The 121,030-nt window shown below is 36.5% G+C and overlaps 6 protein-coding genes, 1 long non-coding RNA gene and 2 pseudogenes across 14 annotated transcripts; 5 read left to right on the plus strand and 4 right to left on the minus strand.

Moving 5' to 3' along the window:
- Positions 1-12,421: 12,421 nt before the first annotated feature.
- Positions 12,422-14,354, plus strand: LOC113296203 (annotated as a pseudogene).
- A 7,063-nt stretch (positions 14,355-21,417) lies between these two features.
- LOC113299933 lies at positions 21,418-21,785 on the minus strand. The gene is made up of 3 exons (XR_003335267.1): positions 21,743-21,785; positions 21,579-21,647; positions 21,418-21,466 (listed from the first exon to the last, which is right to left on the minus strand). It is a non-coding gene; the product is annotated as an uncharacterized LOC113299933 (long non-coding RNA).
- A 2,591-nt stretch (positions 21,786-24,376) lies between these two features.
- On the plus strand, positions 24,377-26,783 carry LOC113299930 (annotated as a pseudogene).
- A 205-nt stretch (positions 26,784-26,988) lies between these two features.
- LOC113299932 lies at positions 26,989-27,771 on the minus strand. The gene is made up of 3 exons (XM_026549060.1): positions 27,658-27,771; positions 27,415-27,567; positions 26,989-27,308 (listed from the first exon to the last, which is right to left on the minus strand). The coding sequence occupies exons 1-3, from the start codon at positions 27,724-27,726 to the stop codon at positions 27,159-27,161; spliced, it is 372 nt and encodes a 123-aa protein (XP_026404845.1). The 5' UTR covers positions 27,727-27,771; the 3' UTR covers positions 26,989-27,158.
- Positions 27,589-28,456, minus strand: LOC113299931 (F-box/LRR-repeat protein At4g14103-like). Its single transcript, XM_026549059.1, has 2 exons — positions 27,995-28,456; positions 27,589-27,829 (listed from the first exon to the last, which is right to left on the minus strand). Exons 1-2 carry the CDS (start codon positions 28,431-28,433, stop codon positions 27,807-27,809), a joined length of 462 nt encoding a protein of 153 aa, XP_026404844.1. The 5' UTR covers positions 28,434-28,456; the 3' UTR covers positions 27,589-27,806.
- Positions 28,350-42,088, plus strand: LOC113299929 (probable leucine-rich repeat receptor-like serine/threonine-protein kinase At3g14840). Of its 8 annotated transcripts, XM_026549051.1 has the most exons (30): positions 28,350-28,482; positions 29,923-30,338; positions 31,054-31,336; positions 31,999-32,219; positions 32,311-32,409; positions 32,710-33,544; positions 34,074-34,220; positions 34,343-34,481; positions 35,160-35,231; positions 35,357-35,425; positions 35,537-35,608; positions 35,680-35,751; positions 35,846-35,917; positions 36,019-36,090; positions 36,187-36,258; positions 36,496-36,567; positions 36,689-36,760; positions 37,808-37,879; positions 37,981-38,046; positions 38,472-38,534; positions 38,631-38,666; positions 38,775-38,821; positions 38,904-39,289; positions 39,371-39,569; positions 39,729-39,878; positions 40,425-40,543; positions 40,635-40,845; positions 40,925-41,162; positions 41,270-41,420; positions 41,536-42,088. In XM_026549051.1, exons 7-30 carry the CDS (start codon positions 34,085-34,087, stop codon positions 41,902-41,904), a joined length of 3,027 nt encoding a protein of 1,008 aa, XP_026404836.1. In that variant the 5' UTR covers positions 28,350-28,482; positions 29,923-30,338; positions 31,054-31,336; positions 31,999-32,219; positions 32,311-32,409; positions 32,710-33,544; positions 34,074-34,084; the 3' UTR covers positions 41,905-42,088. The 8 variants fall into 8 exon arrangements, 7 of the variants coding, with proteins under 7 accessions (XP_026404836.1, XP_026404839.1, XP_026404837.1 ...); XM_026549054.1 differs by lacking the exon at positions 29,923-30,338 and having other exon boundaries at positions 28,366-28,482; XR_003335266.1 differs by lacking the exon at positions 28,350-28,482 and having other exon boundaries at positions 29,648-30,338; positions 40,925-41,155; positions 41,536-41,813.
- Positions 42,089-42,600: 512 nt separating this feature from the next.
- LOC113299934 (F-box/FBD/LRR-repeat protein At3g26920-like) lies at positions 42,601-44,249 on the minus strand. Its single transcript, XM_026549061.1, has 3 exons — positions 43,689-44,249; positions 43,433-43,582; positions 42,601-43,280 (listed from the first exon to the last, which is right to left on the minus strand). The coding sequence occupies exons 1-3, from the start codon at positions 43,785-43,787 to the stop codon at positions 42,963-42,965; spliced, it is 567 nt and encodes a 188-aa protein (XP_026404846.1). The 5' UTR covers positions 43,788-44,249; the 3' UTR covers positions 42,601-42,962.
- Positions 44,250-56,047: 11,798 nt separating this feature from the next.
- Positions 56,048-58,762, plus strand: LOC113296204 (zinc finger MYM-type protein 1-like). The gene has a single exon (XM_026544529.1). The coding sequence runs from the start codon at positions 56,048-56,050 to the stop codon at positions 58,760-58,762; it is 2,715 nt and encodes a 904-aa protein (XP_026400314.1).
- Positions 58,763-63,297: 4,535 nt separating this feature from the next.
- LOC113296205 (protein NETWORKED 3A-like) lies at positions 63,298-64,449 on the plus strand. The gene is made up of 2 exons (XM_026544530.1): positions 63,298-63,388; positions 63,500-64,449. Exons 1-2 carry the CDS (start codon positions 63,298-63,300, stop codon positions 64,174-64,176), a joined length of 768 nt encoding a protein of 255 aa, XP_026400315.1. The 3' UTR covers positions 64,177-64,449.
- Positions 64,450-121,030: the final 56,581 nt, after the last annotated feature.

The following is a 121,030-nucleotide window of genomic DNA, read 5'->3' on the forward strand; positions in this document are numbered from 1 at the left end:
ATTATGGTGTTTTATGTGTTTGTAGGTATTTTTGGGAAATAAACATTTTTGGAGAAATCGGCTCGAAAAGTTGCACATGGAGGACAGTTGCTAAACGGACCCCAGAATTGGCTAAGGAGCACCTAGGATATGTATAGCCCAAATTTATCCTCAGCACCCAAATTTGTCCACAACACCCATTTCCAGGCAGCTGCTAAAAGGAGACCAGAATTGGATAGGGGGAGGTCATCTTCTCTGTTTGAAAAAAAAATTGGCGGAAAAATGGCAGCAGCGAGAGCAGATTTTGATTCGATTTTTGGGTGAGCTACAATGAGACTAAAGGTCTGAAATTGAATGGGTATCTTCCTTAGACCTAAACAGGCCTGATAGATTCTTTGAATCGCACCCAAATTGGCTAGTTAGACTGGGAAAAGGAAACAGAGGTGACGGGTTTACACGGGTCCTATTGAGTTTATTTTTAGAATTCCATGGAGAATAAAATGCTACAAATCTTCCCAAAGATTGGTATTTATCTAAGGAAGAGTTTAGAATCAAAAGGAAAGCTCAGAAACGCGTAAAGAAGAATTTGGAAAGTGGAAAAGTCCGAGACTTTCTGCCGAAGAAAAGAGAGAATTAAATCGAGTTTTAGGGTTTCTCTTGGCTATAAAAAGGTTGCTTCAAGTCAGAAAAAGTGGTACACAACTTTTGGAGAGGTTTAGAAGAGAACAGAGAGCTAAAATCACAAGTTGAAGCTTTGTTTCTGCTGCTGCAATATCAAGAACACAAAGAACTTTGACGCACAAGCATCTGTCGCAGAATAATGTCGCTTTTCAACAGCAGAACCCATCTATCGTTTTTCAACTGTGTTGCATTAAGTCTTCATCTACTGTTTCTCTTTGTTACAACGATTCTGCAACACATATACACTGTTGCAAATCGACTGTGTTATCACTTTTTCACCTCCTTGTACATTTTTGAGCTATAAACACATATTTTGAGAACATGGTGATTATGAGGAGCTAAACCCCATTGCCGAGGCAGTAGAGGAAGCTATTTTTCCAACAAGAAGTGGTATATTCTCTTTTATATATTTATTAAAAATTTTATTATGATTATTTGCCTTGAACTAACATTGAAAACTATTTTTATTTGAGTGATTGTGATCTATTTTGATGGAGTATGCTTAGTTAAAGACTTTTGGTGCTTCATACTTGGTATTTAAAATTATTACTTTTGAAAATCTGCTTGTTGCAATAATAAGAATCAATTTGAATGAGAAATTGTATGAATATAAAGATCGGATTAAATCACTTTGAACTTGGTAAATAGTGGAATCTTAGCCTCAGTTGTCTTTTAATATTGATATCATCTTGATCAGTGTTTGCTAAACTTTTACAGTGATTTCTATTTAAGTTTTAAAATTTAAGTCTATATTTCACCCTTCGCAAGTTTGAGAATCGAACCATTTTTAAAACCACTTTCAAAACTACATCAGATACCTGATCAAACAGTCGAAATTTCTCCCTTAATTCATGGTTAGAACTTTCCGCAGTATCTCTCTCTTTCAATATCCGTTTACGATCGACATGCAAGTCCCTAACCTGAAGTCTCAGCCTACCACACTTATTTTCCAAGTTGTCATCCAATAACGTTTTCTCGGTAGCAATCCCTTGGGCCCGAGACAAATTCACCCGAAAATTGTCCATCTCTTCAGGAACATACTCGAATCTATGATATCAAAGTTTCTCAAGCTCGGCCTCTTGGCGATCTATCTTATTGTCCTTATTCACAATTATTTGGTGGAGATTATCAACATGGCTCAGTTCAATGTCCAATTTTTTCTTCAACAAACGATACTCAGAAGCTGCGTCGGCATCTATACTAGATATCTCGTCTAACAAGATAATACTAAATTCAGGATATTGGCACTTTGGAATCAATCATAGAAATTGTGATTTTGGATAACCAGCTGCTTCTCTAGGCCCCGGGCTCGTTCCTGCTCTCGATGCAATTCAAGATGAAGGTTCTCCATGTCTGATAGTTCCCTCCGCCTTATGACAACATCTAACAACTGCTTATTGATAGCCTGAGAACACCACACTTCATATCATGAGGAACTGACCACATCGCGACAATATGATTAAGAAAGTGTACTCACAACACGAGAACGTTCACTCACCATTTGATCAAAGGTGTCTTTCAGACCGGCAGAATACAACGACACATCACAGATTATTTCTTTATCGGACAAGGAACTAAAATCGGGAGAGATGAGAGCCCCCAGAGAATTTCACATTGGAACCGAAACGATGAAAAAGGTAGTCCCACCCGAGATCGGGGAAGGAGTGATATGAGGCATGGTTTCCAACAACTCGCCCCCAAGAATAACATTTTCTCCACCCTCAAAAACAACGTTATCTCCACCACCAACAGACTTGTCTATCTGCTTCGGCTCCTCTTCCTCGCCATCCCCGTCCTCCTCATCAAAAAGATAGTCATCATCATCATCACCATCATACAACAGAAGTACAACACCATCGGCGAGGGTGACGCCTTTATCAACAGGCTGCTGGGGCATAACCTTCCCTGGGGAAGACTCACCGTCCCTCGGTTCTTTACCTTTTCCACTAGGCTTATCACCTACAACGGCAGAAGAAACATCAGAAGCTTTCTGAGGCGACTTCCTCATAAAATGAGACAAGGGAAACCGATTATCGGAATCCTCACCATCAGTCGTCGAAACACTCTCCTCATTTCCCTTATGAGCTTTCGATTTCTGCACATGAGTCTTCGTTAGATCCATTCAAGGCAACAAATAGGTGCAAGTACATGTACTGTAGGAAGAACAATATATTTGTTACCTTCCCTGCCTCTCCCTCGACTCTGTGCTAGGACCCTTATCCCTCTTCTTAGAAACCGAAGCCTTAAATTGGCTACTTTGAGACTGAGGCTGCAAAACAGGAATAGGTCAAACACATGACTCATCAAGATACCCAGGCCGAAAAAGTCAAACATGCAAAGCAACTTACCCGATCAACGTTAACCAACCAAAAGGGATAAGGCTCGGCTGGAGGAGGAAATCGGCCACTCATAAGAGGACCATAAATATCAAGAGGGACCCGATCCCAAGCAACATCACTAGTGTGGCGGGCATGTTTATTAGAAGTTCCTCTCTCTGGATCCTCATCCAACAACAACTTCTTAACACCCTCGGGAAGAGTTTTATGACGATGATGACTAGAAGCAAAACTAGCGAGATCACCATTAGTGAAAGTTCCACTTCGATAATTGGCAACAAAACTGGCAGGAGTGTAGTCGCCCTCCTCAGAAGGTTTATAGGTCGACCAAGCAGTGGGAGAGAATTAGCCTCTCCCTCGCCTCTCCCACTCATTCAGGAGACGAAAGTTGTTACCATTCCGTTGATCTCCAGAAGGACGAATATTTGAAAGAGCTTCGTATATGAAGGGACGGCTAGGATCGTACAGCGGGAAGCGCAGCCCGAGCTCGAACTGACCCTTGGCAATGACGGTCGCCTCGGCGGAATGAGGAAAGTTCATGACATCACTTTTTTTCAAAACACCTTTTTGGCCCGATAAGAGTTTGAAGTCATAACCGTGGAGATCGAAATCATCTTTTAACTGCTTGATGAACTGTTCATCAGTCAAATCCTTGGAAACGCTCTTATGATTCCTACATGAAAACGAAGGAGAACCGTCAGAAAGGATAGAGTTAAGGGCGCGATAATCATGGTGCGAAGGGATGTCAACAATAAATAAAGAATCAACGAAAACGCCATCATCATCAGAAAAGGTATAACTGACGCACCTCTTCTCTGTCATGGAGGGAGTTGAAGAAGTCATGGAAGAACTGTGGAGAAGAAGATTCAAACTAAACAAGATAACAAGCGGCAAAATCGCAACAACAACAAGGGGAAATCAATGAAAGGATCAAAGGATGGTTGAGGCTCTCAAAAGATTAGAAGACGAAGGGATATCAGGGCAGAAGTTGAAAGAAGAAACTAAAGTGCAATTTCTGGAAAAGGTGAAAGTAAATACCAAGGGATTATGAGTCGAATTTATAGTCCCAACAATTGTAACCGGCGAAGAAGGTAAACAGGTCATAAAGACGAGTGTAGTGGGGAACAACATGGCGTGAAACACGGCATGGCAGCGGACGTAGAAGCAATTTCTTCCCCTCGTGTCGATCACACGAGTGAAAGAAGGGGCATAAATGTAGGTGTAAATAATCCACAGGTCCAGGTGGAGAAATCCTAGGTAGGGAGGCATCGACAATAGATGAAGTGAGAAGCACCAAACCATTCCACCTGACCTTGGCGCGAGAAAAGAGACACCAAGGGAACCCATGAAGACAATACGTGTAAGGGTTGGAGGTGACGGAAGAGGTAGCCATCGAGTACAAGAGCAATAAATGCACTGACTAAGTAGTTGAGAAGATAAGGAGAATCTGGTCAAAGTAAGACTCGGCCAGGAACATCAAGGGCGACATCGTCCACACTCACTAAGTAGTCGACCCCGTATGAATGGATGTCGGGAGAAGACATCACTAGACTTGGCCCTATATCTCGGAAAAGACATCACCAGTTACCCGAGAAGGACATCAAGGAAGATATACTGCGACTTACACTGTAAACTGGATGTATCATCACCTGTGGCTATAAATAGAGAGCTAGAGGACCAAGTAATAAGTAAGGGAAGAGAGAATACCAAGAGCTTGTAGTGAGAAAAGAGAGCTTGCGTGTGATTCATATCCCTTGTAACCTTAAAATCGAGTAATAAGATCATCTCTTCACCCCGTGGACGTAGGTAATCATACCGAACCATGTATATCTTGTGGTCTTGTGCATGTCTTACTTTTTTACTTCATTGCTTGTAAGTATGTTTCTTGGATATAGAAGTAGGATTTTCCACATCTATACTAACTAATCAACTTAAAATGTTTGGATTGTCCGTCTTAAAATGTATGTGTTGTTACATATATACTTTGGTGGCTGACCACTGGTCAAGACATCATGCAAATTCTAGATATATATTAACTATCTGTGTGTGAGACAACAGAGATAAAATGGGATGAAGATCATCTATTGAAAGAAGCGTGCAATTTGCTGGTGTGCTAGATATAATGACACTTGTGGTATGAAGTGGCGGCACACATCTAAGCCATGATGTGTTAATTAACAGTAGTGGCTCTTGTCTCACGCAACATGAGCAAATCAAAGAAAGCAATCACATGGCAAAAACAAGGGTAAATTTTGGAACAACAATGTGGAAACGGTTTATCTAACTACTGCGCACTCATATAAAACTCATATAGGGACATGATCACCTCAGTAAATCTCAAAGAAGACCCCCAATCAAAACAGAGGAAGAATCACCTCAGTAAATCTCAAAGAAGACCCCCAATCAAAACAGAGGAAGAGCAACTCCTTCCAATAATGAGTTAAGGTTGGGTTGGGGCTTGATGTAACCTCGCCGTTTATTTTCCAAATATTAGTTGTGATTTACGGTTGGATACGAAAAATCAAAACCCGACAGTAACTGGTATTTGATTGGGTTATATATTAATCTTGTTACGTCGAGAAGTTCATTGTTACCTAACCATAAATTAACATAACAGTTGGCTATAAAAGAAAAACCTAACCGTAAACCGGTGTTAAGAGTTAAAAAATACGAGGTTTGAATGGGTAAAGCACGATCTTCATCATGGTGTAGCTAAAATTCGATTTCTCTGTCATATGATAATGATTCATTAATCTAATCATTAACTAATTAAATAAAATTAATATTAACTAAATAAGAGTTGTTTAGTCATTTTAAAATTATTTTAGATAAGGGGTTTTTGAAATTATTTATGGATAACTCGTTTTTGTCCTATTAGATGATGTTCTTCTAATAAAATGTAACGCCTAATAATAATAAGCTTCATTCTGTTATATACCCATAAAAGAAAATGGACTCAGTGAGTGGGTTGCTGTAGCAGAAACTCAGTTATATGTCTCTTAGCATCCCAACAAAAAGGAACTCATTTCATGCTTCTTCTTCTTTTCTATAGTTGATAGTTTTCTCCTTTTTGTGTTGTTGCTTACATAGATATGGAGAGGGGGACAAGGGAAAGAGCAACAACAAGAGGGAAAAAAATAGAGAAAGACGAGACGAGAATAACGGGTATGCATACAACTTGGCATATAACTCTGTCTTCATAGTATTATTTGATATTGTTCCAATTGCACCACCATAGTACAATATTTGGACATCAAATTAGGTTTTAATAGAGGGCTTCACACGGATTCCTAATGATTAAAAAATTGGTTATGGGGTGTCTTGATGCAATACAAAAATGGCTAAGTTATCAAAATAAAAACCTAAAAACTAAAATCAAATCCTAATTGTAATTCAAAAATCTATCATTCTTTTTTTTCTTCCAAACTTCTTCTCCTTCATCAACTGTAAATCCTTCCCTCTATTTTTTTCAAGACACCTCATAGCCAATTTTAGATGGAGGATAACTTATGGTGGGTTTGGACGTAGAATTTTAAAGGTGGAATTTATGGGTTCGGGGGATTTGGTAGAATTACGTTTCCCTCTGTATGTTTGGTTGCCCGAATCCTTGGAATCACGTTTTCTACGGGATTTAGTTTTCCAGCAAATCCTCCATATGGAGTCCGACCCCTCCCCCTAAGATTTGCTGGGAAACTTATCAAGGAATTTATGGACCCACTTTTTTTCAACTCTACGTCCCATATATATGCAGCTTTAAGATTTGAGGGTAATGAAAAACGGTATAAACACTTTAATACAAGAAAACTCTATAAATCCTAGGAATTTTTATTGAGTTAAAAAAAACACACAACGAATTTACATGAATTCCAGAATTTATAATCCCATGAGATTATAAATCCCTGGAAGCAGTGAATTCTGCAAACACACCCGCCATTAGACATTTTTGTATTGCATCAAGACATCCCATGACTAATTTTTTAATCATTAGGAATCCATGTGAAGCCCTCTATTGAAATGTGACGCCCCAATAATAGTCTTCTTCCTTTTAGTTACTGTTCATAGTGAGATGTCTATTCTTTTCAACGTGTTGTGAGCCAATAATTTCAAGCTATCTACTGTAGCCATTATGAAAAAAATACTGTATAAAAATATACAAAAGGGGCAATTGGAAAATGAAAAGCCCCCAAAACTAAAACAGCTTTCTGGTATAGAACTCTCTCTTTTAAAACAGGAGCAGATCCATCCGATTCTATAAACCTTTTAACCCAATTCCAAAAGTCATACGGGTCAAGGATTTATAGAATCGGATAGATCTGCTCCTTTTGAAAAACAGATAATCGTAAAAACTAAGGAATTCTCAACAGATCACCACATATTGATGAAAAATGAAGAGAACAATTTGAAAAGACGTCGTGTGTTTGGTGCTCATTTTCAACTTCAGTTTTCTTGTAACACTCGTTTCGAACTTAAATCAGTCCAGTTTGTATTATTCACATTTTAGGGTTCAACTATTGAGTGTTTCATAAGTTAAGATGAACATTTTATAGACTAATTCATCCAACAATTATTAGATTAGACTCTCTTTTGAGTCTTAATTTAAGCTGAAATTGTCTCCTCAGAACCCTTCCTAATCAAATTGGTAATCATAGAAATCTTAGATTCAAGGACGTCATTTGAACCTTCGGTCTTTGAAATAGACAAAACTACTAGAGTAGAGTGTTATTAGTTGTATTCTGAGTCTTCTGAACCTTTTTGAGTGCAATTAAGCCGCAATGCTTATAGATGTATATTTATTATAGCATATAAGTCGGGTTAAATCCTACCCGAGACATGCAAAATAGGCAAAACAAAATTATGTAGGGTACTACAGCGCATATGGCATCAGTCTAATATCTTTTAGCAATTAGTAGCAGGTCATGTGAGTTTAAGTACATTGTTAGAGTATGTGAGAAAACTTCATAGCCAAAGAATTTAGGTAGGAGTACTGGAGTTGGTTAAATATACACCAAGCCTTTCTCTGTGATTGTGAATTTGGGTCTGTTTGATGAGTTTGTGTTGGAACAATTACCAAATTATGCCTGCACAACAAATAAAATCAAACACGAAACAAATAACATAATGGCTGAGTCGCGGACTAGGTCGTTTTCTTTAAGACGTTTCGCGGCTTTGTCCAAGATTGTGCAAGCAGTTCTTCAATGACGCGTCGTCCCCAGGATAAAACAGCCGAGATATATCTCTTACACAATCACTCTTGCACGGTGAGAGGATGTGAAACTTCTACACTTCATTCTTGCTCAGAAACTCATTTAGAAAATTCATTTTTCTGTAAAACTCAAGAAACATAAATGAAAACTTTCTATAAGAAAAAAGGATCCTAAAACTCTTCTTCTTCTAAACTTTCAAAAGCACTAGCACTAAACCAAATGAGTGAAAACTAGTTTACAGTCAGACTATATATATTTCTATCTCTTTTAAAATTCTATTTTCATTGAAATGAAATAGATCCAAAGAAAATTTTTATTTTAACAACATACACCATCTTCATTCAAGTCTTTCATGTCAAATAGTAAACTAAGCATGTTCTCGATTTCATTTTCATCCTATAAGGTAGAATAAAAATTCAACAAATCATATATGCATACAAAACAAAGATTATTGTGCATTTCACTTTCATCAATTCTGAAATCATCCAAATGAATCAAGTAAACAACTTATTTCTTTTAAGTTGTTTTTAAGTTGTTTTCAGAATATAAATGTTAAATTATATAACTTATATGCTTTTTTTTTATGGTAGAAGCTACATAGTTTTCCATGCTTGGTTTACATATATTCTCATCTTTGACTTACACAAAAGTATATATTTCTACGTATGACTATAACAAATCATATATCGTAGAAACAACATCAACAAAACAAGCATGTAAGTTAATTTAGAGACATTAATGCAAGTGTCAACAATTTTCTGTTTGCTTGTTTAAAGATAATAGGTTCACGAATTTATTTTTCCAAAGATTAAATTTTTAAAGAACAAAGTTACTTTCTATGAGAAGTTATCTTTCAAACTATAAGCAACAAAATATTCATGACTAAAATTCACCATATATGCTTTTCTAGGTTCATTCTTAGTGAATTACTTGTCACCTTCATTTTTCTAGTTCCTCTAACTCAAATCAAATATGTAAAAACATAGGATACGGAACCCCCACTATTTTTTGACTCAAACAAGAATTTCAAGACAATATCAAAAGACTCCAAAAATTGTGAAAAACTAATGAACCAATGATTTAAACCCAAAATGTTTTGCACAATATAGAGAATAAAAATTCCAACAATTTTTGTGAAAAAAAATTGCCTAATTCACTACTCAAAAGATCACATTTGATATCAAGACAAGTTACTCGAAGCATCTTTATAAAATTCTGAAATATTTTATTTCACCAAACATCATTGCAAGTTGCGTAAGATTTCAAAGTGTACATGCTTTCATGAGTTAGGTAAGATTGCATACATGTTACTCAAAAAAATTCACCAAGTTTATAAGAAAATATAACATGCCCATATTCATCACTAACTCATTGATTTCTTAAAAAGCATGACAAAATATCATATTTCAGATATTAAAAATTCAATTTATGTTATGCTAAAATTGCACTATTATGCTCAAACATTTTATCTACAACATATCATTTGTAGTATTGCAATGATCAAATTCAACAAATTTATAATCTCAATCTAGGAGGAAACAAGATTGTTTCTCATTTCAGAAGTATGAACATTTTAATAAAATTATTCTACCCGAAGTAAACTTTGAAACCGTACCAATACCGAAAATCCTAGTGATGTGAGTATATCTCAACACCACTTTCTTTCAAACAATTTGGTTCAAATTTTGAACCATAACCTATCAAAACAAACATGGTGTAAAACACCAATATATACCAACCTCTCACCGTATCCACAATTCACATTAACTTAGCTTGAAAAGCGTTGTTAATAACATTTGATATTCTTGCAATACCGTGCAACAATAGCAAATAAATTCATAATCAATATTATGTTCATTTCTTGGTGAGAGTTGATATTCACATTGGTTTTGACTAGGTTTCAAAATATTTCGGTTTTGGGTTCGTATAGAATTCCATCTCATAAGTTCCAAACTTATATGAGTCACATGTTTATTGTCATACACAATAATTCTCAATATCTTGTTTCCCTAAAATTTATTCTAAGATTGAACAATCAATTTATTCAATTTAGAATGCCATTATTTGATCACTACAAATAGTTCATCAAACATACCTCAATTGCTCTTAAAGCTCAATTGGTTATAAACCATTTTCCATTCTTTCCGCACCAACAAAGAAATCAGCAACCTCATTGCTCCTCACATCGATTAATCTCCCGCAATTTTTATTTCATTGGAAAATAAAAACTTGCTCAAATAAGTGAACTTTTACCTGTCACAATCATGTACATGTGAGCATTTGAAACTAAAAAATAAGTAAGGTATGCACTCACATAATTACTTAAAAATCAAATGAAACATATCACGCCAAGTTTCTCTTAAATTTCAAACAAAGATTCAAAGTTATATAGTCATAACATCATACATATACTTATAACTTTCTACTATGCATACTATCAAACACATATGGTGCATTAGTTTGATTTCTAACAATAATCTTCTTTTTCATTACCAAAATAAGAGCATAAAGAAATAAAAATCCAAACATATTTTTAATGTTATTTATTACATTTCTCCTGTTTTAGATAGACATACACAACGATTTTGAAATTACCACATCTCTCAATTTAAAAATTCAAATGGAAAACTTCAAATTGGATTTTGAAGATTAATTCCTGATCTATGAGCTTCATGTTACACTATTTCAAAATATCTACACAAAGATTAGCAAAAACGAATTCATTTAGCTATTAAATTTCTGCCCGACAGAATTTTTCAGATACGTTGTTAGTATTCTAAAATACTTTTAGTGCTTCAAAAATTCTGAATTTCGGCGTGGATTATCCTCATGATGCCTAGTATATCTAGTAAATATTTCTAGACCCAATTCATTTTCATGTAGGAGATAAAAATAAAACTCAAAAACATGTTCAAAAATATTTGTTTATCATCAATAACATTTTTCTATGTTGGGTTTTCATGATGAAAAATATCATCCATAATATAATCCTAGTCCATCAAAATTAGATATAAAATTAACTTTAGGTACCGGGTTACCTAAAATCTCAAGCATCCTGTTCAATCGCTAAATTAAAATTACACCGGTTATAATTCTATAAAACTAAACAAAACAATGATACTTATCGCCTTTTAGCAATCGTTTTTCTTTTGATTTCCATTGCAAAATAAACGTCTTAAAATTGTTGGAACAATTGCCGAATTATGCCTGCACAACAAATAAAATCAAACACGAAACAAATAACATTATGGATGAGTCGCGGACTAGGTCGCTTTCTTTAAGACGTTTTGCGGCTCTGCCCAAGATTGTGCAAGCAGTTCTTCAATGGCGCGTCGTCCCCAGGATAAAACAGTAGAGGTCTATCTCTTACACAATCACTCTTGTACGGTGATAGGATGTGAAACTTCTACACTTCATTCTTGCTCATAAAATCATTTAGAAAAATAAGAGATGTTCACACACTTATTTTTCTTTCTAATAAAAATTCATTTTTCTGTAAAACTCAAGAAACATAAATGAAAACTTTCTATAAGAAAAAAGGATCCTAAAACTCTTCTTCTTCTAATTTTGTTTTTCCAACCAAAAAAATTGATTTATATTCGAGAGTTTCAAAATATTTAAATGTTATTGAAAAATGTTATTATGGTGGAGTTATCACCATTAAAACTACAAATACATAACGATCAAATTAATGCAAAAATAAACTTTCTTTTATGGAAAACATTATTAAGATGTTAATTAACATCATTAACTCATTCAATCAAAAACGATTTTTTTGACATTAACTTAAAACAAATTTATTCTTTATGATGAAGAATAATTTCATATTAAATCCATTTTAATGACACACTAATTTATTGGAAACAAATAATGTTTTTAAAACATATATTCCCAACAGTTTGGCTTATCAATGGCATGGTAGGAGTGAAGGCTACTTAAAGTTGTGACAATGTTTTATTATGTTATTACTTGCTTTTCCTAATAAATCTATTATGGATAACAAGGGATGCTGCTCGATCTTTTGACATATACCTTGTCATAATAAGATTATTATAGCTAGAATTTCTTCCATTGAAGTGATTCATTAGTTTTTAATCTCTCAGCATAGGTTTCAGACCAGTTAAGATCCTTAGGCATGTTTAACTTGGTATCTCCTCTTGTGAAAATCAGTTGTTATTGTGCTTTGATGGTGCTGCAGGGGGAATCTAGATTACCCAGGAGATGTGGTTGTTTGTAGAACTTGTAATGGAGCTAAGATTGGCGATACTGAATCTGAACGAAGTGCCTGCTGTAGCTTCTGGCAGCCATGATCTTATTTTTTGGGCTCTCGTGTTTTTGCCTGGTTTAAATGGTTGTTAACTGACTCCAAAACTCCCAAGTCCTTTTTTACATTGTAAGCTTTTCTTCATAAAATTGAATCTCAGGATGTCTCATATTTCTGTTTTACTTGAGCAATTATTTTGGTATGTGTTTTTCTATTTGGCGCTTTGTGTTGTTCATTGGACACAGATAACAAAATTGACATTTTTGTGTTAGGTGACCAAGTCAAAGAAATTACCTCTTTAAGAGTTCCTTGTTAGAGTTTTCATATCGACTTTATCTGGCACTTTCAGATGATATGTAATCTGATCTGGCTAATATGCTTGATGACTGAAAAAATGAAAAAGTCGATGCAACATTTTCATGTTTCTGTCTGAGTTTCATATCATGATTTTATACCGACTTGCTGAATATCAAATTGCTTTATCTAAACTGAAGCCGAATCTTTGGACTTCATCTATTTAACATTTCGTGTGCTTATATCTTGTCATTTGTCCCTCACCAAGCTGATCTTGTTCAGCGTGTTTCAGGTGGTACTATTCTTGCACCTGAAGGAATCCATGGGAGCATTTCAGGTGGTACTATTCTTGCACCTGAAGGAATCCATGGGAGCATTTGCGGAATAAGAGAATAGTTGGAAACAGTTCTTGGTTTCATACAAGCTGATGTCCAGTTGCAAGAACAAAGACAGGTCGAATCTCCAGTGAGTCCTGAAAAAGAAGCCATCCATCATGGACATACCAGCAGCTCCAACCCCCCCCCCCCCCCCCCCCCCCACCCCCACCCCACTGACATACTACCCACTTAACCCTTCTTCTTTTCAGATAGTTCTATTTTGTTGACATCTTATCATTTGCCATATCTGTTCGGCGCCAGATAATCTCTCCTGGAACGCCATCAGTGTCGCCCATCGAAAGAGTTGGAAAGTACATGGACCCAGAGATATGGAATGAATTGATTAGTGACCCAGACACTGTGAGTAATTGCTTATAAAATATGGTCAGTTAATCCATTTGTTGAGCATTTTCCCTGATAACCATGTATGTGTGATTCAAATTTGCTGTCATTCAACTCCTGCAGATAGTATTGATGTCCGAAATTCTAGGATTGGGAAGTTTTATAGGAGCTTTAGATCCATGTATGGCGGGCTTCCTTAATTCCACCACGGTTGTAATGTACTGCACTGGCGGGAGTCGTTGCGAATAAGCTTCAAGTTTTCTCATGAGCAAGGGCATTGAAGAGGTGGTTGTCCATCTGAGCTCTTCCATTTCAGTAGGATAATACCATTAAACTTTTACAAGTTATATGAAAACCTTCAGCCACCTATTATTTTCTAAACAAAGTTTCTCACTCGAATTAGCAATGGTAGCTAGTATTCACCTGAAATTGAGTGGACGTAGTGTTTTTTCATTTGGCTGGCAGGTTTCTCATATGAAAGGTGGGATATTCAAGTATCTAGAGGAAGTTCCAGAAGCACAGAGCCTGTGGGAGGGGGAGTATTTTGTATTGGACAAGAAAGTCTCCGTTGCATGAATTAGCTTAAGGAAGCATCGACTTTTTGCTATGGGTGCAAACAACCTGTAAGCGATGCTGACATGGAAGCTTTCGAATGGGAATATTCTATTGTTTCTCCAAGAAATCTGAAGAAGAGAAAGATAGGACAAGCCCATATCGCTTCTCCACAAAATCTGAAGAAGAGAAAGATAGGGCAAGAGTTTGCGTACAAAGAACACAAAATATTAGTCTATTTCATTGAGAGCACTAGGAGCTTTCATAGAAGGAATGTCATAGAGTAGATATGGTTTGCTGAGGAAGGAAAGGTTCTCCTGAGTCGTATTTCGAGTACATAACTTTTTTTTTTTGGATAAAGATTTGCTGCAAACAGATGCGGCTGAATTAAGTTTATTCAATACTCTGCCTTCGCACCAGGTTTGTCAATTAAAATTTGATATAGGCAGGTATTTACAGGAAAACCGATATTTGCACAAGTCCCAGACTTGTCGTACAAAGATATTTGTCGATACAGAGATAAGGGGTCCCAATCACAATGAACCTGTCCATGGCCAAGCTAGGGCGAATCAAGACCTAAATTGGCAAATGTGATGATTATTTGAGCTCAGCTTTAGACCAGAGAACTCAAGAGGAAGCAAAAGGACCATTATACTTCAGGTACAAATTGATGTTCACAAGCTCTAGCGCTGTTGCAGTTTCAGTTCAATATTTTACCCCTGTAACAGCTAGCCTTGTAAAAATGTCTTCATTATCTTAAATTCTAGCTTCCATGGCCCCTGTATCATTTAAAAAAAAGACCTTCGGTGTCTTATCCTTATAGGTCCGTGGAACTTTTGGCCCTGTCCCCTTGTCTAGAGTGTACTATACGTAGTTGAATTATTATCAAGTCAACAGAGTACATTTTTGTGGGTGCCACTTCTGCGCTCCGTTTTAACTAGGGTGCACATTCGTACTTCCCTCATTTGTTTGTTCTCTATTTTTTGCTTTATTTTTTATTATTAAATGTTATAGGAAATTATGCTTGAAAGAAAATGATTCTTTTTTTTTGATGATAATAAATATGTACCCAACAAATGAGTATCGGAAAATTGGTGCACCCCGGTTAAATGGGTGCGTCCAAAATGATACTTCCTTTCTTTGTCTGTGATTTGATTGTGAAATAGGGCCGCCTTTATTATCTGAAAAAAAAAACAGGTACATATACAATCAGTGTTCCATCACTTGGTGAGAGCAGCCAAAGACTTGACATTTTCAATTTGTAATCATAGCTGCTATAGTATATATACATGTACACACCTAAGAGCGTCCACAGTGGGAGAGTAAACCCAAATATTTGATCTTTTGAACAGACGTAGTGGAACGTACTATCGATCAAATTTTGATCAACGACTAAAACCCAGAGTATATTTGGTCTGGGACCAAGACTAAACCCAGATATAGTCGAGCGTTGATATACTTCACGCCCCACCACCAGGCGGACATATAGTGCACGTCCCACATCAAGCGTTGGTATAGTCTACGCCCCACACCAGGCGTTGGTATAGTTTACGCTTCACATGGGGCGTACGTAAAGTCTACGCCCCATTTTTTTTTTTAATTATTTTGTATGGGGCGGGCATTATACCCCCGCCCCATTCTTTGTTGTCAAAATCATTTTAGTGGGGCGGGCATTATACCTCCGCCCCACTTCTTTCATTTTTTTTTTTAGTGCATGTCCCAATCAGGCGTTGGTATAGTCTACGCCCCACACCAGGCGAACGTATAATGTACGTCTGACCAAATTTAGTCTTTCCACCGTAGCGTCACACACCATACTAAACCCAAAATTTGATCTTTTTTTCCCTCTTTGGTCTTTGGTTATACTCGCACCACTGTAGTTGCTCTAACATTATGCATGAGTTACTTCTACTTCAGCTATTTGATCTCCTTCTTTCTACCATAAGCTTGCGAACTCATGATGGATGCTATTGGAGGATCGTCATCAGTTCATCATCGTCATATGCTTAGTCTTTATGTTTTTGGGGTGTTGTTGATGATTGGATGCGTTTTCTTTGATCTTGCTCTTTCTCAGCGGCTACCAGACGTCGAAGGTACACATATGACTTATTTTGCTCTACAAATTGATACTTTCAGTCACGCGTCCTAATTAAGAACATTATTTATCAATAGTAATAGTATTATGCACGGCTGCTAATTAATTAATCTCTACATCTACAGTCGAGGCTCTAACAGAAATAGCAAAGACATTAGGAAAGCAAGGCTGGGACTTTGCAAAGTTGGATCCATGTAATGGTACTGAGGGTATTAACTGTACTTGCACTTTCTCTGGCAACACCGTCTGCCATGTTACAGGAATGTAAGTTTGATCACTAAAAAGAACAGCACGTGACTTAGTTTTTGTGGCACAATTGTACACCGCACCTACACCATGATGTGTTGTTGGGGTTGGTTATATTAACTTTCTAAAACCCCAATTTACAAACTATTGATAAACCGTTGTGGGCCTATAATTATCCTTAAAATTGTTTTTCCAACGCATTTTAGAACAAGGACTACGGGGAGTAGTAACTCCTCCATATTGAAGTAGTTCGACCAAAAAGAAGCTATTATTGGAGGAGTTTATTAGAGAATATATTATACTGCTTTACTTATTTTTATTAAGAAGAATATCTTCTGTCATAATTATTGTAATGAGGAGATTATCTCCGCCATAATTATTGTAATAAGAATCCTGGTGAATAGAAAAGTTATGGCGGAGATAATCTCCTCATTACAATAATTATGACAGAAGATATTCTACTTAATAAAAATAAGTAAAGCAGTATAATATATTCTCTAATACACCCCCCTAGTCTGAGCGGGAGAGGAGCAAATGCTGAGACTAGAACGAAAACGAACAAATAGCTGTCGTGGAAGGCCCTTGGTGAAGATGTCAGCATACTGGTTTTCAGACGGGACGTGCAAGACATGAATATCACCAATACGAACGCGTTCACGAACAAAGTGTATGTCAATCTCCACATGTTTAGTGCGCTGATGTTGAACAGGATCTCCAGACATATATATCGCACTTACATTATCACAATACACGATAGTAGCACGTCGTAAAGGTAGATAGAGCTCTAGAAGAAGGTTGTGAATCCATGTTGCTTCAGCAACAGCGTTTGCTACCCCCGGTATTCTGCTTCAGTACTGGATCGAGAAACTGTTGCTTGACGTTTTGATGACCAGGAGATGAGGTTGTCTCCAAGAAATACACAAAAGCCAGAAGTCGAACGACGTGAATCAAGACAACCCGCCCAATCAACATCAGAGTATGCTGTTAAGCCAGAGATAGCGGAGACCGAGAGAAATAATCCGTGATCAATTGTGCCCTGAAGATAGCGAATAATCCTCTTAAGGGCCTGCATGTGAGGCTCTTGAGGATCATGCATGAATAAACATACCTGCTGGACTGCATATGATATATCTGGCCGTGTGAAAGTGAGGTACTGCAAAGCAGCGGCTAGGCTTCTATACAAAGTGGGGTCCGTGAGAGCAGGGCCAGAGATAGCACTGAGCTTGGCATTGGTGTCGACCGGAGTAGCCACTGGATTGCATTTTGTCATGGACGCACGTGCAATGATGTCCTGAGCATATAACGACTGAGTCAAAAATAGCCCTGAGGATGAACGAGTAACAGTAATACCCAAAAAATGATGTAACGGGCCAAGGTCAGACATAGCAAATTCCCTTTTCATCAAATCAATGAAGCGGCATAGGAGAGCATCAGTAGAGGCAGTTAAAATAATATCATCAACATATAATAATAGGTGCCGTCTCGGAACCTGATTGATAAACGAAGAGGGAGGGATCACACACACTAGCACGAAAACCACAATTAGTGATAAACTTGGAAAACCTCTGAAACCACGCCCGTGGAGCCTGCTTAAGACCATAGAGAGACCTACGTAGTCGACATACGTAATCAGGGTGATCAGGATCAACAAACCCCGGAGGCTGATGCATATATACTGTCTCGGTCAAGTCACCATGAAGAAACACATTCTTGACATCTAGCTGATGTATGGGCCAAGAACGCGAAGTAGCAATAGTAAGAATGGTACAAATAGTAGCTGGTTTGACAACCGGACTAAACGTTTCAAAACAGTCAACCCCAACCTGCTGAGATTTACCATTAGCAACTAGACGAGTCTTGTATCGCTGCAAGGAGCCATCAACATGATATTTGTGACGAAAGATCCACATGGAACGAATAACATGAGCGTCACGTGGTCGTGGTACCAGTTCCCAAGTATTAGTTTTCAACATAGCATTGTACTCATCTTTCATGGCAGCATTCCAGTTTATGTCTCTAAGAGCATACAAGTGAGAACGAGGGAGAGGATAGATATGACGAAGGGTTTGGACATGAAGATTAAGGCGATGGACATGGCGGAAGATGCCACGGGAGGCGCGAGTGGTGGGGCGAGAAGGATCTGGAGGAACATTAGTGATTGGAGGTATGCAAGAAGGTGTAGGGACAATGGTTGTTGTAGGGGAATAAGTGGTTGGTGGGGATGAGGGGTTAACGTCAGTAGACTGTACACAATGATTGGATGGTGCAGAAATGGTTAGAGTGGGATCTGACGCAGTGGGAAAAGAAGAAGAAAAAGAGGTGAGGGGGGCTGCTGACTCAGTGGGGTATGGAGGTGGGAGTGGAAACTGACATTGGGGAGTGGGAGTGGGAACTGCCGTATTGGGGGAAGAAGAAATGGTGATGGGGCCTGCTGACTTAGTGGGGACGGAAGTGGCAGGAGGGAAGAAAGACGTTTGGATGGGAGGAGTAGATAATGTGTTGCGACGATGAGGTGGGATGTAGATGTCAGGTGGAGTAGGATGAATAGGAGATGATTGGTGTACAGTAAGAGCAGTACTAAAGGATGGGTAAGAGAGGTGATTATTGTGGGAGGAGTTAAAAAAATAAGGAGACACATCATCGTCATCAGGGGGGTTGTTTTGAGGAGGGGTAGAAAATGGGAAAACACTCTCGTCAAATGTCACATGACAGGACATGATTATTTTGTGTGTGGTGAGATCTAAGCAGCGGTATCCACGGTGGTTAGGAGGAAAACCAAGAAAGATACACCTAGTGGAACGAGGGGCGAGTTTGTGGGGAGTTGTGGAGGAGAGATTTGGATAGCAAAGGCATCCGAATGTACGAAGATGATCATTCGTTGGTTGGCGTTGATAAAGAATAGACGCAGGTGATTGATTATGAAGGACTTTGGTGAGTAGAATATTATGGAGATAGACAGCCATATGAAGAGAATAAACCCAATATTTAGGGGGAACGAGGCGTGAGACATAAGAGTGCGAGTGATGTCGTTGACACGGCGAATCATGCGTTCAGCCTTGCCATTTTGGGAGGAAGTTTGGGGGCAAGAGAAACGAAAAACAAGACCATTGTTACGAGCAAAAGTATGGAAGGAAGAATTGTCAAATTCGCGGCCCATGTCGCATTGAAAACATTTAATTGGACGTTCAAATTGAGTTTGAACAAATGAACGAAATTCCAAGAACTTTTCATAAACTTGGGATTTAAACTTTAGTGGATAAACCCAAAGATAGTTGGTAAAATCATCCAGTAATGTAAGATAATAACGGAAACCGGTCTCTATGTGTAAAGGAGAGGTCCACAAATCACTGTGAATGATATCAAATGGTGCAAAAGTAATGTAATATGATTCATAAAATGGTAATCTAACATGTTTACTAACTTGACATGAATGACAAAGTTTAGAATGTTGATTCTTATTACAACGAATAGAATTATTTGTACGAAAAACATCTAAAACAGCCTTGCAGGGATGACCAAGGCGTCTATGCCAAATATCTAGCGAAAATACAGCAAGAGAAATGGGAGAAGACTGGGATGATATTTGTGGTGGCACAGCAGGGTTGGTGATCGGGTAGAGCTCCCCGGAACTATTACATCGAAGGATAATTTTCCTCGAACTCAGATCTTTCACAGAAAAACCAGAAGGATCAAACTCAACAGACACACGATTATCAGTGGTGAACTTACGAACGAAAACTAAGTTTTTGATAATATCGGGAACAACAAGGGTATTTTTGAGTTGAAGAGTACGAGAGGGAAGGGTTGTGAACTTGGTACCACTGGCAGTAACTGGAATACTATTTCCATTGCCAACTAAGATAGATCGTACATTGCTAGAATTGAAAACGTTGTGTAGATTACCTGGATCAGCCGTGAGGTGCGACGTAGCACCGGTATCCATGTAGAAAGCATCATCGGGTTGCTGTAGATGCATAGAACTATATGCCTCAGCAATGTCTGTGAGCTTCAGTTGTTCCCTCGCCATTGATTTTTAATGGTTTAGAGAAAATAGGATCGTAGGGGGCTGATACCATCTTGGATTTGATGATAACTTCCTTAGTGATTTCTATTCACCAGGATTCTTATTATATAAAATAATAGTATCCCTTTTGGGAATACAAAAGTTATGGCGGAGATAATCTTCTCATTACAATAATTATGACAGAAGATATTCTCCTTAATAAAAATAAGTAAAGCAGTATAATATATATTCTCTAATACTTTTATAGGTTTTCATATTTTCCCCGATTTATGCATGAACTACTCGGTACTGAAAAAAACAGGCCAACAACATCTCCGAGAAATGAAAATTTGATTAATCAACTTACAAAATTGATAGATTCTCCAAGGCAGAGATGTCAGATGGAATTGGTCCTTCCAAACCGCTTGCTTGAATCTCTCTACAAATATTAAAAAAATTAGAAGCGATAAGGAACGAAGAGAAGTAGTGAACATGAACTCGATCAAAAGGTGTAAAATCTCACAGTCTTTTAAGTTTGGTCCAATTCTTTATAAAGCTAGGTATCTTTCCAGTGAATTGATTGTCACTTATTCAGCTGCATCACAATTCCAAATGCATTATATACATATGCTATCCAAAAGTTGTTCAATGAATTAAATTAAGATACCTCACACTTTATCAATCTTACAAATCTGTCAGGTTGGTTAACTTCTAAAAAGTTGGCGGCACTTCCCCAGTAAAATTATTCGAGCTAAGCACTCTACAACAGTTACAAAGAGCAATCAACCAGTTTTATTTTATTATAAAAAAACACAAATTCCTCCGAGTTGTAAAATCTCAAAAAGTGAATATGCACTAAAAAACTTACATCCGGTTTATGCCTACGATGTCTCCGAGTTTTTGAGGAAGATGCCAAGAGAGTTGATTGATTTCCAAAGCTCTGTAAAGTGAACATTAATGTTAATCGGCAAACAACAGCTAAATATTGAGTGGACAAGAAGCAATCAATAAGAGAACTTACAAATTTTTTAAAGTAGTGATATTTCCTATCTCTTCCGTGAATGGGCCAGATAATCGATTTCCAAAGAGCGAGCTGCATTTGATTTGTTTCACTCTCTATTACTATTAATGTTGGAAAACAGCAACATCTGATTTGAAAATTTTGTTATTTGTATAGGAGAATAGAATGATACATATATTCTTACATGTTCACCAACTTCATAGAACCCCATACTTTTGGGATTGAACCGTTGAGGTAGTTGCGGTCAAGGTTACTAACGAAAATAAAATTAAATTAAAAAGTCATAATTATATCAGTTGAGAAATTAGAAAGCCTAATATAGTGATATTTAAAGAAAACTAGGCTTACATTACTTGGAGGTAAGGAAGCTTGACAAGCTCTGGAGGTAATACGCCAGGTAAGCTCTGTCTATTAAGCACTCTACACAATCCAACCCCCAAAATTAAAGCATTTCAAATCAGTTTATCAAAACAAGAGGTACAGTAGCTTAAATTAAAAGACCGTTAAACTTATTCACAGGAAGCCCCTAACTATAGGCAACACCTATGGTGGAGCTGATATTCAAGAAACCCCAAAAATCTGCAGAAAAGAGGCATTGTTTTGCGGTGGTAAGAGCGGTGGTAAGAGCAAGGGCTAGGGATACCATTCTATCTCATTCAAAACCATATAGTTGTGAGGTAAAGTAGGAGTTTTGCTACTATAGCGATTGAGTATTAAAAAAAAAAGCACAGTTTCTAGGTTAGAGAAAGACGAAAAAGAAAAGAAAGGTGGGATGGCATTCATTTTGCCATATAATCTTCACTTTCGGGCTTACTTCACTTGAGTAGAATTCAGGAGAATAACTCTATTAGAGAATATATTATACTGCTTTACTTATTATATTGCTTCGCTAAGGAAGTTATCGTCAAATCCAAGAAAAAGAATAAAAACTAAGCCTTCAACTCAACAAGAACGGAATATTAAGTTTATCTAGACTAGCTGCACCACTATCATCGAGGTTGTTTTATATGTCTTGCTCCACGTCTCAATGCAGGAAGATTAGTGACTTACGTGGTAATAAAAATGGTCCTTTTCCACCACTTCATAACTTGAAAAGCATGTATACACTGTAAGTTGGATATGTTGATTATTCCATTTATATGCACTTCTTTCTTCTGTCTTATGTTAGAGGTTCCATAGCTTATGATCAATAATTTCTTATATCTGGTTTTGTTTAGTATTCTAAGGAGTTGCAATGTTAACGGAACATTACCCACCTACTTTAGCAGTATGAAAAGGCTCAAATCCTTGTGAGTTCACTTACCTTTTCCTTTAACAATGAAAGAATAGTAAACTATTGTTGGAATTTTTTACTTTTTTTTGACCGAAAAAGGTTAACATTTTATTGAGTAGGAAAAAAAAAAAGAAAAACAAAGGAAAATGCAGATAAGTACAGCAATATGAATTATGAAATGACAAAAGCCAGCCAAATACCAAAAAGACCGAAGGCAGCCGCCCAAAACAACTAACAAAATTCGGCAACCCTACAGGACCAACTCCTATATTTTTTCTTGGCAAGATTGGGCTTCCAACTAACTAATTGCCATGACTGGAGTGGCCCTTTCATGTTACATTGAGCATCTACAACGGATTCTCGGGATCTTTCCTAAGCGGATGTTTATCAATAACATCCTTTGCTGATTTGTAATCAGATTTTCCTTTAACTTTAGGAAGTCTCAAAAAACCATCTCCACCGGTAAAATTTTGGGTGAAAGTAGTACAGTTGTCATGCCTTCATAGAGGAGCGGTTTTATTTTTGGAAAAATAGATACTATTGATGGCATGGATTGTTTAAGCCTCTAACAGATCTTTCGAAACTAGAGGATGAGGGAGAGGATGTAAATCCTATGTGACCAAAAATATTATGACCTAAACAAATCTGGAAATTGAGGACACAATTCATTGTCTGTATACATTTCATTACCGAGTTGGATGCTTGGAGAAGTAAGAAGTATGTAAGTACCATTTCCTTAATGCTTAACCATTGGAGTTCATCTTGGTATATATGTTCATATTCTATTGTATCTCTACACCAGGTATATATATTGTTCTGATGACAATACTAGTTGCATCTTTTCCCATTATTGCAGCTAGAAATTCCTCTAGTCCTGTTCTTCGGGCGGTTATAGGTCAACAAAAAGTTGTTATATGACAATTTGGTGCTGACCAGTTTAAATTTACTACTGCACTACTGTGACATAGGAAAACTTTCTAAGTTTTTGGCTTACTTTTTCACTAGTGCAATGTTGTAAAAAAGCTTCGTGTGCTAAGGATTAGCAAATACGAAACGTTTTATAACCTTACTTATATTTCTTTTTTGACACATACCTTATTATAGTGATCTTTCATACAACAATCTCACATTGGAGAACTCATGGGGTTGTCAACTGAACCGTACCATGTAAGAAAAATTTCTATCACCCAACTTGTACCTTTTGCACTTTGCTTGATTATTTAATTGAATATACATTGTGGGAGACTTTCATCTTTTTTATTGGACAGAAATTTATTTGGAAGCTCTTCAATAAGAAACAGCTCGTAAGTTTTCATTCATTCTTTTCGAGAAATTTGCATTTTGAATAAACAAAAAGTGATCTCGCAATTTGAACATGCTCTCTCAAACATTGTGTACATAGATTATGAAGGAATGGCATACCAAAATGCTTGAAGAGCCTCGTTTGTCAACCGGGTAATTAAGTATAAATCTCTTGAAATATTTGAGAACATAAGATATTGTTTTCTCCTCTGGTTATGTACGTATATTAACAATTTTTATACACTTTTCCAGATCGTCATTCGTTCAACATCAATAGTGGTGGAGAAAGTTTTCTTGTGACTGGAAGTGATGATGGCAACTACGATGGCGATCAGAATGCAGAGGGCTCTTCGAACTTTTACCACCAAAGAACTAATAATTGGGCCTTAAGTACCACTGGTGATTTCATGGACAATGATGACGATAGTGATCAGTCTTATAGCTGGAATTCCTATAACATCTCTCTCGATGGCGGATTCAGAATTATACATGGCCGCACGCAAATCTCCTCTATCTCTAACTTATTATGGGTTTTGTTTGATCAATGGGAATTATACTGTGAACCTCCACTTCGCTGAGATAGAATTCCTCCCAAATGATAAATCACAAGACAGTCTTGGGAGGCGTGTGTTAGATGTCTACATTCAGGTATGTAATACCATCCTGAAAGTTGGCTTTTTTTTCTTTCCTTCATATGACATAAGAAATTCTTTATTTAACTTGATGGCCATTGCAGGGAAAGCTTAAGTTGAAGGATTTCGATATTGTGAAAGCAGCAGGTGGAGTTCGCCAGGCAGTCATTAAAACATTCAATGTGTCAGTTACTAGTAATTCCTTGGAAATTCGGCTTTACTGGGCTGGAAAAGGCACACAAAGGATCCCTGAAGCCGGATTCTATGGTCCTCTTGTTTCAGCTATTTCTGTACTAAATCCTGGTGCTACGTTTTGTTTTTACTATCTATGCACCCTCTTTCTTACTTTCGCCATACAAACAAGCTCAGATCTGCACAGTTGCTGCATGTTCGAGTATGTAGGAACTAGCAAACCAAATGATTTGCATTTATATCTAATGATGTCGTATCTTACTTTTAGATTTTGTACCTCTTAGTTCAAGCACTCGTGGGAAAAACATATCTGTAGGTGCTGTGGCAGGAATTATTGCTGCTGTGTTATGTTTTGTCTTTATTCTGGTGGGTGCTGTCTGGTGGAAGGTTTATTTGGGGAGAAGAAACGCGATCGATAAAGGTAATTTTATGTCAAAGCACCTATGTTTATCTATAGTTATGCCAAAACACTAACCAAAGCCAAACAGCAACGGAAATCAACATTTGAACTGATGTACCCAAGTCATGTCTTTATCTGGTATCATTTGTTTTGTGTATCTTCTCTTTAATAATGAACTTTCTTTCTTGTACTGATTTGTATTTGATAGAACTAAGAGGTTTGGACCTAAACACTAATTCCTTCACGGTGAGGCAAATAAAAGCTGCAACGAACAACTTTGCTGCAGAAAACAAGATTGGTGAAGGTGGTTTTGGACCTGTTTATAAGGTATCTACATCCAGAGCATTGGTCGTACTCCATCATCTAGCTACCAGTGTTATACTTACATGGATCTCTTATTAACAAATGCAGGGATATCTGTTAGATGGCACTATAATTGCTGTTAAACAGCTATCTGCCAAATCTAAACAAGGAAATCGTGAATTTATAAACGAGATAGGCATGATTTCTGGCCTACGACACCCTAATCTTGCAAAGCTTTATGGATGCTGCATCGAAGGAAATCAGTTGCTTCTTATTTATGAATACTTGGAAAATAATTGCCTTGCCCGTGCATTGTTTGGTGAGTACTTGGACACATTTTGTTTCCTACCATCTTCTACGCTGCATTTAATATAATATTAAAGATTAAGGTACCACGAATTTTTGGTTGATTGCATATTATAGAAGAAGAAGCGGTCCAATTGAAGCTTGATTGGCCAACAAGGCAGAAGATTTGTATAGGTATAGCCAGAGGCCTAACTTATCTGCACGAAGCAGACGTTTACAGTTTTGGAGTTGTCGCGTTAGAAATTGTAAGCGGGAAGAGCAATACAAATTATCGGACAAAGGAAGAGTATGTTTATCTTCTTGATTGGGTAATAATAATAAAATCTCTAAACTTTTGATATTTGCTTATCAGATTATTTTGATTTGATTTCTTAAAGGGGATAACCATCTTTCTCGGTATGCTCAGGCTTTAATTCTTCAGGAGAATGGAAATTTAATGGAGTTGGTTGGTCCAAAATTGGAGTCTGAATTTGAGGAGGAAGAGGTTTTGCGGATGATTAATATAGCTCTCATGTGCACCAACACATCTCCCACCTTAAGGCCTAAGATGTCTTCAGTAGTCAGCATGCTTGAAAGCCAAACTCCTATTGGAGAATTCGTTTCGAATTCAGTAAGTGAATCTACCAACGATTTGAAATTCAAAGCGGTTGGAGATTATCATTATGATCAAACACAGAGTATTTCTAAGGATACCCCGTTCTCGGAGTCTTCAACATCTGCTGCTGATCTTTATCCTCTCATTAACGAATCAGATTACTGGATCAACAGAGATTAGAGAAGTTATACAACTTCCAAGGCATTATATAAACTAGTACGATATACGAGTTGACGGAGTTTACATGTGTTTAAATGTATTCGGAGTTTTGTCCAACTTTTCAATTTCCGCCTTGAATTGTAAGTAATATAATCTATCTACTGTGTTGGAGGATTTTCATAAACTTACATATATCAGTACTATCATGAATTAGGTTTTCATGGGTGCTACTGCCAAGATAATTGTTATTGCGAAAGATGGATGTTATTGCATCAGAAAAGTTTCTAGTGTCACATCAGAAGTGCTTGGTATTATATTAGACAAGTGTTTGGTTGGTGTCACTTCAAGCTGGGAAAGCAAAAAATGCTGGTCTGGCATCTTTTTTTTTTTGAATGAACATAAATTAGGTAAAATCTGGAGAAAAGTTGCTGAATAAAAGAGAGAGATGCATTCTACAGATTTTAAATAAGCAAAAAATAAGCATCCAGATAACCAAACTGCAGTGTGAGAATCAATTATAGCCTAATCTATCAACCTGATTACATTCACACACAGTGGATACTAGTGCATATCTGATATGAACGGTTTCGATAAGAATGTGGCTAGCTCGATAAAAATAGTTGAACCAGATCCAGCTCTCTCACTTGCCCTTCAAAGTACTGAAATTTGATCGCCTCGAGGTTCGTCAACAAACAATGAGGCACTACGTCCAATGTCAAAGGGCCCTCATCAACTTTACCACGACAACAAACCTACATATTAATACATATCAGAGACGTTTTATCTATTTTACACAAATTAACGGCATGATAAAAACAACACAAAACAAAAGATTTTAAGAAGTTGGTGTATTCTTACCCCACCAAAGACGAGTGACTCCAAATATGGTGAGAATTGTGAAAAGGTGAATAATGATTTAGCTTGCTCAGTCTTGATGAAAGACACTTCCAAAGTGATCAAATTATTGAAGGTAGAAAAACTTGTAGATAGATCATCTTCCAGCTCAAGTTTCTAATAAAGATACAGAGAAACAACTTACCCCAACTTGCTAGAAAAAAATAATCAGCCAATAAAGGTAACTCCCAAAATACGCAACCATACCTCAAATATATCAGCTGATAACATCAATCGGGACACCTGGCTTAGCATACATGTGGCATATATCTGCATCCACTAGTGACGGAAAGCTCTCCACCACTAAATGTTGTGATATACCATCATTGATTGTGATGGACATTAGATTTGGTGCATCAATCATGATTTTGGTATCCGCCTTACAAATATTCAAAGAATTAAAGAAGGTTAATGATTTCAGTGCAGCCGATATGATATTCAAATGATTCAACAAACAATATTTCAAACACAATTCTTCAAGAATAAAGCTGAAGTATTTTAAGTCTTGGAAAGGATACTAATTGTGGAAGATTAAGATGCTGACCACCATAAAGATCAATGTCTAACAAAGTCGGTGATTCACAAGTGTAAAGGTCGACAGGGATAATATCCGCTCCTTCAGCGTCCCTACTGACGATGAGCTCTTCAACTCCACACTTAACGGCCATAGTAATCCAAGCCTTTATCCGCTGGTCATCAAAGTACTTACCGTGACAGGTGATACAGAATTTCTTACGAAGAACCAATATCTTATCCACGAAATCCATGAAGCTCCTGGTAGAAGATTGTGTTTCTTCTGTATCAGGAGACTTCCATTCGCGAAAATCAAGCACATGAAGAGATATCCAGAGATTCCTCCATTCTTTAGACAAAATTGTTGTTGAAACAACACATTTGGTAGGAAGCAAAGAGAGAATGTGATGAATTAGGTGTTCAGGCAACCTGTGGATCCTATCCTCTCCTCCCACACCCTCCTCCTCCATGTTGTTTCTAAAAGTAACCAAGATTGGCTCATTTAAAGTCAGAATACAGGTAATTAATCACGTTCAAACACATACACACATGCTTCATAAACATTAGAGAAATCAGTAGAAATATGATATAAGTGTTTGTTAGTATTTCCTGTTATCAATTCTGTTTCACTATCCCCCGTCAATCACGGGGGTGGTGTTGTCGTCCTACGAAACAACCAAGAACAACTTTACAGTAAAAAGGATAATGCCCAACAAGTGTTTCCGGTAAACTAGAAAAACATTAAGCAAATAGAATAAAAGGGCATGTCAAGTTAGCTCCAACTGCTAAATCTAGACAGACACTAAAAATTAAAGTACTTGGGATTGAACTTAAAACAGTTTTATCAGTAAAGCATTCTAAATTTAACCCATAGGAACCAAGTTATGCCGCTCTTTAAAATAATTTCAATTTAACTAAGATTCAGCTTTGAAACCCCAAAGATGATACGATTGTTATCTTTCATTTTCAACAACACAAATGCACATTTGTTAAGAAGGTTATTATTGGGGCGTCACACTCCAATAAAGGGGCTTCACTTGGATTCTTAATGTCCAAAAAAATGGTTGTGGGATATCCTATACATATACAAAATGTCTAGATTATCCTTTAACTAGAAGTGATTTTATGTTCAGGCTTGGATTAATTCCAACCGAAGAATTTTATTTGCATGTAATTTTACGTCCAGGTTTGGATTAGTTCCAACCGTGGAAGCTCATTTTACGTCCAGGTTTCTTTTAATTCCAACCGTAGAATTCGATTTTACGTCCAGTTTTCTTTTAATTTCAACCGTAGAAAGTGATTTTGCGTCCAGGTTTGGATTATTTCCAACCGTAGAAGTGATTTTACGTCTAGGTTTGGATTAATTTCAACCGTAGAATTTTATATGTATGTAGTTTTACGTCCAGGTTTGAATTAGTTTCAACCGTAGAAGCTCATTTTACATCCAAGTTCCTTTTAATTCCAACCGTATAAGTGATTTTATGTCTAGGTTTGAAATATTTCCAACCGTATAAGTGATTTTACGTTTAGATTTGGATTATTTCCAACCGTAAAAGTTTATTTTACGGTCAATTTTTCTTCCCACAAAAATTTTGCCCCAGAATTCACTAAGTATACAACAAAATTCATTAATTTAATTTTTATCTAATTAAATTAAGTTAAAATTAACTAAATAAGGGTTGTTTAGTTACAAAATTATTTGAGATAAGGGGTTTTTGATATTACTTACGGGTGATCCGTTTTTGTCCTATTAGGTGACGCCCCTCTAATGGAATGTGACCCGTAATAATAGCCTTGTTTGGTAACAAAAAATCAAGGAAAACCCTAAAATGCCAATAGAAAAAACCAAATTGAAAACTAAAAGAAAACAAAAACAGAAATCAAATTAGGGGAAGAAATTAAAGGTTGAATCCCTATCTATCAATGTAGAATCAAATTGAAATTTACCTGTTCAAACAGTGGAATCGAATCAGGGGGGAGAAGAGAAAAGTGAAGAAGCTTCAAGGAGGCTCTTCTCAGGGTTTTAAGTTTTAACAAGTCTGATGACGATTAAGCCGAGAGAGAGTGTGTATTTGCAGAGAGACTATTTGGTAGAAAGAAAGAAAGACATATTTACCCTCGAGTCCGGTGAATTTTCTCCTACGGTATTATGTTACAGCGGGCAGGCACCCTCCTTGACCCCCCGAGCCCGAGGCAAAGAGTCGTATCATTTCCGTAGAGAGAGAAATCAGGAGTAATCCGATTTCTCTGAAACCAAAATCAGAATTCAGGCATTCTCATCATCATTGAAAGGTTCAATTTGAAATGAAAATCTTAGAATTGAACAACGGTTCAAGAGACAGCGTATGTGCAGTGCTCAGTTTCAACTTAAACTAGTAAGAACCTCCTCCTCATCTCTTTTCAGCTCCATTCATTGTTGACCTAATTTGATCCTGAAATTGCATTTTTCTGCATTACTTAAAATCTGTGGTTTTTTTCTTTGTGTATTATTCACATTTTAGGGTTCAACTAGGATAGTGTTAGAGACAACAGGATTTTTATAGGGACTAATTCGCCCAATTGTTATTAGCTTAGACTCTCTTTTGCATTTTTGATTTAAGCTGTGGATGGCCTAAGCAATTTATAATGGAAAAGGGTACCATGTAAATCAAGTCTTTCTATGAATACTATGTAACTTGTAATCCGAATTAGGACATATTTAATGGAAGAAACCAATTTATTTATAAATTGAAGTTGCATAGAGACAACAGGCTTTCTGCAGGGATTAATTGAAGTTATTAGCTTAATAGTCTCTCTTTTGCGTCTTTGATTTAAGCTGCAATTCTCTTAACAGAATCGAAATCTTGGATCCTAACATACTTAATGGAACAAACCACTTTGTTGTTCTCCAGTCTCTCTGTCTCCCATTAGATAGCCTGAACTGGTAATTTGTGTGGAAACCAAGCTAGGCTTTTACAGTTCAAAATCTCAATTGAAGCTTAAAGTGGGATAGTTCTGGAAGCTACTCAGAAGCCTAAATTCTTGGTTATTAGTGGTACATTTTTTTCTTTGCTATTTATACGAAAGTGTCTTTCTTTCTTTCTGGTGCAGGTACTTTTAAGAATTAAACAACACTACATTAACACTCCTCTGTCAGCCACTAGAGCTGCTTAATTGGGGCTTTAAATTAAATGGGAGTTGTGCTTGTGGGTTCAAGGGTACAACTCCAGTTACCTAGAGACGTGGTGCGAGCTAAGAATTTGGAGGACAAAGTTGGCGGTTGAGCAGACCAAGCTTTAAAACTGATGGTGGTGGTGGTTGGGTAATGAAGTAGAAGAACCAATAATGAAGCTAGTAAAAGCTTAAGTTGAACACACTGCACAAGGCAAAACAGGTTAGTAAAAGCTTAAGTTGGCCATATTGATGCAAGCAATGATCAAATGTAATTAATATATGTTATTTGGAAGGAAAAAAAAATCACTTCTCATTCACATCAAGATCGCAGAGAAAAGTCTTTGTCCAAAAACTTGGACACAATAAAATGTCAGACTAAGTGTTCACCATAAACTTTTGTTACAAAATAAAAGATCTCCTCCTTCAGGAAGTGTTGCTGCTTTAGATAATTGGAACATGGTTTATGCAGTGCAGGGTATGCTGATTCATTTATGACCTACTTTGATTGCTTGTTATTATCCTGCATTCTTCAGCATTACTTAAACCAGTGGTTTTGTTTGTGTATTATTGGCATTTTACAGTTCAACTAAGATAGTTATGATCAGTCAAGATGGAATCACAAGCCTAATAAAAGTTGTATAAAGAGAACAGGCTTTCTATAGATTAATTTACGACTTAGAGCCTGGGTACCATAGAAAGAATAGAGCTAGAGTGAACAAGTGGAAAAGAAAGAATCATGTGAAATATTGCATATACATTGCTGTAGCTTTTAGTGTGTATAATCTGCTGTTGCATTTTAGATTTCGTGTAACTTCATCTACGTAACATTTTATATGTGCTTATAACCCACCATTTGTCGCTCACCAAGCTGATCTTGTTCAGCGTGTTTCAGGTGGTATTGTTCTTGCACCCGAAGGAATCAATGGGAGCATTTGTGGGATAAGAGAATCGGTGATAACAGTTCTTGGTTTCAGATATATACAAGCTAATGACCAGTTCAAAGATCAAAGACAGATCGAATCTCTAGCGAGTCCCTAGGAAAAAGACATCCATCCTGGACACGTTTTCAATGGGATCACGTGCGAATCAATGTGAAGAAAGAGGTACTGACATACAACCCATTTACCCTTTTTTCCTTTTCAAAAAAGTTTTATTTGGTTGACATCTTATCATCTGACATATCTGTTTGTCCAGATAGGCTCTCATGGAATGTCATCAGTGTCAACCCTTCGAAAGAGTTGGAAAGTATGTAGATTAACCCAGAAACTGTGAATGATTGCTTAGCATAACAAGGTATTTTTTGATTTCGGTTGGATTAAATTTTCTTATGTTTTGAATGCTGATACTGAAATTTATGCAGCTTTTGAGAAGTGTTAGTGAATTTAGTGCTAGTTTGATCAGATCTGATTGTTTGATACTTTTGTAAAGAAATGGAATTTTTTGTGTAGTAAATTGGTTCTTTTTTGTTAGGTTTGAAGATTGTTAGTGGAAGCAAACATTGTTTGCAGATGGATTTTGTGAGGTTACGGGTTAATATGATTGAGATCTGATTAGAGTTTTTTTTTTTTTTTTTTTGATGTTTTGATTTTGTAGATGGAGAAATCTTGTAGTTTGTTGATTCATTTCAAAAAGGGAACACCAGCACTAGCTAATGAAATCAAAGAAGCATCAGCAGGAAACGATGTTGTTGCAATGGTCGAAGCAATGAAAAAAGCAGTAATATGAATGTGCTGGAACCCTTTTTCATTTTCATCTGCACCAACGGCTATCAGGGCTGCTGCCAACTTCTACAATCTGAAAGTGATAACAGTGTCAAGCTTATTGTGCTTGATCGATGGAATGAGCTCAAAACTTCTCACATAGAGCTTATGGTTGATATGATAGTGGATGTGCTTAAGGCACTTGCAAGCCCTAATCTTAGGGTTGCAATTACTAGGCCCTCAGACACATTTTACCAGATACGTGCGCAAGTTTTTTGTGTTCTTGTGCTCTCTGGATCACTGAAGAGTACTGTCTCCCGCTCTCTGAAGTTGAGAGTGGGCTTGCTACCAGTAAGCAATGTCTAGGGGACCTGCCTTTTTTCGCAGTGAATGAAGAAGGAAATGGCGCAGATACTTCAAAAGTAAATTCCATCACTGTACTTTCTAGGATACCTGGAATTCTTGCTGATGGTACCTATGCTACTCAGAGTGCTGCCTCGGGAACTGCCATATCTCCTCCTACTCATTTGACCAAATAAGTTGCACATATTGATAAAAAATCAAGAGAACAATATGAAATGAGAATCAAGAGTCAAGTTCAGGTTATAGAAGAAGTATGACCACATGAAGCATTGCACAACAAGTATTTTTGGTTGAAGAGGCAGCGTATATTTGGTGCCCAGTTTCAACTCCAGTTTTCTCTCAAGACTCGTTTGGATCTTAAACAGGTAATCCTCTTATATCTTTTCAGCTCCATTCATTTATGACCTCATTTGATTTCTTCACCATTATTTAAATCGGTAGCTTTGTTCGTCTATTATCGACATTTTAGGGTTCAACTGACATAGTTTTAGTTAGCCAAGATGAAATAGGGCTGGGAATCAAAGTTGTATGGAGAGAACAGGCTTTTTATAGACTAATTCATCCAATTATTATTAGCTGAAAATCTCTTTTGTGTTTTGATGTAAGCTGTAGTTCTGTCACCGGAACCGGTAATCATAGAAATCTTGGATTCAAGGACTTGATTTGAAACTTGGTTCTTGAGATAGACAGGACTGAGTGAAGTGTTATTAATTGTATTCTGAGTCTTCTGACCCTTTTTGAGTGGAATTGCATATGTGAGAGCCAATGACTTTGACTTGTTCAATTTGTAACCGCGGCTGCGTATAGCATACTGTACATTATAACACCTAACATTATTCATGAGTTAGTTCATCATGGTCATCAGATCTTTGATTTCCTTCTTTCTACCATAAGCTTGCCAACTCATGATGGAGGTTATTGGAGGATCGTCATCAGTTCATCATGGTTGTATGCTTTACTTTTATGTTTCTGTGGTGTTGTTGATTATTGGATGTGGTTTCTTTGATCTTGCTCTTTCTCAGCGGTTACCAGATGTCGAAGGTACACATATGACTTCTTTTTCTCTACAAACAGATACTTTCAGTTACACTTGTTAAGTAAGAACATCAACATAGTAATAGTATTATGCATGGACGCTAATTAATTAATCTCTACATCTACAGTCAAGGCTCTAACAGAAATAGCAAAGACGTTAGGAAAGCAAGGCTGGGACTTTGCTAAATTGGATCCATGTAATGCTACCGAGGGTATTAACTGTACTTGCACTTTCTCTGGCAACACTGTCTGCCATGTTACAGGAATGTAAGTTTGATCACTAAAAAGAACAGCACATGACTTAGTTTTTGTGACACAATTATACATCCACACCCAAGTTTTACACAATGATGTTGGTGTGATTGGTTATACTAACTGTCCAAAACCCAATGTATAAACTATAGACTAACCCTTGTGGGCTTATTATCCTTAGATTTGTTTTTCCAATGCATTTTAGAACAAGAACTACGGGAAGTAGTAGCTCCTCCATATTGAAGTAGTTTGACCAAAAAGATGCTAATATTGGAGGAGTAACTCCTCTAAAAATCCCTATTGAATTTGATTTCTACATGAATGCTGTCTCACCTTCTTTCTTTTCTTTCTGGTCCTTTTCTAGCCTAGACTCTCTTTTTTTTTTTTTTTTTCCTTTTTTTCAATACTCAATCGCTATAGTACCCAAACTAAACTTTAACCTCTTAACTATTTGGCTTTGAATGAGATAGTGTTAACCCATAGGCCTTGCTCTCAGCGTCGCCAAATAGTGCCTCTTTTTCCGCAGATTTTTGGGGTTCCCTGAATACCAGCACCACCACAGGTGTTGCCTATAGTTAGGGGCTTCCTGTGAATAGGTTTAACCGCTTAACAGGCTTTGAATTTAAGCTAGTGTACCTCTTGTTTTTATACACTGATTTGAAATGCTTTAATTTTTTGGGTTGGCTTGTGTAGAGTGCTTAATGAACAGAGCTTACCGGGCACATTACCTCCAGAGCTTGTCAAGCTTCCTTACCTCCAAGTAATGTAAGACTGATCAACACTTTGGTCTTCTCTATCGCTTCATTAAAATACCACTGTATTAGGCTTTCTAATTTCTCAACTGATATAATTACAACCTTCTTTTTTTTTTTTTTGTTTTATTTCTTTAGTAACCTTGACCGTAACTACCTCAATGGTTCAATCCCGCTAGTATGGGGTTCTATGAAGTTGGTGACCATGTAAGAATATATATACTCACTCTATTCTCCCGTAAGAATAACAAAATTTTCAAATCAGTTGTTATGTTCCAACATTAATAGTCTAATAGAGAGTGAAACAAATAAATGCAGCTCTCTCTTTGGGAATCAATTATCTGGCCAACTCCCTGAAGAGATAGGAAATATCACTACTCTAAAAAATTTGTAAGTTCTCTTGTTGATTGCATCTTGTGCATTCAATATTTAATTATTGTTTCCTGATGTTTACTTTTTAGAGTTTTGGAAACCAATCAACTCTCCGGGCATCTTCCTAAAAAGCTCGGAGATATCGTAGGCATAAACCGCATGTAAGTATTTTAATGCATATTGTTGTTCACTTTCTTGAAATTTCACAACTCCAGAGGAATTTGTATTTTAGCTCTTTGCTCTTTGTAATTGTAGATTGCTTAGCTCGAATAATTTTACTGGGGAAGTGCCACAAACTTTTTATAAGTTAACAAACCTGACAACCTTGTAAGATTCATAAGTATGAGAGGTATCTTCATTTAATTGATTGAACACCTTTTGCATATATAGTTTATATATATATAATGGCATTTGGAATTGTGATGCAGCCGAATAAGTGACAATCAGTTCACCGGAAAGATACCTGGCTTTATAAAGAATTGGACCAACCTTACAAGGCTGTGAGATTTTCCACCTATTGAGTTAGTTTATCTATGATCGACTACTTCTCTTTGTTCTCGCTTTATCATTTCTAATATCTTTAATAATACTTGCAGAGAGATTCAAGCAAGTGGTTTGGAAGGACCAATTCCGTCCGACATCTTTGCCTTGGAGAAATTATCAACTTTGTTAGTTATTTTAAGACTTTTTTATTTTATTTTTCTGAGATGTTGTCGGCCTGCTTTTTCTTGGTATCGAGTAGTTCATGCATAAATTAGGAAAAATGTGAAAACCTTCATCTATTAAGGAACTAAAAATAAACCCTCAAGTTTCAACTAAACAAGAACCGAGGGAGTATTAAGTTTATCTAGCAGTACCACTATCACCAGGTTGTTTTAAATGTCTTACTCAACATCTTAATGCAGGAGGATTAGTGACTTAAACGGTGAAAATGGTCCTTTCCCACCACTTGGTAACTTGAAAAGGCTGAACATACTGTGAGTTGAATATGTTGATTATTCCATTTATATGTACTTCTTTCGTTTTTATTTTACTTACCATAAACATAAATCAGTCATATCTTATGATCAATATTTTCTTTTATCTGGTTGTGTTTAGTATTTTAAGGAGTTGCAATATTAACGGAACACTTCCGACTTACTTTGGCAGTATGGAAAGGCTCAAGTCCTTGTGAGTTCACTTACCTTTTCTTTACTTTTCCTTTAACAATGAAATAATAGTAAACTCTTGTTTGTTGGTTTGAGTGTCTACCAGCCGACCGTGTCTGAGAAAAGAAAACTATTGATAGAAATCAATTTTTTTCAATTTTTTTTGACAGAAAAGGTTAAGATTTTATTAAGTAGAAAAAAAAAGAAAAACGAAGGAAAATGCACAGTTAAGTACAGCAATATGAAGTAACAAAAGGTAAAATCATAGAAATACCAAAAAGAATAAAAGCAGCTGTCCCAAACCAACTAACAAAAGCCAACAACCCCTACAGCTACAGGACCAACTCGTATATTTTTTCTTGGCAAGAATGGGCTTCCAACTCAAAACTAATTGACAATGAGTCAATGACCAGAGTGGCCCTTTCATGTTACATTTTGTATTTAGGCTAGAGGTTTGGTCTGTGTGGGACTTTAATTAATCCCCAACATAATTTAGCTAAGTTTCAGACAACATTTTGGGTTTGTGTAACTGATTCTTTAAAAGCCTATTGGTGACGGCACAACTTTCTGGTAGTAACTACAAGCTTAGAGCATCTGCAACGGATCCTCATGATCTTTCCTATATATGTGGATGCTTACTAATAACATCCTTCGCTGATTTGTAATCAGATTTTTCTTAACTTTAGAAAGTCCCAAAAAACTATCTCCTACGGTATAATTTTGAGAGAAAGTGGTAGTACAGTTGCCATGCCTTAGCTGGGAAGTGGTTTTATTTTTGGAAAACACAGATGTTATTGATGACATGGATTGTTTAAATTCTCTAAGAGATCCTCTGGAACAAGAGGATGAGCTAGAGGATGTATATTCAAATATATCACGAACGCATCGTTTTCACATTCTTTCTTTAAGTTTCCGTTGGAGATAAATTTTAGAAAAAGTAGAATAAATCCTATGTCGCCAAAAATAAATCTGGAAATTGAGGACACAATTCATTGTCAATATACATTACTGTTTCATTACTGTTTTCTTCTAACGCTCTTTATTGCTGTATTGTTGCCTCTCTTTGCAGAGATCTCAGCTTTAACAAACTTTCAGGAGAAATTCCGAACAACTTCATCAATCCTTCTGCAGTTTTTTTTCTGTAAGAGATTTTATTTTTTTATTAAATTCTCAATTCTTCTCACAAAATAAAATAATTATGGGGATATAAAATATGCATGCAATGAATTGACTTCCAATTAGGTACTTAACCGGAAACTTGCTGACTGGGCCTCTACCGAGTTGGATGCTTGGAAAAGTAAAGAGTATGTAAGTTCCATTTCCTTGATGCTTAATCATTTGAGTTCATATTGGCGGCCATTTTATATGTTCACATTTTAACGTGTGTCTACATAGTCAACAGGTATATATATTCTGCCGATGGAAATACTAGTTGCATCTTTTCCTGTATTTTCAACTAGAAATTCCTCTAGTACTGTTCTTCCGGCGGTTATAGGTCAACAAAAAGTTGTTGATGTGTATGACTTTTACACTTTTTTCTTTTTTTTTTCTATTAGGAATTTAGCGCTGACGAGTTTCGAAACCCCAATAATTTTACCACTGCACCTCACACCAGCTTTCTAAGTTTTGACTTACTTTTACACTAATGCAGTGTTGTAACAAAGTCTCGTGTGTGGATTAGCATATACGAAACATTTTATAACCTTATTATATGTTTCACTCTTCACATATAGTGATCTTTCATACAACAATTTCACATTGGAGAACTCGTGGGGTTGTCAACTGAACCGTACTATGTAAGAAAAATTTCTATCACATACTTTTTGCACTTAGCTGGATTATTTAATTGAACATACTTTTGAGGGATTTTTTTTTTAAAATTTATTGGACAGAAATTTATTTGGAAGCTCTTCCATAAGAAACAACTCGTAAGTTTTCATTCATTCTTTCCAAGAAATTTGCATTATCAATAAATAGAAATGATCTCGCAATCTTAACATGCTCTCTCAAACATTGTGTTGTTTGCATAAATGAAGGAATGGCGTACCAAAATGCTTGAAGACCCTTGTTTGTGATCAACCGGGTAGTTAAATACAAATCACTTGAAACATTAAGAACATAAGACATTGTTGGTTATGTTCACATTTTTGTATACGCTTTTCCAGATCGTCATGCGTTCAATATCAACTGCGGTGGAGAAAGTTTTCGTATGAATGGAAGTAATGATGGCAACTACGATGCCGATCAGAGTGCAGAGGGCTCTTCAAACTTTTACCACCACGGAACTAACAATTGGGCATTAAGTACCACTGGTGATTTCATGGACAATGATGACGATGGTGACAGTCTTATAGCTGGAATTCCAAAATCATCTCTCTCGGGTTCAGAATTATACATGACAGCGCGCAAATCTCCTCTATCTCTAACTTATTATGGGTTTTGTTTGATCAATGGGAATTATACTGTGAACCTCCACTTTGCTGAGATAGAATTCCCAAATGATAAATCACAAGACAGTCTTGGGAGGCGTGTATTTGATGTCTACATTCAGGTAGCTAATACCATTCTGAAAGTTTCTTTTCCCCTTCATATAACATAAGAAATTATTTATTTAAATTGATAGCCATTGCAGGGAAAGCTTAAGTTGAAGGATTACGATATTGTGAAAGAAGCGGGTGGAGCTCGCCAGGCAGTCACTAGAACATTCAATGAGTCTGTTACTAGTAATTCCTTGGAAATTCGGTTTTACTGGGCTGGAAAAGGCACACAAAGGATCCCTGATGCCGGAATCTATGGTCCTCTTGTTTCAGCTATTTCTGTACTCAATCCTGGTACTATGTTTTTCTCTTTATTATCTATGCACCCTTTTTCTTACCTTCGCCGTACAAACAAGCTCAGATCTGCGTAGTTGCTGCATGCTTGAGTATGTGGGAACTAGCGAACCAAATGATTTGCATTTATATCTAATAATGTCGCATCTTTTTTTTTAGATTTTGTTCCTCTTCCTTCAAGCACTCGTGGAAAAAACATCTCTGTAGGTGCTGTGGCGGGAATTGTCGTTGGTGCATTATGTATCTTTTTTCTGGCAGGTGCTCTCTGGTGGAAGGTATATTTGGGGAGAAGAAATGCAATAGATAAAGGTAAAACATCTACTTTTATCTATAGTTATGCCAAAACACTAACAAAAGCCAAACACCAATGGGAATTACCATTTGAACTGTCGTACCCAAGTCATGTCTTTATCCAGTGATGAAGCCTGAATTTTTCGTCGAGGGGACAAGTATGTATAGTGAAAATAGTACTATCTTATAAAATGGCGGCCTCAAGCTGCGAAATTTGTTTAGGTGTTTTCTTCCTTTTATTTGCTGGTTGTAAAATGTTTTAATTTAAAATCTGTGACATTGTCTATTTTGTTTCCACAAAATTTTGATAGTTATGTAGGATCTTACACTATCCAAGCTTATTAATAGCATTTTCTGAAACAATTTATGATATTTAGCTAGAAACTTATACAACTAGGACTAACCTATCAAAATATGAGGGGACAATTTTAGAAAAACCTAATTATCTAAGCCCAATTTAGTCACTGAGGACTTTATCGGTATCATTTGTTTTGTGTATCTTCTCTTTAACTCCATAGACACTTAACGATGAACTTTTCTTCTGTACTGATTTGTATTTGATAGAACTAAGAGGTTTGGACCTAAACACTAATTCCTTCACGTTGAGGCAAATAAAAGCTGCAACAAACAACTTTGCTGCAGAAAACAAGATTGGTGAAGGTGGTTTTGGACCTGTTTATAAGGTAAAGGTATCTACATCCAGAGCTTTGGTCGTACTCCCATCATCTAGCTACCAGTGATATACTTACATGGATCTCTTATTAACAAATGCAGGGATATCTGTTAGATGGTACTATAATTGCTGTTAAACAACTATCTGCCAAATCTAAGCAAGGAAATCGTGAATTTATAAACGAGATAGGCATGATTTCTGGCCTACGACACCCTAATCTTGCAAAGCTTTATGGATGCTGTATTGAAAGAAATCAGTTGCTTCTTATTTATGAATACATGGAAAATAATTGCCTTTCCCGTGCATTGTTTGGTGAGTACTTTAGCACATTTTGTTTTCTAATATCTTCTATGCTGCATTTAATGCATTTTTGGTTGATTGCATATTATAGAAGAAGAAAAGGTCCAACTGAAGCTTGATTGGCCAACAAGGCAGAAGATTTGTATAGGAATAGCCAGAGGCCTAACTTATCTGCACGAAGAATCAAGGCTGAAGATTGTTCACAGAGATATCAAGGGTACTAACGTGCTTCTTGACAAGGATCTTAACCCAAAGATTTCTGACTTTGGTCTGGCAAAACTGGATGAGGAAGATGACACGCATATCAGCACTCGAATTGCAGGTACTCGGTAAGTTTGCATCATTTCGTCATTTGATTTTTGATTGCTAAACACTAGAAGTCCAGTTTGCTTTATCCTAGTTAAACATATATGGGTGTGTAATCTGTGCTTTTCAGTGGTTACATGGCACCAGAGTATGCATTGAGAGGCTATCTGACAGATAAAGCAGACGTTTACAGTTTTGGAGTTGTTGCGTTAGAAATTGTTAGTGGGAAGAGCAATATAACCTATCGCGCAAAACAAGAGTGTTTTTATCTTCTTGATTGGGTATATTAATTATAAAATCTCTAAAGTTTTGATATTTGCTTATCAGATTATTGTGATTTGATTTCTTAAAGGGCTAAGCTTGTAATTATTTTTATCGGTATGCTCTTCTACTCAGGCTTTAATTCTCCAGGAGAATGGAAATTTGATGGAGTTGGTTGATCCGAAATTGGAGTCTGAGTTCGAGGAGGAAGAGGTTTTACGGATGATTAATATAGCTTTCATGTGCACCCACACATCTCCAATATTAAGGCCTAAGATGTCTTCAGTGGTCAGCATGCTTGAAAGTCGAACTCCTGTCGGAGAATTCATTTCGAATTCAAGAAGTGAATCTAGCAATGATTTGAATTTCAAACCGGTTAGAGATCATCATTATAGCCAAACACTGAGTATTTCTAAGGATACCCCATTCTCAGAATCCTCAACATCTGCTACTGATCTTTATCCACTCATTAACGAATCAGAGTACTGGATTAACAGAGATTAGAGAAGTTTTACAACCTATATTATTCCAAGTCATCGTATAATAAGAGTTGATGGAGTTTACAGATGTGTTTAAATGTATAAAATGCCTATTCGGAGTTTATCTGTATTATGTCCAACTTTTCAGTTTCCGCCTTGAATTATAAATAATAATCTGTCTACTGTGTTGGAGGATTTTCATAAAATTACATATATCAGTACTATCGTGGAACTAAGTTTCCGTTGGTGCTACTGCAAAAATAAGGTACAGTGCTGGCAAGTGGCAACCAATACTCATATTTACTATGCAGGAAAAACTATTCCTTGGGGGGATCATGAGAGAAACTTGCACTCAAGTCCTTGAAGGAGCAATACGGTAAAATTGTTGTAATAAACGTCTGTAGCTGGACCTGTTTCAAAGGATTCTAGTCAATTGGAAAGCAAAATGATATATTTACGTTTTATATTTGCATCATACTTGCCAAAAAGCTGGGAAAAAGCAAATCTGGCAAAATCTGGAGAAAAGCTGCTGAAAAAAGAGAAATATGCATTCTACAGATTTCATATAAGCAAATAAGCATCCAGATTCTAAACCGCATAGTAAATAACTCTGAGAATCAATTACAGCCTAACCTTTCAAGTCTCAACCTGGTTACATTCACACAATGAACAACATGACAAACAAATGACAACGGATCTTTGTGAGATGGAGTATAAACAATGAAAACAAGAGAGGGTTCCATTTTGTAAGACCGATACAGATGAAGGTTCAGGATAACAAAGACAAACAAATGGATAATGACAATTGTAAAATGAACAAGGGAAGATCAATGAGTTTTTGAGAGCAGATGAAGAAGAAAACATCGCCGCAAATTGGGATCCGATTAAATTACAAAATGATATATTCCTACTGCACTAGTAAGCTAGAAAAGTGAAAAAAGTCTGCTAATACGGCAGCCCGCAAAAGTCTGACATCGTCTTTCAAATGAACATAAAAATAAGGTAAAATCTAGAGAAAAGTTGCAGAATACAGAGAAATAAGCATTCTATAGATTTCAGATGAGCAAGCAAGCATCGAGATATCTAAAAGGAACATAACTTAATCGCACAATCTGCTGAAGCCCACTTATACTTCAATAACTGTTCCATAATCTTCTTATTGAAATCTTCAACATCCTCTGCGGTATGTTTCTTCTTGTCTGAGTTTACGAAATGATCAGATGAAATTTCAATAATCACCGTCTGCAGAACCCTTGCATTCTGCAAAAATAGTTGAACCAAATCCAACTCCTTCAGTTGCCCATTATAGTATCGAAATTTGATGGACTTGAGGTGCATCAACAAGCAACGTGGCACTCCGTCTAATGTCAAAGCTTCATCATTAACTTTATCACGACAGACCTAAATATAATGCATACCAAAGAAATTTCATCAACTTGTCACCGATTAACGACATCATAAAAAAACAAGAAAAAATGATTTCATCAACTTGATACAAATTAACGACAACATAAAAACAAGAAAAAGATGTCAAGAAATTGGTGTATTCTTACCCCATTGAAGACGAGTGACTCCAAATTTGGTGAGAACTGTAGAAAGGTGAATAATGGTTTAACTAGCTGAGTCTTGATAAAAGACACTTCCAAAGTGATCAAATTGAAGGTAGGAAACCTTGTACATAGAACACCTGCCAGCTCCAGTTTCTAATAATATAGCATACAACGCAAATCAAGTATCTAGATACAGAGAAACAACTTACCTAACTTGCTAGAAAAATATAATCAGCCAATCCAAAATAAGCAACCATACCTCAAAGACAAAATCCAATAACTTCAACAGGTTCACATTAGAGAGCTTCTCTACAAACTTCGGTATAACATCAACCTGGACACTTTCCTCAGTAAACATGCGGCTTATATCTGCATCCACTAGTGATGGAAAGCTCCCCACCACGAAATGTCGTGGTATATTTTGATAGACATTAGATTAGGTGCATCAATCATGATTTTGATATCCGACATACTACTATGCAAAGTAAAAATGAAGGTTAATGATTTCAGTGTAGATGATATGATATTCAAATGATTCAAAAAACAATGTTTCAAACACAATTCTTCACGAACAGGACCGTTAGAAAAGAGTTGTTGGATATTCCGCTGCCTGTAAACCGAAATATCTGATAGCTGAAGTATTTTAAGTCTTGGAAAAGATATAAATTGAGGAAGATTAAGATGCTGGCCACCATAAAGATCAATGTCTAACAACTTCAGTGATTCACAAGTGTAAACGTCAACAGGGATAATACCCACATTTATGCCATTCCTATTGACGATGAGCTCTTCAACTCTACACTGAATTGCTGTAGTAATCCAAGCCTTTATCCTCCGGTCATCAAAGTACTGACCGTCACATGTGAGACAGAATTTCTTAATCTCTGACATGTTACGAAATGACAACACTCTGTCCACGAAATCCATAAAGCTATAGGTAGAAGATTTGTTGCTTCAGTATCAGGAGATTTCCATTCACGAAAATCAAGAACAGGAACAGATATCCAGAGATTATTCCATCCTTTGGCCAAAACTGTTGTTGAAACAGCACATTTGGTAGGAAGCAAAGTGAGAATGTGACGAATTATGGGTTCAGGCAACCTGCTGATCCTATCCTCTCCCCCCACACCCTCCTCCTCCATTTTGTTTCTAAAAAGTAAACCAAGATTGGTTCGTTTAGAGTCAGAATACAGGAAACTAATCATGTTCAGACACATATATACATGCTTCGTAAAGATTAGTGAAATCAATAGATTATAATGACATACGGGTTTGTTTGTATTTCCTGTTATCAATTCTGATTCACTATCCCTCAACATTCATGGTGGTTATGTCCTCGTCCTATGAAGCAAGTAAGCAACCAAGAACAACTTTACAGTTAAAAGGATTTGTTGAACAAGTGTTTCTGGTAAACTAGTGAAGCACTAAGCAAACATACTAAAAGGGCACGTCCAGTTCAAAGCAGATAAGCTAAGTTTTTCCTGTCAGCTCCAACTGTTAAACCTAGACAGACACAACAAATTAACATACTTGGCATTGAACTTAAAACAGTTTTATTCAACGATTCAAGTGCAAAGTAGATTTAACCCTAAAGATGATATGATTATCTATCAGTCATTTTCAACAATACACACATTTACTATTGCCCGACAATGAAGCAACCAAGAACAACTTTACAGTAAAAAGGATATGCCCAACAAGTGTTTCTGTTAAATAAGAAAAACAGTAAGCAAATAGACTAAAAAGGGCATGTCCAGTTCAAAGCAGATAAACTGGTTATTTCCAGTTAGCTCCAACTATTAAATCTAGACAGATAGAAAACCAAAATCACTGGGAATTGAACTTAAAACAGTTGTATTCTGCGATGAGCAAATCCCGTCTAACTTTACCCATAGAAACACCTCTAATTCTACCCATCTAATCCCAAGTTATGAGCTCTTTAGTATAATTTGATTGAAGTGCAAAGTAATTTTAACTGAGATTCAGCTTTGAAACCCCAAAGATGATATGATTATCTATCAGTCATTTTCAACAACATACACATTTATCAACAAAAAATTAAGGCAAAACCCTAAATCAAATACCAATAGAAAAAACCAAATTAGAATCTAAAATTTAACCCTCAAAGAAATCAGATTAGGGAAAGAAATTAAAGGTTGAATGCGTATAAAACTAAAGTAAATCCCTAAAATAAACAAATACTGAAATCAAATTAGGGGAAGAAATTAAAGGTTGAATCCCTATCAATCTATGTAAAAATTAAATAAAAATTTACCTTTTCATACACTGGAATCAAATTACGGAGAGGGAGAAAACTGAACCGAAGCGTCAATCCACAAAGAGGCTATTCTCACTTCTCAGGGTTTTAAGTTTAAACAAGGCTGACGATGAACCCGACGGTGTGTTTCTGGGTTTTGAAAAAAGACTATTTGGTAGAAACACATTTTTACCCTTGAGCACGATGGATTATGTTTTACGGTATTATGTTAGAGCGGGACAGGCACCCACCCACCTTGGACCTTGACCCTGAGACAAGCTCTCTTTTATCTGGATAAATTGGGGCATATAGCTACATGACAAAATAGGGTCACGAACAAGTAATTTCTAGAAATCCCTTAACCACTATTTATGTTAATACCTAATATACCCTTATTAAATTAGTGATGATTAATTAAGTTAGTATTAGTTAAATTAATTAGTGTTTGAGTTTGATTATAGTGTTAGGATTAGAGTAGAAATTCATTTCCTCTTTTAAGGTTTGGAGGGAAAGAAGAAGTAGAGGGAAAAAAGAAAAAACTAGGGTTTGTGATTTTGTTAGCAAAATGAAACTTTATAGTGATGATGAAGACTCTAGTAGTGATGATGAAGTGGGTGCATCAGATTATCATGATCTCGATCCTACCGAATTGGATAATTTGTTGAATGAAGAAGAGAATGTCAACCAAATAATGCTTGAGGATATTATTCAAGCACAAGAACAATTTCGTCGGAAAGAAGAACGTGATAATCCTCTTAATAAACAGGTATGAGTTGTAACGATCTACAAACATGTATTTGCATGTCCCAATCGCCCAAAAAGGGGAAATTTTTCAAAACTTTAACCCAGAATCGGTTTATTCGATAGCACGACATAAACCGATTCTGGGCAAAAACCCCAAATTGGGTACGGCAATCGGTCTTTGTTCCTAACCACATAAACGGATTGTAGTAAGATTTTTGCAATGGCGGGTACGTGACGGAAATCGGTTTTTGTTGGTGATGTGCATAATCCGATTTCTTCACTTGAATAATCACGTAGAATACACGAAGTTGATAATCGGTTTATTTTCGTGTATACGTAATCCGATTTTGGAGAAAAAAAGTTCCAGGAGAAATGTGAATAAAAATCGGATTACATGATACGAGACGTGGTCCGATTGTGAAACTTTGAAATTTTTCGACAATTCTTTAATCGGTCTTTATAGTAGCACATATAAACCGATTTCTAATAATCGGTTTAATCGACTGTAACGTATAAACCGATTTTGAATCATCAACTTGTTGATATTTGTTGTAGATTGTTGTGGCGTTTGAAGAAGATCAGCCCAAACCCGTATCTCTGCTGGGTCATGATACCTCTGCCCACTATTTCACCTATTTGGAATGGGAAGATAGAAACGATGCAAAGCAATGGTTTATATACACAAAGCACCAACGACTATAATTTCAAATTCAAAAAATAGTCGTTAACAGTCACAATCGGATTATACGTATGCACTAATAATCTGATTCTTGATTTGTCTACAAATCTGAAAATCCACCCAGAATCGGTTTATACGTGCATTAACTTAAACCGATTGATGTTGATGTTCATCCAGAATCGGGTTATGTTGGTACACAATAAAAACCGATTGCTACCATAATCAGACTAGTATAGTGCACACATAAACCGATTCTGGGTGTATTTTCATAAAATTTGATGAGTGAATTTCAAAGATTTAGAGGTAAATCATTATAGAGTACCACTTAGAAGGAATGGACTAAAGGGATTTAACTCAATCACTTGAATTGTTTGTTTTTGAATTTTTTTTCCAAAACCCAAAATGAAATTAGATTTCAATTGTTGTTTTGGATTGATTAGGATTTAGTTTTGATGGAAATTGAAAATGAGTTTTGATTAATGATTTTTGTATTTGTTAATAAAGTGATTATGATTTTGTATTTGAATTTGTGTTAGAATAATTAAATTTTCTTTAAGGGTTAATTTAGTATTTTACCATCTTTTAGACAACCCATATCCTTCTCTTTAGGTTGGTTGAAGCAATTCATAGACCCCAATTAAGTGGCATAGGCCCCAATTTATCCAGGCTCTTTTGGCTACACGCTTGGAGAGCCGGATTCCCCGGAATCCCAATGCTCTATGCAAGTACTTGCGGCATGTTTGATACTAGAGGTAAAAGTGATGAGTACAAATATTTTTTACTTTTGAAAGATTTAATTTCTTTTACTTCCTGAAGTCTGTTCTGATTTTATATATCCAATCTAACTTCTTGATTTTTAACTTTTTGAAGTCAAAAAGTTATTCTCGAACGTGCATTTAAACATGTTATTGATGATGCTAATTCTCTTTGTACTAATAATTAGCATTAGTGGCTCATGGGTATATAAGGGTATTTATGATCTGGAGATTTGTTCAACTCCACCACCGTTAGGAAGTTCCCAATCCTATAATAATCACCAAATAAATATTTTTGATGAGCTAACGGGATGAACAAATCTGACATTCCTCTATGGAAAATCATAGCAAAATCAACAAATCTGGGTTTTTTAGGTCCCACTATTATTTCTTTTTAATATAAATTGTTTTGTAGAATAAAGTTAAAATGTAAAATATAGGTGAGATAAAATAGGATAAAAAATATTTGGGAAACAAGAATTGTACTTGGCGGTTGTGTAAGACCCGCGGGCGGTTGAGGAAGATCATCCCGCTAATTTGGTTGCTCCGTGCAAATTTAGTTGTTCACGCGGTTCTACATCAAACACGTGTCTCTTTTTCGTCCTTAATGAACAAACCAATAAATTTTTTGGTTTGTTCACTCGTTTTTCATGTTTGTTGAATCCATAGTGGGAGCAAAATGACCAAATCATGGATTTGTTCATCCACAGTAATTGCTCTTAGGAAGTGGGTAATGAGAAAAATACTCCAGTATGGATAAATAATTGGATGCCAAACTTAACTTTAACTAAAAACTTGTAAGATGAATATTGTTGGAAATAGCGTGTATAACCACAATTCATGTTATACGAAACCCTAGTTATCCTTCTTGAACACAAGGATAAATCCTCACAAGAAGTTTCCTAGAAAATAAATGAAAACAAAATAAACTAGATTTTTCCAGACTTTTTATTGGTATTGAGACCCTTGAATTTGTCATCAACTGTATCCTCGAGCTCTTCAGCGAAAATATCCTCATTGAGGAGATCACAAACATGAGATTTCATGAAAACAAGGTCAGCAGAAACCTTTTTCAACTTAGTCCTTAACATGTCTAGACCTTTTAGCGTTTCAACAAGTTCTAGTTTTGCTTCCTCAAATTGTTGAATAAAAAACATAAACAACATTAGCAGAGATCATCTATTCACGCTCAACATGTTGATGATCATATGCTAAATAACAGCTCACACCGGGAAGATCTTCGGATGATTCAACAATTTTGTCATCAACCAGAGTTCTTTTCTTTCCTCTTGTTTCAATACCACCGCAATTAAGAGCTTTTTCCATGCTTTTAAAGATTCGTGACATAGAAGACATGCTTGGTTGCGGAACTCCTTGGATGAGATTTTCTCAGTCATAAGTTGATGTATATAAGAAAGTTTGTAAAAGGGTATTATATGGGTTGGCGGTCGGTCCGTGACCTTTATAGAAGTTAGGGTTTTCGTATGGTCACAAAAGAAACATACGGGTACATTTTCATGGTACGCAAACCAGTGTCCCTATAGTGTCTTGAATACATACTTTTGAGGATAGTAAATTAGTTTTCAGAGAGCACAAAATATTTTTCAACACTGCAGTTTATCTACCTTTTCTAAGATATATTTCTGAAAACTCTTTTGAATATCAATACATTCTTTGCTCAGTAAACAAAATCTTAGAGAAAAAAAGTATTCTTATTCATGTAAAGAGTTTTATTAGAGAATGCTTGACTTTCCTGGAGCTTGGCACAACAAGAAATTTTAGCAATCTTATTGAAATAATCATAGAGAATACGTAAAATTTGCAATATGAAAAAGATTATAGCTCATCACGTCAAAGCACTATTTGAGACAAATAGTACACCTGTTACATAATAATCTTATCTAGAAGGATTTTCATCGATAAGGTTCCAAAACTTGTGACTACCTGCTTGCACAAGGGTGAGCCGTATGCTCACCAGATGAATTATGATGATGTTTACCCTTGTTTTACCTCCTTTTTTTGTTAAGAGAAATCTTTTGGGACGCAAAAAATGATCATAGAAATTATTGTCATCATAATAGGAGACGAGATTGGAATCCTTACCTGAGATTTCTTGCCTTGAAGAGGATGAAAGTTTATCAATAAGATCCTTATATCCCGTAAGGATCAAATTCATGTTAGCTTGTTGAATCATTTCATTGATTAAAACAATAAATTTCTCAGAAAGTTTATGAGTATCCTTGTGAACCCATGTTTGGGGCGGATTCTCTGAGTTCTTCTTCAAACGATTTTGCATGCTACCTTTTTGACTTGTTTGAATATTTGTGCACCAAGCAGAACTGATATTCCTAAAAGCAAATTTTCCTGAATGTGTTTTCACCCTAAGTGGTTTAGACATTCGAATATCAGTTACACCCTTCAGAATTAAATCCAAGGTGTTTTGAGACGACCAAACTGTTAGAATATTTGTCGGTCGAACTCGCAAGTGTTGCTATCTCAAGCTTAGTTGATCCAAACTACATATACCTTGATTTCTAGTCTACTTATAGATACGTCTCGGATTAGGATAAAAGTGTGTAGCTGAGCATTAGACTTCACGACGTTCACCATTTGAAGAAGAAGATTTACTGAAGATTTTGGAAGAACTTCGACGACAAAAGGTATGTGGAGACTAAAACTTATCTATCACTCAGAAGTCTATTCAATTATATATTCTAATGAGACTAAGTCTGTTAGGGCATAGCTCGGTTGAACCCACCAAGAGTTTGTATTGTTATATTTTAGTGAATCAAAACTCATTTAAAGAGTCGCTTGATTATGTACTAGAGACAACTTCGATCGTATATGTTAAACTAGAAAGACTAGGATTATGAGACATACAAGTATTACTCGAAGACTTGGAGAATGTGAAGAAGTAACGAACTACAACGACGACATCATCCTTCCTATTGAGGTTAGTAATATTTTGACTTGAACTGTTTCATTCCTAACGTATCTTTCAAGTCGTGTTATATTGAAAACATAACTGTGAAGTTGTGAATGATTATACTCTAGTAGTAAGACATAGTATTAAGGAATTAGAATACGAAGTATAAAACTTATCATTTGAACTTCGTATATATAGACATCGACATAATCGTATGAATGCTATTGTGATTATGTGTATGTGTAAAGGTGAAGATTTCATCCTAGGAAACAATGTTTATATTTGTTTAAAGAAAGTACATTCATAAACTTGTTTTGTGAATCGAAAGGGAAATCGATAGGCTTATTGGTATCATTATTCATTGCATATCTTTGGATTACCAATATGTGTGAGTTAGTATAACCAATCATAATTTGTTATGTATCTTGGTAAAATTAATCACAGTGCCTGACTTATGTATTGGTATGACTTTTATTAGTGTAACCGATCATTACCTAAGATGGTATGATCGATATGTGTAATTGGTGTGACCGATCCTAGTAATTGGTGTGACCGATCACAAAAGAGTTGTGTAATCGATACTTGTAATTGGAGTAATCGGTCCTAGTAATTGGTGTAGCCGATCCTAGTGACTTGTGTAACCGATCACAAGTAATACCATTAGTATATGGTAACTGTATGGGCTGTCATAGGCACAACAAATTAATAAATATATTTCCCACTAATTAACTGGTAATATAGCGGTAGTAAGAGATCGTTCCCACAGAGAGCTGTGTAATTGATAAGTTATTTGTATTATCAAGATAAAGTAAATAACAAAGGGGGATTGGTTCAAAGATAATAGAAAGACAATAAAGAAGAAAGAGGCGATTAAGGAATCCTTCGCCGTTACCAAACGTTAACAGGACTAAAATACTTATATATCGTTCGTAAGAACCATTCATCACCAACCGTAGAATAGCAGCTATCCTTTGATATCCCCAAAACTACTTGTATCACCGGATAACATGTACGTGTAGTCACCAGATTCTATCCAACTGAGCCGCCTTGAGGTACGCTTACAAGGTGTAACTCGATCGAACGCTTTAGGGTTTGTGAATTTAGGTTTGATTCCAGCAGTTAAACTCAGTACGCTCGGTTCACTTACTGGTGTTGTTTCCACACACGATTGCTTTACAGAATCCCTTTGCAAGGTTTCATGTTTTCTACTTGTGTAGGAGATGCACGACAATTACGGATCACTCAACTCACTACTAGTAATAGAATGATTGATAGACTAATCTAGCGTGCACTCCAAACCAATCTAAGAATTAATCATAAACCCTATATATAATGAAAACAAACGATGATGGTAAAAACTCTCAATAGATTTGTATTATTAATAAAGCTTCGCTCTTGGAACATTGAATTCATCCTTAATCAACAAAGGATTTTAGCTACTCATAATACAAAAAAGATGAATAATGGTGGTTTCCTCCTAAAGGGGTAAACCCTAGGTTTTTGATGCAAAACTTGTGATATGAGATTCGATTGATCTCATTTTACATAACCTAATACCTTTTTATAGGTTTACATTACCTGGTCTCCAAGTATTTAGTTCGGTTCAAGAACCCGACCCGAAAACACGAACTAGCGACCCAAAACGTGCTTTTAGGCCTTCCAAGGAGTTTATACACGTTTTCCTACTTGCTAAGTACGCGTACCTCAAATTCCAGCAGACATTTTCGGAACTTGGGTATGCGTACCCGTATGCGTACCCTACTGTCTTCGGTATTCGATAAAAACTCGTTTTGGCCACAACTTCTTCGTCCGAACTCGAAATGACCTCATTATTTTTGAATTATTTTTATCTTTCAATTCTATTCAAGATGGTGATGAGAAATCCTTAATTTGAATGAGTTAAGATCAGTCTTTGGCCCTTCTCTTGATTTTGAGCGTTTTGCTCCTTTTCGTCGCACTTCTTCCACTTCTCTTGGACTTGGGCGCTTGGATACTTAGAATAATTCTCTTCTTAGCTCTTTTCGGCACTTTGTAGCTCCTTTTTGGATGATTCACCTAATAGAGACAAATAATAGAAAACAATAGTAATAATACGAATACATGCAAGAATAATAGCTAAAGCAAGTATGGAATGGACACTAAAATCATATGAATTATATATGCACTTATCAGTAACCGGTCCTGGTAATTGATGTAACCGATCCTGGTTACTGATGTAACCGGCTCCAGTAACCATATGGAGTCAGAACCGATCCTTGTGTTTGGTAGAACCGTAAACCCATGATTAGTGAATTAATATTTGATCAATCACATAGTTCTTGGAATACAAATGAACCAATTCTAAACTCGTTTGGAAGTGTGATATAATCGGTTCCAAGATTGTTAATATGGAAAAGGATTTTCAAAGAAAAGATGTGGATATACTTTGAACACAATCAGTAACTCTGATCTTTTATTGTTCAAAGATATTCCTTAATAACTCAAGGAGATCCCGGACCAAAATAAATTAAGAATCTTTTAATGAAGGTTGTTAGTTTTATATGCTTTTAGTTACCAGCAATTAAATGCATATCTCTGGAAAATAAAGATTGGTAATGTGCATTTACTAATTGGAGATTTTCTAGTGAGATTTCAGAAATATTGGACAAAGCATTTCCAGGAATTATGAAAACCGATTTGGATATTTATTGCATATCTTGAGAATATTCGATTTTGGAAATTCCTTGGTGTCCAAACATCCTTGGTCTATAAATACCTAAGTTTGCATTTCGAGCAAACCATCCTAAGAGATAGAAAAACTACCTTGTTGTGTTGTTACTGGTGGAGCCTTCTATTCGGAGAGAAAAGTACCCTAATTAGGCGAAATCTCTTACGAATGCTCGTTTAAAGACTTCTGTGAGATCAAGAATCTCTACGAGTACCGTTGGTGGGAAACTAGATAATTGCAGTTTATTTTAGTTTTCGATTGATTTGATTAACTAACGGTTGTTGAATTTTGATTGCACCTAGTTAGTTTATTGTTAATAATATAAGATTCACTCAAACTATATCGAAGTGTCGACGAGATCCTTAGAACTGTTTGTAGATCTAAAGACGTCTTGTGATAATCCATTGTTAACAGACTCCGTTCTGTGCGTGATTGATCACAAGAGATTCAAGTTGTGGTGTGCAGGTGTTTATTGAATACTAAAGAAAATTTGAAGACAAAGAAGATTTCTTATTGGTTTCATATCTTTGGTGTGCACAAAACTTGATCGGCTAGGATCCAACTGTAATAGATTTATCTTTGATATATTTGATTGATTAGTTGCGTGGATCGGCATCACTATATAGTATCTTGGTGGACTCTATATTTAATTGCAAATTCTAAACTCTGCTACTTTGGTAGTTGTTGGATAGATAGATCTTTAACCCGACAAAGGAGTTTATTGGATTAAACAAAAGAGCCTTTGTCAAACTCTTATCACTGAGATTGAATAGAGTTGTTACCGAACAGATTTGTTGTTCCTTTACTGTTTGGAATATGAACCAAAGGAATTGTTCTAGTGCGTGCACTTATCGAATGTCGGAAGCGCAAGGATACTGGAGAAACTAGGTGAACTATAAGTTTAGTTGCTTGGTCTCAACTATACGAAGTTGGTTTAGATTTTGTATGGCGGCTTAATTCTGAGAGTATTCAATTCTGGACTAGGTCCCGAGGTTTTTCTGCATTTGCGGTTTCCTCGTTAACAAAATCTTGCTGTGTCATTTACTTTTTTTTTCGCAATTATAATTGTTGTTATTATAATTTAAAGTAAATTACACAAACGTTAATTCCGTATTACTTGATAGTGATCCTATAGAGTTTGGTTAAGTCCGAACCTATTATCAAGTAATCACACTTTGATTGTTATATTGTATCGCTCTCATATCCATAGATGATCACACAAAATGTGAATACCGATTTGTTGTATTATCTCGACTTAGTCCATAGATAATCACTTTCGCAACTGTAGAACTTTTGAGAAAGACTACACCTTCAAAATAGATTTAGATTTGATCATTGATACAAAATCGTTGGTGCTTAGTTGGGCTGCAGTTGCAGGTAAAAGGATTCATCTGAATTTTGCAGGTTCAGTTCATAACAACTGGGAAGCAATTTTAGTGTGATCTTCGTTGTACATTTTCTTTTTCTTTTTGCAGCTACTTCTGGTAGCTTTTCAGTAAATTCTTTTTTGTAATAATTTCTTCTCTTTCGATAAAAAACAAAACAAAAAAAAAAGCTACTTTCGAATGTGCATCCAAACATGTTATTAGTGATGCTAACAATAGTGGTTCATGGGTATAGAGGGGTATTTGTGATCTCGAGATTGTTAAACTCCGCCTGTTAGGAAGTGTGGTAATCATAAAGATATTCATGTATGGACATATAATTAGGTGCCAAACCGAAATGCCAAACTTAACTTTAATTTTGCCTTTGCAAGGATGGTTAAATCAATATTTTTCTGTTTTTACTTTTGACTTCAGGGCACGCGATTGGCTTCTACTCCAGACTTTTACTTCTTGTAACCAAACACCTTCTTTCAAAGCAGGGCCGGCCCTGAGGCAAAGTCAACGAAGGTTGACTTTGGGGCAGCAGCTAAAGGGGCAGCAAAATATCTAGGGGGTTTGTGATAAAAAAATGAAAATGAAGGTTTAAAACATGAGTACAGAAAGTAAAAAGGATGTATAGGAAGATAAGTAGGGGCATATTATGAATAAGAACTTACTTTAAAGGCTTATTGCTCAATATATAATAAATATCATATATTACATAGATTTTTCTCTCTCGATTTTTCTATCAAAATCTCGTCTTCTTCCTTATTTCCTTCCCTGCTCCTCTGTCTCTTCGTCTTCGGCTCTTCCACAGTTCCACTTGAGCCATTGTTGCGACACCACCATCTCCACGGTAAGTAGAATCAAAACCCCAATTCAATCATGAAGCATAAGATAGATTGACATTTATATATTATAATTGATTTTGCATCTAATCTTTGGTTTTCAGTTAGTATAACTTAAGTGCATTTTTAGGGAAAAAAGTTTTAAACCCCCAATTCAATCATAAGAATAGATTATCATGTATGTTCTATGATTGATTTAAATGTTATCTTTTGATTCTCAGTTAACATTACTTAATTGTATATTTTAGGGCAAATTTTTTTTAATTGAACCCCCAATTTTTAGTGAAACTTTTTTGTTTATTGTTCTTGTTTGCTGAGCATTTTTCTTTGTTGAATCAATGGCAGGTATGCCTCTGAAAAGAAAACAATCATCTGGATGTCAAAATAGGAAGAACCAAAAAAAGAGATTGGCATCTACTAAATCTCTTGCAGGTTCTTTTGATAAGTTTTTGATTAGGAATCAACCAATAGTTGGGAACGCCACCAACGAAGATGATGCTACAGCTGATAAGGGTATGAATGAGGGGAATGAGAACGATGGTATTGCTGATAATGGCATGAATGAGGGGAATGTAAGTGATGGGGCTGCTGATAATGGGATTGAGAAGGATAATGTGAATGTTGGTATTGGTGTTGCTAATAATGGTGTTAATGAGGGGATTAATGGGAATGTGAATGTTGTTGTTGATGATAATGGTGTTAATGACAATGAGAATTATGGAAGTGCTGCTAACGGTATGAATGATTGTGTCTATGAGGTGAATAATGAGAATAAAGGTGCTGATGGTGATAATAGAGATAGAAATGAGGATGATGCAAACACAACAACAGAAAATAATGAAGTTGGAAATTGTGGTGATAAGTTAACAGATAGAGACATGCTTGATCCAGGTCATTGGGAAACAATTGATAAAAAACTTGTTGATTTTTTGGTAGAGAAGGGTCCGGTAAGAGTTGACAATATCATATTCCCTAGAGATGACAAGAACGATTGTTTCTCTAGCTATCATTACTTTCGGAAATTGAGCAATTTTGAGAAACAAGATAGAAAATGGTTAGTGTATTCGAAAACTTTGGACAAGGTATTCTGTTTTTGTTGTAAACTGTTCATGAAAAGGGAAAGTAATTATCAGTTGTGCAGTACTGGGTTTAATGATTGGAATAACCTAAGTGGAAGACTCGCAAGTCATGAAAACTGTGGAGTGCATCATCGTTGTATGTATGATTGGCTTGAGTTGGAATTAAGATTGAGAAAGGAAAAAACTATCAACAAAAGAATACAAGAACAGATCAAGAAAGAGAGAAAACATTATAAAGAAGTATTGGAGAGGATGAAGGATGAAGTGTTGTTTCTAGCGAAGAATGGTTTAGCATTTCGTGGCGATAATGAGAAAGTTTATACAAAAAACAATGGTAACTTCTTAAGCTTCATAGAGACACTTGGAAAATATGATCCCGTGTTAAAGTATCATCTGGAGAGCATTGAAAAGAATGAAATGCGTACTCATTATCTCAGCCACAAGATTCAAAACGAAATGATTTCAATGCTTGCCGATGCAACGAGAAAGCTTATTGTCAAGAAAATCCACGAAGCCAAATACTTTTTAGTTATTCTTGATTGTACTCCTGATGTTTCTCGCAGGGAACAAATGTCTATTATCATCCGATGCGTAGATGTTTCAACGGCAAGAATCGAAGAGTATTATCTTGGGTTTTTGCGAGTGGAAGATAAAACAGGAGAAGGTTTATTTTTTGAACTTGAAGATGCATTAATCAATCTTGGGTTAAACATTGATGATATAAGAGGACAAGGGTATGACAATGGAGCAAACATGAAAGGAAAACATAAAGGTGTGCAGGCAAGATTACTCGAGATCAATCCAAGAGCTTTCTACACACCATGTGCTTGTCATAGTCTTAATCTCATACTTTCAGATATGGCCAAGTCTTGTCCTAAAGCAAGTTCTTTTTTTGGATCCATACAACGTATTTATACACTTTTTTCAGCTTCAACCAACCGGTGGGATGTATTTAAAGAGGAGATTGGAAAGAAGGGATGGACACTTAAACCGTTGTCAGATACACGGTGGGAAAGCCGTGTCGCAAGTGTCAAAGCAATAAGATACCAAGCTCCGAAAATTCGAAATGCTTTAGAGAGATTGCGAGATTCATCCCCTATCTCTCAAGAAGTCAGTACTGCCGACAGCTTAGTAAGTTTTGACTTGCATAATTTTGAATTTTATCTTAGCTTGACTATCTGGTATAGACTTCTGTTTGTTGTTAATACTGTGAGTAAGTCATTGCAATCTAAAGATATGGACATCGGTGTTGCTATACAACAAATGAAAGGTCTTATTGAGTTTTTTAAAGACTTTAGAGTAAATGGGTTTCAAAAGGCAATGGATGAAGCTAAGGATATTGCAAGAGCGATGGGAAATGAACCTACATTTCATGAAGTTCGTAACACCCGTACTACCGAACCAACATCAGGTGAGGAGTTTTTTAGAAAAAATTACTTCTTATATATAGTAGATAGTGCTATGTCTTCATTCCGAACCAGATTTGAACAATTTCAAATGTACGAAGAAATATTTGGGTTTTTGTATGACTTGAACACGTTGAAATATATGAGTGAGGATGAATTGATGAGTGCATGTGTTGCACTTGAAGCTTATTTGAAGCATGGTAGATCTAGTGATATTGATGGCAGGAAATTATGTATGAAACTAATCGTCATGCGAATTGTACTACCTAGTTCGTGTAGTAAGCCAATCGATGTCTTACAATTTTTACTAAGAATGGGTGGTTGTTACCCTAATGCATGGATTTCTTATAGGATATTGCTTACGATTCCAGTCACAGTCGCCTCTGCGGAAAGAAGTTTTTCTAAGCTAAAGTTGATTTTCTCGTATCTTCGATCAACTATGTCGCAGGAAAGACTAGTAGGATTATCTATGTTAGCAATTGAAAATGACATGGCTATGCAAGTTGATTTTAAAATTGTACTTTCTGATTTCGCATCCAGGAATGCAAGAAGGGTCATTTTCGAATAGATCGTAATCTATGTTATTATTCGAATCGAATGAACTGTTATTATTATTGTTTTTTTGAATATATGTTCTGTTGAGATATTTGACAAGCTTGTGGAAACATTTGGGAACTTAATATATGTATTTATAGGCTTAAATATGACAGAAAATGAGGCTAACATAGTTTGTACACCACCTTATGCTCCTGACTGTAGTTTGCTGGGGGGGCAACATTTTTTGGGTAAGCTTTGGGGAAGCAAAATGCCAGGGCCGGCCCTATTTCAAAGTGTGCCCCATAATGCACTACGTACATGTCCAATCGTCCAAAAAGACGTCCAAAAAGAAAAACTATTATAAAGTAAGAGTCTTGATAGTTCACATCACCACCAAAAGAAATTCATGCATGGAGAAGCGTTTCAGAAAGAAAAAAACTGAAAGGGAGAAGAAGAAGCGACAGAGTTTTCCTCATGATGCTACTGCTATTATTCCGTCTGATGCCATGTTCTATGAAATACTCACAAGGGTTCCTCTTAAGAGTTTGGCGCAATTCAGGTGCGTATGCAAAGACCCGTCTAACTTACTCGATACTCCGTTATTCCTTAAGCGGCAAAAGTCATGTCAGAATGACATGACAAAATTTTGGGAATAAGAAACGTATTAGGATCCATCATACAAAAGCGATTCCGCGGCCGGTACCAGAAGAAGATGTCTATTATCTCTCAGATGAGGATATAATATTTCTCAAAGAACATATTCGGAGTGCTGATTTCATTACATATATAGACAGTAAAGCTCTGCTTTCATAATCATTAATAGCTGGTTTATACGAGTTTTACCTTATTTGAGTCTCATCTATTTAACTTGTATTATGAATATAATTCAAAACTACTGGCATTTGTTCTCTTTTTTCCCTCTCCAGTAGTGTTTCGGAATTTAATGGTCTACTCCATTATTATTTGATGATAAGGTACAGAAAAAGCAACCGAACCGGCACGAATCCTTAGGCTTTGTTTGGTAAAATTTATGATTACCTATTTATGATTATAGATAATCATAAATTGATAAATGATTTTGATATAATCATTTTTAAAATAAATTTTTCCAAACACTTTTTTCAAATAATTGATTATCATAGAATGATGATCTCGAAAAGGAGAAGAAAGAACAATGATTTACGATATTTTTTTAATCCTATGTTGCTTTGATGTCTCTTGATAGTTTAGAGAAAATAAGAAGAAAAAAATTCAATTTGAGTTTCTTAGAAAAAATAATTGATTATAATAAATTTTCAAAACAACTTTTTTCTGTTTATGGAAATAATGGATTTTTTCAATTATGATTAAAATAAGTAATTATTATAATGGTTACCAAACACATATAGAATCCATTATAATCTACATAATGGATTATGGGCCGATAATCCATTAAAATAATGGTTACCAAACAACCCCTTAGAGTGGGAACACGACCACTAGGTTTAGAACACAAACAAAGCCAGAGATAACACAAGAGGAATAGCAGATTTCAACAAGTATAAAAAGCTGCTTATAATTGTAAGGAAGGCGTGGGGTGACCAAAACATCGAGAGCGGAGGTAGCTTTAACATTAGTTAGCCAGGACTCTCGGGTCATATCGGTTGGTGTGCCTGACGGTGTTTTAGACTCACCCATGAGTTAGACGAGCTAAGGTCAAGTGCACCACTTGAAGAACAAGTGCTGTGCCAGGGTGAGATCGCCAACCAGCACCGAAAGGTATGAACCGGAAACAACTTGTGATGAGTATCGAACAAAATGCATCAAATACACGAGATAAATATAAAAAATAATGTAAATTACTATCTTTAGTCTAATTAAAGTAATATTTTATAACTTGATCTTCACTTAAAAAATGATACAAAATCAATTAAAATGCAAAAGAAATCGAGCGGCGTTCAGCTGACGGTATGGAAGAACTTTTATTATACTAAGTTGCCCCCACATGAGAAAAAGTTTGGCTCCGTCATTGATCAGAATCGAATATTAGCGGATAAATATCCGACAGCTAAACCTATACCTAACATTTAATATCAAATATCTGATACCGCTTAACCTGTCGGGTACGTATATCTAAATATCGGACGGATATTCATCCGTTGATAGCCCCACCAGCCAGGAAACCAGCAACCATAATGCACTATGTTCAAGGAACGACTACGGTACACGCCAAGTCGACCAAAGACGAAAAACTAGTATAAAGTAAGAATTTTTGATGCGTCACATGACCACCTCAAGAAGTTGATACATGAAGAAGGGTTTCAGAAAGAAAAAACCTAGAAAGGTGAAGAAGCAGCAGAATTTTCCTAATGATGCTACTACTATTGTAATTATCACAAAATTGGTTAAAAAGACCAAAATCAACAATTCCTGGATGAAATGGACAGTTAGACTTTGATACTGTTTAAATGGACAAAAATGTAAAATAGGCAGGATGTAACCAGTTTCATCGTGCCCATTTTCAAATATTTTTTCTTATTTTTAATTTACACAGGATGTATCCAGTTTCATCCTTGCTATTTTTTAAATTTAAGTTAGGATGAAACCAGTTTCATCCTTACTATTTTTTTTGGCCATTTCACCCAATCTATTTTTTACTCGTCCCATTTGTACCGTGATTTAAAAATATTTGTACAAATAACCCATTTTCCGTACAATTATTCCGTCTGATGTCATAATCTATGAAATACTCACAAGACTTCCTCGTAAGAGTTTGGCGCGATTCAGGTGCGTATGCAAAGACTGGTCAGCCTTGTTCGATACTCCATTATTCCTTGAGCTACGAAAGTCACGTCGCAAGAAAAAGATTGTGAATAAGAAACGTTTTAGGATCCGTCCTCCGATTCCAAGGAAAATACTAGAATATTTCTGGATACATATTTTTTCCAACAACATGTTCCGAGTGCTGGTTTTAAATATATAGACCGTAAAGCCCTGCTTGCGTAATCATTAATTAATACCTTGTTTATATGAGTTCTATCTTAACTTGAGTTTCATCTATTTAACTTGTATTTGGTAAGACCATGATTCCGATGCCAGCAGGCTCAACGGCAATTCCTTGCAACAGCCATCCCAATCCCAAGTGCACCACCTGAAGAGAAAGTGATGTGCCAGGGCAAGATCTTCTACCAACACCGAAAGGAATGAATTGGAAACCACGTTCTCTGCTAACATCCACCTCCATGCCGGCCAGATCAGAAATCTTTCTGGTTTAAACTTTGATGCATTGGACCAAACTTGTGGGTCTCGTCGAATCTTCGAGATATTCATAATGCAATGTGGTATCCAAGGATCGACGATTCAATGCTCAGTAGATTCTCTAGTCATAAGAGGACCAGGAGGATATAAACGCAGTGTTTAGAGGTTCTTGATATCGCTCATCAACTTGTCTTTCTCTATTTGACCATTTCTTCATAGAACCCACAATAGAGCAACCATTAGAGAACGATGAAATGATGAAAAGAGTAATCTTTTTCTTCTTGTTCACGTGTTTTAGTACTTCTTTAACTCTTCCATTTTGGTACAACCCAAAATTTGATGGAGGAGAATAGAAGAAAATATAAAGACCTTAAAGACCATTAAAAGCTAATTGAAGAAAATTTCATCGAGCAACTGGACCATCACTGAGTAAGAATGCAAGGACAAGTCCGCAAATTTGCTTACGGTGGTGCATATGTATATCAGTATATGAATCTAGAAAGTGTAGGGTTACAAATATGATCAGATTCTTCTGGAATTGAACACAATCACCTCTGACCACTATGAAAAGCGTAAACAAGACTTGGCAAAAAGAAAAGATACTACCGTGAAGTAGGTAAGAGCTAATTATCAATAAAGCCAACTTGACCAGTAGTTGTCAAATGTATTCATGAGATGCCAAATGAAGGAAACCAAGGCATAAAAGATTCCCATGCCATAATCACACCTCAAACTTCCAACTACACCAACCCTCAGCAATGCTATTAGAATCAACACTTAACGTAGAATCAATTGAACAAGCACTCATATAGACCAACTTTGGACCTTAACTATTCATTTTCTTTATATATAAACTCCTAGGTATAGTAACTGGAACACTAATACATAAAGAAACTTAACCATAAAAATGGACTAAATGAGCAGGCACCTTTTAAGTCATCTACTAATATAGAGATGCACATATGGGAATGTGACAGTTTCGAAGTGCCTGCTCATTGTGTTGTATCATGCACTTGACTGCCGACAGCATGTCTCAAAATCATATTTTGCGATAAAAAAAATTTAGTCCAAGGAAAAAAAAAAAGTCCGGATGATGCATATACATAGTAAATAGGCAAAAGTCAAACAGGACTTAGTATAGGAATTTGAATACCAACTAATCTTTCCATTTAATTCAAAAAACTTAGAGCAAATTTAGCTGAAATTAAGCAGACTAATTGGTGCAGATCAGTTTGAATTTTATATTCTTATTAAAGGAAACATAGAAAACTTGTGTTCTTCTTAAACAAGTTTTGAACAACTTCGTTCTTGCATTTATAAATCTTTTTAATGGAGAATAACAAGAAGGTTGCTTGTTCATGGTGGTTGGGTAAACATATCGATTCCAATCAATCTCCATGGCTTCAATCTACTCTCAATGGTAATATCGATCACTATATACTTTGTCCTTCTCAAATATGACTAATTTAGCCTCTTATTCTAATTTCATTATTCGATAATATTGGATTGAAATGGATGTCGTTATATGCAGATTTGGATGACAAAATGAAGGCTATCGTATCACTTATTATGCAAGACGATGGAGACACTTTTGCTCAAAGAGCGGAGATGTACTACAAGAACAGAACTCAACTGGTGAAAATGATGGAAGAGTTTCATAGATCATATCGTTGTTTAGCTGAACGATACGATCGGTTAAGGCCTGAATCGGATCATTCTTTAAACTCTTTCTTAAATGTCGAAAGCAGCCAAAACATAGACAGCAATGGGGCTAATGGGAACAGTACTGCCGGTACTAATGATCCCAATCCAGCAACATCTGTACGTGCTGCCGAAGATCCTGAATCCAACACCGTGGAACATGATTCACATGATGCTGAATTACTTGACACGAAGGAAGAATGCGAAGCGGATAACAATGATGAAAAGGAGCAACGTGGGAGACAGATTGCTAGCTACTGTGAAAACGGCGATATGTGGTCTGATATGAAAATGCAAGTTTCAAAGCTAATCGAAGAAAATACAAAACAACAGTCGGAGTTGATAAGACGAAACAATGAAAAGAGAAAAGCCATTAAAGACCTTTGTTTGCAACTAGACAAACTAACTGAAGAAAACATGATTCTTCGGTCTCGCATTCCAAACTTGAAGGGAAGGCTTCTTGGAGTCCTCTTGGGTGGATGCCCATCTAGGAAGGAATATGAGTAGTCTTGGTAGGGTTATTGGTTTTTCACATTATGGACTTGTATTGTAATGTTCTGCACTTTTCTATGTAATGGCTCGTCAGAATGTTAATGACGCCACTTACTGCAAGTCCGAAAAATAATTTTCAAAATCTTACCTTCCATTGGCGCAATACTCCGATCACCTCATCAGTATGTCAGATTTTCCACACCATATATGCAATACATCTTAATCACTAGTTTGGTGCATATCTTCGTCTTCCAGAACGGCATAGGCCATCCACTAATCTTAGTACTGTACGTGTATTATGTGTTGGTTTCGATTGATAAAACATTGAGCTTATGGGAATTGTAATAACCAGTAATTTGAAGAGCTACCAAGCATTTTAAAATTTATAGCGTAAGTACAGGTTGTACATTGGTCCCTAAACTACTTCCTAAATCCTTCATTCAGGAATTCTTAGAAACTTGGGAAATTACAGGATCCAAACCCCAATCTCTCCTATGTGAGGGAGCATGAGAACCATTCTTCTCATAAATAATTAATAGGGTAAAAAGCAGGGATAAGCCTGTTTTTTTGAACTTTGCAAATATAGGGTGGTTTTGACCGTTTTATTGAAAAACGGCTAACGGTGGTTATCCACCTTTTTGGCACCGTTAGTGTAGAGTAAAAATACTTATAAGTCCTTCAACTCGTTGAGTTTCTTGTTAACTCGGTTTGGTTTGTACACGTCACCATATATGTACACGTCACCATCTGAATCAGTCACCTGACTCTCTGAGTCAACTCGCCTGAACTGGATTTTGGCCAAGTTTTGACTGTTTCCTAGTAATTTCCCGGCCATAATTTAAGTCCATTCCTTTATATCTCAGGCCTGAACTTTCCCCTGTATAACCACCAATACCATTTCTGTAGCAGCCAACCAACATGACTCAGTTGTAACCATTCAAAACATCTCCTTCCAAACCATTGTAGCATTCGCTGCATCTCAGCAGTATCTGTAACTGCACATCACCACCAGTTCAAGATACCCAACACATTGGTCATTGTGATCTCAGTAACATCATCTCAATTTTGTGTTCTTCATTTACCAGTCCATAGCAGCATCATCATCCTATCAGCTCAACAACACAAACCCACTGCAACACCGCCTAACTCCTCTAGCTGCAATTGCAACCGACAACTCTGTAGCTTTAGTTCATACTCTTTCTAGAGGAGAAACATACATCTTCTCATCCCATTTCAACAACACCAGTGTCATCTTCTATACAAGCCCCAATTCATCTCAGAACAACTCAAACCCCAATCCTCATTCTGTTAATACCCAGAATCACTGCCACAATCTTCTCAGCAGAAAATACAACATCAATATGACCCATAATTTTCGCTTCCGATACAGATCCGTGCTATAACTTATAAATTCACCACAACCCATAGCAGCAACAGCTCAATCTCGTTCATCCCTGTCCTTGGCTTCATAAATTATCAAAATCCCAAACCAACTCTTTCACAGACCCATCCATTCATATGTTGAACTTCAAATTCATAACAGATTCAAACCGTAACTGTGATTCTCAACAGCAAACACCCTTACCAGAATCCTCAATCCGCCCTTAACTCTGCCCATTTGAAAACCATCAAGAACCCTTATCCTTCGAAATCAACTGGTACAACCAAAATTATAATCGAAACAGCAAACCCCTGTTCTACAACATTAATTCACAAATACAAATCCTTGTTTTTCCCTGTAGTTTCCTAACATACATCTAAAACCCTTTGAACTCATTAATTTCATCACCACAGCACCACCAATCCTAGCAAACCATTCAAACAAATCTTCATCAGCAACACTCGAATTCAATCAACCTAAACCCATCTTCCTTATTCTTCTAAACATTTATTCTCCTCCATTAATCTTCACTGCAACTTAATGAAGTTGTAGATCAATAATTTCATATCACCAGAACCATGCTACAACTCACCTTTTCAGCAGTATCATTTCTCGAATTCAGCCAAAACCCATGAATTCAACACACACGATCTTTCTCTTCCAGCTTCAGATCTCATCAAAACCCTTGAATCAGACAACACAAGATCAATTCCATCATCTTCACAGCACCAGTACAAACTCTGCACTGTTAACAATTCGACCTAAATCCATGAAAGACAAATTCATGTCTTAACCCTGTTTCTTCTTGATTTCACTAAGCTTCATTTGCTTCTTGACCTCAGATTCATGTCTTAATCGATCGGCAAATACCCTCGGTTCACCATTTTCATCAAATTTTTCTCCGCCATTTCTCAAATCGATGGTTGCGATGGCTGATACATCCACGGAAGTGGGACTGGATGGTGAAAAAGAAATCATAATAGGGAGGGGTATTTAATCTGGCCCGTTGATTCTTCATGGGATTAATACTAGAATTAAATCAAACACCAAGATGGTTACACGTGTACAGAGGGTAACTGGGTAATCTGTGCGTCATTATCTCATCTCATCTGAGGAGAAATTGACAGGGAAATTGGCAACAATAAAGGATTTGGATGGAAGGAAACATGGATGGAGGCCTAGATTTGCAAAGTAGAAAAAACGGGCCTATGGTTGTCTTTCTGGTTGAAAAAGAGGCCTATATCTGTTTATAATCCTAATTAATATTACGAATTCAAGCCCATTGTGGAGACAGTTTCCAACAAAACATTTGTGTTGGTGTAAACATTTGTTTTTGTTCAAGTCGTTAGTTTGGAATAATCAGTGGATCATCATGTGATAGTACATGGTATGTTTATGTAAGAGTACACTGCACCATATGGCCTGATTTGAGACATAATTGTTTTTTTGGTTTGAGACACTATAAAGGTCTTTCTTTTTTATCTCGATGTAAAGCTAGTTCATTCGGGAAGATGTTGTGTAGTATATTATGCCTGAAATATGCAACAAACGGTGCCAAAGGTAAAAAAACAATGCAAGGGACTAAGGGTAGTCCTAATTGATGCGAGAAATAATGTTGCTATTTGGGAATTTCACGACAGTAGGTATGCAATGACAGTATAAGCAATGCAGTAATGAAGAAATTATTTTCTTGATATGATAAAAACTCGGATACTTTGAAGAATACACACTAATTAATTTTCATAGAAACATGATGTTACAGTTCAAAGAAACAGTCAATGACATATTGGCTTTGAAATTAAGGAGTATTGGATAGGCTAAAGGATGAGCCTAGTAGCATTCAATTGATGTCGCAGTTCGAAGAAGTAACTCGGAGACATATTAGATATGAAGAGAATGTTGGGTGGCTAAAGGTTTAGCTTACCTTATTCCCAGAATGAAGTCAGTCATAACTTTGTACGAGACGATTTGTACAATAGTCATAGCTTATGATAGCTATGTGATTTAATTATCGTTTTGCTTTTGCAAATTAAGAAAAAGAAACAAGGAAATTGTTGACATTAGCTAAGACTATGTCAAGGACATAGTTCCACTGTCATGATAAGATCCCGCATTTGAGAAACGTAACCTGCTGGAAATCTAAAGTTGAGTATTAGGTTATTTCTACTAAAGAAACTAAGTTTTTTTAAGTTCTTTGATGCTTAGTAAATACTAAGAACGAATATATTCCAAGAAATTAGGGGTCATCAAAAGTGATGAAAATTTGATGCCAAGTGAAGTATAAGTCATGTTATGTTACTTGGTGCAATAATATCGGAGTTTAAAGGTAAAAGACCATGGAAATGATCGATGACATCAGTTGGGATGGATCATTTCTTGCGTACACTTAGGCACAAATGATTCAAGTTGAATCTGTTGAAGAATAAACCAAGATACTATTAAGAAGATAGAAGGGATCAACAATTTGTGTTGATACAGTATGAAGAAAGCAATATGGATCAACTACGAGAGTAAACATAATATGGTTGGATCAACAGGTACAGTTGACACGATGTGAATGAATCAACAAGTATTGTTGACACGGTGGTATGGTATTTAGAAGTTAACTAGGGTTGCAAGTATAACTGGTTTTAGAGTTTGTTTACGTGAGAATTTTCTAGAAGAGTCTTTGTTAGAGTTTGATTATGTTAGGAAAGTGTTTATTACTTGAGAGTCAAGTTTGTAAACATATAAATAGGTTGTTAAGCCGTGAGTTTGAATTACATCAATTAAGAGAAGTGTTAGAGCATTTCTCGGTCGAACTCGCATGCGTTTCTATCTCAAGCATGTTAGTCAATGTTAGTGATAAGTCTTTATTTCTAGTCTACTATAGCTAAGTCTCGGACTAGGATAGAAAGTGTAGTTGAGCTCAAGAACTCCATGGCAATCATCATACAAGACGAATTACTACTCAAGGAACTGGTGGAACTTCATCGACTAAAAGGTATGTGGAGACTTGAACTTATCTATCACTCAAAAGTCTATCTACTATATCTCCTATATTGAGACAAAAGTCGTTTTGCTATATAGACTTTGAATATACACATTTGCTATTTCGAGCCGAGTTTATCTCGCCTATCTATTTCTCGAAATATGTGTTGGTAAGCTTTTGCTTTGGCCAAATTCATCTTTACCTAGTGACGAAAGTCATGATACGTTTCAACCACTTTGAAAATTGTTTACTTTGACGAAAAATAGTTTGTGAATAACAACTATATAATAACGTCCTCTAAGAATGTTTCAATGATTGAAATGAGAGTTTAGATTATATAACCAATGATGGATATAAGCATTGTGTGGTAACACATATATGTATAAGTCTTTTTTCCTTGAACCGAAGTTTGCGAACTTTGTTGATCAAGAGAACCGGAACAAGAGCCGTGAACTCAGTCCGCGAACTGGCGGAAGTTCTCGATCTGAGAAAATCTGCTGGAGTTTGAGAACTCCTTCCGGGAACTTAAGTCCGCGAACTAAGTCTGCGAACTTAAGTTGGTTATATGTAAATACGATTGTTTGTGAACTTATATATATTAACTAAGGAATGCTAAATGCAAACCGTGGCTATAAAGTTCATGAACCGATTCGAGTGAATCAAATCGTTTTAGCTTCGTTTGTGTCTTGTGTAGTTACATAAGATTTCCTTGCAATTGAACAACTCTCTAACTAGTTCAATTGAGTCATTTGAACTAGTTATGGTGAAGAAGAATATGGTTGATATGAAAGTGCTCATATGGCTAACCATTTGGTTAACTATTATGAACCAACAAATGTACATGTTTGGGTACGATTACACAAACCTAAAATCGTGCATTTCATTTGTGTGTAACAAGCTAAGTTTTCGATCCAACGGTTGAAAGATATTAGATTGAATCTAATCAGGTTTTCATCTAACGGTTGAATGCTTTGTTACCAACCTAATATTGATTGAAAACCATGATTTGAAAGACTATATAACGGAGAACTCTAGCAACTGGGAAACCTAATCCCCACACCTCCTGTGTGATACTAGTTGTATTAGCTAGAGTCGATTATCCTTTAACCTTAGGTTTCTTCTTAAAAACCAGGTTAACAACTTAAAGATTTCATTGGGATTGTGAAGCCAGACCGATACTATTTTCTCGTAGTTGTGTGATCTGATCTTGCATCTTCTATCGTTTTGAGTACAATCGTAACGATTGACTTGAGATTTATATCTCCGATAGGAAAGATAGAAAAATAGTCACAAACATCTTCGTCTCATCGTTTGTGATTCCACAATATCTTCTTTCGCCGCGTCGAGTAAGATTATTGTGAGGTGATTGATAATACTAGGTTGTTCTTCGGGAATATAAGTCTGGTTTATCAATTGGTTCCTGTTCACCTTGATTTATCAAAATACGGAACAAAAACTCGTAGGTATTTTTGTGGGATATTAATTTATCCATTATTGTAGATTTTTCTGTGTGATACAGATTTGTTTATCAAAGTCTTCGACTTTGGGTCGTAGCAACTCTTAGTTGTGGGTGAGATCATCTAAGGGAATCAAGTGCGTAGTATCCTGCTGGGATCAGAGACGTAAGGAGCGAAACTATACCTTGGATCAGTGTGAGATTGATTGGGGTTCAACTATAGTCCAGACCGAAGTTAGTTTGTAGTAGGCTAGTGTATGTAGCGGCTTAATACAGTGTGTGTTCAATCTGGACTAGGTCCCAGGGTTTTTCTGCATTTACGGTTTCCTCGTTAACAAAATTCTGGTGTCTGTGTTGTTTCTATTCTGCATTATATTTTGTTATATAATTGAAATATCACAGGTTGTGCGTTAGAATCAATCAATTGGAAATCCGACATTTGGTTGTTGATTGAAATCGATTGATACTTGAACATTGGTCTTTGGTACCGTTCAAGTGATTTCTCTTGTATTCAATTAGACTCGCAGATTACTATTTGCTTGAGTAACCATTGAATCGAGAAATGGAGATATAACTCTTTGATATACTTTATTAAGATTGAGTCTAGTTGATTATCTTGAAAGTATATCAGAGTTAGTCCATACAGATTGCTAATCGAAATATTGGGTGTGCTTGTTGTACCCCCTCTTTTTCAAGAAGTATTTGTGAGTATAGTTTTGTGTTCTTTTCATTAAGTCTTTGATATCAGATTTTCTACATCTGGTATCAGAGCACTGGTATCAGATTCTAGGGTCGTGGGTATGAGTTGTTGATTTGAAGAAGATGACAAGTTTAAGTTCAATTAAGGTACAAGTGTTTGAAGGTAAAAACTTTGAACACTGGAGGTTGCAGATGGAGAATATTTTCACATACCAAGAGGTATGTGATATTGTGAAAGATGGTTATGAAGAACCAGCAGCAGGAGCTGTTTTAACAGCAGAACAACAAACTTCTTTGACAGCAAACAGGAAGAGTAATTCTAAAGCGACTTACATTCTACATCAGGGTGTTGATAAATCTCTCATGGATAAATTTATATATATTAAAGAAGCTAAGAGAGCATGGGATGGTTTGATAAACTATTACAAAGGATCTGACAAGGTCAAGAAGGTGAGATTACAAACCTTGAAGAGGAAATATGAACTGTTACAGATGGAAACTACTGAAACAATATCAGATTCTTTTCTCAAAGGCATTGAATCTTGTCAATGAGATGAAGGTTGATGGTGATACAATAGAAGACTCTGCAATTATAGAGAAGATTTTAAGAAGCTTACCTGAGAAGTTTGAATCAAAAGTAACAGCTATTGAAGAATATAACACTGCTGCAACTATGACTCTTAATGAGTTATTAAGTTCTTTACAAGCTTATGAGCAAAGACTATCTAAAAAAACAACTGCTACAAAACAAGTTGAAGAGGCACTTCAGAGTCAAGTTAGATGGAGAAGCAATCAAGGAAAACCTAATGCTGGAGGTTTTCAAGGAAGATATAACAATGGAGGAAGATCAAATAATGGAAGTTATCAGAGAAGGAAGCCATTATATGGAACAAGAATATAATGTTATAATTGTGGAGATTTTGAACACATTTCTAATGAGTGTACAAAACCAAGAAAAATAGTTGCTAATAACTACAAAGCAAATTTCAAAGTTAATATTGCAGAAAGTCAAGAAGAATAAAATAAGGATGAAAACATTCTAGCTACTTTCATGTCATACTGCAGAAGAACAACCACAACTTAAGTGGTACTTAGATACTGGTTGTAGCAATCATATATGTGGCAAAAAAGACTTATTTGATAAGCTTGATGAGTCTGTAAGATCAAGTATGAAGTTTGGTAATAGTTCAATAATTCCAGTTATGGGAAAAGGAAGAATTGGAATTGTTCTTAAGAACGGTTCAAAGGCATATATCATGGATGTGTTTTATGTACCAGGTTTACATCAAAACTTACTGAGTATGGGTCAATTATCTAAAAGAGGATACTCTATGAATATTTACAATGGTCTTTGTTTCATCAGAGATAGAAGAAGAAGGTTGATAACAAAAGTACAAATGACCAAAAACAGACTATTTCCTTTGAATATTCAGCATCAAAAAGAAAGTTGCTACATCAGTAGTGTGCATAATGATTCTTGGTTATGGCATAAGAGAATTGGGCATGTGAACTTTAACAGTCTACAAACTTTGGCAAAAAAAGAGATGGTGTCAGGGTTACCTTTCATTGAACTTCGAGAACAAAGATGTGAGAATTATATCTTTGGAAAGCAGCATAGAGATCCATTCCCAGTTAACAAAGCTAGAAGAGTTGAACAACAGTTGGAGATCATTCATAGTGACTTATGTGGTCCTATAGAAGTTACATCACATGGAGGTAATAACTATTTCATAACTTTCATTGATGATTTTATTAGAAAAGCATGGGTATATTTTCTTAAACAAAAGAGTGATGCTTTTCATGCTTTTAGATGTTTTAAAGCATATGCGGAGAAACATATTGGTAAGAGCATCAAGATATTAAGAACTGATAGAGGAAAAGAGTATACTGTAGTTGGTAGTTTCATGGAAGAACATTGTATTCAACATCAATTAACTGCAAGATATACACCGCAACAGGATGGAGTTGCAGAGAGCAAGAATAAAACCATAATGGAGATGACAAGAACTATAAGAATAACAAAAGATTTACCAAAGAATTTCTGGGGTTATGCAGTTGACACAGCAGTATACTTATTTAACAGATGTCCTAAAAATAGTTTGAATAATATGACACCAGAAGAAGCTTGGAGAGGTACAAGACCAAGTGTAAGACATCTTAAAGTTTTTGGGTGCATTGCATATGCACATGTACCTAAAGAACTTAGAAAGAAGTTGGATGCCAAGAGTAAATAGTGTATTCTTGTTGGTTATAGCTCAGTAACCAAAGGATATAAATTGTTTCATCCAGAGACAAGAAAAGTAATTACAAGCAGAGATGTGATCTATTATGAAGATTCACAATGGAATTGGAATTCTCGGTTAACAAACAATGTTGATCCACCTGCTGCTATCAGAACAATTCCATTGTAGTTGAAGAAGAAGTGCAAACTCAAGACAATGTTGAAGAACATAATGAAGAAGCAAGAACAGAAGCAGTACCAGAACAAGAAACTACAAGACCAAGAAGAAAATATGTTATACCTGCTAAGTTGAATGATTATGTAATATCAAGAGATGATGAAGACATTGATGAGGATGTGGTGAACTTTGCATTGTTTGGAGAATGTGATCATGTAGCTTATGAATAAGCATCTAAAGAACAAGGTTGGATTCAAGCCATGAATGAAGAATTGAAGTCAATTGAGAAGAATGACACATGGGAATTGACAAAACTTCCACCAGGAAAGAAACCTATTGGTGTTAAGTGGGTTTATAAAACAAAATACAAGTCAAATGATGAAGTAGATAGACTGAAAAAAAGGTTAGTTGCTAAGGGATATAGACAAAGACAAGGAGTAGATTACTCAGAAGTATTTGTATCAGTTTCAAGACTTGATACATTAAGAATGATAATTTTTTTAGCTGCACAGAAGCATTGGAAAAAACTTCAGATGGATGTGAAGTCAGCATTCTTCAATGGAGTTTTAGAAGAAGAAGTTTATGTTGAACAACCAGCAGGATACATTATGGAGGGGAAGGAGAATAAAGTATACAAGCTAAATAAGGCTTTGTATGGTCTGAAACAAGCACCTAGAGCTTGGTATACAGGAATAGATTCTTATTTCATTAAGAAAGGGTTTACGAGATGTCCACATGAACATACTTTATATTTGAAAGCTGATACTCTTGGCAATCATATTATAGTATGTTTGTATGTAGATGATCTTATTTTCACTGGAAATAGTTCTGAGATGATCAATGAATTCAGGGAGGATATGGTGAAGGAGTATGAGATGACAGATCTTGGTTTAATGTCATATTTTCTTGGCATAGAAGTACAACAAACTGAAAAAGGAATTTTCATCAATCAACAAAGATATGCAGAAGGAATACTAAGTAATTGTAATCCAATCTTAACACCAGTAAAGGAAAGATTGAAGTTGACAAGAGAAGGGTCAGGAGAACTTGTAAATTCAACAGACTTTAAAGGTTTTGTTGGATGTTTGAGATATTTGACTGCTACAAGACCTGATATCATGTATGCAGTTGGATTGGTTAGTAAGTTTATGGAAGAACCTAGACAATCACATTTACAAGCTGCAAAACGTATTATGAGATATGTTAGAGGAACAACTAGCTTGGGAATTCTCTATAATGTTTCAGAAGATCCAAAATTGGTTGGATTTACTGATAGTGATTGGGATGGTGATACAGAAGGAAGAAAGAGCACATCAGGTTGTGGATTTAAGTTGGGAACTGGTTTTTTCTCTTGGTCATCAAAGAAGCAACAAGTTGTTGCTCTGTCTACAACAGAAGCAGAGTATATAGCTGCTAGCAATTGTGCTACACAAGCTGTGTGGTTGAGAATGATGTTGAAGGCATTACACCTACAATAATAGTTTGTGATAACAAGTCTAAAATTTCATTAACTAAGAATCATGTGCTTCATGGAAGGAGTAAGCACATTGATATTAAGTTTCATTACATCAGAGAACTTGTAAGTAACAAGGAGATAGCTGTGGAGTTTTGTGAAAGTCAAGAGAAAGTGGCTGATATTTTCACCAAGTCTTTTAAGTCTAACACTTTCATTTACTTGCATGGAAAATTGGGTATGATTATCAAAGAGTATCTTGGTTTAAGGGAGGATATTGAAGAATAAACCAAGATACCATGAAGAAGATAGAAGGCAAGAGTTGTGTTGATACAGTATGAAGAAAGTAGTATGGATCAACTATGAGAGTTGACAGAATATGGTTGGATCAACAGGTACAGTTTACACGATGTGAATGGATCAACAAGTATTGTTGACACGGTGGTACGGTATTTAGAAGTTAACTTGGGTTGCAAGTATAACTGGTTTTAGAGTTTGTTTACGTGAGAATTTTCTAGAAAAGTCTCTGTTAGAGTTTGATTATGTTAGGAAAGTGTTTATTACTTGAGAGTCAAGTTTGTAAACATATAAATAGGTTGTTAAGCCGTGAGTTTGAATTACATCAATTAAGAGACGTATTTGTGAGTTTAGTTCTGTGTTCTTTTCGTTAAATCTTTGATATCAGATTTTCTACAGAATCCAAGCTTAATTCAAGAGAATTTCCTAGGAAGAATTCAGTTTGAATTTGGATATTGATACATGATTTGAGTTCCAGTTGAAGTATAGTGCACGACGCAGATAAAAGGCTCTAGCGATATTGATGCCAAGGCAGTAAGCTAGTGATATTGATGCTAATAAAAAAGATTTAGCCTGGAAGTTTGCAAGATTCAGCAAAGTTGCTGAATTTTATAAGTGTGTATGGCTCTGATTTTCTGAGAATGTGTGCAGCGGAGATTTAGTCAAGTATATAAAGTTTACGTGATTAAAATCAAAGAGGAAGTTGAATATGAGTGAGGTCTATTATCAGCCTATCCATTGGCGCAGCAAGGAAGCATATTGGCTGACAAACTGAAGCTATCTACATAGCTAACGTCAAGACAATGACAAATGGAGCATAAATGCATGTCTAAGGAATTGATTTATCCCAGCTCAAGGATGATGCGAGAACATGGAATAAATCAGGAATTGTTATATGTGTTGGTCCAAGTCTTTTCTAAATCTTGGACAATGCATCACTATTGTCTACAACTCAGCTACGTAAAACTAATGACGCAAGGAAAAGCATTGACATCAGTTGGGAAGCATTTTGGCATGAATTTGTAGTAAGAATATACAAGCAAGTGCATCTCAAGGTCACAACGTTATGATGCGTAATGGTGTAACATTGGCTCAAAAGTGACGGTTACAAGCTGGTTATTGGATTTACACGTATGTCAGAGTTATGAGACAGGGGAGAACGTTTTGAAACAAGTTTATAACTTTGTTAAAGTGTTCATAATTAATTAGGAACAGGTTTTCAAAGGCTGGCTCGAGTTATAAGCGAAAATTGTCAATTATGAAGGGTTATGGAACTGCCAGATTCTCCAATGTGTGTGCATCATTTTTACATCGTCTTTGGTCATGTTGCTGAGATCAAGGAAAATTGTTGTAATTCATTAGAGGAAGTAAGAGAGTAAGTGAAAACCATTACAGAATGTAGTTAGTGGGTTTTAGGCTTAACTCGAAAAGGAATGGCTTGCGTAGTCTTATAGGGATAACATTTAATGTGTATTCCATTTTGATGCAATAAAGTGAGAAAATTGTGTTATTTCCTTGGTGCTCTAAGTTTATTGAATCGAGTTCAACCAGTATCAGAAAAATCAGATGCAATACGGGGTGTATTCAAAGAGAAGAAAAAGAAATACCTTCATTGTTAACTCAATGAAAGTTGTTATTGATTATGCACTTGTGTTGATCATGTCTTAAAAGTTTAAGTATTTTGGGTTCATGAGTTCACGAGAACCACGATATTACCGGTTACAACCCTAAAAAATCTTGAATCGCAAATTAAGGGCGTGACAATTACCTACATGATAAGGATAGGTTTCCAAAAACAAATGACGAGGTATATCTAAATTACATGTCGTGGTACAACAATGTTAGCATAATCGTGGGATACGAATATACGAGTGTTCCTTAGTCAATGAGCGAGATAGAACTTTTGATGTTCTGGTACATATTGTTACTCTCTGCTGGTTTCTTAAGTTTTTTGGGATAATTTTTTAAATACGTGTTGTTTGAAATGAAACAGAGAATACTAATCGGGGTTTGGATCAACGCAGAAAAAATATGCTGAAGGAGAGAAGAAAAGGTTATGAAGAATAAAAGGATCACTGCAGAATTGATTAGTATGGAAGATGGAAATGATGGTGCATCTTTCTAGAAAGTGTTGGAGACGGGTCTAAAGAAGAAAACTATATAGAGAAAGAGTGCTCTGGGTGAACCAAGCAGCAACCACAACCTAGATGAGAAAATATAACAGTGACGATAATGATGATGCTTTAGAACAACCTGTTAAACGAGGATGAGGTGGTTGTGATATTGATGTTGATGTTGATGAAGATGAATGAGAGGATTATTGTTTTCCAAACTTATGTTTTTAAAAATGGATGATTATGGATTAAAAACTTATGTTTTTAACCTATGTTTGTCGTTTGAATTGAAACATGTGAGGTTTGTTAGTTTATGATCGGATGAATGAATTTGGTTGAATCTTAAAACTGTTGTGTTTGGCTAAGACGTGACAGAAGAACTACAATTTGGGCTAAAAAGGTAGGTATTATGACAGTTTTTTTAGCAACAACTGGCCGAAAGAAACATGAATAACGACCAATTATAGTTACTGACAAAAATTAGAAGGTACACAATCGGTCTATATATTCAAACTTATCAAACAATTTTGGAGACTTCATTCCATAATTTTGTCTGTCTTACATAATCGGTTGTCATAGATATCCATATTGGTTGATTTTGTAGATTTCATTTAATAATTTTGTTAGCCTTATAGAAACAGTTGATATGGACATTCATATCAACCGATTTTGTAAGCATGAAGAAATGCAAGGTTTTTGTTGGGTTTTTAGGTAACAATCGGCCGACATAAACACCCTTATCAAACGATTCTAAGCAGCCAATTATTTCACAAAAATAAAATTAAGACACAATTTTTCGATGTGGATATTCTCGACTGCCGATTATGCCAAATTATTTTACAAAATTTTTATTTTGTTCAGGAAAAAAATTTGTCGTTGTGTCTTCCTTTATTTAAGGAGCCTCTTTCCCAGAGACCCTTTGTTCCAAGCTTGCATCTTTTATTCACTTTTACTTTATCCACTATGTTAGAGCATAGCTCGGTTGAACCCACCAAGCGTTGGTATGTCAAGTTTGCTTGTCATATTTTAGTGAATCAAAACTCAAATAAATAGTCGCTTGATTATGTACTAGAGACAACTTCGTATAGGTTAGGATAGAAAGATTAGGATTATGAGACATACAAGTATTACTCGAAGACTTGAAGAATGTGAAGAAGTAACAAGCTACATCGACGACATCATCCTTCCTCTTGAGATTAGTAATATTGTGACTTGAACTGTTTCATTCCTAAAGTATCTTTCAAGTCGTGCTATATTGAAAACATAATTGCGAAGCTGTGAATGGTTATACTCTAGTAGACATAGTGTTAAGTAATTGGAATACGAAGTATAACGCTTATCTTTTGAACTTCTTATATAAGACATCGACATAAACGTATGAATGCTATTGTGATTATGTGTATGGGTATGGGTGAAGATTTCGTCCTAGGAAACAATGTTTACATTCGTTTAAAGGAAGTACATTCATAAACTTATTTTATGAATCGAAAGGAAAATCGCTAGGCTTATTGGTATTGTTATTCATTGCATATCTTTGGATTAAAAATATGTGTGAGTTAGTAGAACCGATCATAACTTGTTATGTATCTTGTTAGTAGCACCGATCATAACTTGTTATGTATCTTGGTAAAACTAGTCACAATGCCTGATTTATGTATTGGTATGACTTTTTTAGTGTAACCAATCATAAGTAATCACCTAAGATGGTATGATCGATATTTGTAATTGGTATGACCGATCCTAGTAATTGGTGTAGCCGATCCTAGTAATTAGTGAGACCGGTCACAAAAGAGTGTGTAATCGATCCTTATAATTGGTGTAACCGGTCCTGGTAATTGGTATAACTGATCCTGGTAACTAGTGTGACCGATCACAAGTAATACCATGAGAATATGGTAACCGGTCCTGGTAATTGGTGTAACCGATACTTGTATAACCGTAAACCCATGATTAGTGTATTGTTATTTGATCAATCACATGGTTCTTGGAAATCAGATGGACCAGTTCTAAGATTGTTTGGAAGTGTGGTATAATCGGTTCCAAGATTGTAAATATGAAAAAGGATTTAAAAAGAAATAAGATGTCGTCATACTTTGAACATGTTCAGTAACTCTTATATTTTATTGTTCAAAGATATTCCTTAATAACTCAAGGAGATCCCGAACCAAAATAAGTTGAGAACCTTTAAATTAAGGTTGTTAATTTTATATGCTTTTAGTTACCAGCAATTAAAATGCATATCTCTGGAAAATAAAAATTGGTAATGTGCATTTACTAATTTATGATTTTCTAGTAGGATTTCGGTTAATTTTGGACAGAGCATTTCTAGGAATTATGAAAACAGATTTGGGAATTTATTGCTTATCTTAAGAATATTCGGTTTTGGAAATTCCTTGGTGTCCAAACTTCCTTGGTCTATAGATACCCAATTTTACATTTCGAGCAAACTATCCTAAGAGCCAGCAAAACTACCTTCTTGTGTTGTTACTGGTAGAGCCGTCTATTCGGAGAGGAAAGTACCCTAATTAGGCGAAATCTCTTACGACCGCTCGTTTAAAGACCTCTGTGGAATCAAGAAGCTCTATGAGTACCATTGGTGGGAAACTAGATAATTGCATTATTATTAGTTTTCGATTTGATTTTGATTGACTAACAGTTGTTGAACTTTGATTGATCCTAGTTTGTTTATTCTTGAGAATCTTCTCTTCTGATATAAGATTCACTCAAACTAGATCGAAGTGTCGACGGGATATTTAGAACTGTTTGTAGATCTAAAGACATCTTGTGATAATCCATTGTTAACAGACTCCGTTTTGTGTGTCATTAATCACAAGAGATTCAAGTTGTGGTGTGCAGGTGTTTATTGAAGATTTAAGAAAATTTGAAGACAAAGAAGATTTCTCATTGGTTTCATAATCTTTGGTGTGCACAAAACTTGAACGACTAGAATCCAACTATAATTGGTTTATCCTTGATAGATTTGTTTGATTAGTTGCGTAGATTGGCATCACTATATAGTATCTTGGTAGATCCTATATTTGATTGCAAAATCTAAACTCTGCTACTTTGGTAGTTGATGGATAGATAGATCAAAACCCGACAAAGGAGTTTATTGGATTAAACAGAAGAGCCTTTGTCTAACTCATATCACTGAGATTGAATAGAGTTGTTACCGAACAAATTTGTTGTTCCTTTACTCTTTGGAATACGAACCAAAGGAATTGTTCCAGTGCGTTCACTTACTGAATATCGGAAGCGCAGGGATACTGAAGAAACTAGGTGAACTATAGGTTTAGTTGCTAGGTCCCAACTATACGAAGTTGGTGTGATTTTGTATAGCGGCTTAATTCTGAGAGTATTCAATTCTGGACTAGGTCTCGGGGTTTTTCTGCATTTGTAGTTTCCTCGTTAATAAAATCTTGTTATGTCATTTACTTTTGTTTTCCACAATTATAATTGTTTTATTATAATTAAAGTAAATTACACAAAACGTTAACTTTGTATTACTTGATAGTGATCCTGTAGAGTTTGGTTAAGCCCGAACCTATTATCAATTAATCACACTTTTATTGTTGTATTGTCTCGATCTCGTATCCATAGACGATCACACAAAGTGTGAATACCGATTCGTTGTATTGTCTCGACTCAGTCCATAGACAATCACTTTCGGTAAGAGGACTTATAGGTGGAAAAGTTTAAGATTGTGGTATATTTGGGTACCCTCGTCTTTTCAATTGGTATCTGTAGGATCAGATTCTCGCAACAATTGTGTCTCAGCAAAATTATCAATGGAATTGCATAATAGCGTCGCAAAAAAGTTTCAAAAAACAACGTCAGAAAATATCATGGGAAAGATGTGATAGTCTTGCGAAAATTAGAGAGCTTGCGAAGTTAACATTTATAAGGTTGCGAGAATATCGCGAACCATATCCGAAAATAAAGGACAAATTAGTTGTCATCCACTATGTATTTCCTTATAAATAGTCATTCGAGATGTAAAGGAAGGGGGGGATCTTTTCTGAATGAGAGATAAGTAAATAGGAGAGAGAAAGTTGAGAGCAGAGATCATTCTTGATTTCTTTATTTCCCTTGTAAGAATATTCAGAAATTAATCAATAAAATTAAGAGTGTAAACCTAAAAATAGGCTGATCAATGATAAAATCATACGAGGGGTGTATTGTAGGATTTCCTGCAACCACATAATGGCGCTAGAAACATGGACGATTGAAGATTGAAGACTATTCTAGAAAAAATCGAAAATTAACATTGAGATTTGTGAAAATTTAAAGTAGTTGATTAAGAATTTTTCATAATTTCTTGAAACACTGTTAGCACTGAAGAAATGGCTAGAAGAAGAAATACATCCGAACAACCAACTACTATTAGAAGAAGCAAAAGAATTGCTGGAAGAGAAAGAAGTGACACGGGAGAATCTACTAGAAGGAGAAATAATAGAGAGAATATAATTCAATCACCAATTTAACAAACACTAGTTCAAGAGAGGAATACAGATTATGACAGAGTGAGCGTACACACTTGGCGATCAAATTCAGCAGAAGAAATAGAAGAAGAACAACAAAATAGAAATTACAGACAGGAAGAGAGAAATCAAGAAGCAGATGAAGGAATAATTCATGGAGATGAAGAAATTAGAGCGTTAGAAACATGGAGATGAAGAATACATGAGGAAAGAAGAGCTGAGGCGGAAGAGCGTGCAAATTTAACAAGACAGAATAACGAATTAAGGATGGAGAATATCAGATTGCAGAATAGAAGATCGAGAAGTATTACAAAATCATATTCCAGATCAACTAGAAGAGAAATGAGGCAAAATTCACCTACAATCAATGTTGGAAACAATATTCAGGAAGAAATGTCAAATCCTAATGAAGAATATCGCGAAAATAGAGAAATAATTGATGATCGTTACATTCCACAAAATGAAACTTTTGATGATAGGAAAATTAGAGGAAATCAAGAGAATGGGAAAATTCAGAGACAAAGTAACCAAGATGGCGAAGGAAATCAAGAGGAGGGAAGAAGAATTTTACATGTGAGAGAAAATCAAAGAAATCAACAGACAATTGAAGAAGAAATTGAAAGACATAATACTGAACAAGCACGTTTAATCTGCGAACGCGAAAAGTTGAGAGCGGAAATGGAAGACCAAGAGCTTCAGGAGACAATTCGCCAAAACAATCATGAAAACCGAGAAACAAGGCGTATACAAAACTGGAATAATGATAATCTCAATGAGGAGTATGATAGAGTGAAGAGAATGGCTAAAAGACAGCGAATTGAGTTGATAAGAAATGAACAAAATTATGGAGGGGAAAATGAACGACATCATCACTTGCGAATTCTAGATAGGGATGAGGAAGAGAATCGCAGAAGAATACGAGATGAGGATAATGAAGAAGAGATACAAAATTTCGCAAGAGAAGATAAACGTGAACGTAGAAGAAGAGAAGAAAAATTAAAGAGACCAATGGGTCAAGATTCAGGAGTAAATCAACAAATCTTGAAAGAATTAGAAGAAATGAGAGGAATGCTAAATAACAGAGGAGAAGTAGGTGGAAGACAATTGGATGAAGCAATAGAAGAAGCTGCGAAAGCTCCAGTTACCAGAGAAATACAATTAGGAGGAATACCACCAAAATGCAATTTTCCCGCATTAACCAGCATTTTCGATGGAACAACTTGTGCAATTCAACACATTAAAGCTTATGTGAGGTGCATGTTACAATGGGAAAATCATGATGCGTTATTGTGCAAATATTTCGCATCCAGCTTAACAGGAGAGGCGTTAAAATGGTTCGAAGGTATACCAAAGAACACAATAACCTCCTTCAATCATTTGCAGACCACATTCTTGGGAGCATATATAAGTAATAATTCCTCACGACCTGGTATAGAAGATGTGTTTGGATTAAAACAAAGGATATGTGAAAGTTTGAAACACTTAACTAAAAGATGGAGAATAATGTGTAGCGAAATGGATGGCCGTGTAGATGAGAGATATATCATATTATCATTTATCAATGCTATGTTTGCAACAAACCTGTTGTATGTCCAAATTTTCAGAGTCAAGAATATAATTACAATGACTGAATTGCGAGAACTTCAAGAAGAATACATTGCTTTGGAGGAAAGACAAAATGAAATGGAATCATATCCAGTTGCGAATACCATCTCACAAGCAGCGAATGCAAGCTTATTACCCAAGCTAATAAATACAGTGGCGAATACTTCGCAAGTACAACAAGAAAAGGTGACAAGTAACAATCAGCAGAAGTTGGTAGCTATGGGAAGTCGAGATCAAGAAGAGTATGAAAAAGAAAGAAATTTATACAGTCGTGGAGGATATAACAAGATTCAAAGACTCGATCAACCGCAAGAAACTTATGGAGGTCAAAGACCAAACTTTAATAGAGGACAAGGAGGTCACAAGGTAGTATGGGAAGAAATCAAGATGCCACCTCTAAATGAAAGTGTGGAGAAGATATGGGAAGCTATAATCTTGATGGAAAATATACCAACATCGTGGAACATGGGAACGGAACCACCTCCAAATCACAGAAGTCATGAATTTTGTTCTTATCATCATTTTCATTGGCATACCACAAACGACTGCAGAAATATAAAGAGGATTATTTTGAGAATGATAGATCAAGGGAAATTAAACGACTTTCTGGTAGGGAATCCACAACCTCAACCATTACCACCACCACCAGAACATCACAAAGTGAATACAATGAAAAAGAAAGAAACATTGTTCATAGAAGTGGGTGCAAAAGCAAAAAATCAATTCTGTCACTCTATCGTACATTCATATAAGACAATTGAAGACTTTCATGATAATGTTTTAAGTCGAGTGTTCGCAAGAGATAATAATGGAAAAGAAATTATGAATATTGCGAAAATTTCGCAACTAGAGGAATGGCAGAAACAAATAATTTCCTTTACCGCAGAAGAAGTTCCCGAAGGAGAAGAGATGCATGACAATCCATTGGTAATAAAATTAGAGATTAATCCAAAACCAAAAGAAAATGAGAATGATGAAGCTGAAGATTCATGGGCAATCAATAGAATCCTAGGCAATACTGGAAGCTCTGTGAACATCTTATTTTATCATACTTATAAAACCATGGGTGGAAGAGATGATGATCTTATACCATCAACATATAATATATATGGTTTTAATGGTACTACAAACAAGCCTAAAGGGGAGGTTACTATGCAAATTCCATTGAAGGGAATATCTTCAGAAATCTCATTCTGTGTTGTTGATGTAGAATCACCCTACAATGCATTAATTGGTCGAACTTGGCTACATGGGATTCTGGGCGTAGCTTCAACTTTCCATCAATGCATCAAATTCCCTCACCCCAATGGTGTAGGAGTCATAAAGGGAGATTGGGTTGAAGGAAAGAAATGTTACGAAACTGAGATAAAATCTTGCGTAGGAAGAGAAAATAAGAAGGAAAACTGACGACATAAAGTCAAGGATGTACAAAGAAGTGAGAAGTTGATGGTGGATACAATCGAAAAGAAAGGAGAAGAGATGTTACAAAATCAATGCTAGCTCAGGGTAAAAAGGATGAACACACCATTACCAAGGAAGCAGTAGCAGAAAATCATAAAGAAGCAGAGGAGGGCAAAAGTAATAAAAGCAAGAAATGTATGAATGATTAAGTTGTTGCGATAATCTCGCAATAAGTAAAATTCTCAAAAATACATTTAATTGAAAAACAAAATTGAGATTGCGAAATTAAGATACAATATTATGAATTGCGAGACTCTCGCAGAGATAGTGAATTTTACAGAAAATAATCAGAAAAGAATGACAAAAGATAAAGAGGCGAACCTTTATGGTGTACACCTTAATTCGCGAATAAAATTTCGCAAGAGGCAAATGTAAGACCTAAAGTACATCATATTAGGGGGTACCTGTTACATGACTCAGGGAAAGGCTACACCGCCACCGGAACCTGAGTCATGGAGATTTGGGGTCAATAAAGCCCATCCGGGAGAGGCACCTTGGATTCTCAACTTAAGCATATGACTTAGGTTGGGCGACTAAGGTAATAAGAACTCTCCCAAGAAGTGCAGATCTGATCAAGGCGCCGAGGTACACGGTTGAGTCAAGAGTGCCGAGGGTGTTTGAAGCGTCCTTTCCATTCTTGACAAGTCTTGGCTTATACTGCACTCGACCTGAAGAAAACCCCACTTAGGGTGCAGTCTCGTAACCATAAGCCCTATAGGTAAAAGGGATAAGATGCTGCGAAAACAACTGGTTGTTGTTAAGACTGGATGGGAGGAGCTAACCTTGTATGGTAGAAGTACGCCTCCTTGAAGGGGCAACCAGGGGGAAGATAAGGGCGACACCTTCCATTAGGGAGATGATAAGTGTCTTAAGACGCAAATGTCATGAGGCTTATTATTCGCAAGGATAATTAAGGCTTGTCATATTTGTGCAACATTCCTGAAGAGGCAATAATACAAAAGAAAAAGATAAGATGAGATCAATGGGTTTTCGCATGAAAGTGCGAAGACGTCCTGCGATTTTGTCGCAATGAAAAGAGGTGGCATAATAATACCTTTAATTAGGAAGGAAAAATAAGACCACACAGGAATGAGATTTTGAAAAGAAACAAAATTCACTTCGTAAGAGCTTGCGAAATTGTACAATAATAAAAAGTTTATGAAATCTCTCATTTGGATTCAAATAACAGAGGCAAGTATGGGAATGTATGAAATTAGAAAATGCTATTTGTCTCCATAGGAGAGATTTACTCAAAAATTCAAGAATTAATGATTATATTGATTAACTGTATTACAAAGAAAAATTGTTTTAATTTACGCAGGCCAAAATGAAAGAAACACAAATATACAGAAAGAAGAAATAAATATACAAGTGCTACAAAGAATCAAAGAAGAAATAAAGACTATTTCTTGGTTAATCCTTCATTTTCTTCATCAGACTTATTTCCTTCTTCATCTGCGTCAGAATACTCATCACCATCAGAACTTCCATCACTATCAGATTCTTCATCGTCAGCTTCACTCTCAGAGATAATCAAATTGGGAGTATTCTGTGGGATTTCCTCTAAAAGACAAGGGTAATCAGAATGTGGGATATTATGATCATCACAAACCATATGGATGGTTTGATTGCGAAAATGCGTAGCATCATTCTTAAAATTTTCAATGGTGATTTTGATTTGATTCTTCAATCTAGAATACTTGTCGTTGCGAGAAGAAAGATTCTTTGCGAGTTCTTCCTTTTCATCTTCAAGTTCTTCAATCTTTTCATGATATCTATTTTCAGAATCTGCGAACAAAAGAAAACCAATTATTAGTTTGATGAAAATATATAAGAAGCAAAATATTAATAAAGAAGAGCAATTAGCAATCTTCTCTGTCAGAAATCATGTCTCCAATCAAGGCTGTATGTTCAACTTGGAGACTAACATTTACGCCTAAATCTTTTCTAGCATCATCTAAATTTTTTGCAGACCATACAAATTCTTCCTCACTACTTATGAGAAGACGAGAACGAATTTGATTTTCCCTTTCGCAGAGTTCAATATTCTTGCGGTTAGCTTCATCTCGCTCAAGTTGAACTTCAAGGAGAGCCTCTTGGAATTTCGCCAGAGCCTTGGCACCTTGATCAGAGATACGATCTTTATCATCTATGAGACCGCTAATCTTGGTTCTCAACTCATTGGTTTTCTCTTTGGAATCAATAAGGAGACGTTTAAATCTGTTAGCTAAGCCTAAACTGGATCTATGATCAATTTCTAGGAGGCGAAATTGTGATCTAAGTTCATTTAGAGAAAGAGATGAAATTCTATCATTAGAAATCTATTTAAGGAATTGATAAGACGTTCAAGAAGGGTATCATTATCCAAGGCATTAGGAAATGAACGAAGAAGGGTAGCTTCATCAGAAAGACCATAAATGTCTGCAAAAAGGATCATTTAAATAAGATAAAACAACAAGATGAATGAATAAAGAGAAAAGAGAAAAGTAATATACCGTAAAGCTGATTATTAGCTTGTTGAAGACTAGAAATTTTGTTCTTATAAGAGGAAGAATCAATTTCTAATTGTCTATTCTTATCGCGAAGACCTGTAACTTCAACTTCCAATTCTTCATTCCTTTTGCGAAATTGAAGATTCTTCTTTTCAAAAATTTCGCGTCTTCTCTCTAGATCTGAGGCAACCGCAAAAGAAGCTTTTCCATCCTGCGAAAAGAAATAAAAAATATTAATATAGAAAGAGATTTTGAGTTATAATAATGAAGAAGTAAAAAGATGAAAGTATACCAAACTATTGAGAGAATGCAAGAAGTCGGGAGTCACTGATCTAGAAACTCCGCGAAGAGAGCTATCACCATCTAGTAAAGGGACATCACAAAGGGTAGCGAGAGCTTTTCAGGTATTTGCGAACTGGCTATCTCCCATTCCTTGTAGAGAATCAGAAAAGAGGCCAGAAAGCTTAGCCATAGAAGATTCGGGTGGAGAATTTTCAGTTCCAGCGAGATCATCATTATCCTCATCATCCTTGTCACTTTCAGAATTCTCGTTAGGAAGAACATTTGAATGAGAAGAAGAATGCACTTTTCTTTTCTTTGGAGGAAGACCAGTTGATTTTTCTCTACGAATAGCACCTTTACCTTTATCGCCAATCTTCGAAGCATCAGCAGATTCTTCTACTTCAGCAATAATCTTCGCATACAGATAGAAGTAAGAAATGGGAGCATGGGAATGACAGTACTATTTAAAGTCATAAGAGAAAATTTCTTACCTCATATGTATATGAGCGAAGATCTAACAGAGTACTAGATTTTCCAGTCCTGTTATAACTATCTTTTAGTTTTTGGATCTGCGGAATATCGCAAGAGTTAGCGAACATGATAGTAAAAATCAATAAAGAAGTATAAAATGAGTTAAAGGGGAGAAGTATACCTCCTTATCCTTTTCAGGCCAGGAGAAAACCCAAGGTTGATATGCTGCGAGATTCGCAGGAATAACGTTTGATCCAGCAATGTAAGGACCCTTTAGCATTAAAGGAAACACGCACCATTTGTCATCTTTGGATTGGCGAGGAGTTGTGTTTTTACCAAAATGCCAGTCAATATCTTGCATAAGAATTTTGAATTCATCAATGTTATCTTTTCTTCTCTATCGAATACCCCAGCGAGTATTCTCTTTCTTCATGGAGATAAGTTCATAATTTTCAAAGAAATTCTCCACTGTATACTTCTCAGCAACTATTTCTAGGTCTGCGAATTTTGGATCCCTAAGTTCACTGGAGTAAAGAGATCCTCTACCAGCACCACGATTAGCGAGCTCTAGCATTAGACGGATGCAATCCCCACTTAGTTGGAAAATGGCTCGCGAAAATCCCGGATAAGCGAGAATTTTATAAAATAAAGGAATGTCTGGGTTATAAAGAGGAAGAGGGAGACCTGCGATAATTTGATCTAGCGAAATTATGATTGATTGATCATCACAATTTTGATTGGAGAAAAGCTTGACATAAAGAATTGATTTGGCATTCACGTCAGGAATGGGGGAGAGTGTAAGACCTTTATTAGCAAGATCTTTTTGTACATCTTGAAGATTCTTCTCATATCTATGACCACTTGGAGCCATGATTGAATAAAGGGTATGAGAATGTATGAAAAGTAAAAGAATTGAAGGAAGAAAAAATTACAACGACAGAATTGCAGAAGAATGACAGAGTTGCAGAGATGAGAGAATAAAAATAGAAGAGAAAGTAAAAAGAAAAGTGAAAAGAGGGAGGGAGAAGAGTATATAAAGAAAATTTACTTCTCGAAGAAATAAACACCATTAAAACGAAGAGACGTGAGCGGTTGAAAAGTAACGGTTACAGAAGACGTGTCAAGAAATAAGTGGAAGAGAGAGAGTACGTGTGATAAATGTGGAATATGAAAAGATAAGGAGTTGCGACATTTCTAAATCATTCTCTACTTTGCAGAGAAGATTTGAGAAGAGGCAAGATGTAGGATCAGATTCTCGCAACAATTGTGTCTCAGCGAAATTATCAATGGAATTGCACAATAGCGTCGCAGAACAGTTTCAGAAAACAACGTCAGCAAATATCATGGGAAAGATGTGATAGTCTTGCGAAAATTAGAGAGCTTGAGAAGTTAACATTTATAAGGTTGCGAGAATATCGCGAACCATATCTGAAAATAAAGGACAGATTAGCTGTCATCCACTATGTATTTCCTTATAAATAGTCATTCGAGTTGTAAAGGAAGGGGGGGATCTTTTCTGAATGAGAGATAAGTAAATAGGAGAGAGAAAGTTGAGAGCAGAGATCATTCTTGATTTCTTTATTTTCCTTGTAAGAATATTCAGAAATTAATCAATAAAATTAAGAGTGTAAACCTAAAAATAGGCTAATCAATGATAAAATCATACGAGGGGTGTATTGTAGGATTTCCTGCAACTACAATATCAGAGCAGGCAAACACGAAAAGATTTAACAATCTGTGTTTGGCGTGATCCAACCTATAAGTTTTTAATCAAATGGTTATTTCAGTTAACGTACCGCCAGGGTTTGATGGATCAAACTATCTATGGTGGAAAATGGCAGTGAAATCTTTTTTTCAATCTCGTGACTTTAACACTTGAGTTTTAGTTATTGATGGATATGAACACCCAAAAGTACTGGTCAACAACTCAACCATTGAGTTTAGACTAAAGGAATCAAAGGAGTTCAATAATGAAGAAAAATTGATTTCGAAGCAAAACTCGGATGGATTGAATTCCATTATTCATGCTTTAACTCGAGACATCTATCATCATGTAACCAATTGTAAAACATCAAAGGAGGCTTGGGATATTCTTAATGTCGTATTTTAAGGGAATGCCTATGAAAAGGAAGCTAGGCTTGAAACTCTATCTTCTAAATGGGAAAACCTTCGTGTAGATGACGAATATACCTTTGATGAGTTTGACCAAAAACTTTCTAAAATAGTGAATGCCTCTTACGCTTTAGTAGAAACTATTTCAGATAAGGATATTGTGTGTAAAACTCTAAGGTCTTTACCACCAAGATACGAATCTAAGAAGCATGTCATCATGAAAGCAAATGATCTTTCCACACTATCTAGAAGTGCTCTAGTTGGTAAATTAAAGATATTTGACCTTGAATACCAATCCAAGAATGAAGAGGGTATTACCCTTAAAGCTGTAACTAAGACTAGTCCTTTAGTAGAAAATTCTTGTGAGACACAAACTGTGAATTGTAGTGAAGATATTACACGACAACTTAGAAAGTTATTAAGTCAAAAGAAAAGGATATCTTCTAAAGATGCATCTTCTCTTTCTCAAAAATCCCAGAAATGGTTATAGAGAATAGAGAACAAAATGGTGGTGATAGCTCTAATTGTTCCAAGGATCAAGAGAACAAAGCTTTCGCTGCAATTGCTGAATGCACGCCTGAAAAGGATACTGAAGTAACTCCAAAGCCAAAGGCACTTGAATGTGATCTTCGTGAAGAAAATGAAATATTGAAAAAGGAACTTGATGAATTAAACAACAATATAGAGATTATTGGTGCTGGTAATTATCTTGAATGGATGAAATGTTACAGAGAGCAGATCGAAGAAATTCATGATCGAGAAGTGAAGCTATACACAGAGTTGGAGAACTTAAAGAACACTAAGGTAAGTAATTCTACCGAATCTGAAATAGATTATAAAGTTCAAATTGATAAATTTAAGGTTGAACTAGATAATGCTCACGAAAAAATAAAAACGTTGGAAAAAGAGAATACGGGTCTAAAAGCGGACTTGAAAAAGTTCGATAGTAGCACAAAACAACTTGACTCAATGTTGAAGTCAACTAGAGTTCCTCGTGACACGTGAGGATTGGGCTACAAAGGTAAACAAACTTTGAATGCTAAACATGAGACAAAGTTTGTAAAACCTAAAGACTCTGCTGAAGAAAGTGCTTCAAAAGTTGCAACAAAAGATTGCTCTTCCATAAAAGAAAAATATGTAGCACCTTCATCTACAGCAAACGATGGAAAAGGTAAAATCCGTCAAACTCCAATAAAAGTGAATCCACAACAAGGTAACACCAAGCCTCATGATTCGTGTGTTACTAAGCATTGCTCTTATTGTGGAAATAAAGGACACTTGGAAAGGGGATGCAGATTCTGTAAAAGGAATGAAAAGGCCATAGATGCACGCGTTTCCGTAAAATTGGCTGAACTCAATAATGCTCCTCATGCTAAATCAGATCATCATTGTCCTAAAAATAAACAAAAGAATTATTATAATGATAGTTCAAAGTTTGCTTATCAGGATTTTACGAAGCATTCTCATTATCGCTTAAGCAGTAAAATGAGAGATAAATTTGTAAAAACAAGATTTGATGTTCCAAATTGGAGATAGGTTAATTCTCAGAGTTTTCAACATTTTAGTTACCCTAATGTTTCCTCAAGAGATTTTTCAAAGATTTCAGGAGGAAATAATAGGAAGAACAAAACTGCTCCTGTAAAATCCATTTATAAATGGAATCCAAAGACTTCTCTAAGGACAACCAGGGAGGTATCAAAATATAGTCACAATGATGACACTCGAATGGTAAGTTTCAATACCCTTGAAATTCAGAATATTGTGTTAAACGTTCTTGATCAAATGAATGTAGCTCCGTATTGTCATCGTTGTATGAGATAATTAGGTCTCATATTAGTTACCTTTATATGATTTTGTGACTTTTGATTTAACATATTTCATACCTGACCTATTGGGTTGCTTAATCAAATAATCATAAAAGGATGATGACAAATAATCTCATATGTGAGTCACAATTATACTATTATCAATTTATGTTTCATAAGTTGTGTATATACATATGAGTTTTTGATTTTAGCTTATTACTATTGGAACGTAATAGTTAAAATTAGTTCAAGCTTTCTCTGGTAAAGGTTATTTTTCTTGTTGTTCTTTTGTTCTTGCGAGAGGATGACAACACAATGAGGAGAAGAGGATGCGGAATCTGAGGTAACAGATTTTTTAGTTAGTCGTTTTCCTGTTTAAGAAAACCTTGAGTTTATTGCATATATTTTGCTTTAGCTTAACAAAATTCGGTACAATTGATGCTTATTCCATTATGTGTATATGGATGTGTGTGTGTGTGATTCAATTGTTTCCGGTTAAGAAAAATCGGTTTGATATATTTCTTTGTTGTTTGGTATCAATTGTTTTAGACTTAACAAAATTTCGGTGCAATTGCGGTGCTTTAATGTCTATGTGTGTTTCAATTGCTTCAGGTGAAGAGAAATAATTGTGCAAGTCAATTTATTTTGTTTTTATGTATTTTTTATGGCTTAACAAAATACGGGATCATTTGTTTAGTCCAATTCGATTCCGGATAAGAGAAAATAAGTTAATTCTGATCTTAGTTAGACTTATCAAAGTAAAGGATTCGGTTATTCAAGTCTAATTGAATGCCTTGGCAAGAAATATTAGTTAACTAGCCTAGTATTTGTCTTGTTTAAAGTGTAAGGTCTAAGTTATTATCTGAATTGTTAGAGCTTGATGAGAAAAATAAAGTTAATTCTGATCTTTATTTTGGTCTTATCGAAATAAGCGATTGTATTTGTGCAATCGGTTTAGCAAGGGAACTAAGTTTATTAGTCAATTTGTTAAACTATTAGGGAAAATTCCTTTGGGCAATTGTTTCCTTGATAACATATTAAAACAAAATTACTTGTAGTTTCGGTTTTGATATTGGTTATCTAAAGTGGTATGTGAAACCTTCGTTCTTAACTCTTATAGGTTGTTGTAGATGAGGAAAAACGATTTGCTGGTTTTTAAGGAAATGAATAGACGACCATACGTAGGAGACTCCTCGAACCGAGCGAAATGTTAAATCTCACACAGATGCACCACTGCAAAGGGGGTGCTTTAGATTCGAGAGATCAATCTGTAGTACTCCGGCCTAAATCAAGACAATGACCGTTCCAGAGTAAATTCGGTCACAAGAGAGGATGGGTTGATCTGTAGGAGGGAAGCTGGGAAATGTGTGGAATCAATGGTAATTAAAGATTGTGGGTGTATGAATTCCGAATATGATAAGCTCTGAATGATTGAAATTTCTCAATTGATGAGTTGATGATCTCGTGTTGTCGATGAGACGTGAGATTGATGATACTGTTGATGCTGATCCTTCAATCATGATTCAGATACTTATTTATATTTCTCGAATTTTTAGACACCATGACCCCATGAAGTGTGACAGTTGATGGAATCAAGGAGTGGGGAAGTGGAGATCGTGTTTGAAACCAGTTTCTCAACGTGTGAAGACTTGATCGATTTTCCACCCACTACCTCGTGAATTCCTTCAACTAATTGCACGACTTGCTCAAATTCCATCGTGTGTTTGAACACACATGCCGTAGACCGCCAGACCAAAACCCTAAGTGATATCCCCCAAAGTGACATGATTGACGTCTCATGGTATGTTAGTCAATTGATGACTTCGTGTTTTGATGGGACAATGAGTCCATGTAGTTGCTGAGTTGAACATGATGTTCTGAAACTCATGAATTGAACATGTCATGAGACAGAGGTATAGTTCTTATGATGAAGTGAGCAAGTATTGCTCATTCGATGGATCGTTGAATATTGATTGTTGAACCAATATTCCTTGGTATGAGCAAATATTTATCATCTGAGCAAGTGTTGCTCATGTGATGAATTGTTGAATATTTGATCGTCTGAGCATGTGTTGCTCATCTGATGGATTATTGGCAGCGTACCAAAAATATTAATTAGAATACTGGTCGTTGAACCGAGCATAATTAATAAAATTAATGACCATGAGGTCGTCGTAAAATTATTAAGGTTGGAATCTGGAATGATGATCCTTGGATTCAGAAACCCTAATTTGATCAATTGATGATCAATTCATGGTTCGTCAGAAGTTTAACCATGGGACGAAGGAGGGAGCGACTACATGGGACCATGGATCAACCATGTAGTGTCCATATGCTCACGTGAGAAAATACAAAGAACTCCTGAAGAGTTGACGATTTGTTGGTGAAAGAATGATTAAATGCTGGTTTAATCATTTATTCGAAAATGCTCGTCTGAGCCTTAGGTGAGAAAACCTAATTAATTATGACGGAGTGAGGGACCGACCATGGGGTCATGAAACCGGCCCTGGGTAGTCACGTGACCGCCTGATGATCACTTCATGAAAATCCAAAGTGTTTGGAAGAGTCTTGGACCTAATACGTGCAATTGTGCAAATTAGGTCAAAACTGTGAAACTTGATGGGACCGGCTTCTGTAAGCCAATGAGCCAATCTTGCTCGGTCAAGATAGCGTGCTCGTTTCCCCAAGGCGTCCGCGTCTCATGAGAATTTTGATATTTTCTGGCGTGCAATTGAGCATCTATTCGAGAAAATATGCCAAAATTAGGGTTTCGACGAAACTGAGGAAAACACCATGAGATGATGGAAAATAATTATAAAATAAGCAATAAGGAGGCGTGGGACCTCCGAGGCCAAGTCATGGTCGTTCGGTCGTGACCACGGTGCCTTGGTGCCATTTTCCTTAATTTTATAATATTTTTGATGATTTTATGAAGAATTCATGAATTTTAAGAAATTTGATGAATTTAGGGAGTTTCCATGAATTGAAGGAGTTTTCATGAGTTCAAGGAAGCAAAAAATATTAAAATAATAAAAACACGGGCGTGTGGGACCGTGGGGCTCGGTCCCACGAGTTTTCATAATTTTTTATATTTTTAAAGTATTTTTCATGATTTGAGGGAATTTTTCCTAATTTGAGAGAAATACCATGAAATCAAGGAATTTGATGAATTCAAGGAAAATAAAATAAAATAATAAAACAAGGGGCGTGTGGGACCGGCTAGGGCATGGCCGGCCGGCTAGTGGCCCGGTCCCACAAGTTTTCATAATTTTATTTATTATTTGATGATTTGTGCAAAATACCATGAAATCAAGGAGTTTTTTCATGAAATTAGAGAAATAATAATAATAATAATAAAATAATGAGGAACCGTGAGGTGTGGGGCCGGCTGGGACCAAGGCATGGCCGGTTGGCCAACGGTCACGCCCCACACTTCTTTCCTTAATTTTATATTATTTTTTACGAATTTATGAAAATACCATGAAACCGAGGAGTTTCCTCGAGACGAAGGAGATTTGATAAAATGAGAGAATTTTCATCAAATCATGGAAAATAATAAAAATGCATTAAAAATATAAAACTGGCGTGGGATTGACCACGACACGGTCGGTCGTCGTGTGTCCGTGCTCCCAGCACCCTGGTCAATATTTTAATTATTTATTATTTTCTTCCCTATTTTGCATAGGTTCATCGTTTCGTTGTATTTTGAAATACTCGTTCGTGCGGTGACTGTTAGTGTATCGTCGTTGAATACACTTTCACCATTTGAATCGGGACTTACTTAGAGGTAGCTCAGACGCCCGGTTGTTGATATTTATTACTAATTGTGGAATTCAGTGGAGAATAATTCACAAAACTGAGTAATAAGATGTTTATTATTAATTCATAGGATCAGCTGAGGATTCGACTACGAATTCAGAATAATAAAGTGAGCATTACCATTCCATGGGATCGTAGATTCGACCATAGAATCGGAGTAATTAAGTTTATCTATTACCATTTATGAGACCAGTTGTGGATTCGATCATGAAATCGAGTAATGAGATAATAAGTTATTGCTATTCTATGAGATCAAGTCGTGGATTCGATCATAGAATCAGAACAATTGTTTATTGCCATTCCATGGGACCAGTCGTGGATTCGACCATGGAATAGGAAATTGTTATTGCCATTCCATGGGACCAGTCGTGGATTCGACCATGGAATAGGAGCAATAATAGATTATTCTGGGAATTCAGTAGTGAATGTCACGGCAGAATTAATCTTAATTAGGAATAATTAACTTTGTGGCTCTATACTAGAGCAAGCTGTCTAGGAGCATTAATTATCCCGATATGAGCTTGTCGGTAAGTCATATCCTTTATATAGTCAGGGTAAACTCGTTGTTTGTTCCTGAAGACGTTATCGCTCTATACTAGCAGAGCAAGCTGTCTAGGAGCCGTCCATCTCGTGATACTATATAGAAATAATCACTGAAAGTGTTCAGTATTCATGAGATATGCCGTTGTCCAGTCGTGAGACTACATATCTACATGTACTCTGAGAGAAAGTACTCTCCGTTGAGAATTCGATGAGAGACCCGTGTCTCAATACTCACGTCTGATTGCTGGATCAGAGCTTCGTATAATTATGAGTTTACGATTTTACCCTTGTCGAAAATCCACCATCTACATTAAGTCCCCTGCTTACTGAGGAAAGCTGTGTTCCTCAGTCAGCATTAAATGGTGATTTTCCGGCCATAAATAATAATACCAGTAATTGAACTTAGTCGTAAGTTGAGACGTTACCGGATTTAGAGAGCATGAGAAAACCACGACTTGATGAAGGCTTCAATGTCATGATTGGAGCATCGTTTGATGAGCATAAATGGTGTTGAACCGCTGGTTTGGACGACGAGTCCTGTGGTCGTTAGGATTCGCGGGCCGGGCCCAAGAAAGGAATCCGTTTTAGCACGGACCTCGTTCGTTCGTTAGTTTAAGAAACAAAAAAAGACCTGAGTCTAATGATAAAAATTTTGTCTATGAGCTTTCACGAAAAAAAAATTTTTTTTTAAATATGTGAGATTTCACAAAGTGGAATAAACTCTCGTTTCAAAGGTGGATGCTCGTACGAGAGAAAAGTTTTTTTTTTTAAATAGACGTGCGTCTGTTAGTAATAAAATTTTGTTTATGAGCTTTCATGAAATTTTTTATCTCGAGCTTTCAGAAATCTTTGAGAATATACTCTCGCTTCAGAGACATGCTCGTGCGAGGGAGCAAAAATATATAGATATATTTTCCAAATTTACGTGAGTTTCACGTTAAATATTTATATAGTTTGTAAAATCATGTTTTGATTTTGAACAACTGTTGAATGTAGACCATTATACATGGTAAAATAATGTCTATATGTGAGTTTTCACAATCGTAGAATGGACGTCTGTCCAGATTTTGAGAAACCAGTGAATGTTCACATTGTAAAATTTACGTGGGTTGTTCACGGTTTTATGAAAATCATGTCAGAATTTTGCTCGTCTTAGCAGGTTTGAAGGAACGAGCAAGATTTGAAGTATTAACTCATGTACTGTTAGTGGAATCGTAAACAGGTAAGAGTTGAAAGTTACCATTTTTGCAGACGCTGATGTGAGCATCTTTATTCCATGATTCGTTGTTTTGTTGAATCCTGCGCTTTGAATGATGCGCTGAATGTTATGCATCTGTCACAGCCACTTTGCAAGAATGACTGACTCCCATGATGACACTTTCAAAGACGATGTTTCCAGGGATGACATCTCCGCGGGTGCAACTTCAAGAAATGGTACTTCTGGGACCTCTGAGTGATGGTGAGAGATCCTTCATACTGAGTTGTACTCCTGGTTATTTCATCAACTATACCACAGGATGATCGTGTAGTGAGGTTTCAGATCAATGTAGACTCCTCGGAAATGGAAGAAAGTCTTCGGGGCGGAGCACCCAGAAGTAAGGACTACAGGATGTTAGCAAATGACGTGCAGTCCCCAGCCGTTTCTTTGGTGAGTTGTTAGCGCTCCTTGTGTCATGACTTTTTCCTGCCCGTGCAATTAGGATCACGAGACCAAGGTTTTGTTATTTCTTTTCAGAACTTTTTTCCATCGATTGACGGTCTTCAACTTGTTCCCAGGCGAACAATTCAGGAATCCAGTACTGATGAAGAAGTCGATGTAAATATCTCTATCGTGCAGGTGATCGCGAAATCTCCTTGAATGAAATAATAATAATTTTTGTTGATGAATCCAGGAAGAAACCATTGTAGATAAGAAGCATGTTGATGAATCACACTCTTCTTTGGGACATGGGAATATGGAGAATTCCCGAAATCCCGAACCGAATGGAGATAGCGGTGTTGTCAACGGAGATTCTGGCATTGTCGAGGCTTCAAATGATTTAGAGACTCCATTAGTAAGTATATCTCCTGTAATTTATTCAAAGAAGTATGACATCGCTGATTCGTGAATGAATGAATGAAAATCCATGTGAATTTATGGATAACTTTTGCCGAAATACGTCACCAGAAAATTTCAGACTTCATATTTTACTAGAAACGTTGTAGAATCCTCGTCCGAAGTCAGATTTTCTCAGTTTGCATATGTATCTTCAAGCCCAGGAAATTTCCAAGATTTAGAAAAGAATCCCTTTGAAGTTTGAGCATGTTTAGGGCCTGAAAAAGGCGAAATAGTGAACTTCCAGGAGACCTATAGAACTTTTCCAGATTGCATGTTGTCCGATGTTTTGTCCACATATGTTAGATCGTTCATCCGATTGCTATGAAATTTTGATATGTTGTAGTAACCATCCATACAAAGAGAATGGTATATGACCCAACCTTAAATTCCTTATAAATTGCTCCCATTTCTCCGTTGAATACAGGGAAGTGTAAAATCTCTTCAGCTGAGCTTGTTTGAAAACGTGTTTCATGATTTCTACACTATTTGCACATGTCTTGGGTGCATAATAAGGAACTTAGATGATGTTAGATCACTTACATTCTGAATTTTATGGTTTTGTTGGGTTTCCACGCTTGAATCATTCTAATCCCATGTAATCTTCACATTAGGTGCCAAATGCTGAAGTTGGGAATAATTGATTCAACAATGATGACTTGAGCAATTATGGAGCCGTTGATAATGAGACCTCCATCCCTGTACCTCAAGGTCATGAAAATATTTTAGTTGATTCCGTGGAGGTGACTGAAACTCTAATTTTGCGTGAGATGGTGGAACCCGAATCGAGAATGGAAGAAGCTGCTTCAACCGAAGTTGTTCCTATGATTGTTGACGCTGCTCCAGCGACTGAGAACCGGATAATAGTGCATGAGTATCCCAACGCAGGGACTGCTTTTACTCCTCCATTTGGTGAGATACTCCCATATCGTAGGTTTGTTGGTGGATTTAGCGTTCCCATTAGATATGCTGCTATGTACAAGAAACCGTGGAAGACGTATGGGCACATCGTCGTTACCAAGGATCCGGAGCATAGTTATTTCTTGACGAGGCAAGTAGAAGCCATCTTGCGTCTTATAAATGATATCCGCATCACAGCTGGAAATACTGTCACCCGGGATGTACTCTTTGATTGGGAGTACAACTTGAAGAAAGATGAAGAACTTGGCTTCAATCTGAAATGGCTTCGTCAAAAGATTGATGCTATCAGGAAAGTAGTGGAAGGTGACATTCCTTTCACCACCAGTGATGTCGTGTTGAAGAAGATGGATGAAGTTGCTGAGATGACCAAGAAGCTGTAGGCGGAGAAAGCTGCATTGCAAGTCTTGGAGGATGCAGAAAAGCAGAAATCTTATTTTGCTGACTTTCTTTAGTTTTCTTTCCATAATATCTTGAACCTTGGACTTTTGAGAGATGTGAGGTTTTATTCTGGTCTTGATTTCTTGGTTGGTTTTGGATTGTGAAATCGATCGTTTTGACCAGTGGACCGTCAATCCCCAGTATTTTGTTGAATCTGTCTCTTTCGTTTTCCCTTCTTCTGGCAGGACCTAAATAGAGGATCCGGGTAGAAAAATTGATGTAAAGACCCAGGTAGTCAAAATTGGAGGTACCTTGATGAAGGACTTAGCGAAAAGACCTGGTGGACACCGATCGACTGTGGAAGTCATGAATCCCGTCTAAGAATTGTTGCTTGCATGTTGTTTGCTCAAGAAGCTTAGGGACGTCATACAGGGTCGGAATTCGATGCTTGACCCTAACTTTTGAAGTTAAGAGGCTGAGTTATCTAATGAGAAAATAATAACTCAATTTGGAGTTGTAGAGGTCAGCCAACGAAGCGTGCACATTTGTAATTTGTAATCCCGTACAAATTTTTCAGACTCCGTAGACCTGGCCGTAAACGCCATATCTTTCAGCTCGTATGTCCGATTGATGCACCCTTTTGGTATGTTGTAGAAGAAACATAGACGAACATATTTAGTTGGTATTGTCTCATTCCTCATCCATTGGTACGTTTTTGTAAACCCATGGCTTGGAGCATGTCGTATCTCATTTGTAGAGGCGATGAGAACATCTTGTAGAAAAATTTGATTTGTACCCGTCCGTCGTGCCAGCTTAAGAAAGACTTTCATGTGAACATATTTCATATCTACACGCCTTGATATGAATCATTAGTGCTTGGAGAAGTCCACTTCATCGAGCAATACTTGAGAGAATGATTAGTTGATAAAGCCTTGAGGATGTTGCTCCTGAGACTATTGTTGGTGCTGAGACCATGAATGGTTACGCTCCCGAGATCCTTGTCGATGCTGAGATCATGGATGGTGTTCCTCTAGAGATTATTTTTGATGCTAATACCATGGTTGGAGTTGCTCCAAAGACCGAGAAAGGCTAGAACCATGATTATAGATATAATCTTTGCTCCTCCATCCAGTGAGCCTTTTACATTCACGAACTAGTTGATGAGTTGAGCGTCCCTAAGATGAAGGTGTACTGAGAGTTCAACCTGAATGCTCTTGAAAGCGTAACTTTACCATGAACTGGCTTTGTCAGTTAGTCGACGTTGTTGTGGTAGATAACACTAGCAATTTTCATACTGGATGTGATTGGTGAAGAGAGGAAGTTCCTCAATCATGCAGGGGCTTGTGATGTAGAGAAATCCCGTTGATGGAGTTTCACGGAATCACCTCAGGTTGCCCAGTGTATGTTGAAGGAGTTAGTGTGATGAGTGCCAAATATTGTATATATTTATCCCTTTTTGTTGGCATTTAACTCATCTTTTGATCATTAATTCTACATTTTATCCCATATTCTGTATTTTCATTGTTTTCAAGAATAAATATTTTTCTTACTTAATTTTGCATTTTTAGGTAATAAATAAAGTCTGGATGACTTGCGGAGCGGAAAAGAGCAGAAAAGTAGTGAAAAGCCGGGAGAAATCACGCAAGGAAGCCGCGAAGAATGGTGCGCACAACCTCATTTTCTACACACAAAAACGCCTCCGTTCTCAGCCATCAGATCAGTTCTCAGAAGCATCCGATGGTCGCTCCTTCATAGAGCATCAAAATCTGAAGTCTCTGCCAAACACCACAGCGCTGAAATTCCAAGCCTTCAGATTAGATGGTAGTTGAATCCAACGGTCGCTCCCTTGCTGTTCATCAAATCTCGATACTTCCGCTTAACACTACAGCACCTAACCTCGATCTTCGCCGTTAACTTTGTTGTATTTCACAATCCAACGGTCGAAGTGATTCATCTCTCATACCACCGTTAGATCCACCTACCATCTTCACATCCGACGGATCTCCTCGCTGCGCATCAACTTCAGATGATCCCGCTCAACACCTTAGCCATCAAACCCATCGACCCCAACAAACACCCACCTTATTCTTCCCCAAAACTCATTTCCCCCAAATTTCTCTTCTTCCCCCGACATTTGCAGAGACACCATGTCCTGCCACCACCATCTCTTCCATCACCACCTCCACAACCAGCCGACCAAGACACCTATCGAACCCCCTAGTCTATCTCTCTCCCTCATAGCTTCTTCTCACATAGGTGCTAAGATTAAGAGAGGCAGGCTTAGGGTTTCGCTCCAAGATAGGGTTGCAGTGCAAAGAAGACGAAGAATAGGGGATTTCGAGCAGCGTAAAGCCAGTACAAAGCATGGGTTGGGTCGAAATTATCCAATTGGTATGTCAAATTTGATTTTCCCCAAAAATCAATTTAGGGTTATCAACATTAGGGTTTGTAGAAATTTTAGGGATTTGTAAAACTATAAAAGGGGATGTGTAGGAGATGTAAAAACTGTTCTTGGACTAGCCAAGTTTCCACCCAATTTGGGTTAGGTTAATTCCAATTTTAAATTGCACTGTTAATTTTTAATGTGTGATGCTCCTGTTTATTTTAATTGTTCCTGTTAGTTGCACTTTTGCTTTTAATTGCATTTGTTCTTGTTCTTGGTTTTAATTCTCTGTTTATATGAATGCTCACTGTTAGTTCACCATATTGTTCACTGTGTTGTCATGTTAGTTCACCATGTTGTTCACTGTTATGCTCACTACCATGTAATGTTAGTGTAATGTTTGTCATGTTCTAAACCATCATGCTAGGGATTTGATGAATCCCTAATTTCTTATTGTGTAGTACATTGATCATATTGCTTTAGAAGGCTAAACAAGTTTAGGAAAAACTTGAACTTAGTTCATCATCACCTCACTTTCACAATGTATGCCAAGTATACTTTGTAGTTAGGTCCATGAGCTGTTGATAAGCTGCAACTCAAGCTGAATTCATAATCTTTTGACTAATTGTGCCTTAGAAAGACAGTTAGTACTTTGGAAAGAATACCATAGTTGTGTTTAACTTTCTATAGGAGAATACATAGTAGAAGTTAGAGTGAATTCAAACCCTAGTTCCCATCCATAATCTACTTCATTCTCATCCACAATTCCATCTTCAACTGTTTAGCTTTGTTTTCTTGTTTTGTATTGCTTTTGCCTTGTTGTTTCTTCCCTGCCCTGCAACTCTGTTGCTTTTCTGTTTTGCATTTTCTTCACTGCTTGAGCAGCTGCAGTACTGCTGCTGTAACCCTTGCTGCATTGCTGCCTTTTTCTTCTACTGCTGCAATTGCTGCTGCAGCACTTGTGCTGCTTTGCTTTCCCCTGCTGCTGCCTCCTGCATCTGAGCCTCTGCAGCTGCTGCTGCCAAGCCACTCCTTGCCTTGTGCTGCTGCTGCAGTACTGCTTCCTTTTTCTGCCTGCTGCTGCTGCTCCAAGGCTCACTTCACTCCTGAGCCCAAGACCAATTCAGTGAAACCAAAGGCTAAAGGCCCAACCAACTGAGCCCAAAGCTCAGTTCACTCCCAAAAGCCTCTGAAGCCCAGTTAAGGCCAAAGCCTAGTTCACTACTAAGCCCAACTCACAAGTGAATTGTTAAGCCCAACGCTCAAACCAGTTTCCAGAACCAAAGCCCATTTGCACTTCAAAGATAACTGAGCCCAAGCTCAGTTCATTTTATTTTTAACAAACCCACTAAGCCCAATTCATTCAAAGGGCATTCAAACCCATTAGTACTCAAGCCCAATTTAAGCCAAAAGGCTTCTAAGCCCAAAGCAAATCTAGGAACCCAATTAGCTAAACACTCCAAAACACACCCGATCTCTGTGGATCGACCCGTACTTGCACGAGCTACAACCGACGACCGTGCACTTGCGGTATTACTGTAGGCCACCATTTTATTGTGCTTCATTTCTATACACCTTTCAAGGCCTGCCAAGTTTTTGGCGCCGCTGCCGGGGATAATTTTTAGGACCTTTTAGAAGCCTACCATAGTGCCATCCATGTATGAATGATGTTGCATCTGCTTCAGAAGTCTTATCATGAGATAATGAAGACTTATCGATATTAATTTAGTTACACTTTGATCGTGCTGGTGTTGAATCCATGTGTCATCATCGAAATATTTGTGTTGTACTCTTTGATTGGGAGTACAATTTGATGGCTTCTTAGATGCTTGAGCGTTGAAGCGTATATTCCTTAAGCATCGAATGTCTTAGGGGTTTGATCATCTCGGCCCTGGAGTATCTTCTGTTGATTCATCATCCCTTTCGTTGCGGTAGTGGGATTCGACACTTGTGCAGACATCAGAGCTTTCTGATTTTGTGGAACACGTGGACTTGCAGGAGAAACGTTCAAAATGTTCTTTGCCATGTTTGGACATCATCTCAATAATGAATTTTTCAGTGCTTGATTCGGAGAAACGTCAGATTGAACCACTTCGTAAAATACTAATGCGGTGAAGCCACCATTCATAACGTCTTGCAGAGTTGCTAGCAGAATTGAGTCCCCATGCTAAGATAGCATGTGAGGAAATAAATGACATAGACATGGGAGGAATGAGAATTTCCTGAGGACATGATATTTTGATGAATGTCTATGCATCTTTTGCAGGTTCTTGTTTCAACCTCGTCAAAGTTCGAAATTCCTCCAAGTGCTCTGATGATGGAACGTCCGCCAAACCTTTTGGATCAGAACTTTGTTTGTTGGAGAGATGTGTAACCAAAGGCGCTTTGTAAGTACCATCTTTTCAGCGTGGATCCACGCTCTTCTGAAGGATATGTCATATCCTGGATCTCTTGATTATGTAAAACTTGGTTTCCGTCCAGGTTGAAATTATGTTCACTTTGAGAGTGATGTAGCCATAAGTATTTCCGAGCGTTCCTTCAAGGTCTCTGATTGAGGTGGGAGCATGAGTAGGTCCTTGTCGAGTTATTCCTGTGGATATATGGTTTTCAGTGGAATGTTGTTGATGGCGGTGCCAGCGTCGATCAACGTTCTTCCAAATTCGTTTCTTCTGGGATTGACTGTGGTAAGCAGTCCCCAGTCGTACATCTCTTGGTCCGTGGCTAGAGGCTCAAGAAGAATTTTTGGAATGGACTTCTTGAATCGATGTGGTTTAGTACTGTGAACATGTCTCTCCTTTGTGCCTTAGACAGATAAAGCAATTCACGTTCGACCAAGGATTGAACTGCCTCTTTGATAGGTTGTTCAGAGAGTATAAAGGTTCTGACTCGGAGAGGATTCTTGTGCAATCCTTCAGTCCACAGTTGAAGCTATTGTGGATTAACCTTCTCTTTGAAAATGTGCTTCAAAACTTCGCAGTCGCTTGTGGGATGATTGACGAACCTGTGGAAGCGGCAGTAACGAGGACTTCCCATGTCTTCTTCAGTTGATTCTTTCTTGACATATGAAAACTTGATTGCACCATCTTGGACCCAGACATCCAGTAGTTCGATCACCTCTTTAATGGAAAAAGGAAAGTCAGGTGCTTCTTGATCAGGAACTCTTGTGCGTTGGTCAGAGGCTTGTGCATCTTGCTTATCCTTCCTTTGTGATTTTGAAGGAGATGAGGTATGCTTGCGCGGCGATTTGGCTTTCCGTTTTCTCCCTTATGTAACAATGTTTGTGGAAGGATAGAGGTTTTACTGCTTCTTGATCAGACGTCTGCTACCTCGAGTGTCTCGCAGTTTTTCAGCTTTTGTAGCTTTTGTTCTTTCCGGCAAAGCATGTGAAGTAGTTGTCGATCTCTTCGCCGCTTCATGAAGCTCTGAGAAGGTCTGGAAATGGATATTTTCCAATAAATCTCTGTAGACCGGGATCATGTCGTTGATACACAATTCTACCAGTTGCTGCTCCGTGACGTTCGGATCATGGCAATCCAACGCTTGAACTCTGAACCTTTTCACATAATCGTTAGGATGTTCGTTGTTCCTTTGAAACATACTTCCGAGATCAGAGAGAGTAATTTGCTCTGACACAAAGAAGTACTTTCTGTAGAATGCGTTAATCATTTCTCCCCAATTGTTGATAGTTCCTGGTGCGATGTTGTTGTACCAGGTGTATGCTCTGCCTTTCAAGGATTTTGAAAATTCTTTGAGGCGAACAACATGGTTATGTTCATGTTCACCCAAGGCTTCTAGGAACCGAGAAAGATGTTCCCGAGAATTGCATGTTCCGTCATACAAAGTGAAGGTTGGAGAGGTATAACCTTTTGGAAGAGGAATCCTTTGCGTAGCAGCATGGTATGGAGGCTGGTGACGATGGACATGTGATGTCTTGTATTTTCCACGGTTCTCCAAGATGCGTTCCAAATATTCCTTAGGATCAGCGCCTGAGGACTTTTCCTTCTCTTTTTCTTTTCCTTGGGTATTCCCTGACATTGTATCAGTGAGAGCCTTCAGTTGATTAAATAGCTCCTTCTGTGCCGTAGCCATATCGGTTTGGTTTTTTACAAGAGTCTCTTGCACTTTGATGAGATCAGCAATGGTAGGTGGTGGATTTGCTCTGACTTCTTCAGGGTGTCGGCCGAACAAAGGATGACCCTCCGCGTTTACATGAGGAGGAGTAACATCACCACCGTCAGTGTTAGAGGCCAAAATCATTTTCGGGATATCCTCGTTGTCGTTGTTGTTGTTGCTAGTGGTAGCGCCGTTTGCGTTGGAACCTGTGACTAACCCAGACCTAAGAACGACCGTCTTGTGAAATTGTGAGATTGTAACCGAGATAATGATCTCCAACTGTGGTCGCCAATCCGTAGATGTGGAAAAACAATTTGCTGGTTTTTAAGGAATTTAGGAGACGACCGTATGGAGGAGACTCCTCGAACCGAGTGAAATGTTAAACCTCACACAGATGCACCGCTGCAAAGGGGGTGCTTTAGATTCGAGAGATCAATCTATAGTACTCCGGCCTAAATCAAGACAATGACCGTTCCAAAGTAAATTCGATCACAAGATAGGATGGGTTGATCTGTAGGAGGGAAGCTGGGAAATGTGTGGAATCAATGGTAATCAAAGATTGTGGGTGTGTGAATTCTGAATATGATAAGATCTGAATGATTCAAATTGCTCAATTGAGAGTAGTTTCTCAATATGAGTTGATGATCTCGTGTTGTCGATGGGATGTGAGATTGATGATACTGTTGATGTTGATCCTTCAATCATGATTCAGATACTTATTTATATTGCTGGAATTTTTAGACACCATGACCCCATGAAGTGTGACAGTTGATGGAATCAAGGAGTGGGGAAGTGGAGATCGTGTTTGAAACCAGTTGCTCAATGTGTGGAGACTTGGTCAATTTTCCACCCACTACCTCGTGAATTCCTTCAACTGATTGCACGACTTTCTCACATTCTATCGTGTGTTTGAACACACGTGACGTAGACCGCCAGACCAAAACCCTAAGTGATATCCCCCCAAAGTGACACGATTGACGTCTCGTGGTATGGTAGTCAATTGATGACTTAGTGGTTTGATGGGACGATGAGTCCATGTAGTTGCTGAGTTGAACATGATGTTCTGAGACTCATGAATTGAACATGTCATGAGACAGAGGTATAGTTCTTATGATGAAGTGAGCAAGTATTGCTCATTCGATGGATCGTTGAATATTGATTGTTGAACCAATATTCCTTGGTTTTACCAAATATTTATCATCTGAGCAAGTGTTGCTCATGTGATGAATTGTTGAATATTTGATCGTCTGAGCATGTGTTGCTCATCTGATGGATTATTGTTAGCGTACCAAAAATATTAATTAGAATACTGGTCGTTGAACCGATCATAATTAATAAAATTAATGACCATGAGGTCGTCGTAAAAGTATTAAGGTTGGAATCTGGAATGATGGTCTTTGGATTCAGAAACCCTAGTTTGATCAATTGATGATCAATTCATGGTTCACCAGAAGTTTAACCACAGGACGAAGGAGGGAGCACCTACATGGGACCGTGGATCAACCATGTAGTGTCCATATGCTCACGTGAGCAAATACGAAGAACTCCTGAAGAGTTGACGATTTGTTGGTGAAAGAATGATTAAATGCTGGTTTAATCATTTATTCGAAAATGCTCGTCTGAGCCTTAGGTGAGAAAACCTAATTAATTATGACGGAATGAGGGACCGACCATGGGGTCATGAAACCGTCCCTGGGTAGTCACGTGACCTCCTGATGATCACTTCATGAAAATCCAAAGTGTTTGGAAGAGTCTTGGACCTAATACGTGCAATTGTGCAAACTAGGTCAAAACTGTGAAACTTGATGGGACCGGATTCTGTAAGCCAAAAATCCAATCTTGGTCGGTCAAGGTAGCATGCTCGTGTCCCCAAGGCGTCCGCGTCTCATGAGAATTTTGATATTTTCTGGCGTGCAATTGAGCATCTATTCGAGAAAATATGCCAAAATTAGGGTTTCGACGAAACTGAGGAAAACACCATGAGATGATGGAAAATAATTATAAAATAAGGAATAAGGAGGCGTGGGACCTCCGAGGCCAAGTCATGGTCGTCCGGTCGTGACCACGATCCCGTGGTGCCATTTTCCTTAATTTTATAATATTTTTGATGATTTTATGAAGAATTCATGAATTTTAAGAAATTTGATGAATTTAGGGAGTTTCCATGAGTTCAAGGAAGCAAAAAATATTAAAATAATATAAACACGAGTGTGTGGGACCGTGGGGGCGTGGCCGGACGGCTAGGGGCCCGGTCCCACGAGTTTTCATAATTTCTTATATTTTTTAAGTATTTTTCATGATTTGAGGGAATTTTTCCTAATTTGAGAGAAATACCATGAAATTAAGGAATTTGATGAATTCAAGGAAAATAAAATAAAATAATAAAACAAGGGGCGTGTGGACCGGCTAGGGCATGCCGGCCGGCTAGTGGCCCGGTCCCACAAGTTTTCATATTTTATTTATTATTTGATGATTTGTGCAAAATACCATGAAATCAAGGAGTTTTTCATGAAATTAGAGAAATAATAATAAAAATAAAATAATGAGGAACAGTGAGGTGTGGGGCCGGCTGGGACCAAGGCATGGACGGTTGGCCAACGGTCACGCCCACACTTCTTTCCTTAATTTTATATTATTTTTTACGAATTTATGAAAATACCATGAAAACGAGGAGTTTCCTCGAGACGAAGGAGATTTGATAAAATGAGAGAATTTTCATCAAATCATGGAAAATAATAAAAATGCATTAAAAATATAAAACTGGTGTGGGATTGACCACGACACGGTCGGTCGGTCGTGTGTCCGTGCTCCCAGCACCCTAGTCAATATTTCTAATTATTTATTATTTTCTTCCCTATTTTGCATAGGTTCATCGTTTCGTTGTATTTTGAAATACTCGTTCGTGCGGTGACTGTTAGTGTATCGTCGTTGAATACACTTTCACCATTTGAATCAGGACTTACTTATAGGTATCTCAGACGCCCGGTTGTTGATTATTTATTACTAATTATGGAATTAAGTGGAGAATAATTCACAAAACTGAGTAATAAGATGTTTATTATTAATTCATAGGATCAGGTGAGGATTCGACTATGAATTCAAAATAATAAAGTGAGCATTACCATTCCATGGGATCGTAGATTCGACCATAAAATCAGAGTAATTAAGTTTTATCTATTACCATTTATGAGACCAGTTGTGGATTCGATCATGAAATCAGAGTAATGAAATAATATAGTTATTGCTATTCTATGAGATCAAGCCGTGGATTCGATCATAGAATCAGAACAATTGTTTATTATCATTCCATGGGACCAGTCATGGATTCGACCATGGAATAGGAGCAATTGTTATTACCATTCCATTGGACCAGTCGTGGATTCGACCATGGAATAGGAGCAATAATAGATTATTCTGGGAATTCAGTAGTGAATGTAACGGCAGAATTAATCTTAATTAGGAATAATTAACTTTGTGGCTCTATACTAGCAGAGCAAGCTGTCTAGGAGCATTAATTATCCCGATATGAGCTTGTCGGTAAGTCATATCCTTTATATAGTCAGGGTAAACTCGTTGTTTGTTCCTGAAGACGTTATCGCTCTATACTAGCAGAGCAAGCTATCTAGGAGCCGTCTATCTCGTGATACTATATAGAAATAATCACTAAAAGTGTTCAGTATTCATGAGATATGCCGTTGTCCAGTCGTGAGACTACATATCTACATGTATTCTGAGAGAAAGTACTCTCCGTTGATAATTCGATGAGAGACCCATGTCTCAATACTCACATCTGATTGCTGGATCAGAGCTTCGTATAATTATGAGTTTACGATTTTAGCCCTTGTCGAAAATCCACCATCTACAGTTGTACAATTTTTTTAGATTGTAAGATCCTTTCGGTTTTGGTATTTTCTCGGACCTTTGTCATTTTGTGACAAAAAGGGGGAGAAATATATGGAGTAAACAAGTGATCTGTAATCACTAAGGAAAGGACAATTGTGCTTAAACGTTATATCTAACGAAAGAGTAAAGCATTGACTAAGGGGGAGAAACATATCATATGTTGATTGTAGTTATTTGGACTACAAAGGAGAAACAACAAAGATGTTCGAATTGAAAATCTACCTATCTTACCTTTAGGGGGAGTATTAGCTTTGTTATTTAAATGTCAACAACGACATTTATGAGTTGAATATATGACATGTTATTGTGCTGTTGAAACTTGGAATCAAGTGTATGTATAATGAATTTTTGTAATTTGTTTATCCATATGATTGTAAGAGTTTTGTCACTAAAATTGACAAAGGGGGAGATTTTTAGAGCATAGATCGGTTGAACCCACCAAGCGTTGGTATGTCAAGTTTGGTTGTCATATTTTAGTGAATCAAAAATCAATTAAAGATTCGCTTGATTATGTACTAGAGACAACTTCGTATAGGTGAGGCTAGAAAGATTATGATTATGAGACATACAAGTATTACTCGAAGACTTGAAGAATGTGAATAAGTAACAAGCTACATCGACGACATCATCCTTCCTCTTAAGGTTAGTAATATTATGACTTGAACTGTTTCATTCCTAACGTATCTTTCAAGTCGTGCTATATTGAAAACATAACTGCGAAGCTGTGAATAATTATACTCTAGTAGACATAGTGTTAAGGAATTAGAATACGAAGTATAATGCTTATCTTTTGAACTTCGTATATAGGACATCGACATAATCATATGAATTCTATTGTTATGTGTATGGGTATGGGTGACGATTGCGTCCTAGGAAACAATGTTTACATTCGTTTAAAGGAAGTACATTCATGAACTTTTTTTATGAATCGAAAGGAAAATCGCTAGGCTTATTGGTATTTTTATTCATTGCATATCTTTGGATTACCAATATGTGTGAGTTAGTAGAACTGATCATAACTTGTTATGTATCCTGGTAAAACTAGTCACAATGCCTGACTTATGTATTGGTATGACTTTTATTAGTGTAATCGATCCTAAGTAATCACCTAAGATGGTATGATCGATAGTAATTGGTGTGACCGATCCTAGTAATTGGTGTAATCGATCCTAGTAATTGGTGTGACCGATCACAAAAGAGTGTGTAATAGATCCTTGTAATTGGTATATCCGGTCATGGTAATTGGTGTAAGCGATCCTGGTAACTGGTGTGACCGATCACAAGTAATACCATTAGAATATGGTAACCGATCCTGGTAATTGACGCAGCCGATCCTGGTAACTTATTTAACCGGTTTCAGTAACCATATTAAGGTAGAACCGATCCTTGTGTTTGGTATAACCGTAAACCCATGATTAGTGTATTGATATTTGATCCATCACATGGTTCTTGGAAATCAGATGGACCAATTCTAAACTTGTTTGGAAGTGTGGTATAATCGGTTCCAAGATTGTAAATATGAAAAGGATTTACAAAAAAATAAGTTGTTGACATACTTTGAACATGTTCAGTAACTCTTATCTTTTATTGTTCAAAGATATTCCTTGATAACTCAAGGATATCCTGTACCGAAATAAGTTGAGAATCTTTTAATTAAGGTTGTTAATTTTATATGCTTTTAGTTACCAGCAATTAAAATGCATATCTCTGGAAAATAAAAATTGGTAATGTGCATTTACTAATTGGAGATTTTCTAGTAGGATTTCGGTTAATTTTGGACAGAGCATTTCTAGGAATTATGAAAACCGATTTGGGAATTTATTGCATATCTTAAGAATACTCGGTTTTGGAAATTACTTGGTGTCCAAACTTCATTGGTATATAATTACCCAAGTTTGCATTTCGAGCAAACTATCCTAAGAGCCAGCAAAACTACCTTCTTGTGTTTTTACCGGTGGAGTCGTCTATTCAGAGAGGAAAGTACCCTAATTAGGCGAAATCTCTTACGACCGCTCGTTTAAAGACTTCTGTGGGATCAAGAATCTCTACGAGTACCATTGGTGGGAAACTAAATAATTGCAGTATTATTAGTTTTCGATTTGATTTGATTGACTAAAGGTTGTTTAACTTTGATTGCACCTAGTTTGTTTATTCTTGAGAATCTTCTCTTCTGATATAAGATTCACTCAAACTAGATCGAAGTGTCGACGTGATCTTTAGAACTGTTTGTAGATCTAAAGACATCTTGTGATAATCCATTGATAACAGACTCCGTTCTGTGTGTCATTGATCATATGATATTCAGGTTGTGGTCTGCAGGTGTTTATTGAAGACTTCAGAAGATTTGAAGACAAAGAAGATTTCTTATTGCTTTTATAATCTTTGGTGTGCACAAAACTTGATCGGCTGGGATCCAACTGTAATCGGTTTATCCTTGATAGATTTGTTTGATTAGTTGTGTAGATCGGCATCACTATATAGTATCTTGCTAGATCCTATATTTGATTGCAAAATCTAAACTCTGCTACTTTGATAGTTGTTGGATAGATAGATCTAAACCCTACAAAGTAGTTTATTGGATTAAACAGAAGAGCCTCTGTCTAACTCATATCACTGAGATTGAATAGAGTTTTTACCGAACAGATTTGTTGTTCCTTTACTGTATGGAATACGAACCAAAGGAATTGTTCCAGTTCGTGCACTTATTGAATGTCGGAAGCGCAGGGATACTGATGAAACTAGGTGAACTATAGGTTTAGTTGCTTGGTATCAACTATACGAAGTTGGTGTGATTTTGCATAGCGGCTTAATTCTGAGAGTATTCAAATCTGGACTAGGTCCATGGGTTTTTCTGCATTTACGGTTTCATCGTTAACAAAATCTTGTTGTGTCATTTACTTTTGTTTTCCGTAATTATAATTGTTGTTATTATAATTTAAAGTAAATTACACAAACGTTAACTCCGCATTACTTGATAGTGATCCTATAGAGTTTGGTTAAGTCCGAACCTATTATCAAGTAATCACACTTTGATTGTTGTACTGTCTCGATCTCGTATCCATAGACGATCACACAAAGTGTGAATACCAATTCGTTGTATTGTCTCGACTCAGTCCATAGACAATCACTTTCGGTAAGAGGACTTATATGTGGAAAAGTTTTAGATTGTGGTATATTTGGGTACCCTTGTCTTTTCACACTATACTCAAATAGACCTTGGAAAATAACATGGGAATCGGAGGAAACTGTTCCTCCCATCTTCCACGAATGTTCAGAGGAACTTCATTCCATGTTTTGTAAAAGAGTGGAGGAATTATTTTATAAGTGTATCGGGAAAGCACTGCAAATGAAGAAACTTAGTGTTTTGATTTAACTACATCAAAAGAGATATGCTAGAGTTCCGTAAAATAGATTTCCGCAAAATTAGAAGAATGTTTACTAAACTATGTAATGCAATAATTTCTTAAACTACGTAATGCGCTAATTTAAATCCATGAATAAATCTTTTACTTATGAATAAGTGCATGTAACACAAAAAATTGATCTTGACATCTATACTGACCATTAATGATTAGAGGAAAAGAAATTACTAGAGTTTTTTTTATACAACCTGTCCTTGCAGACATTCTCGACCGTCAATTATGCCCAATTAATTATCTCACCCATCTCTTGAGTTTTTTGAAAAACTAGTTGTTGGGTCTACTTCTATATAAGAAGGAGTTTTTATATAGGCCCAAGTAGCCTCAATCTTACACTATTCGCTCATACTCCTTCAACTACTCTAAAAACACAGAACTAATTTAATATATTTTACAATTTTCTTTTTCGTCTACAATATCTAATTCATTTTACACCTTTATAAATGTGGCAAGATACTATTCAAATGAAGATTCAGACACAATTAAAACATGGTATAATGAAACCCATCATAAAGTCCAAGCTGAAAGGGTTACACCCGAAACCTTTTGGGGAGGGAGTGGACCCAATATATATGTGTGATATTATGGAAATACAAATGGAAAATTTCCGCAACAATTACATGATAGGTGCTAAGTTATCCAAAAAGATACAGTTGATGAATTAAGCATATAAGAGAGGATTTATAGCCGTATCACTTTTACAATGTTGGACGCATAATTTTAAGTAATTTTCGATTATTTTTATGCAACTTAAATCTTTTCGATTATGTTCGGACGCATGATAGATTCATCATCATCAGTAAATAATCTTTGACATTCAAGAACTCTCAATCTTTGTTCCAAACTAGGCGGTGTGTGTTTGTAATACTTCTCATATATCTCTAGAGGAGATTCTTCACTTACCTCATGTAGAGTAGAAACTCCATACCATTGCCTACGCATGTATTCACCAAGCGTCATCGCAGATGAGGTTTCCTGATAATTTGAATTTCTACGCATATATTCCGCCAGTGTCATCGTAGATGGTGTCTCCTCAGAAGAAGTCATCATCCTCAAAAAGTCCCTGAAAACAAATAGAAAAAGAAACGCATAAAAAGGAAAAAAGAAAATCTAAAATGAAATTAAAATACTGTACAAAACAAATAAAAATAAACCTAAAAATTAATCTAAAAACAAATCCGCGTCGCCGGCGCCAAAATGATTAAGATTTTTGATTGTGGTTGTAGTAAATAAGGATTCGAACTCTAAAACTTGTTAAGATTAATTTTAAAGGAATAAAATAGAGAGTTACTGGGTCTAGGATTTGGCCAAACTCATATCAATAGGTTCAATTATTCATTCTCAAACAATTATCGCTCGACAAATAAAAGAACATCGATTCTTATTCTTTCCAAGGTAGATTCTCCAAACATTAGTTATAAATCGTAAGCATGGGACATCAAACATCTAAGCAAGCATGACCCATCTAATAAAATAATAACTAATTTTTTCAAATCATAATTCTATTTTAATTAAGTGCAAAAGTCAAATAGAAAATAAAACAAATTCACCCATGTATGAAGTCCGGCTTCCTCCGTCGACCCAGTGTTGGGGTCTAGCTCCACATGGTGAAAACACGCTTAAAGGAATCTTTCATTGCTCAAAAAGGTGTTTGCAAGGAGAAAAGGTACAAAGCAGTGTGTTTGTAACAGTTATAATTGTTACAGAACCCACTGTTACAGAGAAACACTTAACAGACTGTTGCGAATTCGAAATAGTTGTTACAAAAACTGGTACAAAGATATTGAATTTGAAACTATAGGTAACATTTTTTCTGCGACTGCTTTTAACTGCTGTTTCGTGTTCTTCTTCTTCTTCAATGGCAGAAGCAGAGACAAGCTCTGTAACTCCCAATCCTCAGCCTCTCTTCGAACCCCTAACTCTCCATCCCCCTCACTAACATCCCATCAACCTTTATATATACCACAACAACAACAAATCTCGCTCATTAACTCCCAATAATCTTCCTTTACTCGGTAATAAAGAAAATATTTTCTTTCTCATATGCAGCTGTGAATGACATGCAGAATATCCTTGTTCATCCTATTCACGCTTATTCAGCAAGCCAACTCTATCCAAACACGTGAGTACACGTCAAAATTCGTTGTAATGTCGTGATTATCTCTCTCCGAGAATAAACTCCCCTGTTTTTTCGTGTGTCCAAATACAGTTTGATTCCGTCAATCCCAAAGCTTACGCGTCCCCTGTCTAGTCATCAAGGATCGATGCTAATCCATTTCAAGCCAAAACTCTCGCCAAATATCTCCAAAAATCTTCACAGCTTAATTGCAGGAAAAACCCGAGTTTTTCCTCACTCTCTGTTTTGCTTCCAAGTGATTATCCAGCCTAAATGGATCAACAATAACGACCCTACCACGCCTGTTTAGATCAAAACAGGATATTCCAAGTCAACCCTAGCGATTTAATCTCACCAAAACTCCCTGTAATTCTTCACATAAGCTCTCGGATTTTAAAAAGAAACATGTAACTCCCTGTGTGATTCAAATTGAAGTTCCAGCCAATTCTAATAAAAAATAATGATCATACCATTCCTGTAAAGCTTAATCAAGACGTCCCATGAAATTTCAGCGATTGAGTCTCAGTACAACAGCTTCAAAACATCAACCCTAATTCTGTTCCATTAAAACCCATTTTCCCGCCAAAACTATGATGCTTCAGATCCATGATTCTAGCCAATTTAAATCGAAACAGAGACCCGTACCAGCTCTGTTTGGGTACTAGGAACAAACCCATTTGATTTCAGCGCTTTAGTCTCTTCCTAACGCCTTCAAATCTTCAACCCTAATTATGCAGCCATTTTCCCGCCAAAATTCAAAATTCAAACGTAGAAGATGACTGCCCCTTATCCAGATCCAGCGTCCCTTTAGAAATTTGGGGTATATTTAGTAATTCTTGGGGTGCGAATAGTAATTGGGTTACCCCTTAGTAATTGAGGTGCCCCTTAACCAGCGATGAGAGTCCGAATAACACGCGTCCTCCGGGGTACAAAAACCACTTTTCGAGCAACTTTCTCCATAAGAGCTTATTTCACAAAAACACCTACAAACAAGTTTATTAGTGATAAAATGAGTCCCAGCTAATGTATTTATGGGTGAAAATGTGTCGCACTTTCGTGCTCATCAATTGTAACGCACAGTGATTCCGAAAATAGGGGATCTATTAGCTGTCATCCACTATGTCGTACCCTATATAAGGGAAAGGAATCTGTGTATTAAAGGGAGATCTTTTTGAGAGTTAAGACGTGGAATTTAGGAGAGAGAAAGATTGTTTGTTCTCCACGTTAGAACTTATCTCAATTCTTGTAATCATATCAAAGATTTTATGAATGAATATATGAAGTTTAAGATGATCACTTGAGTAACTATTAGATTTCATTAAGGGTGTGGTTGTAGGATTTCCTGCAACTGCATTTTGGCGCTAGAAACAGCTTGGAACGATAAATCTTGTTAGCGAGTTTGTAGAATCTTGAAAAATTGGATCTGAAGATTTTGAAGAAAATAAAGATGAAAAGCGAAGAATCTATAGGATCTATAAGAAAAATAAAAATCATGAAGATACAAGGAAAAGGTAGAGGCATACAGTGTAATTCTATAACTAAAACACCACTCTCTGATGCAGATTTTCAAGCAAGAATCACAGGAAGAATACATAAGCGAGATTATGAAGGAAAGAAGGTGACGACGGTGGAAAAAGAATCTCCTCTAAAGGAGTGGGAAAAAAACGAAGATAACCTTTGCAGCAGATGAAATTCTAGAAGGAAATTTAACGCGAACAGATCCATTGGTGATTACAATAACGGTTGAGCGAAATAAAGTTGGTCAAAAGGTGTAGAACTCAGAAGAATGGGTGGTTAATAGAACATTGGTGGATACTGGAAGTGCTGTTGATATCCTATTTTATCGTACGTTCAGAGCAATGGGATACAAAGATACGGACATGACATGTTCAGTTTACAATATACATGGATTTAATAGAGCCATCACAAAACCAAAAGGAGAGATTACACTGCGAATACTGCTTGGAGAAATAGAAGTGAAGACAACATTATGTGTGGTTGATATAGAATCACCATACAACATGTTATTGGGAAGGCCATGGGTGCATGCGATAAAAGCCGTAGCGTCTACACTGCATCAATGCATTAGATTCCCAATCCCAAGTGGAATAGGTGAAATTAGAGGAGATATTCCAAGTGCGAAGATCTGTCATCAGGTAGATGTAAAAAATTACGAAGGACGTGCAAAGAAGCGAAAGGATCGCTGGAGAAAAGCAACGGAATTAAGAAAAGAAGAATTCCGGATATACATGATTAGAGCGAAGGAAGGAAAAGGAATACCGAGTGAGATACCAGAGAAGGAAGGTGAACCAATTCAAGAAATTAAGGAATCAACACCAATGGGAGAACCAAGAGCGAATTTCACTGCAGCAGAGCCGACGAAAAAAGTAAATGTTGGTACAAAAGAATAACCAAAAACACTGAAAATTGGAACTAAGATGGATAAAGAAGAAGAAGAAAACACAATAAACATCTTGCGCGAATATAAAGATAAATTCCAGGGATAGATCCGTCAGTTGCAGTCCATAAACTGGATATTAAAAAGAATACAAAGTCATTTAAACAAAGAATACTAAAGATCGCAACAACATATCATCCTCAAATATAAACAGAGTTACAAAAAATGTTAGAGGCAGGGATCATAAAACCATCAAAATACCCAGAATGGATAGAAAACATGGTGGTGGTGCAAAAAAAAGAACAAGGGGATAGGAATTTGCATAGACTTCAGTAATTTGGACAAAGCATGTCCGAAAGACAGTTATTCTTTACTTGATATTCCACAAATGGTAGAATCGGCTTCAGGAAATGGTAGAATGTCATTGTTAGATGGGTATAAAGGTTATAATCAAATTCCTTTGGCTGAAGAAGATTAAGAACATACCTCTTTTTTCGCACCACGAGGATTATACTGCTATTCGAAGATTCCGTTTGGATTGAAGAATGCGGGTGCCACGTATCAGCGAACGGTAGAAAACGTGTTTGAGAAATGGATACATAAAATAATAGAGGTCTATGTTGATGACATGTTAGTAAAGATCAAAGAGGCAGAAGATCATGTTGATGATTTGAGAGAAATCTTTGAACATATGCGAAAATTTAATATCAAAGTGAATCCGAAAAATGTGTTTTCGGAGTATCATCAGGAAAATTTTTGGGTCATATAGTCTGTAAAAATGGAATAGAAGTTGATCCAGACAAAGTACAAGCGATTCGAGATATGCCACTTCCAGCAACGGTGAAGGATGTTCAAAAGTTAAATGGATTGATAGCTTCAATGGGAAGATTTATTTCACGTTCTTCGGACAAGTGTAAACACTTTTTCAACATATTAAAGAAGGGAGCAAAATTTGAGTGGACAGAGGAATGTGATAGGGCATTCGAAAGCATCAAAAATTACTTAATGAATTTATCTATTATGCAAAAGGCAAAGCCAGGAGAAGAATTGTTGTTATATTTGGCATCAACACCATATGAATTAAGTGCGGTATTGTTATGTTCGGATCAAGGGGTAGAAAAACCAATATATTATATCAGCAAAACATACAATTCTGCAGAGAAAACTTATTCAAAGATTGAAAAACTAATTCTCGCACTCGTGTATGCGTCCTTCAAGCTTCGCATTTATTTTCAAGATCATAAGATTAAGGTATTAACAAAGGTACCAATTGAGCCTGCGATGAAAAATTCAAAAAGATCAGGGAGAATTGAAAGATGGAATGCACAATTGGGAAATTTTGAAATTGGTTTTGAAGTGTTATCTTCACCAAAGTCACAAATCATTGCAGAGTTCCTGGCAGAATTTCATTTGGAGGAATATGAATATGTAGAACATATGATGGACGTGGATGAGGAACGTGGAAATTTTAAATATTTATTAACAAATCGAAATTCAAACAGATGGGAGATATTAGTGGATGGATCGTCTAATGGAGAAGGAAATGGTATAGTTGTTGTCTTTATTTCACCAGAAGGAGCGCGAATGGTTTACTCATTCAGGTTGGAGTTCGCATCCACAAACAAGGAAACCGAGTATGAGGCAGTTGTGCATGCATTAAAGTTATCAATTGAAATGGAGATAAAGGAATCATGAATAACTAGTGACTCCCAATTAGTAATTCGACAGATAGAAAGAAAATATTATACAAATGAACCATCTTTACAGAAATACAAGAAATTGGTCATGGAATTAGCAGAGCAAATTCCAAGTATAAGTTGGAGACACATAGGCAGAAAAGATAACAGATTCGCAGATGCATTGGCTTTTATACCTTCCATGTTAGTAGATCCAATAGAAAGAGATATAAAGATACAAACACTTTATCTACCATATATACAAAAGAAAGATGAAACAGAGGCAGATGTGATGATAGTAGAATATACGAAAGGAGAACAAATGAATGAAGACAAAGATTGTAGAAATGAGATTCATTTATATCTAGACAAGGGAAAGTTACCTAGAAAAAGATTGGAAGCGCACAAGTTAAAAAGTCGTGCGACTAATTATGAATTAAGAGATGGTATTCTGTATAGAAGATCATTTCTCGGACCTTCGCTTAGATGTCTTACGCGAAAAGAAGGAATGGACATCTTAAAGGCGTTACATTATGGGGATGCTGGAAACCATAGTGGTGGAAGATCACTCGCATACACAACGAAGATACAAGGATATTATTAGCCATACATGCACGAAGATGCAAAGAAAGTATCGAGGCGCTGCGAAGAATGTCAACGTCATGGGAAGAAAATACACACACCGGGACCAATGCTAAACACGTCAGCAAAAGCATGGCCATTCGGAAAATGGAGAATTAACATTGTTGGTCCGTTTATACCAGGAACATGGAAAATAAGATACCTAATTGTCGCAACAAATTATTTCAAAAAATGGGCAGAAGTTAAAGCAGTTTAACATATTCGTGATAAAGACATATTCACGTTTATTTTCGAAAATATCATATGCAGATTTGGCACCCCTGCGCAGTTAATATCTGATAATGGAAAACGATTTGAGGGTGAGAATATAGAGGTGATACTCAATGCGTTCAAAATTCAAAGTGGAAAGTCTACCCCCCTTTATCCGCAGATTAATGGACAGGTAGAAGCGACCAACAAAACAATCGCAGACACACTAAAGAAGAAGTTGGAAGGGCATAATAAAGGTTGGTGCGAACAAGTACATAACGTAGTATGGGCATATAGAATAACAAGAAGGGAAGCGACAGGAATGTCACCATTATGTTTAACATATGGGGTAGAAGCAGTGTTACCAATAAAAGTCATTATACCTACTACAAAGAAAGAAGCGTGGGAGAAGAATTTAAGTGCGGATTTAATTTTAACAAAAATTGATAATCTGGAAGAAGCCCGAGAAGTCGCTTTGCAACCTATGGAAAATTATCAAAGAAGATTAGCTCGAGAATACAATAAACGGGTTAAGATAAGAGAATTTCAACCAGGCGAATTAGTGTTGCGAGAAATACCGGTTTATCAGAGAGGAGGAGATGGGAAGTTAGAAAAGAAGTAGGACGGACCATATATAATAAAAAGAATAGTTGGAAATGGAGCTTATGAGTTGGGAGATCCTGAAGGAAGAAATGTAGGACGAAAATTAAATCGTCCTTGGAATAGGCAATATTTGAAGAAGTATTATCAATAAAGATATGCGATATAAATCGCACAGGGAAAACAATGCGAAAT

The sequence above is a fragment of the Papaver somniferum genome, chromosome 7, assembly GCF_003573695.1.
Source record: "Papaver somniferum cultivar HN1 chromosome 7, ASM357369v1, whole genome shotgun sequence".
Classification (NCBI taxonomy): Eukaryota; Viridiplantae; Streptophyta; class Magnoliopsida; order Ranunculales; family Papaveraceae; genus Papaver; species Papaver somniferum.

Coding starts and splice junctions, on each gene's coding strand:
- LOC113299932 (XM_026549060.1), bottom strand. CDS start 27,726: ATGCAGATATATGCCACATGTATGCTAAGCCAGGTGTCCCGATTGATG. Junction 27,568..27,657: donor TATCAGCTGATATATTTGAG/GTATGGTTGCGT, acceptor TATCTTTATTAG/AAACTTGAGCTGGAAGATGA. Junction 27,309..27,414: donor AGTCACTCGTCTTTGGTGGG/GTAAGAATACAC, acceptor ATTAATATGTAG/GTTTGTTGTCGTGGTAAAGT.
- LOC113299931 (XM_026549059.1), bottom strand. CDS start 28,433: ATGGAGGAGGAGGGTGTGGGAGGAGAGGATAGGATCCACAGGTTGCCT. Junction 27,830..27,994: donor AGACATTGATCTTTATGGTG/GTCAGCATCTTA, acceptor AATATTTGTAAG/GCGGATACCAAAATCATGAT.
- LOC113299929 (XM_026549051.1), top strand. CDS start 34,085: ATGATGGAGGTTATTGGAGGATCGTCATCAGTTCATCATGGTTGTATG. Junction 35,232..35,356: donor CTTCCTTACCTCCAAGTAAT/GTAAGACTGATC, acceptor TTATTTCTTTAG/TAACCTTGACCGTAACTACC. Junction 35,426..35,536: donor TCTATGAAGTTGGTGACCAT/GTAAGAATATAT, acceptor AAATAAATGCAG/CTCTCTCTTTGGGAATCAAT.
- LOC113299934 (XM_026549061.1), bottom strand. CDS start 43,787: ATGTTTACTGAGGAAAGTGTCCAGGTTGATGTTATACCGAAGTTTGTA. Junction 43,583..43,688: donor TATTGGATTTTGTCTTTGAG/GTATGGTTGCTT, acceptor CTATATTATTAG/AAACTGGAGCTGGCAGGTGT. Junction 43,281..43,432: donor AGTCACTCGTCTTCAATGGG/GTAAGAATACAC, acceptor CATTATATTTAG/GTCTGTCGTGATAAAGTTAA.
- LOC113296204 (XM_026544529.1), top strand. CDS start 56,048: ATGGCAGGTATGCCTCTGAAAAGAAAACAATCATCTGGATGTCAAAAT.
- LOC113296205 (XM_026544530.1), top strand. CDS start 63,298: ATGGAGAATAACAAGAAGGTTGCTTGTTCATGGTGGTTGGGTAAACAT. Junction 63,389..63,499: donor GCTTCAATCTACTCTCAATG/GTAATATCGATC, acceptor CGTTATATGCAG/ATTTGGATGACAAAATGAAG.